This window comes from Urocampus carinirostris, chromosome 3, assembly GCF_059441175.1.
Source record: "Urocampus carinirostris isolate Australia breed hairy pipefish chromosome 3, RoL_Ucar_1.0, whole genome shotgun sequence".
In the NCBI taxonomy this organism is placed as follows: Eukaryota; Metazoa; Chordata; class Actinopteri; order Syngnathiformes; family Syngnathidae; genus Urocampus; species Urocampus carinirostris.
The window spans coordinates 17,963,745-18,107,923 of record NC_142351.1 but is presented as its reverse complement, the minus strand read 5'-3'; the positions used below and the strand labels follow the sequence as shown (position 1 = coordinate 18,107,923).

The window sequence follows — 144,179 nt, the reverse complement described above, 5'->3', positions numbered from 1 at the left end:
AGGACGCACTGTGTTAAATATAGCCAAATGACATCTGAGCCCTTTAGTGTTACCTGTGGTGTTCTGCAGGGTTCAGTGCTTGGCCCCCTTCTTTTCAGCATTTACATGCTTCCATTAGGTGACATTATACGCAAGTATAATATCAGTTTCCACTGCTACGCAGATGACACTCAACTATATCTTCCGTTGGAGGAATCAGCCGCACTAAATTGCCTCACTGAGATAAAAGAGTGGATGTCACTCAATTTCTTGCGTCTTAACTCTGAAAAGACCGTAATGTTAGTTATTGGTCCATTTAAATGTCGTGACTTATTCTCAAAAACTGCTGTGAACATTGACAAATGTCACATCACACAGAGTGACTCAGTTAAAAATTTAGGTGTCATATTTGACCCTGATGTGTCCTTTCGAACACATGTGAAGAAAATTACTAGAACCACTTTCTTCCATCTTCGCAACATTGCTACAATTCATCCTATACTGTCTCAGTCAGATGCAGGGATTATAATTCAAGAGTTTGTTAGCTCCCGTCTCGATTACTGTAATGCACTACTCTCCGGTCTCCCGGAGTCCAGAATCAAGAGTCTTCAGCTGGTACAAAATGCTGCAGCGAGGCTTTTAACCAGGACGAAAAAATCAGATTACGTCACGCCGATTTTGGCTAACCTGCATTGGATACCTGTTAGCTTAAAATGTGATTTCAAGGTTCTCTTAGTATTACACAAAATCATACATGGACTTCTCCATCCGGGCACCGGTGCTGTGGAATGCTCTTCCCCCCTTCCATTCTATTTGAAATATATTTTGACTTTCTTCCGCCCTGGTCATCCAAATGAAAGGTTACAATAAATTCCAAATCAACAACTTTATCAAAAAATGGCCTCATACTTTTAAACGTTTTTGTCCCTTTAATGTGTTATCGTTGGTTTTCTTACCATTTTGTCATTTGTAAAGAAAAAAAGGTCTATGTCCTCCTCGAAATCATCTACCATATGTTGTAGGAATTGAATTTTCTCTTTCATTTTCTTGACGAACTGTCGATGTGGCTTAACATTTTCTTTGATTTTCTGAAATTCTGTTCAATCCCTGCAAATCTTTCTTCATTACTGTAGTTTTATATCCATTCATCTTCCAACTATTTTGTGGTTCCTGTCATTTATTTCAGGAATTTCTCCATTTTGTCCTCCATCATTTAGAATCTTTTATTCATTTCAGTGTCAAGTCTCTCCAGAGCTGATTTAATCCAGTACCTGTCGTTGAGTTCCCTTGCTTCGGACACTTTCTGTTGTTAGTTGATTTTTATTCGAGTTTCTTGGAAAAAATATTGACAGTATGGAAGGGAGTGAAACTCACAAAGCGAGTGTGAAAAGCGCCCTTTCTCATGAGAGTCTGGAAATGAAGTGAAGCTACAAATAACTAGCCAGTGTGTTGAGATCAATATGCAGACAAACGCAGACAGCAGCACTTATGTTGTTTTTGAAAATTATAACTATCAACTGCATCTCCCTGATGTTCCATTGTTTCAACCAAGTGAGGTTGAAGAGCACTTTTTTTTAAGTATTTCAAAGTAGGTCATTTTGGGGGACTTGGGTGGTTAGCGCACAGCCCCACAGTGCGGAGGTCCAGGGTTCAATTCCAGCTACTGTGTGGAGTTTGCATTTTCTCCTCAAGCCTGCGTGCGTTTCCTCCGTTATCCTTCCGCATTCCAAAGACATGCGTGTCAGGCTAATTGGCCGGTCTAAATTGTCCCTATGTGTGAATAAGTGATTCTCTTTCCATGTGTGCCCTGCGACCGGCTGCCAACTGCCCATTGCCTGAAGATAGCTGGGATGTGCTCCAGCACCACCAGCGACCCTAGTGAGGATAAGCGGTGCGGAAAACGAATGGATAGACTGATGGACGGATAGGTCATTTTGTTGGACAAAACACATTTTCTCATTCAGTTTAGACTGAAGTTTAGAGGAGCTAAAAGCAGGCCTTAATTGTGGTGCATTTGGTACGATTATTTTAGATTTGCTAACGTGCAGACATTTCCTGAGCTCTACAATCGTGTGAGGTTAATGTCATCAAAAATTATTGTTTAAAGATATTTTAATTTTTATTTTCATCACATCAGTATTATGCCTGGATTCCAGTTCTGTGTGTCTCTCTCCTGGGAAGGGAAAAAGAGGAGCTGCTTCCATTGGCTGGAGAACTATGTTCCAGATATTTATAGGTATAAAAAAGAGAAATTACTATACTTGCAAAATCCTAAAAACATACCGGTTTTGCGCTTTTGAAATCAAATTTTGTAAATAATGAAATGGCCTGTGATGAACCAAACAGGAAAGAAAAGGGTAAAGACATTCGGCCTTTCCAGTATAAAACTAAAGCATTCCTGTGCCCTTGTCGGCGGTGACCGGGCCAACAAACCAACAAATCTCTTGACACAATCGAAAGGGTCCAAATCCAATTGCCTCCAATTCTGCTAGTTAGTTCTCAGCAAGGGCGACCTTGAGCTGCTCTGGCAGCAGTTGCTGAAAACTTTCATAATTATCAGACCACACGTAGCTTTAGAAATGTTTTCAGGTTCCAACGTTTAAGAAAAATGGTCTACTTAAAATGTTCACATTGGTATCCACACAATATCCCGTATCGTAGCTTTACATAGGATGTCTCAGTTTATTTTTTTCTTCTGTGATGTCGCAATGCAATTTTTAGTGTTTGGCAGACGTAGTCAAAAATCAATGACACATGAGGCAATGGAGGCATATGTTTTTGTTTTTTTTTGCCGTCGTAGTATGACCGGATGTGGATTGCCGCTACCCTGGTCTATGGGCAAATTGCCCTTGCAGATGCCACCAAAACCTTCTGACAAATGGAAAAAATAAAGGATTACTGCAAATTAATTTTGCCAAAGCTTGACATGATAATATATTCAATAAGATGACTACATTGAGAACCACACGTATACTTTTTTTTGGGTAAGACAATGTTGGAATGTTATAGCAGAACTGAACTTAAACTGACTTGCCTTTTTTACTGAAGTCCCGCCCTACTGTGGCTTGCAACCAATTATTATCTTTTGTGCTGTTGACACGGATGACCAAGTTTACTCTAACGGAAATCAAATATTGTGATTTTTCTTGCAAAAGTAGTTATAACATTTGTATTAATAATATAAACCAAATAAAACTCATTGGAAAACATGAGCTGAAATTCTTGAGAGGTGGGGTGCATTGTTTGAGGTATTCCTAAAAAAGTTGAAAGTTTATTATTTTTCAATTAAAGGAACAATATGTAATATTTAGTGCCTCCTAGTGGCACAAAAAACTTTCATTCTGTAAAAAAAATAAAATAAATAAATAATTGATTTGAATACTAGGCAAAAATCAGTGACTGAAACAATGTCTGCCCGAAACGCCCGGGGCATGCATCTTTTACGTCGGGCGTACTTACAAAACATCTCTGCCCGTTTGGCTGACAACTTTTTCAAGAAAAAAAAAAAACGAGAGATTTTTTTTTCAAATCAAACGTTTGCTTTATTCCAATTTCGAAATGATCGTTTGGTTTGGAAATTTCGGAATTTCGGTTCGTTTGGCAATTTGCATACTCGGCAGCCAATCAGAAACTTGCATCGAATAACTTCTTGCTTCCGGACTTACCCCAGTTATAAGGTCTTGCATTTGCATATAATTTAAATTATCTTTCTATCTTTTTTTAATTGTTTTTTATCTTCACAGTAAAATGTGAACTGGAGTGCCACGTCCAATTTCGTTGTCACAATATGTTCAACCCATTTTGTAACAATGATAATAAAAGTATATTCTATTCTATTCTATTCTATTCTGTTCTATTCTATTCTATTCTATTCTATTCTATTCTATTCTATTTTATACCTTTTCCAGAGTAGACAGATAGAGAACACAGGAAAAATGGATAAGTGGTCAGGAATCAAGCCAAAACCTCAGCCCCAGAAGAAAGATTCAAAACAATCTAACAAAATTTATGACGCTACAAAACGTAAACGTATATTAAAAGCATCCTGGAAAAAGGAGTTTATGTGGCTTGTAGCAGACAACGCAACGCAAACATTGCATGAATGGAAATGAGCTACATACTGATGGCAGATGGGAAAGTCAAGTCATGTCATTTTTATTTGTATAGCCCTTAATCACAAAGAGTCTCAAAGGGCTGCACAGACCACGGATTATTGCAAACCACAGACTATTATTTCCCTGTGGGGATGAATAAAGTATCTATCTATCTATCTATCTATCTATCTATCTATCTATCTATCTATCTATCTATCTATCTATCTACACCATCCCCTGATCTAAAACCTACATGAGGGCAAGGAAAAACTCAAAAACCTCAACATGAGGAAAATGGAGAAATCTTGAGAAGGAACTGCACTTGAGGTAATCCCCTATTCCAGAATGACCAGGCTGCAATGGATGTTGCAATAACAAATAATAAACAGATATTGTCAACAAAAACAGTGATGTCATATACATGCAATGAATGTTATAAGTAGATTTATCCACCCATCCATCCATTATCTACACCGCTTATCCTCAGTAGGGTCACGGGGGTGCTGGAGCCCATCCCAGCTATCTTCTGGCAGTGGGCAGGGGACACCCTGAACTGGTCACCAGCCAATCGCAGGGCACATAGAGATAGAAAACTCACTCGCTTATTCACACATGCATGTTTTTGGAATGTGGGAAGAAACCGGAGTGCCCGGAGGAAACCCACGCAAGCACAGGGAGAACATGCAAACTCCACACAGGAGGTTCGATCTCATGACAATATATATATATATATATATATATATATATATATATATATATATATATATATATATATATATATATATATATATATATATATATATATATATATATATTCTGATTATCAATCCTTGATACTTTGCAAAAAATGTTTTTTTTGCGATTCGTCGTCTTTTTGTCTTTCAAGTTGTGAAAAATGGGGCAGGCAATTTTATAGCTGGGCAGGCAACTTTTCAGAGTTGTTTGCCCTGGTGTCTTGTAGCTTTTTGTCATGAGTTTCAGACACCGCAAAAATACTTGAACTATCGTACAAAGTTGGTTCTTTCCTTACTTTACACACACTGAAAATAAATAGAAAATAATGAAAAACATGGTCAAAAACAAGATTTTTGGAAGCACATTTTAGTCACATCTGTGGATTGCAGAAGGTGCAATGCTGTTCTGCCATGCTGCACATTGGCTTTAGAGTGTGCTAATAGTCTGCTATTTTGCTGCATGTTGGAAAAATGCTATAAAAAAACAACAACAAGTGCCTTGTCAGTAATTGTGCTGACGTCTGCAAAGGTGAAGCATGCGGCAAGATGCATGAAGAACGCTAATTATTATAACCAAAAAAATGTGATTTGTTGCGTTCATATTTGTGGCTGTGTCAGCTCCAATTTAAGTTTGAGTGCTGCCTTGAGGTGCAAACATGAAGGCTGAACTCATGGAGTGTTGCCAATCAAGTGTTAGCTTTCTATGTTTTTACACCGAGCTATTGCTATAAGTCCAAATGCAACACCACTTCTCAGCTAAAAATAAAAACGGTACAATTGCAGTGTCCTCTTGCTCCTCTATTCCGTTTCTCTGTGAGAGTCAGAGCCCAGAGAATTACAGGAGACAGATTATGTCAAAGTTATTCTATAGAAGCAAATAGTCTTTGTCAGCAATGCCAGCCCAAATATTACTTAAGAAAATATACAAACCAAGTAAATAATCCTTCACCTTTCAAAGCGTAACACTGAAAAAAAACCTAGTTAATTTTTAAGGCTGGAAAATATTATTCAATACATAATGTGTCATATCTAATTATTTGATGTCGCTATATTGTGTAGTGCAACTGATAACGAGTGTTACAAAGTAAAGGAAGAATACAAATAACGGAGACTGAAAGAGGCCAAACCGCACTATTTTTTTCCCTCATTTCTTTGCCCAGCCTTTCACAATATTTTTTGTTTTGGGGTACCTGTAGTACCAAGATGACTGAAACTCATGTCAGCACCCTTTTGGTAAGCCTAAGGTAATTTTAAATAAATATAAGTTTTTTGATTAATGAGTATTTAAAAAAATGCATGTTTATATGACAGTTCATGTAGTTTTTCCTGTAATCTTTCAAATCAGTATTGTTTTATTAAAAAATGAAGGTTTTATTTTACCATTAGAAGGTGCAAAATAATAAGTAATGCAGTTTCAAACCAGAGGTCCTCACCAGGCCGGACTTCAGGACCAACCATCACAACTTAATTACAAACCATTATCAAAAACTAAAAAAACATGTCCACTTCTCAAATGTATTGAATGAAATGGTTGTGCAGTTTGAACAAGAGATAGTAGAATAAATTCATATTAAGAAAAATTACCAGCAAACTCAAATAAAAACTGTCCTTTTGCAAAAGACTTTGTAAGGCACATCAGATTTTACATAGAAGCCGCAAAACAATCTTCCGTGAAATATTTTTCAGATCTAAGGGACACCTGACCATGGTTTACATGAAATTAAAACTAGTATCTAAGATTACATTACTGTTGCTGTTATAGACTTTCTGGACTAGTTTACAGGCTTGGGGCGTTGTTGCTGTCATGCACTTTCCGGACAAATTTCAACATATTACCTAGAGTTCTCTTTTATTGATGTTTACTATGTTTGTGTACTGTAACTCAATGTTAAGTGTATTCCACCCTGGTCATCCTGGAAGGGGGATTACCACTTGTGAGGCCCCTTCTCAAGGTTTCTTTATTCCTCACGCTGAGGTTTTGAGTTCTTCCTTGCCCGGATGTTGGTTTAAGATCAGGCAACGATGTAATTGTAATCCTGTGCAGTCCTTTGAGACATTTTTGTGATTAATGGCTATGTAAATAAATGCGACTTGACTTGACATTAGAAAAGTCTAAAAAAAAAGAAGAATGAATTAATCAAACTTAGGCTAATATTATGAAACCTATTTTCACCACTAAAAAACCTCAACTCAACTCAACTCCAACTTCATTGTAGAATATGCTGTATACACAACATACAGCACAGATTACTTCGTCTTCTCTGCATGCAAACATTTCACAATACTAATAACCAATAGCAGCATTTTTTTGTGTCTTTTTCCCCCTCATTAATATAAAAATATGTATGTTTCAAATAAATGAGGTGCAAAGTATAGCTGGAATCTAGATAAAGTAGTTTTGCATTCATTTGGCGGAAGGCAGAGGAGTTAGAGGGGGTAGAGCGGGAGAAAGTTCAGAGTCCTGACAGCCTGATGGAAGAAGCTGTCTTTTAGCCTTCTGGTTCTAGCTTTGAGGGACTGCAGTCTTGTCGCTGACGGCAGCAGTTTGAAGAGGCTGTGAGAGGTGTGGGTAGAGCCAGATGCAATCTTGGTTGTTTGCCGGTGAGGCCAGAAGTGTATATGTTCAGGAGGGTTGTCAGGGGGACACTAATGACCTTTTCTGTTGTTCTCACGATGCGCTGCAGGGTCTTTCGGGTGTTTCAGCAGGACACGGTGGAGTACTCATACCACAGAGTGATGCAGTTGGTCAGGATGCTCTCAATGGTGTCTCTGTGGAATGAGAGCATGATGGTGGTCAGGGCACCTGCTCTCCTGAGTTTGGGGAGAAAGTACAGGCGTTACTGGGCTTTTTTCGCAAGGATATGATCTTATGGCTCCAGGGCACATCCTCACTGATATGCACACCCAGGAACATGGCACTGCTCACGTTCTCCACCGCAGCATCATGGATGGGGCATGCTCGGTGTGAGCCCTCCTGAAGTTCGACAACAATCTCCTTGGTATTCTCTACATTAAAGTGGATATTTTGGTCTTTACACCACTGGGCTAGCTTGTCTTGTCGCCGTTGTTGATGGGATCCAACACAGTTGTGTCGTTCGCAAACTTAATGAAGATTCAGATTTAGATTCGGATTCAGATATACTTCATTGTCATTCTTGTACACGTGTATACAGAATGAAATGTCGATACATCTGACCGCACAGTTTCCTTGAATGTACAGATATAAATAAAATGTTGTATTGAGTTGGAATATTGAAGTACTAATAATATAATGAATAATTATAGCTATGTATAGTATTATACAGTAGTGCAAAGAGTGCAAGAGGAGCATCTAACCAGATGTGCAAAATGGGAAGTCAGATAAACAAGTCACTATACAATAACAATAACACTGGAGTACGATAGTGCAGAGGAGAACAGATGTGCAAAGGAGTGGCTAGGTATAACAGAAATGCCAGTAGTGCAAGGACAAAAAAAAAAAAAAACAGATGTACAGATTAGCAGCTGTGTAGGCTTAGTATGTGTGTGATTGACCATTTAACAGTCTAATGGCCAGGGGGACAAAGCTGTTGCAGAACCTGGTGGTCCTGCACTGCACACTGCAGTACCTCTTCCCAGAGGCTATCAGAGTGAACAGTCCATGATGCAGGTGAGAGGGGTCCCTAATGATGTTCTTGGCTCGCTTCTGGCCAATGTCCTGAATGGAGGGGAGAGAAGTCTCGATGATTTTCTCTGCTGTCCTCATCACCCTCCTCACACTAGACCATGAAGAGATTGGAGCTAGATATTGGGGTGCGGTTGTGGCTCAGCAGAGTGAAAAGAAGTGGCCTTAGCATGCAATCCCAAGTAGTTTATTCATAAATAGTTTTTGTATGTGATTTGCATTTAATTGTAAATATCTATTTTCAATTTTATTCACCCATTCCCAGTATCGTAGGCAAACCAGATTATAAGGCGCACCTGGAATTTTTTGTTTTTTTCTTAGTCCAGAAAATACTACATATATATTATATATTAGATATGTTATATATATTACATAATATAATATCATTGTTTGGCCATGCTCCACATTTGTTAAACAACATTTTCAGTCTTTTTCTGTGATATTAAATGGCTGGTGTCAACTCATATTTGCTGGGAATTATCGCCATCTACTGTTCTTAGCATTATTTATCGATGGCAAAGGCCCACGTTCCACTGACAACGGGTCCGCAAACAACCGACCCACTACTTGAGAAACACTTGCTTAAATGGTCTAAAAATGATTTTATCAACTTGCAAGGTGACAAGTAAGCAAAGTTGCTATTACTTGAACTAAAAGTATCGCTAGTGTTAAATACAGACACACTATATTATTAACAATCCCACTGAGAAAAAGCATAATCTAATGTAATCCGATTGATAAATTGGCAAATTTTGCATGAAACGTTACCCGGATTTCCATGGATTTAATCCGTCTTCCAAGCTCTCCATCAACCTTCAGCATTTTTTTTTACCAGACGAGACAGTAGATTTAGCGTGTATGATTAATAAGATACAAATGTGCAACGGATACTTGATACATGGCGGGGCTTTCATATTCATGATGCCCAATGAATATGCAGCACCGGCAGCTCGGGCCTATACTTGATTGATCAAATGTATTCCATTCATCACACATTTTGTGCCTAATTAGCATATTTGAGGCAACACCATTAAGAGTGCAGCACTATGGGCTATTTGGGAGATATGATGTATGCATGCAGATGAGCGCACATCCCTCTTTGTCTCGTACAACTCTCCGTCATCTCCGGAAAGAAATCACTTCTGCCAAGCCAAGAAGAAATGTAGAAATGGAACCAATAGGATAAGTTCGAGAATGGATTCAAAATGATATTTGTTATCCTCATTTGTTTAAAGAGTATTTCTTGGTATTTTTCTTAGGCTATGATAAGTTCATTCATTTTTTAATGTTGGACAGCTGCAAAGGAGATTGCTTAGGATCCCAGTTCATTATATTGACTATTATAAATAATGTAAAGTGCCGTGAAACACTTTTTGACCCCTTCCTTATTTCTGTGTTTTTGCATATTTATCACGCACAAAGATTTCAGATCATCAAACCAATTATAATATCACACAGTGCCAACCCAAAGAAATACAATATATACCGGTAGTTTTGAAAAGATGATTCAATTTATTAAGGCAAACAAAACAATCAAAACTTATCTTGCCACCTGTACCTAATATGGAGTTGGACCACCTTTGGCAGCACTAACAGAAATCAAACGTTTACAATAATTGGTAATGAGCCTTTTCAAATCGCTGTGGAGGAGATTTTCTGCCCTCTTTTTTCGTAAAATTGTTTAAAATCTGCCGTAATCGAAGGTTTTCTGGCATTAACTGCCTATTTAAGGTCACACTGCAGCATCTCAATTGGATTTAAATCTGGGCTTTCACTTAGAACCTTCATTTATTTATTTTTTAACCATTCAAAGGTGGACTTGCCGATGTGTTTCGGATTGTTGTCCTGCTCTATGATCCAAAGAGCTCTTGAGTTTGAGTTGTGATGCCCGCACATTCTCCTTCAGGATCTTCTGGTAAAAAACAGATTTCATTATTCTATCAACCACACCAAGTTGTCCTGGTTCTGAGGCAGCAAAGCAGCCCCAGACCATCGCATTGCCACCCCATGCTTTACTGTTAGTTTCATGTTGTTGTTTTATTTTTGTTTAACGCTGTTTCATTTTCATGCCAGAAGTAACCGGCTGCATCTCTTACAGAAAGTAAGTTTGACAACTTGCTTTTAGGTTCAGGAGCCAATGATTCATTCACATAGGGCCAGATAGGTTTTGTTTTTTTCTGCGCCTTTATAAATCAACATTTCAAAACTGCATTTTGTATTTCCTTGAATGGGCTTGGGTGGCTAAATATGCAAAAACACAGAAATCAGGACGGTGGAAATACTATTGTCCCGGTACTGTAGCTGTTCTTTGAACCCCACACCCCGTATGGCGAATCTTATTTGACCACTGAATGTCACGGTATTGTGGAGTGCAAGCGAGAACAAGCACAAGGAAGAATACAAACTACGGAAAATCAAAGTGACAGGACAACATCTTCTCATTTTTTTGCCCAGCCTTTTGCAAGTTTTTTGTTTTTATTTTTGGGTTTCCGTGGTAGCAAGATGTCAGCCCCTTGGTGAGGCTTATGTTATGTATAATTAGTGCAAATTTCTTGACTCAGCAGTATTTTAAATAAATGCATGTTATTTAATAGTTTGTGTATTTTTGCTTATATCCTAAATCAATGTTTTTATGAGTTTTTTTTGACACTATGAGGCGCTTAATAATACACACTGTCCCTTTAAATGTTTGGGGTCTTATTTGTGCCACATTAATGTGATGTTCAGGAAAAAAAGACAATATATTGCTAATTGAAATGTGAAATCACCAGACCACGGCAACAGCTGTACTTTTTGGTTGTCTATTTCAGATTAAGTCAGTGCGCACATTTTTGCCTTACATAGTCAGAATTGAACTCCAACTTCTAAATACCAACATGTGTTTACAGACAACTTTTAAATATTTCATGAAATATTGTCTTTTAAACATGAAAACATTCCAAAGTCATGATTGATTGGCCAGCTTCTCTAATTCATCTGATGATCCCATGGACCATAAAAAATAATGACCATTCAAAATCCTAAACTGCAGTATTATTTGCACGTGTTCTGAGAGTGATGACTACTGTTCCTGCCTAACAGATCTTTTTGTGTTATATCCCTATTTACACCCAGTCCAACAATAATTTATTTCACTTTATCTAATTACTTGCAAGCTGTTCCAAACACTTATTTTGTCCAATTGTTGTATTTCCCCCCACTTGTTTTCTTTAATCGCAATCCCTTCCAAAATATCCCCTCCCCCAAAAAAAAGACCTAATCGTCACGTTTCTGCATTTAGATTCCTGTGTCTCTGTAGATTTCTTCTCTATCTCTCCATGACTCTATTTCCTATTCCTCTTGACGTTACTTTATTTGGTCACTCTGTTAGCAGTTCAATGTTCCTCCTCACAGCTGTGATCACTTGTCTTGATTTACCTCCTATCACGACTCTCCCTTGTACTATTTAAACATTCTGTTCCCTTAGCTCTGTGGTAGTCTGTTACCTCGTCCCCAAAACTGTTGTCTCAGCCTTTTGTTATTACACTGTGCCGAACCTTGTCCTGCCTTTCTGGATCACAAGTACCGCCTGATGAACTCTTTGATTGTCACCTTTTCTGTTTGGGTTTCACTGGAACATTGACCCATCACCTGCATCTGGGCGATTGTAATCTCACTACCGGACTTCCCAGGTACTGAACCCTGACTGAAAACCAGATCTTTGTTACAACGAAATCTGTGATTCTGCACTGTGCTTCTGTACCACCTCTAGCATGTACTTAACACTAATATTCATAAGTTGTTTTTTATACGTAAAAAAAAATTACGTCTAAAAAAAAATCTTAATGTTTAACATTAACATGTTAACATGTGAGTTATAATAGCCAGTGTTTCCGAAGCTAAAAGCATTTTGAATTTTCACCTGCGGAAGCCGCACTTCATCTTCACACTGCTTAATTATATACACGTATGCACACACACACACAAGCACACTAACCGGGGGCAGTTTTAGGTTCAGAACTTTGGGGGTGCTGGGCACCAAGAGTGTCTGGTGTTATTTTCATTTCACTTAAAGTACTTTAGGATCATCCAATACTTGTTCTGGAGTGTCACTTTCCAATTGTGAACATCACAATACACTGTGTTCTTAGGAGAAACACTATTACTATGCCATGCCGAGTTTTGACTCAAGTCTCTAATGGAGTACACACAGAAACACATACAGAAGAAGCATGGGACTTATTAATGTCCATCCTACCGCTGGGAGGATAAGCACACCCACAGCTAACACACACGCAACAATTACTGTATTTTCACACCCATAAGGTGCACATTGTTAAAGGGCGCCCTCTCCGTAGCTGGTTCTATTTCTGTTGTTATCGGCTCACACGGTGCACCGGGTCATAGGGCGCGAGTGCCACGGCCTTACAAACACAATCAGTGTGCGCATTAAAAAAGTAGTGGAAGCAAATCTGAATTTGGTTGCGGTTTATTTAAGTAGTTGTAATAAAGTAAAACACCAGAATACAACAAAATCGTAAAAGAAACTGAGTTTGGTACTCACAGTTTAATATCAAACAAAGCCATCAAAGTCTTCATCATCTGTTTCTGATCAGAATAGCGACGAAAAATCTCCATTAAATGGTTGATTTTCAGAGGCACTCATGGGGAATTATGCCGGCTTTTGCGAAGAATTGAATAACCGTCAGAGCAGAAACGCTAACCCAGGCGTCAACAATTCATTCACAAATTGTGGCGTAACACTGCCTTCCACTTTTTGTGAAACTGTGGTCTCTGTCAGTCGTCCATCGTTCCCACGCCACACGCAATAGTTTTCAGACCAGGTTGTGCGTATCGTGAGGCTGCTTGTCCACGTCTTCTCAACCGTTTGCTTCGTCGGGGTGTCGATAGTCAGCGGCACCTTGTTCATGATGGTGATAGGGCTAAGTACGATGTGTTTTTTGGCAATAGGTCTGCTGCAGTAGGTGTTAGATTGCCAGCTTTTCATTCAAATCTGCCGGAAGTTGCTGCGCCACTGTAGTCCTGGCCTGAATGGAAAAACAGCACCATAGGGCGCGAGTGCCACGGCCTTACAAACACAACCAGTGTGCGCATTAAAAAAGTAGTGGGAGCAAAAATGAGTTTGGTCTTGGTTTATTTAAGTAGTTATAACAAAGTAAAACACCAGAATACAACAAAAAGATCATTTCCCTTTTCATTTCTTTTAGTCAAATGGCGACTTTCAAAAGGCTTCTGCAACTTGATCTTTGCTCGATGATCCAGTGCTCGAGTCTTTCTCCCATTTCGCGCCATCTCGCCTTACATCCGCGGAAGCTCAGCGGCGCTCTCCTACCTTGTCGAAGCTCTTTTTTAACTTTCTCCAATTTTCGAAACATCGATTCAATAATCTTCAGTTGTCTTGCCGCAGCCCAATTTCCATGTTCGTCAGCGTAGTTGATGGCAGCCAGTTAAAAATGGGCTTCATACGCATGCTTCGTGGCCATTTTCAGCGTGACATGCTGACATTTCCATTATCCTCCTTGTTTTTATAACCTTATCTTCTGTGTTCCTTTATCTTCTTGGTTTATTTTATCCTCACTGTGAATATGTAAACCTGGAGTGCCATGCCCAATTTCGTTGTCACAATATGTTAACCCATATTGTAACAATGACAATAAAGGAATATTCTATTCTATTCTAAGAAAACTCCAACACGCACACTCAACACACCCCATTGGTTTAAATACATGCCCACAATTCAAACGTTAGCAGTGACGCCCACAATTCAAATTATCGCGGGGAATTCCACACTTATGTCCTCAGCCACATCTGCCACAAAAGGCGTGCAGGGTGATAGGTTGGAGCTCACATTTGGAAAAAAATCTGAGACTTTTGTGTGTGTCTTATGGGCGTGAAAATACAGTTAGCTAGGCTGATCAGTGTTGCATTTGATTCAACGCAACTAAACTGGACTAATAGTTGTTGGATGATCACAAAGTCATGGTAATGGGGGGTAAAATAGTTGGATAACATAATCCCTATAAACATACTCTCACCGTAATACACCGGAGCTTCCACAGACTCTGCCGCTATTCCGCAAGTGACACAAGCAAAGGGAAAGAGTAGCAAGGAGGGGGCGAGAGGGATTCTATGAATCAAATTGACCGACCCATTTCAAGGCAGTGGAGTATTCACATTTTTTTTTTTAATTTTATTTTGGTAATGTAGCGTTTTTTCATCCCACTTTATCCTATCCTGTCCTTTACTAAGGAAAAAATAGTTCACCCTGGTCATCCTGAAAAGGGGGATTTCTCTTTTTCCTCACGCTGACGTTTTGAGTTATTCCTTACCCGCATAGACGGACAGACCTTTATTGACCTCAGGGGCAAAATTGTTTTCACAGGACCTGCAAGATAAACAAAAAACGAGGACAAATATGAACAATACACAGAACATCACACATGCACATGGCTGAAAGGTGATTACAGTTAGGTACAACAATAGCAGAAGGGACAAAGCTTTTACTGAAACCTACCCGATTCCCCCTTCGAGTTCTGTACCTGCGACCCGGGGGCAACAGGCAGAAGTGAATATATAGTAGATGATCTGAGTCCCGAGTAATTGTCCTGGCCATATATGTGATGGCTCTACTGCTAAGGTGTAAGAGGTCGGTGATGAATATATGTAATAACTATATATATGTAATAACTTGTGAAGCCCTTTGAGACTATTTGTGATTAAGGGCTATACAAATAAAAATGACTTGACTTGACTTGACTTGGTTGGGGATCAGGTAACTGTGTAATTGTAATCCTGTGCAGTACTTTGAGACCTTTTTGTGATTAAGGGCTTTATAAATAAATTTGACTTGACTTGACTTGACTTTTAAATATGATATGATTTTTAGGGTGCTTGTGTTGAATTTGCGGGTGCTTGAGCACCCTCAAAAATGGGCTGGTTACTTCCATGACACAAACACACACACGTTCAACCCAGATTGTGGATTTCTGTCCTAGCAGTTTGAAGTGCCAACCCATCAAATCTTCAGACAAATCAATTTAATATCTAATAATGCGACTTACTTTTACATTATATTTCTGTCTTTTGAGGTTCTCAGAAATTCAGCAGTGTACACATTTTCATATTTCAATATTATCAGGCAATATGATGTTTTGCACTTGTATGACACAGATTCATTTTTATTCCTATTATTTGCCGTGGGAGAAATTTGTTTTGTACAAATTGGAGATGAACCAGAGTCTCAAAAGTGGCTGGGATTCGACCTTTAATATTCCGCGTATGTCGTCTGTTGTAGTTCTTTTTTTTTGGGCAGCGTGGTGAGGGGAAAATGAAATCATCTCTGAGAAAAAGAAAGGGCGCGATGCTCTCGGCAGGAAATTTCTCCAAAAGGGATGTAATAACCTGCACAGGGAGGATAAATTGGAGGAAGGGGAGTCAGGATGTGGGTCATTATGGCTCCAAGTTCTAAAGGCCTTCATTAAACACATGAGCTAGTCATTACCCTGCTGCAGACTTGATGAACACTCTCTGCTAGGCTTACACCGAAAGGCCCCCTCACACACGCCCCCTCCTCCTGCTTGGTGTCTGACAGGTTTGTGTGGTGCAAAGGGGGGGCAAAGTCATACGTGCACCCAAATGTGATCTGAGAGAAGTATCCAAACCTTTTTGTGATTGTAATATAAATTTGAAGATGGGTATTGTTGGTTTAAGAAAAGAAAGATACTGCAGGAGTACCAATGAAATAGCCATGAGCGCATCTCTGATTATTCACTATTTGTGTTTTTTTTTATTTTACTTAAAATGTAACATTGTAAAAAAATCTATCACAATCAATTGTTTATAGCAGGGGTCCCCAAGCTTTTTCCTGTGAAGGTCACATCACTTTTCCCTTCTTTGATGATAGGCCGGTGGGGTCAGTTTGAGCCTAAATGTTAAGCCAAGTGCAGTCCTGCTTATTTGTATATCAATCACAAGAAGTCTTAAAGGGTTGCACAGACCACAGATGATTGCAAACCACAGACTATTATTACACCATCCCCTGATCTAAAACCTACATGATGGCAAGGAAAAACTCAAAAACCTCAACATGAAGAAAATAAAGAAACCTTAAAAAGGGACCGCACAGGAGGTAATCCCCCTTCCAGGATGACCAGGCCGCAATAGATGTTGCGATAACAAATATTACACAAAGATTGTTAACAGAAAATATAGGTCATTCATAAGCTATAGAATAGAAGTGTGTATTTTTTTTCCAGAAAGCGACAATCAAATAACCCTCTTGAGTTCTGCACAGAACGAAAGTCAGAAAATAAACAGTAATAGTATTAATGAAACCAATAATAACCAAATAATCTCCTGCATTCTTTAAAGAACAAAAGTCAGAAAATAAATAACAACACTATTTATGAAATAAACAATTCTCTAATAACACTGGGTTATTCACTATTTTCTATCAATGGAACATAGACTTTATGTTGTGCAGTGCAGAGTCCTAACGGTTCCTAGTTCAACTTAGTTGTCAAAGCATTAGAACACTAGTGGTATAGATGACTTGGGTAAAGGCAGTCCATTTTTATCTCATTATCACACTATTTTAAGTTGCTGCATCAGAGACGAATGTTAATTTTGTTCTGCGTTTTACATGGTACGATGACAATTAATTGTAATCAATTCTTCTATTCCATTCTAAGCACTGTAAGTGACCAATTTATTGTCTTTGCAACATGTAACATACAAAGGAAAATAGCATAAAACTCAACACCTTTTTATCTATGATCAACAGATTATCACCGGTAGTCCAGTGGTAAGAGTTCACCCAAAAGCATGAGGCGAGACTTTTATGGGCTGCAGTTTGGGAACCACAAGTATTGCTATCAAAATACATTAAATAAATAATAGAGATAAATAAAAAAGGGGTGGAAAATAAATTTTTTAGTTTTTTCTCAGCTTTGAGTTTTGGGTATTTTAGGGCCTGGGATTGGACACCAATTCAATTTTTCTCATTTGCATGTATGAATAAGTATACATGCAAATATCTAAATATATTTATTTTTATATTTTTTCTTGAATTTTTTTTTATCAAATTGGCTTTGAAACGCCAATAATAAAAGAAAAATATCATATTAAGTCATTGTTTTTAAATTAATATTTAGTTTTGTAGTATTTCTTTAGAATTTTAGTAGTATGCATGTTTATGTAGTATTTTTGCAGTATTAATGTAGTATTATTTCTGTAGTATTTCTTTAGTAGTATTTTTGTTGTGCCACGCCCCCATCAATATCAATGTCCTTAACAACCTACTACCTCGACCAGCACAGGTGGGACGAATCTCCATCTAAGGCTCCCCGCGGATCCTAGAAAACTCTTAAAAGGCTTTGTGTTCTTTATTCTAAAAATGAAGCCTAAATTGGCATTAACATTTCAAATCCAATTTCGAAGGGCTTAAAAATGTAAACACATTTAAAAAGATTTATACTTGTTTGAACCATAAGGTATTGGGCAGGTTTTGGGTTAGCTCGTGTGCAGCACAGATCTAAAGATCGAACCACCTGTGTGGCGTTTGCATGTTCTCCCCGTGCTTGCATGGGTTTCCTCCGGGCACTCCGGTTTCCTCCCACATTCCAAAAACATGCATGTTAGGTTAATTGGCCGGTCCGAATTGTCCTAGGTGTAAATGAGCAAGCGAATTGTCGGCCCCTGTGTGCCCTGCGACTGGCTGGCAACCAGTTCAGGGTGTCCCCAGCCCACTGCCCGAGGATGGCTGGGATGGGCTCCAGCACCCCCGCGAGCGACCCTACTGAGGGTAAGCGGTGCAGATAATGGATGGATGAACTCTAAGATTTTAGTAACATTTATCAATTGTATTTTTTTAATAATTCGCCGATTCATCGCGTGACAACAATATCGGAACTATGATGTGGTTTCAGTTGGACGCTTGTCTTCGGTCTACCCACAATACACATAGCAACTTCAGAGAAAAGGGTGTACTTTGGACCACGGAAATTTAATGAGAAGTGGTTTTCTGGCGAACAATTTTCCCCATGGTTAAAAGCTCTGCCAGGTAAGTATTGTGTGCAAGAAATCCATCCATCCATTTTCTGTGCCGCTTACCCTCATTAGGCTCGCGGGGTGCTGGAGCCCATCCCAGCTATCATTGGCCAGTGGGCAAGGGGACACCCTCTTCTGGTTGCCAGCCAGTCACAGGGCACACAGAGAAATACCAAAAGCTGCAACCTGTGCCGTAACGATGAACATTGTGGTTCATTGAAGCTGATCCATCATTTCTTTCTCTCACGTTTGGAACTATTTTCATTTTATTTTTTTTGTATTCCTTTGACTGTTGCCTATGCCCCCTGTTAACCAACTCTCTCTCATCTTCTCTCCTAAAATCCCTCCAAGTCAAAAACTGTCTCCATCATCACGTTCACTCCACCTTCGCCACCCCAGTTCTTCGGATTCAGAAAGACCCCTTCCGACTTTGGTTTCTCCCACCTACACCTAATAAATCTTGTCCTGTGACACTGGTCTGTGGATCTGTTCTTTTGGTGCCTGGCACATTTGGCTACTTGTACCAGTCGGGCCTAACAATTTTTGTATTATAGTATTACTGGTATTTTTGTGGCATTTTCTACGTTTTTTATTTTTTCCTATATTTAAAACAAAATTCTGTATGGGTCCCTGTCTTCAAGCAGTACATTTGATATTTAATTTTTACAATAATTATTATTGCAATAATTATTGTATTATTTTCTCCAAATGTCATGATTACTCATTACACTCACCTGTGCCCGCTCGTTTGGCGCCAGCTGCTGCTGGTTACCTGATTGGTTCCCCTTCCTACTTCCTCTGTTCCTGATTTCCCTGTTTGTCTCCTGCTATGACCCGTTTTTGACCCCGATCACGTTTTGATCTCCCGTCCCGGCTAAAGACCCGTTTTTTGACCCCGACCACGTTTTGATCTCCCGTCCCGGCTATTGACCTGTTTTTCCGTATAACTACGCTATAATCTCCCACTCCGGAAAATGCACTTCCGCATTTGGAACACGTTCTGATCCCGTGAGCGACTTGCTTCCCGCGCCCAGCGAGCACCGGATCGCTGGCCCTGCCTTTCCTCTATATTTTGATAAACTTGCGAGTAACATTACGCATCTGGGTCCTACTTCTATTCTGGTTGTGACCCTGGAAGTATTTTGGTAGTAAAAACAGGGAGAAAGCTGTCTCCCCTTAAAACATTTTCTTAATTATTAATAATTTCATTTATATATTGTTATTCCATTCGATATCACAATTATTTGCACGATTGCTATTTGTAGTTTATTGGGGTGCTGATGTCTATGGTAATTTAATCATGAAAAAAGGCATCCGAACAATGTCACCATATAAAGAAAAACTATATTTTGTCGTTTCCCTGCAAAGAGCAGCTCATGCTCCAGTATAATGGCTTTGCAGACAAATCAGGAAAAAAACGGCTTTAAATAATTGATAGCTTTAATTTGCTCACTGAGGTGTGGTTTCTTTGACAGTAATTATAAATGCGTGCAGAAATTATAGCAGAAAACTCAAACTGCATTAGAAGTCATCTGATGAAGGAGGTGATTGCCGGCTCGTTTCCAACAATGGGGGCCATGCCGGTGTCACCGTGTAGAAACGGCCACTGCTTTCCCCCCCATTTCCCATCAAATGTCACTAGCCCGTAAAATACGGATTTGATGGGTCCAGGTAATTGAGGACTTGATTGCCGCAAGAAAACGAGATGAATTGCATAAAATGTTTATGAATTTAGGAGGCAATTATTTTTTTAATAGCCTTGGAATAATAGAGCTGGAGGAAATATGTTTAATTGTTATGATAGCATCTTGTAGAAAAGCAATAAAGGACGACATGAGGAAATATCTCAGCGGCGCGTCTGAAAGCCATTATGCCGAGATGAGGAAGGATTGTACAGTTTGCCTTGTCCTTCCTTTATCTCACATGGCCTCTTACACTGGGATTGAAATGTGTTCCTGTTGCCACAATTGAATAAGAAGCATCCTGCAGCTCCATCATTTCCTAATAATGTTCTGGGAGCCAACATAGTAGTGGAAGCCCTTGCCAATATTCATCTCGATTAGCTGTTGTTTACGCCCTCTGTGTTTGCCATCGGGGCCCTTTTTACGACGTTTGTGGTGGAGTGAAGCTCAGGCTGAGGAGGAGTCCATTTAATTCTGGGCCGCTTCTATTTAATAGACCTGGGGAAAAAAAACAAAACGCTTCACACTACACGACCTTTAAATGCTGTAGCGGGTGTTTTCAATGTGAACTAAACAAGGCATCATTAATTTAAATTTTTTTGGGGGGGGGTTAAAGTATTCAAAAGTACCATAATCCGTTCCAGAACGTTGTTCGAAAATCAATTTGTTCAATCACCGAAATCGTTATTCCCATTAAAAGTAATGTAAAATCGTTTTAATCCGTTCCAACACCCTGAATGTTTACCATGAACGTAAACATGAAGCTAACCCAGGCTAATCGTACGGTCACGTTAGCGTAATCTTCCGTACGAAAGATTACGCTAACATGAACGTGTAAAAATAAAAAAAAGGATTATGAATAGGATTTCTTACCTTTGTGGTGGACGGTGGGGAGAGAAAAATCATCAAGTTTTTCAAACTCTTCCAAAACTTGCGGCAGGTGCCTGCTTATAGCGCTAACTACCTTAGCCGCATCACTCGATTCCACAGCCTCCTTATTCTTTACTATCGTACCGATAGTAGATTTAGCCATGCTGTATTCACTAGCAAGATCAGAAATCCGTACACCTCTTTCATATTTAGCTATTATGTCTTTCTTAAAGGCAATAGTTTTACGAACAACTTGTCTTTTTTCACCTGTCCTGCTTGCACCGACCTTCTTCGGAGGCATAATTAGGGGCTAAAACACCCGTACGCGGCTCAGCATCGCACCCTAGCGTACCGGCGTTCGAACTCTGATTTTTTGACCGAACAGCGAGCAAGAATTTCTCAAAATTTTTGGTCGAACACCGATTTGTCCGAACTAAGAGGCGTTCGAAAACCGAGGTTCCACTGTATTGGAATGCTGTCTCTATTCTGATTCCTGTCAAAGGGCATTCAAAAGAATGACTGCAGGAATTAATTCATTCATCTATTATCTGCACCGCTTATGCTCAGTAGGTTCGCGGGGATGCTGGAGCCCATCCCAGCTATCTTTGGGCAGTGGGCAGGACACACTGAGAACAAGACGCTGTCTCGAGAGGCAAACCCACTTCCTCTCTGCATAGAAAAAGAAGCCCTCTTAAATCGGGTAAGTTTAGCTTCAGCTTGTCTTTAGCTAACACTATTACTTTATTATTAAATGATCTGCATTTATATAGCGCTTTTCAAGTCAAGACTTCCCAAAGCGCTTTACATTGTGCATCACATTTCCCAATAGCGGCCATGCAGCCATGTGAGGCGCTAACCTGCTTATTGGGGGTATTAGGGGTTCAGTGTCTTACCCAAGGACACTTCGACATGTAACACGGAGGAGCTGGGATTCGAACTGCGATCTCTTGATCCCAAGACGAGCGCTCTACCTCCTGAGCCACTGCCGCCCTACTACCTGTAGTTGCCCAGTATATTGTTGCCATAAACATCCTAGCCTTGCAAGTTTAGCAGTATGCTATCTGTGTTTTAGTGGCGTGGCAGATTGCCAAACAGTAAAATCTGATTTGGTAGGCTACACACTGGAATAACAGAAATATTCGTGATCAGATCGCTGTAATATTAGACCAGACAAGTCTTTAACAGACCAGACAAGCGCAATTCTTATTGTATGTTAAACTCGGCCAGATCGGCATATTGTCCTCCTGTGCAGTGTATCCGGGTGCGGGATCTTCACGCCACCGCCAGTGTTCATTTTACCTCTGAAAAGTGATGGGTCCCAGGGACTCGCATGCTCAAAAATCTATGGGTCCCAACAGAGATCTATGGGTCCCCAAAATTTAGTGTGCTCCATGCCCTTACAAACTGTCGTATTTTCCCTTACAAAATACAAAAAATTCTTTTTTTTTTTCAAACATGTTTATTTATGTAGTTTAACATGTTATATTGTACATGTGTTTCCTTATATCATATATATTGTTGATGAACATTTTGTTGTGAGACACCGAGTTGCTCGACATGAATGAGGTTTATTATAAAAAAAAGTAAAAAAATGAAGTCGCTTGGACGTTCACTGTAGAAGGAAAAATACATGCAAATATAATTAAGTAGAATAATACATTTTCTTATTCAAATTATTAATTCATTTTCTCCATTAAAATATTGTTGGTAGTATACTTATTAAAAGGGATCACCACAAACCTGTCTTTTTTCATTTTCTCCTTTTATACTTCCTTTTTTTCTTAACTTCTTTATACAACATAATCATTCAAGTCAAGTCACATTTATTTATATAGCCCTTAATCACAAAAATGTCTCGAAGGACTGCACAGGATTATTATTACAAAATTGCAAATTTTACCTGATCTTAAACCAGCTTTCGTAATATATTGCATCAAAGCAAATGAGCTGATTGAGATCTGGCTCTCTTTAATGAGTTGAGACGAAAAAGCCGGTTCTCTAAAAAGAAACTGACTTTCACTACACAACTCGAACTGGAGATGGGCGTGCAGACGAAACTCGAACCGCGAGACCAAAACAACAATGGCGGATCTGCCTCACGAAAAGTTTGGAGTGCGGTAAATCTTTGGTTAAAAATGATAATGACAATTTAGTGTCAAAAAAGTTGCGTCTCGGGGACGCACGTTGATTTGACACAATGCGTCCCCAGCAAAAATAATGCGTCTAGGACGCAGGGACGCGGGCAAACGAGAACACTGCACCGCCAGTCAAAATAGAACAACTGTGTTCCCATTTTCCTCGCATGGACAAGGTAACGTGCTAGTGAAGAACATCACTTCTGGAGGTGCTGTGTACAATGGCGCCGCCCTACAGTTTAGCACGTAAAATCTTGTATACAGCACACCAAACAAAAACAAAAAACACAAATTGAGGATCGTTTTTATTGAGCATGGAAATTAAAGGTGGAGCGCGTTATTTGAGGTGTCTATAAAAGTAAAAAGTAGGATATTTTCTTTATTCAGAATGTGTTCAAAAAGCCCTTGTATTTTTTCCCCACCGCATCTTTCTGCGTTTGTCTTACTTTTTGGAACGCTGTCCCGTGACGCGCAACACATTAAGAAGCAGGAAAGGGTGGAGGGAGGAGGAGGGGTAGAGAGTGATTTCATGCTCGTCCATGAGGTTTTTGTGAGTGTAGCCTAAACATGGTAAAAGTATGAAAACACCTTTAAATACAAAACAAATGCAGAACCTAACACCTAAAAAGATGAGAAAAGAAAATCGTATTAGTACTTGAGGAAAGTGCAGACTGAGGCTCCAATCATGACATTTAGCCATGAGATGGCGGCATACAGTTGCAAAATATCAAGTTGCAGACACCACCTTTAAAAAAGGTTCTTGTTTTACGTGTAAAATAGTATTAATAGTTTTAGGTCTTAATAGTACACGAGGGGGCGGCAGTAGCTCAGGAGGTAGAGCGCTCGTCTTGGGATCAAGGGATCCCAGTTCGAATCCCGGTTTGTCCATGTTACATGTCGAAGTGTCCTTGGGTAAGACACTGAACCCCTAATACCCCCAATAAGCAGGTTAGCGCCTTACATGGCTGCAATGCCGCTATTGGGAAATGTGGAGCACATTGTAAAGCACTTTGGGAAGTCATTGACTTGAAAAGCGCTATATAAATGCAGATCATTTCATAGAAACATTTTTTGGACAAACTCACTTTCACGGGACGGTTCTCCCTATTTTTTTTCCCTTGCAATCATTAAAAAAATACACTACCAGGCAAATCACCATTTGAAACTATTAAAGCGAAAATAGCTAGCAGAGTGGAACGACTAATACCTCTGCGTTACGCCAGTTTCACTTACCAAAGTATTTTAAAATGTATTCTACAACTATTTTGAACATTATATGGGCAGTTATTTCACATTGTTGCTTGTTAGCTTTTTATAGAGACATTATGTATATTAGCGCCTCCTATTCGTAAAAAAAAACAACATACTTTACAAACGATAACATATCGATTTAAATAATAAGCCAAATTACATTAAACATCATATAAATATTCATTTGTATATATTTGTATTTATTTTACCTAACATGAAACTCACCTTTGGGAACCTTCATGATTGTCTGCCACCTTTCTGCTGCGCGTACCGTGAAAACAAAAACAAAAAAACCTTGCTAAAAGCTGGGAAAAATAATGAACGGTTTTTATTCTCCCTTGTGCTTTGAAGCACTCATTTTCGGTTGCACGACACAATACAGCGACATTTAGTGGCCAAATAACACACACTCTCCTTTTAAGTATGAATACAAAAACAATGTATTGGTCTTAAGTGGGGGCAGCACAGCAGCGCAGTGGTTAGCGCGTGTGCGGCACAGTTCTGAGGTCATAAGATTGAACCTCCTGTGTGGAGTTTGCATGTTCTCCACATGCTTGCATGGGTTTCCTTCGGGCACTGCGGTTTTCTTCCACATTCCAAAAACATGCGTGTAATGTGTGAATAAGCGAGTGAATTGTCTGTCCCTGTGTGCCCTGCAACTGGCTGGCAACCAGTTCAGGGTGTCCCCCTGCCCACTGCACGAAGACAGCTGAGATGGGCTCCAGCACCCCGCAACCCTTGATGAATGGTTCAGATAATGGATGGACGGATGGTCTTAAGTGGAAACACTTTATGTATCAAGGAATGTTATTTGTCTTGTCTATTCAGGTTTATTTTTTGCATTTTCTTTGTTTATTTGGCTTCAACTTGAAAAAATAACATTAAGAATTGTGTTAATTTTTGGCTTTCATTTCCATCCAAACACAGTCCACCTACCAATTCTCCCCATAAATTAACTTTATTCATAACAGGTGACCTTGAATACTTTCTAGCTGACCTTGACCTGGATTGGTCGGCAGCCAATCTCGGCAGATATGGCAAAGTGCATCTGCACTCGCATTAACTCACACGGAAATTTAAGCAGCTTTAATTAGAGTTAACGGCCATGTTTTGGGAATCTGCACACTCCAGATAACTATGAAGATTATGTGGACAAATGAGCAATGATTCATAATCACGAACCTCGGATATGTGATGCAGATATGCTTGCGCCAACTAAATGTTAAGAGGCCTTATTTTACTGGACCACATTTATTATTTATCTTGGTTAAAACATGGCTCGGTAAAAAGGTAATTAATCATATTCCAAAATGAAACATTTAAATTTGATATTATTCACTTTAAATGCTTCTTAAAGGTACATTGTGTATTTTTAGCGCCTCCTAATGTTATTCAAATCTGAATTAATCTTAAAACAACATTGATTTGATTAATATGTAAAACGATCATACAACTAGTTGTGACGTTAGTGAATAACTTTGTATTTATTGTAGCAAACATAAGGCAATCCTAGAGGGAGCTGAAATGACTTTCTGCCATCTTGCTTCTACAGGTAACTCCTAAAACCAGAATCTTTGCGAAAGGCTAGGCAAAAATATGAGAGAGAATTGGGTAGTTTGGTCACTTTGAGTCTCTGTTGTTTGTATTCATCCTTGTGCTCTGTAGCAGTCGTTCTCGGTTGCACAACACAATACAGCGACATCTAGTGGTCCATTATTACAAGCAACTTACACTTGTCCAATTAAGAAAAAGCTGAGTTTTTCTTTGCATGTTATTGATTTAGGTTCATCAGATGGAGTTGTGACTGCTGATGGAGCTATTTTTAAATGAGTGAGGAACAACATATTTCCAAAATAGAATATTTCTCTTGCACGCTGTCATGTCTCAGTATGTTATATTTATCGTTTGATCGGGGGGAAAAAAAAAAACAATGACGGACCATTAACATGCAGCGACTGTCTTTTCTGATAACCACTAAAACATATTCTTCCATTAAGATGCTCTTGTTAAATCTGTAATCGACACCAAGTTTCATGCATGACTGTGGTAAATTATTTGAAATACACAAAACGACATCACACACTGTTATCAAATGTTAACTCTTTATTTGAATATGTAAAAAAAGGTGCAGGGCTTGCAGCTTATCCTCATTGCATGTTTCTTTTTCATTGAAAACATTTCTGTACACATCGAATCATTTTGCTTTTGAAATGCTTGAGTCACTTTTGAGACCTGTACAGAATCCAAGTTGACGATTCAAGATTAAAGTGCTTATCTTTGTCTCTCTTCTATCTGGCTTCTTTTATGGGACACGAGACAGCTTTACATAGAAATAGACTGTACAGCTCTGCACAGGCCTACCTGCTGCACGTTTTCTGCTGTTTTGTATCCCAAAAGTTGCAAAGTGGTACAAGTGTTTTCTTTTCATGAAGTCATCTTTGAAATACAATTGAAACTTGCCATATCATACAAATAATAAATAGTCATAGCCATGGCTACGCATGCAAACATCAGCATTTATGTTTCTTCAAGCAGTAATCAAATGTATTACTGGTGATGCATTGGAGCGGGGTGCAAACATTTGTCTTAGTGTCTCGTAACATTTCCTAACCAGTGTGTGTTTGCCGCCACTCCTACAAATGTTATACAGTACTACACAATGCTAACTGGGAAAAAACTGTTGAAATGTCCGACCCGTGTGTTAAGACAAGAAATGTGTCTAATGGTAACAATTATTCTTTGTCCATCTCCACGTACTGCGAATGGTTGTCAGGAGATTTGCTGTGAGTTTTACTCAAATGGAGTTTGACTGCGTGATTGCTGGCAAATGTCCGACAACACAATTTACATTTAAACTTAGAGTCAACATCCTCCTCCAGGACCAAAGTCTCTGAAGCTCGGACAGTCAGGACCTTGGGGAGCTCTGCTTCGTCCACCTTGATCTGATGCTCTACGGGCATCTTGCACATGTCTTTGATTTGAAAGCCTAGGTGGGACTCCAGGTGGGAAATGAAGGTTGCCGGTGACCTAAACTGTGAAGCGCAGTCGTTGCAGTAGAAGACCGGGTGGCCCGTGTCCATGTTCTTTAGGAACTTAGTGCCTCCGGTCTTCCGCAATTGGTACTTCACGTTAGCTAACCAATGGCTTATGGTGGTCATGGAAAGTCCCGTGAACTTAGAGATTTGCATCCGCTCCTGAGGGCCGAGGTCAGAGAGAAGATACTTTCCCTCTGAGGTGAGGAAGAGGCTGGAGGCAAACTGAGCTTGCAGGATGAGAAGATGGCGAGGATTCCAGTTGGACTGGCGACCTTTGCGCTTGTGGACCGAGTAGACATCAGCGGACACGTCTTCGAAGCGCCTGACGTCCGATTCTAGTTTCATGGCTGGGAGCCTGGACGTGATGGGTGGTTTAGGCGTGGTGGCTTTGGGAAGAATTTTTACCATGTCGGCGATATCGGACAGGGCGTACTTATGTGGCATCGGGCTGGCGGGATGTAGTAGGGAGGACCTTGGCTTGCTGTGTTTTGATTTAGTCAGGTCTATCGGCTGGTCGTCAGACGCAAATACAAATGTTTTTTTCGGCTTATTCCTCACAGGATTTGTGAGCATCACAGAGGGCTTCTCACCACATTTACTAGTGTTAGAAAAAATAGATTGTATGTGAGAAGATAGTTCATTTATATGTGAGTTAGCCGGTTTATTTGCTTTGCCTAAATGATTGTTGAGAACTGACTGCAGAGCACTAAGAGGGTTCACAGCAAGGATATCGACAGTGTCTTTTAGAGGCTCTGTGGCGCTGACAGAAGGGCTCGGAGTCTTACCCCCGTTAAAAGAATCAGGGCTTAGCTTCCCTTTGATCGGCTCGCTCCCGTCGTTCCCGCAGTCGGCAACAAGCTTTGAAGAGCAGGAAGAATCATCCTGACAATCGCTGTCATCTGTCTCCATCAGATCAAGTTTCACAGTTTGACTTTCTTTGCCGTCAGTAATCAAGACTGGTTCTTGTTTGATGTCCACAATTTTATGCGTCCCCGGAGGACTGTCAACGCCCGCGGCGCCCTGGTACTTGCCCTTTGGGGCGAGCACCCTCAGCTTTTGGTTGAACGTCTGCTTCAGCAGAGAGGGAGGTGACGCAGCGCTGACTGGGGTGCTTTTTATAATGCCGGAGATCTGATAGGCGGCGTGAATACTCGGGTAGGCACTCCAGCTCGGTGTCCCTGTTTGAGCTTTATTGATGGCAGAGGCTACGGTATTGGCTAGAGATTTGAGAATGTCTCCACCTCCACCAGAGTCTTGCTCCAGATCTTCCTCCCGAAGATAAGGGTATTTAAACTCAATATTTCCAGGCTTTTGGGTTTCAGTTTCTCCCTTGTCATCTTTTGTTCCAGTGTCTTCTATTTTGTCTGATGCACACTCACCTTGCGCATCACTCTCATCGCTTGTAGGGGAAACATTCTTAGGAGACAGTTTTTCTCCGTCAGGCTCATTGGCATTTGGCTCGGCTAATCCCTGGATTTTCTCCACAGCCAGGGAGTCTAGTGCGAGTTGTTTACCCTTCTTGGAAGCAGAGTTAGTAACTTTAATGAAATGCCCGGTTACCATCATGTGTGTGGTGAGTTGCTGCAAAGTGTCATGGGAGCTTCCGCACTCCATGCATTTCAAAATCTGAGACTTACAAGTCTCAAACTGCCAAGTATAACTCGCACCATTCTGATAGCCGAAGCGATTGTTGTTGGTGTTCAAAACAACGCCGGCCCGTTGGGTGTCGCTGTACCCGGATACACCGGTTGTAGAGTCAGGGGAGCACGGCCTGGTTGTTTCAAAGGCGCGCTTTTTTGCTGGTGGCAGTAGTTTGGGTGTTATTACTGGAATTGGCTCCTTTAAAGGCACTTTTTGGTAATGCTTAGTTTTGATCATATGGACGCTCAGGTCCTGGAGCGAGTCAAAAGAATGACCACAAAACATGCACTTCAGAACTTTTTGCGCATCCTCTTTCCCTTCCAGATCCTGCAAACTACGTTTTTTCGATTTAGAGGACGAGGCGGAGGAATTGCTCTGTTTACTGAGGTTGTTGTCCTGGTAGTGGCCACTCTTGTTCATGTGGACTGTTAGTTCCACTAGGGTGTCGTATGCGGCACTGCAGTCTTTGCAGCGAAAGCGGCTTGCTCCTGTGAACACCGAACCACAGGGTTTGCTGCTTTGTCGATACAAGTGGACAGAACTAAAGAGGTTGGGTTTGGACGTGGTCTTCAGGGAGACTGTCTGCTGGAGGGTCTTTGACAAAGCATCCTGATGCCAGTCAAACTCACTCTTGGTACTTCCGTTGGTGCTGTCACAGTTGGCTTTGCTGGTGTTTTTGCCCACTTTCAGTTCTGTCCCCACCTCTGTCCAGTAGGAATCTGAAAGGAAATTTGCATAGACTGCCCTCATTTTCTGCAGGCTGTTGGCCGTCTCCTCTTTGCGTTTTAAGCTCTCGTCATCGAAATGGCCCTCATATGGAGAAGAATTCTTGAAGTCGGACAGTCTGTCACAGGTGTCGCTAACGGGTGACTCCAGATCGGCCTCTTGATTTGACAGGAGACTAGAGGGAGAGTTCTGATCGCTGTAACTATTGGTGCTCTTGTTGTCCAGCTCGCGGTCCTCTGAGACTTTGGGGCTGGTCTTCTCTGAGAATTCCTCTTCTGTTGGTGTGTCATTTTCTCCATCCTCCTCTATGATGACGTCGTGATGATCAGTGTCTTCATCGTCGGGCATGTATACTAAAACAACAAATAAAAGACATTGAAAAATGAATGCTTTTTTATTCATAGTAAGACAATATAGTCATCAAACACAATACTTCTTAACAATACTACCTCGAAGATACAACTTATTTATAGCTTCAGTGAGTTTGAATCTGTTTATTCTTGCAGTTTTGTAAGCATTTGTCTATTTTGTCTAAATGGTGTTTTAGTATGGTGAAGAACACATAAGGTCTGCGATTATACATTGTATTTAGAAGCTACTTCATTCTATATTAGCTATATACAGTAAAATATAGTCATACCAGACGGAATCTATAAACAGTTTGTATCATAAACCACTGAATACCGTCCCAAAGGCTCGGCCCTTATTCATAATCTAAACTACGGATCGGAGCCAACATTTGCGCCTTGTGAGACCGGCGCTGGACACAATGTCTTTACTAACAGACTGCAGCAGTCTGTGATTCACGACGGGCCATCGACTTTGTGCTGCGTCCAAGGCTTTTCGGGCCTCAACTCGACGTGTTTACAACAGTCATTGGCGACTGAGTGACAAAAGCAAATTGATTCTTCTGAGGCCTGTTAACAGTTATTGCAAATGACCTATTCCACAGTGATTAAGGGGGCTGTGAAGAGCGGTGAAAGTGCGAGCCTTGTGATTCTCAGTAACCGCCGCTGCCTCAACGCAAACCGGCCCAAAAACTTGACAGACTAATGTCGCGACATGCCCGAGCAACAAATTAGAAAGCGAAAGGGAAACATGACTTCGGCAGATGGTTTGCGAGCGGTCCGACATCAGGAAACTGATTTTGCTGACGATGAAACAGAATTATGTTGCAAATGTGAGTGATGATGAAGCGCAATGAAACTGTACATAAATAACAACTTTCCAGAGATTACGGGCAATCTGTCAGGTCTTTATATCCCCCCCGACAGCCTCATAAACAGTAATTACATCTTTCATTATTCACCTGTTCCTTCTCCCAACTCATAGTGCACAAACATTATTGCTTTCATTAACAGATAATTAAACAACGCTATTACTAATTGGCGCACGTCCCCTCACGCAATTAGAAGAAGTCTGACTCAGCAAGGAGCATTTTCAGGTGGCTGCAAGAGCGCCAGAAAACGTCCTCTTTAAACTGCCGTCAACGATATCACGCCCGGCACTTTGCTCAAAATGAAGTTTGTCAGCACAAATCTGAGATGTTTTCCACCTTGCAGTCATGCAGGGAAAATGCGCATTTTGGGAGAAAGGCTTGGCAGATGTGCTGGCTACTGAAAAATGAATGGGACATAACAGCCGTGTCCGGGTGCACTTATGCCTTTCACGTGGTTTAATATTTCCTCGGTCCCGAGCCGGCCGGCTCGAGGAATGCCTTTCCTCTCAGTTTTCTTAAAATAAAACTTTTTTTCCTTTTTGAATCAATATTTCAGAAGCACCTCCAGAGAAAGCCTGTAGGTGAGTTGCTAGCCAACTAATGGACAATGGATGAAGATGGGCTTTGGACTTTGAAAACAAATATAGAGAATGTGGCATCGTGAACACAAGAGCCCCAAACGTGCCGTGACCTTGATCCGCCGTTCGAGCGAGGTTTTGATTGGGTGGCCGACAACCGTGATGGCCTGGATGCCTTGGGAGCAAGGATGTATATTTTATTTAGAGCCTTATATACAGTTGGAGAACACCAGCGGCTCTGACAAGCTCGACTGGCAGGAACAAACGTCAAAGTGGAGCTATTAGTATTTTTCAGGCTGGAAGGAAACGGAATGCCACCGCGTGTTGTACGTTGCAAAATGTCACTTTAAGCTTACACCTTTTTAAGAAAATTATTGTAAACTCCACAAGGGAGTCCCGCTATTTACTGTAATATCAGTCTTAATAATAAGATCTGTCTTATCTCTTTGGGTGAAATCGTCGGAGATTAAGAGCTGCCCTTCCGGCACTTTAGCACACTTCAGATGCTCCGAGTAGCAAACTTCCATGGGCACCAATTAACCTTCTGGCAGGCGGTGCTAGAATGGCCAAATCTTGGTTTCTACTCGTTACTCAAGTTTTTCCTTCAATTTAAGTTGGGATTCAAGGCTAAGACACCAATATTTTTTTTCCCAAGAACAATTGTTCAAGTTCTATTACCTAGCTGTGTCATGTCTCCTTGAGTTTGTTAGGCAGAATCTCCAAGGCACAGTCAGTAGTGCCCAATTAGAGAAATGAAGGGAGAGCACAGGAAAAGGACAAGAGGAGACAAAATTACAGACAAACAGAGGAGAAGCCAAAACCTCAAGATAGTAACTATTTAAAAGTTGAATATTTGTCAGGGGTTTTTCTCGTACTTCCCTTTTTTTTAAATTCCTTTTTTTATTGCATTTGTAGATTGGGGATAAGCAACTTAAAATGTTTCTTAAAATAGTTCTTAAAGTTAGTTGGAGCTGAGGAGCATATTTTATGAAAGGAAGAATCTCATGCCAAGCAATTGAAAAGCCTGACTGTGTAATAAAAAAAGCATCTCATTGTTCCACCTTTAATGAGATATGCATAGAAATATTGATTTTTTAAAAAGGCAAAAAAATAGAGCTTTTTTTTAAATTTGAGTGTACATTTTCTCTTTTTATTATATTTATGGCATATGAGAAATGAAGTTATGTTATTGAAATATTTTTCTAATCTAAGTACAAAACATTTCTTAAACATCTACCTTGTTAGAAATATTTGCTTCTCTAGCGAGTATTTTTTATAATTTTAAATACAGTAATCCCTCTCTATAAAGAGGTTCACCTTTCAGGGTCTCTTTGCTCTACGGATTTTCATAATGTATTGTTCTCTGCTTTCTGATTGGCTAAACAATCCCTAAGAAACGGTATTGGTAAAAAATAACGCATTACTTACAAGTATAGAATACAGTACTTTTATACGTTAAGCAAATGTTTGGGCATGTGAAAAGAGTTTGTTCTTTGGCTTTAATGTATAAAAGTCGTTAATTGTATAGTAATTGAAAAAAAAAGGTTTCTACTTCACAGATTTCTCTTATAACAGGTTCATTTAAGAGCGTAGCCCCTGTTAAACTTTTCACTGTATAATTTTATGAGAAAAACAATTTTAAAGCCAAATGAAAACAATAACAATTAAAGGTGAAACATTTTCCTTTTCACTATTTTGTCTCAACTGCTGCTTGTATTCATTGTTTGTTGTAGGCTATAACTACTGATTTTTAGGCTTAATGTAACAGGTATTTATCCTTTATTATACAGTATCCTCCTCATTATAAAAAAAAAACGTTTTTGCAGCAAAACCCGACAGGGCATCCCTATGGGGACAAGCATGATGTCACTCTTCCTCATGACCCCCCTCCCATCCCGGATGTGTTCTGTGCCACAAACAGCTATACTAAAAATAAAATATAAGTAGATAGGCATGGCGGATTAAAACCACACTGGGTCTTTGAACCTTATCGGGGTGCATCACATGCATTATAGGGAAAATATTTAATTTGTATTTTAGTAACATTGTAAGGAAACTTTCATTTTTTTTCCACCAACGAGTCAAGAATGTATTTTATACATAGTCAAGTCATGTTTATTTGTATAGCCCTTAATCACAAAAAGTCTCAAAGGGCTGCACAGACCAAAGATTAGCAGTAAAGGAAAATTAACTATCTATTATTCCAGTGATATGGAATAATTGCCTTCAAACATAGCCTGCACACTACATTTTATGTCATGCCAAATTCTACCTGGAAGTAAACATCCATCTCTTCTTCAAGAGGAAGACGCAATGGCTTTGGTTGGACTCTGCTTTGAATAAATGCCATGGTAAGAGAAGAAACACAACCTTTTTTACAAAAATCCCACCTTGAGGTATGAAGAAGCCAACCCGACTACCTAGAACAAGAGCCTGACATTGCTTTCAAGAGATTTAGCATGTCATAAAACAATGTTAAAGCCTCCAATCTGTGTCAACACAAATTTATATCTTCAGACAGAGATATGCAAAGGTCAAAAAAGCCGAGGTGTTCATCGTAAATCACTCGGCTGAAGTGTTTAGAACCTTATCCGTGAAAGCAGGCTCTTGGCATAGTGAGGCCGAGATTTACGGAGGGAGCCGCCTGTTTGTCAGCCAACACGCTCTTTTCCTAGCATCTACAGAAAGCAGCTAAGTGCTTCGGCCGTACTAGATTACTTTTACGGCTACATCCGCCCACCGGCGGCAAGTTGTCCGGGCAGACGGGTGCGGGGGGCGTTCGTGGCCAAATATTTAGTGGCACGTCTGCAACTTGAGAGCGATTTCCGTTTGGAGAGGCAACCCTCGGGAAGTTTCAGTCATCGGTGGAATTCCCTGCTTCAACAGGCCAGCATGTAAGAACGGCTAACCCACATAAAGGTCAACATGCAAATTAATCAGGAAAGGTTTATTACAGCTTTAAAATTGACAAAATCTTTTTAATATTGAGTCCAAAGTTTTGTATCTGACGTGCAAGAATTAAGTGTGCCGCAACTCAAGCGAAATCTGCGTTTTCAGATGTTTGCATATGTAGCTTATTAAAGCCATCACATCAGTGTCATAAAAGTCAACCACTTCTTATATTCACCATCACACTACAACTTAAAGAGACACTGTGTAATATTTGACCACCAAATGTCGCTCCGTTGTGTAGAAGATCACAAACTACAGAGACTCAGAGACCAATGCGCACCTTTTTTCACCACGTTTTTTTTGCCTAGCTTTTTGATTTATTTTGTATTATTTAGAACCTCCTGGGGGTTAAAAACTCTTATTCATTAAAAAGAACAACACTAAAGGGCGCTCTATAATACTCAATGTACCTTTGGCTAAACAATGTCTTTATGTCTTTAAAATATCTATAACACATAGCAGAGCTGTCATTGGTAGATGCTTAAGAAAGGTTGTACAACGTACAAAAAATAGACAAAACTTAACATTTAAACAATTTTAAAGCCAAATGGAAATCTTACGACGTCAATAATTTAAATTCTAATTATCTACGATTGATGTAAGGGGATGCATTTTGGATCATTAAAATTAGCTGAATGTAACTTCAATTTGTTTTATTTTGAAGAAATTAAGACAGGTTTAATAGGATAAATATAAAAGTATACATATACTTTGGAAAAATATATTCATGTATTCATTCGTTTATTCATTTTTCAAAGAGTTTCAAGGCAGCACAACTAATAATATAAAAATAATAACTTTTTAAACGTTAGTTTGGAGGGACAGTGTGCATTATTTGGCGCCGCTTAGTGGTAAAAAAAACGTTCACAAAAAGAAACAAGATTGATTTAAATAAGCAGAATCACATGGACTATTTTATAAGCATGCATTTTTAAAATAGTTGTCAGTTAAGAAATTTGCATTCATTTTATATTACATTAGCCTCACCTAGAAGGAACTGACATATTTGTCTGTCATCTTGCTGCTACAGGTACCATAAAAACCCCCAAAACATGCAAAACTCTATGCTAAAACACGAGAAGAAGAATAATGCGGTTCGACACTTGGGAATCTCCGTAGTTTGTGTACTTACATGTGCTTTGTATCACTTGTTTTCAGTTGCACTACACCATACAGTGACATTTAGTGGTCAAATAATATAAACCTTTATAGTACAAATCAAAATGTTTTTCTTTCTCCTTTTACAAAACCATCCCAGCTACGTGCAAACATTATTAAACCTTTAAACACAGATGCTGTGAAACATCCATAACAAAGACAGAAAATATATATTAATCTCATCTCATCAGCTGCACCGCTTATCCTCAGTAGGGTCGCGGGGATGCTGGAGCCCATCCCAGCAATCATATATAAAAAATATAAAATATAAAAATATCTCAGTAGAGAAAATCACATTATTCTCAACCTATAAATGCGATGCGAACAAATTTTTACCGAGAGTTGCTTTAATTTGACAAACACAGAAATTGATAATCATATTTCCAACTCAAATGCTTTCATGACATCTGTGTATGACTGTACTTGAACCCAAATGTCATTCAACTCCCACCAAAACAATGGAACCTCTTATACCAACACTTAGTGTACAAGGTTTTTTTTTATTCACCTCCTACATGAAGGAAACTCCTGTTCACGAGCAATCCCAGAGGCTACTACGAGAGACCGCTCGGGATAGCTTACTGCTCGTGACTGCTTACCGCAAGCATCAGATCGTCCAGTTTAGCAAAAAGTGAATATGAAAAATTGTGCTTTTAAATTTTTGGGGGTGTACGTTCATTTAAAGTTATACCTCATGCATGTGAACCGCCCATTGCTCCCCTTATTAATGATTGGAAATTATCCTAATTAAGAGATAATAAACCTTACAAACACATTTAATTACAGCAAGACAGAGTCCTGCGACAAGATTAGCAATCTACAATGCTACCTGTGCCAAGACGATCCAGATTAGAGACGAGATTGGTATTTTTCAAATTGTTTAATAAATTGTTATACGGTGTACACAACGTGTAATGATAAATAAGAAAACGTACAAAATACGGGGAAAACATATAAGATGACAGGTGTGCAATCACTATGACTCCTCTTACTACAACAAACCCTACCCCCTTTCCTTTGCAGCACGTGCACACATTTGTTAGAACGCTCATAATAAACTCGCATTTTATTTTGTTAATATCATATTATATATGTATAATATAATTGTTACAGACGCTCCACTACTTATGACCATATGACTTGCGTAAAACGGTAGATACAATCAGTTTTTTGGGGATGTCAAAAATATCCGGACATTAATGTAAGCTAGATTTTGTATTCTGTGCACCTTTTTCCGAGTACAGGACATTACTGTAGTGGTTCTTTCCACCGTTACCGGCGTGTGGTGGCGCTGTGAGAAGACACCCAACATCCAACCCGAAGAAGAAATCCGGCTTCTACTTCGTAGTTCGTGTGCAAACATACAGTACTACGTGTACTGTACCTTTAGCACGCTAAGAACTTTGACGTTTTTATTGTTTAATATCTCGTGTATCCATTCAATATGGTTGGTGTAGAGTGTGAGGAGGCGAGCGGCTTCTTTTCAAATAAAAGTGGAATAGGAAAGCTTGATGCTGTAGAGAAAATGGTTGTAACACTTTTTGTAAGCCACTTTTTACCACAGAGGAGGACCTCTTGAAGCGCATCTTCCAAACGTAAGTTAAACTCAACTTTATTGATATTTATGGTACATGTTTTTTTTATGAAATGCTTATTTTTAGTATAAAACTATACAGGTTACGTATACAAGCCTCAAACATACTTGTATGAACCTTAAACATACAAAACATAGCACTGAAGCAACTTACGAACAAAATGGTTCGTAAGTTGGGCAGCGTCTGTATTACTGTATTTTTTATGTTTAAAGATGGTGTCCTGAACTTGAAATTGTGCCGCCACCTCCTGGCTTACAGTCACAGCCTCAGTCATATTATTCCTCAAGTACTAATAAAGTCTTATTTTTTCATCTTTTTGCGGGTTTGGGTTGCCATTTGAAACATTTTAGGCTACATTAACAACCCTCCTCGAGACGAACATGAAATATCGCTCCACCCCTCCAACTCCCTCTTTTACGTCTTCCTAATGTGTTATGAGTCCCGGAACTGCTGTGCTAAAAGTAAGATAAAAGTAGATAGGCGTGGTGGAAAAAATAACAAAGGTTCTTTGGACTCAGTTGGGCATTGCTAACACATACTTATCAAAGAAAGTATTTTACTTTCAATTTTGTAAGGGCATATTGAATGACGCACTCTGCATTTTATCACTTTTGGAATGTGTTTTTAGTCAGGAAGATGTGTTTTATAGCTAGTTAGGATGCTTTTTGTAGGATGGACGCGGACCAACTTTAATGATTTCATATCGGGAAAACCCGTTCGTTACATGAGCAATTCGAGCAGCAAGCACAATCTTGGGCCGAATTAAGCTTATAAGAAGAGTACCACTGTGAATACTAGGGCTTCTCGATTAACCGAAATCAAATCGACATCGCGAAGTGACGCAGTGCGATTGTGTAATCGCGTAGCCCTGCAGTTTTCTTTTCAATGATTTATAGACAACAAACTAGAACAAAACGTCCCAGAAGAAGGCGCTGTTTACTTACATTCCACCTCTTAATAATCCTGTAAAATTCACCTAAAATTTCAATCCAAGATGTACCCAAAGTCAACTAAACTCTGTTGTTAAACTATTTAGACGTTTTGGTCTCTTCTTATAGGTAACACTCTGAAGTTTTGTTCCCAACTGAAGTAAACACTGTAAGTGCAACTAACATGAGCAATCTAAAGTGGAACACACAAAAATAGTATGCTTTTGGGACAAATGCATGAAGGTTTTCCTAGTCCCAGGTCAAATTTGATCACAAACTGAAAACAGAAACATGAACATTTTGCACATGTTTCTAATGGTAAGTCTAGGCATTTCCAAAAGTGTCCTTTTGGAGACTCAAAAAAGACCACTGAGTCGTGACATCATAGAGACATATCTTTGCTTCTCAACAGTCTGACCGCTCACAGGCAGCATGTCACTAGAATTAACCCTTGGATGCATAACTCTTTTTACCCCTCTGCTTATCAGACTCTTAAATGGTTGCTGATTGAACAATACACCACAGCACACTACAGAGAATGTATTACACTAAAGACACTTTTAACTGGACCATACTATTGCAGCGCCTTCAACTGTGTTTTATTTGAATTTTAGCTTATTGCCTCAGTTAATGTTGTATTTTTATCTTTTTGATATTTGTACTATTATTTTATGTATATGGTTTCAGGCAGCAGTGGTTAGCGCGTGTGCGCGGCACAGTTCTGAGGTCATGAGATCTAACCTTCCAGTGTGGAGTTTGCATGTTCTCCCTGTGCATGCGTGGGTTTCCTCCGGGCACTACGGTTTCCCCCCACATTCCAAAAACATGCATGTCAGGTTAATTGGCCGGTCCAAATTGTCTCTAGGTGTGAATGAGCGAGTGAGTTGTCTGCCTGTGTGCCCTGCGACTGTCTGGCAACCAGTTCAGAGTGTCCCCTGCCCACTGCCCGAATATAGCTGGGATGGGCTCCAGCACCCCCGCGACCCTACTGAGGATAAGCGGGGAAGATAATGGATGTATATAGTTTCTTAATTTTTATCATGCTGGCAACTGTGTGGACAGCAAAGTAAGAATTTCATTGTGCAGGGAATCGTGGTTCTTTACTGGGCATATAACAATAAACACTTTGTATCTTGAATCTTTAATTGGGATCAAAAATGACCCCAGGGGTTGTTATTCTTCAGAATCTTAAAAAAAGAAATTGCAATAGTCATTGTCATATTCCATATTAAAACATGTGTATGACATGATGCCATTAGTATTCCCCCCAAATCCCCCCCCCCCCCCCCCCCCCGCTAACTATCGACCTCACTCATGGAAAAGGGTATTCACTGGAAAGCCCGGCATCTAGGGAGTTAAGTACTCACAAAAAACAAAGCTAGCACAGAAAATACACTGTACTTTTAAAATCGAAATTCCCATCGAAATTGCAATAGTGGTCTGAAAAATTGCAATTGGGTTTTTTTTCCCCAAATCGTGCAAGCCCTAGTGTATACCTACCCCCCTCACACACATAAACCCACCTCCACCCCCAAATGCTCTCAGGCTGTCTCAGGCTTCACTTTTGCAGTCCGGCCGATCGATATCTCTTTTTACTTCCCATTGATCGCTTAGCGGCGGGAGCGACCTAAGCAGGACTGTTATGACATTTCCAGATTTCCCGCTGTCCTTGCAACAATCAATTACATGTGCATGGCAATCAAAACCTCTTTGCAAAATGAACCTGCCCCGTGACATTTTCATCTCGGAGATTTATGCCACGTAAAGCGCAAGAAAAATGGCATCAGTGAACCGTCTGCGGGCTGCCGCCGTAACTATCACCCTCTCCCTTATACGAAAGTACCAATTAATGGAGTGTGTCAATTTCAAAACACTTAAAATAAGTGTGGAGTTGTCAGTCAAACGCAAAAAGAAGTTGGTTTCCAAACAAAGTTGAGAACAAGCAAAATAGAAGTTGTGTCCTCTGTGTGCTATGATTAGAAGGCGGTGAACAGCCGCCACAAGGTGTAATATTTGACATCCTGATATCTGACGACGTGTGTGAGTCACGATCAAACGCCGACGCTGTCAGACATCCCGATGACAGACTTGATGACATGCCTGACGTCTGAAGTTAAATCTGAACACGGTTGTAAAAAAATAAAAGGAGAGGAAAGAAAGAAAAAAAAAAGATAAGGTGTTAATTCCAAGCCCCGCAGCCATCTGTAAATATCTGCGGATGCTTCTTCTTCCTCGCAACTTCCTGTCAGAAAACGGCATTGGTGCACTCAAGGACGTAGACGGAACAATCAAGCCTGGCTGCCTCCTTTTGACAAAATATGTCTGGAGGTTAATTGACGTCAGGGGATGAAATAGTATTTGATTTGCTTTTAAACAGGAGCGTGTTATTTCCTCCCTTCTGACCCTTTATTTCCTTGCAAGTCTTGAGTGGAGAAGCTCTGATGACGCCCTCCGGGGACTTCGACTACTGTGGCACACTGCAGCTGATCATTTGGCACGCGGCAATGCAGGGGGCAGAATAGTGAGGAGAATTTGAACTCATTTCCTTGTTGGATAAAAAAAACTAACGAAAATTAAAGCACTAAAAGTGTAGTCACGGGAGGCATGTGAGGGCAGTGCCTCACCTGTCGTCATGGAAATATAAAATGACACATACAGTGGAACCTCGGTTCTCGAACATAATCCGTTCCAGAACCCTGTTTGAAAACCGATTTGTTCGATCACCGAAATCATTTTTTCCCATTAAAAATAATGTAAATCGTTTTAATCCGTTCCAACACCCTGAATGTTTACCTTGAATGTTTAACGTAAACATAAAGCTAACCCAGGTTAATCGTACGTTCGCGTTACCGTAATCTTCCGTACGAAAGATTTCCCTAACATGAACGTGTAAAAATAAAAAAATCAAGTCATTTAGCACCCGGGTCTTCACAACAAGTGGTGAGCGGTTCCAACACCCTCAATGTTGGGCTTCGTTCCAACACCCTGAATGTTTACGTAAACTTAAAACTAACCCAGGCTAATCGTACGTTTGCGTTATCGTAATCTTATGAATAGGATTTCTTATCTTTGTGGTGGTCAGCAGAAGGCGCTCGCACACCTCCTTCATATTTGGCTATTATTTCTTTCTTAAATGCAATAGTTGTACGCGCTACTTTTCTTTTTTTACCTGTAGCAACTTTGCTGCTTGCACTGACTTTCTTCGGAGGCATAATAAGGGGCTAAAACACCCGTACGCCGCTCAGCATCGCACCCTAGCGTACGCACTCACGCATTACCGGCGTTTGAACAGCGAAGCAAGAATTTCTCGAAATTTTTGGTCGGACACCGATCTGTTCGAACTGATAGGCGTTCGAAAACCGAGGTTCCACTGTATTTTAAACTTTTATAATTATCCAGTATTAGAGTTTATTCTCATTAAATTTTGGGATTTTCATTTTGCAAATCACTAGATTTTTGCATGTAACATGTTATTAATACAATTAGTATGTATTGTATTATTATGGGCAGCGCTGTGGCGCAGTGGGTAGCGCGTGTGCGGCGCAGTTCTGAGGTCGTAGCTCTTGTATGGAGTTTGCATGTTCCCCCATCCTTATGTGGGTTTCCTCCGGGCACTCCAGTTTCCCACATTCCAAAAACATGCATGTCAGGTACTAATTGGTTGAGGTCCTAGGTGTGAATGAGCGAGCAAATTGTAAACGGTAAATGGTCTGCATTTATATAGCACTTTTCAAGTCAATGAAGACCTCCCAAAGCGCTTCACAATGTGCTTCACACTTACCCATTCACACACACACTCACACACCAATAGCGGCCATGCAGCCATGCAAGGCGCCGACCTGCTTATTGGGGGCATTAGGGATTCAGTGTCTTGCTCAAGGACACTTCGACATACAACACGGAGGAGCCGGGAATCTGCGTTCTCTTGATCCCAAGACAAGCGCTCTACCTCCTGAGCTAATGCCGCCTAATGTCTGTCTCTGTGTACCCTGCGACTGGCTGGCAACCAGTTCAGGGTGTCCCTTACCCACACCAGCACCCCCGTGACCCAATTGAGGATAAGCGGTGCAGATAATGGATGGATCGATGTATTATTATGCTGAAAGTCTGTGGATACAGGGTGATGCACGCAATTATCTTGCCTCCTGGCAGAGGGCGATAGTGAGACCAATGTTTCAGACTTGAGACAAACCTCTGCCCCAAACAATAGAATCAGATGACAGGTCGTTATTTTGACCATCATGCACTCTTAACATATTGTCACTATCTGCCAATAAGGTTCCTGTTCTTTGATTTGCACACCCTTTGGGTCCGATTTGCTTATTGTAACCCAGGAGATTTAATAAAAACAGAGGGGTCAGGGGAGGGTTTGTAGAACATATATGGAATTTGGCATCGCAATGGTTTATTTTGCAGTCCTCTCCTGTTTTTGCAATTTCAAAGTTCATGGATGTCTTCTCTCTTTATTTTGAGTGGCTAATGAACTATAAACAAGGGGTCGCCAACCTTTTTGAACCTGAAAGCTACTTTTTGTACTGCTTAGTGCGGAGGGCTACCAGTTTGAAATGCATTTCTGAAATTGATTGACAGACTTTGAATTTGTGGCATTCTTATAAAATGTTTGTATTATGGTAACCCCCTCTTTATATTACGTATTTTAATAAAACGTACCGGTACTGAATGGCTATGTGCTTGCAATCTGGGATTTTTTGTAGCAGCCATAGGGGAATAATTTAAGTGTCGTCGTGTCGATTTTTAATTGACTATTTGCAACGACAGTTAGTAAATCATAGTTACCCATGCGCAAAATATCAATTTTCAATTTTAGTGGGACTAGACCTGATAAACATTGAAATTCTGACTGGTTGAAAAATATACTTTTTTAATGCATATAGTTACATTTCTAGGGAATAGAATTGGCTTTATTTTGATGTCACATTCCCCTGTCATCTGATTCGTAAGAGAGTTTTCCATGCCTCTGGTGTCTACACATTGAATCCTCGAGAGGAAGGAAATAAATTTTGTTTTGACCTGAACTTGGTCATTCAAAGCAGCTCATTCAGTTCGGTGCAGCCATTATGTTGGGGAGTTTGCCGCCGGCAAGGCCTCTCTTATATTCAACCCACACACCCTTGGGGACTAGCTGTTTGACTTTGACTCCCTTTACAGAAGCACCTTGGAAAAAATTTATAATCTTACTCATGATATTTTCAAAATCATATCAAATGTGCTTGAAATATAGATTTCAATTTGTCTTGATGCAAAATAAAATTATCCATAAACAAACATTTTGTTGTGATTTTTTTTAGTAGACCCAAACGCAAGAAGCAGAAAACATGGTGCTCAAAAATGTTGTTTAAACATTGTATGCAAAAATGGTCGAAAACAACAATAAAACTGTCTGAACCAAATAACAAAAACAAACTTCAGAAAATACGATGGCCTGTCGAAAGGTGATGGTGGAAAACAAATGTGAAATGAAATATTGACCCCACCTTGGGTTAAGTCCAAAGTGTCCTCATGAAGGGTCAGGCTAATTAGGGACCCAATAGCCGCCATCTAGGGGTCAAAGGCGCGCCCAACCGCAACACATTCAACCCTTTTGATAAATGCTAACACTTTTTTCATTTTGGTTGCTTAACAATGATTTGTGAAATCAAAATATATAATTAGATAATGCCAGTCTAACGATTCCCAGACAATCAACCCAATGTATTTGATATAACACAAATACAGATCCTACAAAGCCCGCATGCAAAAGGCCATTGGAGAGCGCCTGCCTGAGCTTGATTCGGTTTAGGCTCCAAAAAGCACGATAGGCTAAAAAGCCCATCTTGACTTGTGCATGCATGACAGGGACGCTACTTTAAGCGTATTACGTCCTCCACTAAACACAAGTTATCCATGCAGATAAATGTCGCGTTCTCGTACACCCTCAGCCTTAATATTTGATGGCCTGATATAATCACATGAAAACTTGCGGCTCTAAAGAGGACAACAGATTGTGTGCGCAGCAAACGACGCTCAAATGGACCCGGCGCCAGATTAATACGATGGGATGGTGGATGCGACACCATCTCCTGCCATCTGGCTCTTCATTTGGCCAAAAAAAGGATCACAATAATTAAGGCAATTAATCAAAGAAATGTTTTCACAAGCCGCTTTTGGCGGGTAAAAAAAAAAAACCTACACAAAAACACACACGAGGCATCCAACTCTTACGAGCATATTTACCCAGCCACCACCTCGTTTGTGATGTCACGTGCGAGGCGGACACCCTTTTGATGACGGAACATTGGGCGCCAGTCGGCCCAACGCCTAATTGGAAGCGAGCTGTCTGAGAGCGACACAATCTGTTTTCCGGAACCCAAAGTCATCATTTCGAACGGGCCGCAGATGACGCATCGCGTGAGGCTGCTTCTGCACCTACAGAATCCTGCCAAAGTCATGCACCAACTCACACACCTTATGGCTCATGTTTTAGCGTATTTTCTGCCAGACTGTAAGGTGTATACCCAAAAATGAGTCTTTGTGATATTTTCTTCATATATTAAGGCACACCAGACTAAAAGGCTTTTAGAACTATCCATCCTTCTATTATCTGAGCCGCTTATCCTCAGTTAAGTCGTGGGGGGTGCCAGAGCCCATGCCAGGCATCTTCGGACACACAACTGGTTGCCAGCCAGTCGCAGGGACAGACACTCACTCGCTCATTCACACATAGGGACAATTTGGACAGGCCAATTAACCTGACATGCATATTTTTGGAATGTGGGGCGAAACATGCAAACTCCGCACAGGAAAGCTGATAGCTGGATTTGATCCGAAGGCCTCAGAATTGTGCCGCGGACATGCTAACCACTCAGCCGCCTACCACCCTCTTAGAACTACAACTACAGTAAGGTGTAGAGTTGCACTAATAATAAAGTACCATAGATGTGCATTGATTGGTCAGTCAAAATACATCACTGACAACAATTGAAACAATAGGATACAACAAATTGAACCCGGATAGCAGCAAGAGAGCACCATACTAGTTGACAACTATTTGTTTGTATAACACATGTAAATGCGTTAGATTTTTATCTTATCATCACACTACTTTTAGTCACGATACAACATCGTTGATGTTATTCGTGGGCCAAGCTGCGAGAACTTTGACAAACATGACAACAGTCCGTAGTACAGAAAAGGTTTGGGGCCACTGAAATACAGAAATGTTTTGCCGACTCGCAAAGTGTTTACAAAGTGCATGCAATCTTGCACTGAATAAACAGAAAGGCATTGTGGGTAGTAATTTGGTCATTGTAGCCGCACCTAGTCCACAACATTTGACACTTACAATGATTAGTTTGAGCAAAGAGAAAATAAAACTATATTTTATACGGATTTTTGATCAATTTGTTTTTTCATTTCTATAAGGTTTGAATATTCGTAGTGCAAGAATGAGATAAAACCTGTTGCCAATTCCTACATCATCTATATCCCTAGTGGATTTGTGGTTAGGATTCAACGGTAATAATGAATAGGTATTAGGGCTGCACAGTGTCTGGCTGGTTAGCACGTCCGCGGCAGAGTTCTGATGTCGTGGGATTGAATCCTTCTGTGAGGAATTTGCATGTTCTCTCCGTGCTCGCTTAGGTCTCCCCCCGGCACTACGGTTTTCTTCCAGATTCCAAAAACATGCATGTCAGGTTAATTGGCTGTCCTTAGGTGTGAATAAGCGAGTGAGTTGGCCATCTGTGTGTGCCCTGTGACTAGCTGGCAACCAGTTCAGGGTGTGTCCAAAGCCAGCTGGGAAGGGCTCCAGCACTCCCACAACCCTACTGAGGATAAGCGGTGCAGATGGATGGATGAAATAGGTATTGTCTGCCTCCCTTTATCCAACTAAATGGCTGTTTGCGTGAAGATGTCATCACAACTAGATATCAATCATGGCTCTTCTTCATAAAGCAGGAGATCTGTGATTGGTCGTGAATTGAGACCTGGGCAACTTCAAAGTCAGCATACAGCAAATGTCTGCTTCCTCAGACAGATATTATCAAGGTCGACTTTGGTTGTTAAGTCAAGCCTAAAAGCTCTATTCAAAAAGCCACATTTAGAAGGGTTCTGGCCCAATTACCATACATATTTTGTGGATAGCATGCTCTTTCTTGTATGTCCTCCACATAACAATGTATACAACTTCCAATTAGGTAAAAGTAATAGTTTGTAGCATGGTTATAATATGCAGTTATTTCACTGAATATATTTTATTGACTGCACTGTGCTCTCAGTTTTCTGCACTAATCGTTTGGGCTCTGAACATGATGTATACTCGAGGCCTTATTATTTGAGGTCAAGCTGTAAAAAATGAATTTAATCAATAAATGGAATCGTTACATTCAATGACTTTGATCAAATAACAGCTTCAAAATCCTGGTGACCCCTCATTGACTTAAGAAGATGGTGACCCTCCTGGAGCAACAGTTTACAGAGGGCCATAATAGTTATCTTGACTCCCCTCAAATTGTGTTGGGAATACTTTTGGATGACGGAGCCCCCTCAACCCATCGGCACCCCTTGCACAGGCCCATTCGCTTGCATAGACTCGCAGTCTGAGAGTCATGGTTGGTTTGTGAATGAAACGGCTCATTGATACGACTCTTTAGAATAGAATAGAATATACCTTTATTGTCATTGTTACAAATGGGCTAACATATTTTCATCTCATCTCATTAGCTACACCGCTTATCCTCAGTAGGGTCGCGGGGGTGCTGGAGCCCATCCCAGCAATCATTGAGCAGTGGGCAGGGGACACCCTGAACTGGTTGCCGGCCAATCGCAGGGCACACGGGGACAGACAACTCACTCGCTCAATCACACCTAGGGACAATTTGGACCGGCCAATTCACCTGACATGCATGTTTTTGGAATGTGGGAGGAAACCGGAGTGCCCGGAGGAAACCCACGCAAGCACGGGGAGAACATACAAACTCCGCACAGGAAGTCTGGAGCTGGATTTGAACCCATGACAGGTTCCCATGACATGAACTGTGCCGCACAAGCGCTAACCACTGCGCCGCCGTGCTGCCCTGGGCTAACATATTGTGACAACGAAATTGGGCATGACACTCCAGTTTTACACATTCATAGTGAGGTATGAGCAAGAAGATAAAGGAACAGAGAAGATAATGTTATAAGACAAGGGGGATAAGGCTATAGTTATAATTTACATGGTATTTACACAAGAAATGTCGGCATGTGGGATGTTACATACAGGGTTGTCGCGATAACGTTGGTATTTAAAGTGAATGATGAGTGCCACCTCTCCAACAATTAGCTGGTTGCCTTCATAGAGATATATCTCTCTCTCTCTCTCTCTCTCTCTCTCTCTCTCTCTCTCTCTCTCTCTCTCTCTCTCTCTCTCTCTCTCTCTCTCTCTCTCTCTCTCTCTCTCTCTCTCTCTCTCTCTCTCTCTCTCTCTCTCTCTCTCTCTCTCTCTCTCTCTCTCTCTCTCTCTCTCTCTCTCTCTCTCTCTCTCTCTCTCTCTCTCTCTCTCTCTCTCTCTCTCTCTCTCTCTCTCTCTCTCTCTCTCTCTCTCTCTCTCTACCCTGGTCATATCCCTCAAGAGGGGTGACGGAGAGCAAGACAAAAACATACAAAAACAAAGAAAATTTAAAAAAAAAAGGGAAAAAGTACCAAGAAACACACACAAAACTTTTTGGACCATGGCCAACCCAAATGCCCAAACACCCAAACAAGTTAAGCACCTCGGCATTAATCATGCTTTTGTCCCTCCAGATGAAACGGGACACAAAGCGGCCATGTCACTCAGGTCAGGGTGACACAACACACTCTTTTGTTCAACAGCAGGGCCAGACAGCTTTCAATGGTTTACCCCTCCCGCATCATACAGGTGCCCTTCCCATCCCTTAGAAAACAATAAACAATTTAAAAGTTTAAATAACGTATAAAAAACCCTGTATATTGAAACAATAAAAGCTATAACAACATACAACAACAATGTATTTTAAAAATGAAATACATTTTTGCATTATCTTTCATTACTAATTCATTAAAAATATATATAACCTAAATAACCTTTAGGGAGCTGAAAACCCGGCTCTTTTCAGCGAGCCAACCAAAAGAGCCGGTCCTCTTGAAAGAGCCGAAGCCCCCATCTCTACATTCTGCCGGCCAGCCTCGCTCATGACACGCTTTCCCCTCGGCCGCTACGTGACGAGCGCCGATGCATCCTTTCCGCCAAACAGCAGTTTAGCCCCGGTTCACCCTTATCAGAGCGGGGGAGCCATCATCTCGCCCACCGCCACTCAAAAAGCGCGGCGCATATTGAAGCTGACCGCTCCAGCAAACAGGGCGGCGCTAATAAAAGAGCATCCTGCTCGCCTTCAGATTTCCCTGATGGAGTGTCAGTCAGGAATGTTTGCGTGGCGGCCGCCAGGGAAGTGGGCAGCCGTTTAAAGGACCTCGCAACACATGAGGCCTTTGTTGTGCTTAGAAGACGCTGAGCGCCTCATTTCACTCGCTGTGTGAATGCTGAGAGATGGAACGTTCGCACAAACTCGACGGAAGGATTTTGAAATTTGCTTTCTTTGTCCGGACCTTCATTTGTTAGTCTTTATTGTGATAGATATCAGTAGCGGAACTAATGCAACATCACAAAGATTGTTGGTAATGAATCGCGGCTTTCGTCCGTGATTACGACGTGATTTCTGCCTTTTCTTGCATTTTAAAGGGACATTGTAACTTACTAAGTGCCTCATGGTAGAACAATCTGTATTTGAATATGCATTTGAAGCGATAATACATCAACTATTAAGTAAACACACATTTTTTTTTAAAAATACTCTGAGGTCAAAAAATGTATGTACTTATTTTACATAACACAAAGCTCACATAAGAGGGAGCTTACATTGTCTGGCATCTTGCTGCTGAGGGTACCCAAAAACCTCAACAAGGCTGGGCAACAAAAGAGTGTATTTTGGTCGGATTGAGTCTCCGTAGTCGGTATTCCTCCTTGTGCTTTTCAGCACTTGTTTTCGGTTGCACTAAAATACACAGTGGCATTTAGTGGTGAAATATTACACACTGGCCCTTTAGAGAGATGTTTTTATGATTAATATTGCTACTTGGCTTTACAGGTGAGATCGGACCTAAACAATTCAGCCAGACACCGACGCCCGCGGGTATTATAGCCGTTCCCAGCCCGACAGGTTAACTTGATTTTAAGGACCAAGCCTGTTTAATATTGTATTTGTGAGGACTCAGAAGAAGGGAGGCTTCTCTCTCGCTGACTTTAAAAAAATATATATCCACCCATCATTGGTCTTTGTTTTTCTTTGGGGGAATCCGCATGATCGATTCTGTCCTCCTTTCAATGAAGCCTAGTGCGAGCTTGTCGAACCGCGGACGCGGGATTGTTGGCCCGGAGAGGGTGACAGAATCCATTGCGCAGATCCGCCACAAAGAAAAAGAAACTAAAAACAAGGACGGGTGGATAATTAGGAAAAATAGTCTGCAAGAGAGAATCCCAGAAGCCGAACCTGAGAGTAATGATTGCCATTTTAGACCCAACTCCACCTAAACTTTAGGTCAGGCTCGGACTTAATATCTTATCTCTAAAACTGTCAATAATCCATAATTATCTCAGTTGAAGATGACAATGCCTGGCTTCAAAATGTCCAAAAGATGGTTAACAAAACAACCTGGTCACCCACTGTATTTTATTGTGCATTTGAGGAAAGTATGAAGTTCAATGCAAGAAAAATTCATGTTTCTATGTTTACTGTTGACACACATTATGATGGAAACCTAAAGAAAAAACTGTAAACACCTGAAAACTCCAACCAAGGACCAAGAGCAATTTGACAGGATGAGCGTTAGCGGTGGGCGGATCTCTGTACACATAGTGCACTTCCACTTGATAAAACCGCATCCTTCTCGTTTGCAGTATTTTGAGACATTTATACAAAAGACGTATGCTCGCACCTTGTTTTGAAACCAATATTTCGGACAAAAATGACGGCCCAAATGAGCCTCAACGATCCTTAATAAGTGAGGGAAAGAGATCAATTTTAAGTGGTATATTTGTTGAAATGTGACACAGGCTCGTTCATCTAATCATCAAATATCAAACAGTGAAATACATGGTTTTGAAGAATGAGCTTTTGTCTGGAGAGCTGGTTTGATGGCTATGTTGATTTTTGTCTTGAAATAAATATATACTGCAGTTCTACCCCCGAAAAATAAACACAATATTTTGCTGTTATGGCTCTTTCAGTCAAAAGGGTTCCTGCACCCTGGTCTATACTGTTGGCTTGTAGTTTTGACATAACCAAAGTTGCCAATAAACCAAACTAGAGGGTTCTAAATCCACAACTACAAATAAAACAATGTAGAAATAATGTACCGTTTTTCACGTGCAGCTCTATTCAGACATTGTACACCCTAGTGACGCCAGGCGTTATATTATTAACAATATCTCTCTCATACCCTGCGAGATTTTAAAGACTTCTCCCGAGATCACTCTTCCAGAAACATCACCTTTACATGAACCCAAAACAAGGACCTGCCTTCCCCTTTTACTTTAAGATGCATAAGTGGAATTCAAAATGGTTGTTATTCATCAAAATCTTTATCAATAAAAAATGGTCATATTGTCAAATTCCAAGTCTCTGAACCACAAGGGTTGTTGGGGCACCATTTCCTGTGTCTTGGGCACATGTTTCGAAATTGGAGACCTTTGACAAGTTAGGTGAATATGCTCACCACTGCACTACGGAATTTCCAGGTATTCGTCATAAAACATGTTTATAACCTAATGCCATTAGTATTTCTATTCTTTTTTCTCTACTAATTTTTGACTCCACTCATGGAAAAGGTAGGTCATGCATCCAAGGTTGGCCATTGATGAATGTGATAGGGCATCTGTGTGTATCCTATTAAAAACAATCTGCATGTTACTAACTCCTCCTGTCTGCTTTTTTTTTTTTACGAGGCTGCTGGATGTGCTCCAGCCGCAGCTTTCCTCGTACAAGCACTTTTAAGTTTTTAGCAAAGGGAGGCACTTTTTTAACATTCCCACTTCATTAATAGTAGATTGCCACTTTTTCCCTTCATTAAATACAATGAGGAGGCTGCGGATGGAGGTGCTGCCGCCGGAGCGCTTCTGTCCCTTGTTTCTGGCGGGCCCGAAACACTGCGAGGCATAGAGTGTACAGAAATCTCTTGCTGTATTGCAGTTTATTCATCGTTGTTTTGCTACATTGACGATTTTTTTTATTTTAAATTGTGTTCTGCGTTCTGGTTGGCTAAGCAGTCGCCATGCCTCTTTTCTGCCTGTGTGTCAATGACGTTTCGGTCTGAGTTGTATAGGTACATAAAACAGTGCAAATGTTTTTCAACTTTAAGTTTCTCTAAAAGCCGTCATGTCAACAAAACGCTCTGGACCCAAATCAAGCATCGGTGGCCCGGGAAGAGGAGGACGCTTTCTCTCGCCAAAAAAGTTGAACTTCTCTGCCTGTTAAACTTGCTCTGGAGCCACACACAGCCCTTTGGCACTCCCTAGTGGCTCCCTGGCACTTTTTTGAAAATATTTGATAATGGAAAAATATACAGTTTCTCTGAAAGGGCAAACAGGACACATTCTTAACAGTTTTCAATGATTCTAGAAAGATGTGTGTATGAGTTTCCTTCCTACTAAGGCTTATATGAGGCTTTTCATTTTTTCCTTTTTTGTTCCATTATGACTCTTTCAACATTTTGCAAGCAGAACATTTTTTTTTCAATTGTAATTTGACAGTACAGAAGTTATTTGTAAAAAAACATTTTTTAAGTACAGTACTTTTATTAGTTAAACAATCACTTGAGGCTGTAGGTAATTTTGTTTTATTGCACAATGCAATATTTAATAAATAAACAAATAAACGAATAGACAAATAAACAAATAAACAAATAAATACATAGATACATAAATACAATGAATGAGGTTTAGCGCGTGTGCGGCACGGTTCTGAGGTTGTGAGATCGAACCTCCTGTGTTGAGTTTTCATGTTCTCCCCGTGCTCTCGTGGGCTACCTCCGGTTTCCTCCCACATTCCAAAAACATGCATGTCAGGTTAATTGGCCGGTCCAAATTCTCCTTAAATGTGAATGAGCGAGCAAATTGTCTGTCCCTGTGTGCCCTGCGACTGGCTGGCAACCAGATCAGGGTGTCCTCTGCCCACTGCCCTAAGATACCTGGGATGGGCTCCAGCACCCCTGCGACCCAACTGAGTATAAGCGGTGCAGATAATGGATGGATGGATAAATGAATGAATAAATAAATAAATAAAATCGATGTATTTAAGTGCAAAACTTCAACGGAGCCTTGTAGCTGTGACAGCCTATCATGGCATTAGGCCTTTCCGCGCAGAGAAGGCGGTTGAAAGTTTCCCTCTTCCAAAACAGACCCACCGCTGTTTGTGGGTATTCTGAAATGTTGATCTCTGCATGTTGAATAGAATTAAAACAAAAAAATAGAAGCTCAGAGAATCGGGTTACCCAGACTCTCACATCAGCCATTGTGTCCTAATGACAGTCCCTCCATTGAGCCAATTACTTCCCTTAGACAAAAGCTTCCTAAAAAATGTGGGCATGAAGGTAAAAGACAAAAATGACATGAGTACTATAATGTACATCCCACTAAGTCTTGCTTTCTTACTCATTTTAAATGATTCCTTTGTCTGGTAAAAAGCCTTAGCGCAGGGATGTCAAATGATTCAAATTTAAAAAAATAAATAAACGACAAGCTTAGGGCAAGATTGAATGTTGAAAAATATTTTATGGGGCATAAAAATGACTTACCATCACTACAGCATTACGTGTTAGACTACTGCTTACAAAAATGTATAGCGATTTCTAATTTGACAACAAAAATGGTATTTTAGTCTATGGCTGCTTTATCTTAAGCAAGACTAAATCTTTGTGCATGGATCAACCGCTCCAACGATGCACTAGATTTCAGTTTAGGTTAAAAGTTTGCCACTACAGGTTTCAAAGAGGCTATCTGGAATTTGAAACTCTGTTACTCTTTGCCGCCATCTCCTGGTTTAGAGTCAGGATTGCAGCTCATCCATCAAGACTAAGGAAGCTTGAGGATGTGCATTTCTTGTATGTGGATTCTGTTATCTTGAATACACACTTACTGTAGTGAAGCATTTGGGATTTCAATATGATCATTTGAAATTGTTTAGGCAATAGCGATTTTCTATAATTTCACAATAAAATCAAGGAAAACTAGCATACACTGAAAAGAAATACAATACAATTCCTGATTTATGATAAAATAATGCGGGGGTGTCAAACTAATCTTCACCAAGGGCTACATTAGCATAACAGCTGTACTCCAAGGGATTCATCTAACTTATAAATGTAAGTAAATGCAACTACCGTAAATTCCGGACTATAAGCCGCTGCTTTTTTTTCCCAAATGTTCAGCCCTGCGGCTTATTCAGTGAAGCGGACAATTTATGTAATTTTTATAACGGCCACCAGCGGCGCTGGAGTATAAAAGGTAAGATTAAGACCAGTAGAATATGTGCGCCAAGACAGACTGCAACCTCTAAGTTTATGCATACATTGTCTGCAAAGTAAAGGTGCGTTCCGATAATGAGGAAGACGCCCTTGATGGCGGTAGTTATGAGGAGGAAGTTGAGGACGATCTACCGTGAAGTTCACTATTACGGGATGCTTTTTTTTGACAGGCACGATTGATGCATTGCGAGCGTGATCCTACTAGCGTGTTGGTACCTTTCAAAGGCACGGTTTGGGATGAAAGTTATATTATTATTATTAAAGCTTTGAAAACTCTCTCGGTGTACCGTCTTTCTTCGTAAATATGTGTAACCATGTATAATATGTATTTGCAACTGTATATTTTTGTAATGTATTTATTTTAGAGATTTATTCTGTTATGTGTTCTACGAGCGAATCAAAAAAGGCAAACGCGGGCTGAAGGGAAGTGGGGTAAAGCTGAGTTACCGGTAGATCTGTCTGTTGTGGCAGCGGACAATAGTGGATATATATCTTTCCCACCCTTAACTTTGGAAATATACATTTTGTTTCCTTGGATTACTTTCAACGGGACCCGGACTTTACAAGTCTGCATCATACGTTAATTACGGGTATCATTTTCCAATCATGATGCCGACTGTGGTTCTAGGATTGTGTACTATCTATTTAGTTTCAATCGTGGAACTGACAGCCTGGTCTGAGATAAACTTGTGATTGTGTCACAAGTTATGATGCGGGCGCACGCAGCTTATATGCAGGTGCGGCTTGTGTAAGTACAAAAGTGGCAAATCACTAAAAATGTTGCGGGTGCGGCTTGTAATCAGGCGCGCTCTATAGTCCGGAAATTACGGTAGGTGGTATGAAAAATAAAAATACACAAAATAATCCTTGAAGTTAAACTACTCTGACTAAATAACTTATTCAAGTTTCAAACATTAGTTTCATTGAAAAAATATAGCTGCACCTAATTGTGTTATAAACTAAACATAAAAGAAAATCATGTAATATTTTTGGACCTTTTTGGGCAATTTCTCAAATCCACCCATTGGCATTTATATGGAAACCCTGAGGCGTGTTCAGGAGAGTGATCAGACATGTAGTCTCTTGATAATCGCTTGCCGCGCACTGCTGAACGTTTTGTAATCGCTCACTGTGATTGCCTTACTGATCCAAAATGGCCGACGACAGTACAATGGATTTCGTTCTACAGCTTGCTTTGAGCGAGTTGGCTGATATGAGCGACAGTTCGCATATTGACACAGTTAAGGTTATCCTAAACGCAGTGGAAGGGTCATACCTGTCTTGCATTGTTCACAAACATTACCAAGCAATGTAAGACGATATATTACATCGCCAACAGCACTCGTCAGGGTGAGATCCTCCATCTTCTGCACTGTCGACGCCATGTTGGAAATCAAAGTAAGCGGTCTTTCTCCCGTGATTACTCGGGCACGCGAGCGCTCAATAATCACTGGCCGTTCAGAAGCTAGCGATAGCTCGCGATAGCAATCACTCACTCTCCTGAACACGCCTCTGGCGTGTTGTGACGCTGATCCGTCACTTCGTAGGTATGATAGTCAATAGGCATTGTGGGAAATGTAGTTTATGGTCAAAGCACTCTTGATCAGACATTTTTAGCTACCACAGGCGACATTTATATAATAATGAATCAAGATCATTTTAGGGGCCCGAAGAAAACTCTGGCGGGGGCTATATGCCTCCCACGGGCCTTGACATTGACATAAGTGCGTTAGTGCATAAATGAACCAATTGGAGCAGAAATGCTAAAAGCCAAAATACCTAATTCAGCTGGCACGGCAAAAAAAAAAATCAATAGAGGTTCGACTTTGATATAATAAAAACTCCTCCATCCTCTGTCACCAATAAAAAATGTTTTATTTCACTTGGTATTTACCGAATATAAGCAGCAGAGTTTATGTTCACCTCAAGCCTATTTCCTCCCAAATTGACAACCAAAGTACACGACAACACAATTAAGACGAGAGCTCTGGCATATTTCTTTGTTTTTAACAACCGAGCGGTGACAACCTTGAATCGTGAACATGTTCTCATTGAATCGAGTCTGATGGATTCATGCAGGTCAAAATCGGCCGAGTAAATTAGCCATTAAACTATGAATTATGTAAAATGTCAATGCTTTGATGGCAATGTGAGCCGGTTTAACCTTGATGCACGTCATGACAATTTAAAGGGAAGTGAGTGCGTGCCAGAATTCGGCATTCCATTATAGCCAAGTATTACAATTTACCTATAGCATTTACGAATGTATTTGTTTCTGTTTTCACATGAAACATTGATTGAGTTTGAAAAAATTAAATCATACGATTTTAGTCATGAACTCGTTAAGAGTGTTGTTTTAAATCAGTGTTTTTCAACAACTTGTGTGCCGTGACAATTCTTTTAGTATGCTGCAGGTAATTTCCCAATGTCTCATCTCATTAACTGCATTGCTGGAGCCCATCCAAGCAATCATCGGGCAGTGGGCAGGGGACACCCTGAAATGGTTGCCAGCCAATCGTAGGGCACATAGGGACAGACAATTCGCTCGCTCATTCACACCTAGGGACAATTTGGACCTGCCAATCCACCTGAAATGCATGTCTTTGGAATGTGGGAGGAAACCGGAGTGCCCGGAGGAAACCCATGCAAGCACGGGGAGAACATACAAACTTCGCACAGGAAGTCCGGTAGCTGGATTTGAACCCACACAGGAGGTTCCCAAGACCTCAGAACTGTGCCACACACGCGCTAACCACTGTGCCGCCGTGCTACCCTAATTTCCCAATGTATCTTCGTCAAATAATCTCCATTGTTCACTATCTTTTTTTTCTTCCAGTGATCATTTAAGTAACTGTAACATTCATCCATATCATTAGGTGGCAGCGGATTACTATATTTCTTTCTAATATCTTTTAGTAAAATAAGATAAATACAGTAAAAATCTTGCGCATAATATTGATGACTTGATTCATTTTCTTATTTAAGTAAAACAAGATATAGCACCTGATCATTTTTGCCTATTTTACGTATTGTGTTTTGTTCTGAATAAGGATGTAATATTATCCGAAATGACAGTACAATTATTGACCAAAATGTGGCTAGAAATAATAAGAACAACTTCATATTGTCAATTTAAGCAATATATTTTAAAATTTAATACAAACATGAAACTGGTGCCAGTGATTACTTTTTAAAAAAAAATTACGGACGCTGAATATTTTATTTCAATAAGTCATGTATTTTTGCTTGATATTCAAATTCATCTTTTTTATTGAAGTTTTTATTTACCACTAGGAGGCACTCATCAAGGTGTCGTGTCTGTGACAGAAGAAAAGGCCTAGTAACTCTGGATGAAAAAAGAGCCAGGGCAGGTTGTTTTAAGTGTTATTAAAATTTAAGAGGAAGGCGCATCTTTAAAATGACCTCTATTGAAAAAGTCAGTTATTGGGGTCGCGTAATGTTGCCTTGAAATAAATCTGTAATTAAAAAAAAAAAAAAAAGACAATTAATACATGTCACTCAATCTTTTAATTTCAAACTAATATAAATCGTATTCATGTGCTAACATTTTTAAGACTTATGAAAATTGGATGTAAGACATTTCAATGCCAATTAAGGCCTTGTTTTCAGAACAAAAAATGTAATGCCTTTGAAGACTTTCAAAGGATCTGCGAGAACCCTGTAGATTTGTATTCAGCCAAATTGATTCAGTGGATTAATTTTTTACTATATTTTTATTAATGTTATTTTTTTCTTTATTTGTTTATATATTATTTGTTAACAGCTTTATTTACAGGTTCTAAGGGTATAATATTGAGTAGAGGTGTAGATCTCTTCATATTAATTTCTGAGAAACATAATATGCTATTCATAGCCCTAAACACTAGTTTCTAGTAGGAATCGACACACTCTTCTTAGAGTTTCTAGCCACTGGCAAACAGCTTTAAGCCTTATAAGTGTAACTAGAAAATAACTCACTGTTCAGTCAAATTCTGCCCCAAAAAAAAACAACAACAACAACAAAAAACACATAATAGGTTCTGTGCTTCCCATACTATAGGAAGATCCTGGCGAGCCGCCAGGGTTTAATTGGTCCCGCCAAAGTCTCATAAACTTGTATTATTAAAAATGTATAATGTCTTAAATAGGTTCCGGATGATCGTTCATAAGTTGAATTTGTTCGTAAGTTGCTTCAGTGCTATATTTTGTATGGAATGTATGTTTAAGATTATATATATATATTATGATTAAGGCTTGTATAAATAACATGTACTGTTTTCAAACTGATAAATAAATGTATAAATGTAATAAAATAATATGCTCTATAACGTTACAAAGCAGGCTGAATGATGAAGCATAGTACTGAAAAAACAAAGCTACACATTAGGCGTTGCCATTCTGTGGTCTGTGAAGCCCTTTGAGAGTCCTTGTGATAAAGGGCTATACAAATAAACATGACTTGACTTGACTATAAAGATAAATAAAGTTGAGTTTAACTTACTTTTGGAAGCGTTAGGCGACTACCTCCTCCGCGGTAAAAAGTGGATGAAAAAAAAGTGATCCAACCCTTTTCTCAACCACATCAAGCTTTCTTATTCCACTTTCATTTCAAAAGAAAAGGCTTGTCAAGTCAGGTCAAGTCACATTTATTCATATAGCCCTTAATCACAAAAATGTCTCAAAGGACTGCACAGGATTACAATTACACCATTACTTAATCTTAAATCAACATGCGGGCAAGGAAAAACTAAAAATACTTTACACCAACCATATTGAATGGATGCACAAGATAGTAAACAGTAAAAATGTCAAAGTTCTTCGCCTGCTAGAGATACAGTGCAGTGTGTGTACACAAAAACTAGGAAGTAGAAGCCATGCAGCTGAAAGAAGCACTACAGCACTGCCCTCTACTCGGAAAAAGGTGCACACAGTACAAAATCTAACTTACAGCAACGTCCGGATATTTTTCGCCATCCTGAAAATTTGTTTTTGTATTTACCGGTTTGTCAAAGGTTCGTAAGGAGAAGAGCGTTTGTATTCGTGATATTTATCTCTGTCAGTCAGTCCTATCCATCATGCTTAAGTGCATGCTCAGGTGTTTCTCCCATCCCGCCTACACAGTTATTAGACAGCTTGGTAAAATGTCATATTGATTAGCATTGTGTTTCCCCCCCAAGTTAAATATTTTCTCAACTCTTTGCGATCAGTGAAAAAGGTTTAGGGGAGCAAACCTGCTCATTTTGCATAGACACAATTCAGGGATTTCCTGCAGCATACTAAAAAAGATCTCATAGCACACTGGTGTGCCATGGCAAACTGGTTGAAAAATCCTGCTATATTGTGTTTGAAAACAAAAATCTGAGTGCGCTTTTCAGGTAGAGGAAGATAAACTACAGAAGCATGCAGCGGCGTGTTACACAAATGCATCACGGCTCTTCAAATAACGCCACCGCAAAAGTCAGCGGCACAACAATATTTTCCCTGCGTGACATTTTGCGAGGTACGAGAGGAGGAGGGGGTCGCTGACTTTTCTTCTTTATTCACGGCACGGGAGGGAGAGGAGTGTGGTTAATTTATTGAAAAGAAGGTAGGCGGACGAGGCAGTGGCACGGAACTGATACCCTGCGCGGCTGTAGGTTGTGCACCGAAGGAGGGGGCGGTAACAGGGGAAAAGGGGGGAGGCGAGTCGGCCATTGCGACAGAGGAACGGTTAATGGAAATGAGTGACAGGCTTTCAGAATGATTTACAACGGGTGGCGCTGCGGCAGAGGCGGCGCTTGATGGATGATCCTGAAAGACGGAGACGAACCATAAATCATGTCTGGGAATCATTGACAGAGATAAAGGAGGGCGAGAAAAAGCAACGGCATTGACGTTCATTCTTCCAATAATGTACATTGACGAGTTACACTACGGAGCCTTAATTAAAAAGTGAACATGGCTCCCCCCTATCCAACCTAGCGTCCCTCCACACTCACCCTCCGGTTGTCCTCCCCCATCCCTCTGTATTGCCTTATCAATGGTAATTAAAGATGCGGCATTCTGGGCCCGAAGACACTTCCGCCACATGAGATAAGTGCTGTGCCAGAAGATAACGCCCATGCCCCTTCTTCGCAAAACAATTTGTCACTAGGATCTGAGACAGGGCTTTGTTGTTTCGTTGGGAAACACCTAATACAGACTAAATACTGAAATGTAAATAAGTGGATCTCAACCCTGTTAGAGCTGCTGAACACCACCAGATTTGTATGCTCATTCACTGAAACCTCTTTTAGTGTAAAATAATATATTTTGTTCCAAATGTACCGTATTTTCAGCACTATAAGGCACACCGGGTTATAGGGCGCACCCCCAAAAAATAGTTTTTGGTCCTATATTTTCCATACATAAGGCGCACCGGATTTTAAGGCGCTACAATGGGAACGTCGACAAAACAGTGAGATAGTTCAGTCAAACTTATTACCCCCTTAACATTCCGAAAGCTTGCAAAGAAGCAAATACGTGTCTCAGACATGAACGGAAACAGTGTCTGTACGATGTCACCAATCACTCAAATGCATCGTTCCAAATATCATTCAGAAGGTTAAAGTCTTGGGATTCAAGAAATGCCAAACATTTCTTAGTTTCCATTTTATTTTTTGCTGGCAACTGTGTGGACAGCAAAGTAAGAATTTTATTGTGCAGGGAAACGGGGTTCTTTACTGTGCATATGACAATAAACACTGAATTGAATTTAGTTTAAAAATAGACTCATCACAGAAACATCAAGATCGTTCTAAAACAAGATACCGGGAAAATATAAAGCCGCATAGATCACCTAAGTTCTCTTGCAGCCATCACGTTCAATAATGATACGTAACCATGGTCTTCTAACAACCGTGAGTGTAGTAAATCCAGAAGAGTAAAATATTTACAAATACAGAATAGTAAAAAAATGTTTTCTCTATGCCGTAGTGCAACCCAACGTGTGATTCACATTCATCATTTTCGGCCAATTGCAGGCTTTGTTTCGCCCCTTTAGCCTATGCGAGCCTGTAAATGATAAAAAGCATCCGCCCCCTTTAACTTTAGCCAATAGTGACTGATTCAAATGATGATTGACACATTGGTTAGGAAATGAAACGCCGGTATATAAATCCCAGCATACACCGCGGACTACTTCGCCTTCGAAGGAAAATTTAGTCGGCGGCTGCTTGCCTTAGTTGCAAGACTTTGTGACTTAATATTGATCCATATATAAGGCGCATGGTCAGCTTTTGAAAAAAATAAATAAAGGCTTTTAGGTGCGCCTTATAATGCGGAAAATACGGTAAGTCAAGTTACATTTATTTGTATATCCCTTGATCACAAAATGTCTCAAAGTACTGCACAGGTAACAATCAAGCCATCCCCTGATTTCAAACCAACCTGCGGGCAAGGAAAAACTCAAAATCTTCAGCATGAGGGAAATAAGAAACCTTTAGAAGGGTCCTCACAAGTGGTAATCCCCCTTCCAGGATGACCAGCGTGCATTCGATTTAACATTGGATAACAATAAACAAAACATAGTGACACAAATTAAAAAAACCAACAACAAAAAAAACATAGGTAATATGTAAACATTTGTCTAGAAAGTTCCTGACAGCAACGACACCTCGAGCCTGTAAAATTGTCCAAAAGGTTCCTGACGCAGCTTTTATCTGTGACTACTTGAGCGAAGATGTCAGTACTTATGTCCTCTGTTCTGTCGGTGTCATTTGAAAGACAAATTTGGGATAATTTACCTTCGGTCGCTGTTTGGAAGATCAGATCGGACATCTTTAACACAGCTGCCTTCACAAGCGTTTCCCCAAAGGTGTGTGGCTTGCCCTGCTTTGCGATCATGTACGCAACTTATATGAAGCCCTGAGAATCGGTTTGCTAATTGGTACCAATCCAAGAATCATACGTTCGCTTACAGACATAATGAGTCAGTGTGTCTTGACCTCCATGGCAGAGGTTCCATCAAACCCCTGAGACTGACTCACCGAACCTCTAGGGTTTGATTAATCCCCGGTTGAAAAACACTGGTGTAAATACACACTCTTGAAAAAAATACATGTCCTGGAAACAGACCATAAGTCATTCTAGTTTGACTACAGCAAAAAGAAGTATACAGGTAATAATATTTTCTTGTGATTTTGCTCATTAGTCACAGAGCTAGTATCTATCCCAGCTAAAGATCCAAGACACATGTGTGTAACTCGTGGCCAAATGTGTGAGAGCTTAAACTTTCTAACCGTCTAAAAATCAATGTGTCAAAAGACTGCTTAGACCAATAATTACATTTCTCACAATGCCAGTTGACTACGATACTGTCAAAGTGACGGCTCAGCACCGTTCCACAGAAGTGTTTACATATCATTGCCAATGAGTGTAACAGATAAATTAATCATCCCCAAAATGTCCAAGAAAGTTTTGTTATTTGTTATATTAACAAGGTGTTTCATAAAGATTATATCTTTTGAAAATGCTTAACTAATTATTTGAATAAATACATGTTTTCCCTGTAATAACTCACAAGAAGATAATTTGTATGTAAAAAGAAAAGAAACAGTAATCTGCTTGATAATTTGGCCCAAGATTTGCTTCAGCGTGTTTGGCAGGAACTAAATAACCGACTTGACGTATGCCGTGTCTCAAGCGTTGCCCATATTGAACATTTGTAAAATAATTCATATAATCCTCATGCTGTTGAATTTCTCATTCAGATATGGAAGAATAAAACTCACGATCTTCAACATAAATACTTTCTAATTTAATTTGCCTCAATCATGCACTATGATGTGGGTTCAAATAGGGGCAGGGAGCCAATCAGAGTCTGAGGCAGTTGGCGCCAAAGGAACGGGCACTTGGTGATTAACGTCGGTAATCATGACAGAATATGCAGAAATTTACATTTAACATTTTATGAAATAATCAATATAATGAAATTCGTTTAGAAAAACGCAGAATTAAACCTAAGTAATAAATTCTCATCTCTCATCTCATTAACCGTACCGCTTATCCTCATTAGGGTCGCGGGGGGGCTGGAGCCCATCCCAGCCATCTCCGGGCAGTGGGCAGGGGACACCCTGAACTGGTTGCCGGCAAATCGCAGGGCACACAGGGACAGACAACTCATTCGCTCATTCACACCTAGGGACAATTTGGACCGGCCAATCCACCTGAAATGCATGTCTTTGGAATGTGGGAGGAAACCGGAGTGCCCGGAGGAAACCCACGCAAGCACGAGGAGAACATACAAACTCCGCACAGGAAGTCTAGAGCTGGATTTGAACCCACGACAGGTTCCCATGACATGAACTGTGCCGCACAAGCGCTAACCACTGCGCCGCTGTGCTGCCCAAGTAATAAATTATGTCCGTTTTATTAAAGCGCTAAATTTGACAATATGCACTGAAAAACTCGAAATGCAATACATCTAGTTCAGTGTTTTTTCTTCATTAAATTTGATAAAAATAGTAATAGGTGAGCCTCACTTGATAAATTCTACTTGCATCAACAAATTGCTTAATTTTTTTCACTGTAGAAATGAATGCGATACGATTGAATTGGGAAAAAATGATGACGTGTTTTCAGGTGGTTTCCACTGATTTCTATTGTGTCTACAAAAATCATTATGGAGTGAAGACTTTATGAGAAAGGCCATCTTTGCCCGACCTCAAACAAAGCAAACCAAAGCATTTTCCAGGTCTCAGTTGCATGCAAATCTATTTCGGTGCATGCCATCTGTCAACGGTTTAATGAGTGCCCTTTTTTCTCTCATTGTTTTGAAGAGTCCACTTCTTGTACGCCTGGTACATAGTGTACTGGCGGCAATCTTGTTCCATCAAGAGTTTACAAATTGTAAAACAACTCTGAAAAGTTAGCGCCTGTGATTTATGTTCTTAAAACACAGACGCGTAGAAAAGTGAGTGGCGCCTCCATCTTCCCACCGTGCTCCTCTTGAAGATGGCGTCAGTGTGTCTTGAGTGCAGATGGCACTTTGATAAACAGGAGGAGCCCTGCAGGAACCATGATGAGTGGCATTCCACATCAGCTGAGCTCGCCTTACGTGAGCACAATAGACCAACCAGGTGAAAGTAATCCTAAACATCTGTCTGCCGACTCCTACACGCACGCGCTGTTTGTTCAAGTTCTAGGAAAGACATTAGAGGCTGGGGGTTGATGGGGGGTCTCTTAGAGCAGACATCTGTTCATGTTCTCGCCTCTAGAGGGATTAAGCTTCTGATGCCCCCCTTGCAGCTTTTTGGGAGATAAAACGGGGCCATTGAAGCATGCTGCAACAACACTTAAACTGCATGTCGTCAGTAAAAATGATTTCTATAGATCAGGGGTTGGGAAGGAATGGCTCATGAGTAATGTGTCATGGGTACATTTAGTTCAGAAATAAAATAAATGTTTAACGCATTTAGACCGACAGTGCAACACAGTGTTTCTAACACGAAATGCAGGAGCACTGTTGAGCTTTTTACCTTTAAGGCTGTTTAGAAAAGGTCAAGTAAAGTCTTTCTTTTTGTATAGCCCAGGGGTCGGGAACCTATGGCTCGCAAGCCATATAATGGCTCTTTTCATAAGTACATATGGCTCGCAGATAAAATAGGACTTGTGCATTTTTATTTATATTTTAACTTTATGAATAGCCAATTGTTGCACATGCTGGCTGATACAATCCTGATGAACAAAGGGTTCGGTCCAGTATCTATAGGACAACATTTTAAGTACAGTTTAGAGTCAAGGTACCACACCAACAGAACCTGTTTAGGTTGTACATCAATGAACTTATGAGTAAAGCTAATTTTAAAAAGTTCCCACTGGAGCCGACAAATGCTCTTTGCGGGTACTCTGCAGAACACTTTAGAAGTAAAATTACTAAAGTGAGGTCCAGCCTTCTAGCCCATCAGAATGTAAGATCTACAATAGCTGGTCAATTTATTTTACCTGAGGAACCACTGGAAGGTTTTGGCTTGGTTTATGCAAGGACTCTTGGTTGTGTTTTTTCCCAAGTCAACCCACAACTTGCCTTTTAGATCCACTTCCGATATCACTTTCAAAGACATTTTATGAATTCCTAGAGGAACAGATTTTGAATATAGTCAATTGCTCTCTCCAGACAGGCGTTCTCCCTGCCGCCTTTAAAATGGTGGTCGTGAGGACCCCATCTGAAGAAGAGAAATTTAGACTCAAGCATTTAAATAATTACCGTCCAGTGTCCAACCCACCGGTTTTAAGCAATGTTTTAGATTTTTGTTTGTGTGTTATTCAGCTGAATTATCTTTTAGAAGATAATTTTTGGTAACAGGGGTTTACTGTCTTGTTGTAAGCTGAATGCTTTTATACAACACTTTTAACAGTGTATGTTCATTGTTGAGATACCTTATGATGCAAAGCTTCAGATTGATTTTGTCTTAAATCATATGGTATGGCTCTCTCTCCCCAAAAACCAAAAATCCAAACATTTTTGCTTTTATGGGTCTTTGGTTCAAAAAGGTTCCCGCCCCCTGGTATAGCCCTTTATCACAGGAATTGGTAGACCAGTCTACCATTACACCATCCCCTAAACTGGGCCGTGTTAGAAACAATTTTTTTCCGCATCCTCTAGCCAATGAGATGCAACAAAATATAAGTGTCTGCCATCTACCATTTCCTAGGTATAGTTTCAAGCTCATGGTTTGTGCAAGTTATGAAAAAAATGCAGACTGCTCAATGAATAGTGATCACTCAATACCAAAGAATAAAACTGTGAGCATGTCAGATAGCTGAAGGTAAATACATTCATATCTTTCTTGTTTGCATTATTTAATTATATTATTGTTTGCGTTTGAACATTTTATACTAAATAAAATAAAAACAATTTAAAAAAGCCAACCAGTTATTTTATCAATTGATTAAACTGTTGAACATATGATCAATTGAACAGATTTTTATTTTCTGTCTCTGGTGAACATGCTATCAAGTTACCACCATGCAGAGAAACAATACATTAACATTTAGAGACAGGTTATTAATTTTTGGTGAACAAAATGGTAATCCTTATATTCAAAAAACAAAATTTTAACTGTTTGTATTAGGCCTAATAGTTCGCAACCAAGAGTGATCCTTAATTCCTCAGGCCTTACACATGGTGTCGATTCAACCATTGACATAAATTCATTCTTTGGATTTTCCTATTGGTTAAATAACACGTTAGCATGTCCGATGTGCTAAACTTTTGACGATTTTGGAAAATGTACAAAAGGCCTCCTATAACTTGATCATTTTGTTGTGGATTATGCGTTTAGTTGAATGAGATTAGATTAGATTAGATTGAATGATATGTGCATGGCGATTTAACATCGTATGCTGTACTCTGTATCAAGAACAATGTGGTGATGTGCTACCATGTCACTGGAGGACATGTACATAAACATGTTCTTCTTTTCTGGGGATTATTTTTTTCTTGTACTTGTTGAATTGAATGAGAAAAAACTGTAGCACATGTTTTCTCTTCTGCCATTCCAGGTCCTACAATTTCAGCAAGTTTTACAAGTACAACAATTGCATTCTTTTAAATCTACCAGTCTTCTTAAATACTAAGGGAGTAGAACTACTACTTAATTATTTGATGTCAAGATAAGTGCAAATAGCAAAAGTAAATGTTGATTATCCTTATGATGATTATGATTACGAATTAGAAACAGTGAAGGACTCTGTGAACTGCAAATCCAGTGGGACTGGGCATTTTCAGTGGGTATCAAGGGGGGCTATTGGGTACCGGCTCTCCCGCTACCCTGCTGTGAGCAGACACGTTGGCAGGCTGCAATGAAAAAATAGACAATGGCCATCGAGCATTGAAGAGCTTTGGCGATACTATCAGTCCTGAATGTGTGAGTATGTGCTAAAAAAGATTCCATGTGAAGGCTTCAAGTTGTTCGAATCATATTTGATCGCATCGCCGCATCAAAACACTCTTTGATAGACAAGGCAAATAATTAGCTGTCATTCAAACGTCTGTTTTCTCTTTCATCGCCATCCTGCCTTTTTTCTTTTATCCGTACTTTCGTCTGCTCACCAAACTTAAACCTAAGTCCTCCATTGACTGTTGAGCTCGACAAGTCGAACGGCGGCGACGTAATGAACTCCTGTGAGTCATTAACAGACTGTAGCTCCTGCTGATCTTTAACGGTCTTAAAAGATGATCCATACAGTAATGAAGCTTGTCTGCCGCTGGCTCGGAGCCTAAAATGGGACAGGATCAAATCCTCAAGGGATGCCGGGAGGTTACCATGGCACTTTGTACATTTTGCTCCATTTCAAAGTACGAGCAATCCTCGATTTTTAGTGGCCCAAAACGGGAGATTATCTGGTTATAAACCACTTGAAATAGGTGCTTTAGTTTTCCTAAAACAAGGACTTATAGGCACAGAGACAGTGTCTTCCCCAGGACTTTAAACAAGCACACAAAACTGTGAAAACATATATCTTGCGATTGTTTTGGGAATTTTTGTAGTTGATGCTAAAGGATTTTCTGTTCCTGGGATATGATACAATGAAATTGTGTGTTTAATTGCTGTTAAAAATGTCGGGAAAAAAATGTTAAAACGTCACAAAATTGTGAATATGCTTAATTGCTGTTGAGATTGTGGAGAAAAATTGTTCAAACCTCACATTGTTTATTTGCTAAAAAACCAAAAAAAACAAACCAAGAAGTATTTAATTGCTGTTAAAAGTGTTGATAAAAACTCATATTGTTGGGATATGATATAATGAAATTGTGTGTTTAATTGCTGTTGAAAAAAATGTTAAAACGTCATATAACGAAATTGTGAACATGCTTAATTGCTGTTAAGCTTGTCGAGAAAAATTGTACAAACCTCACATTGTTTATTTGATGTTACTAGTGTCAATAAAATTGTTCAAACCAGTTCTGTTCCACCACTGTTACGATGCACTACTCTTTAAACATAACAAATTATTGCACAATTGTTATAACTTAGGCCAGTTTCTAAGCACTGCTTTGTACATATTTTGTTTATTTATCCTGCCAGTCTTTGGTCTTATTACTCTTTTTAAAGTATTTATTATGTTTACCCTGGATTGCCATGTCTTATCTGGTTCCATACAACGTTTTACAACATTGATATCAATGACAATAAAGACAATACAATTCGAAATGAAATAATCCAACGGGCACACTCAGGAACTGCAACACTTATTGTTTCTGAAGTCTGCCTTTGTGTTAGTTAGTGCTCACCAAAAGTATGCCAGAGATTGGGAGTTGGGCTCTGACGCGCAAGGGACCAGGTCACTATTTTTATAGACTTGCAAAAGTATGTTGATCTGCTCACTCAAAAATCAAGATCTAACCTACACTCTTTTAGGGGGGGTTTATTCCTTTTTTCAGGTTTTTCTTTGCCCTGCGATTGGCTGGCAACCAGGATAAGGGTGACTGTCCCCTGCTCACTGCCTAAAGACGGCTGGGATAGGGTCCAGCACCGCCGCGATTCTACAAAGGTTAAGCAGTGCAGAAAACGGATGGATGGATACATTTCTGTGTCACTAAGAATCAGGCTCACACTTGCATTTTGACTGGTGGTCAAGAACTAAATACTTGACTGAAATTTAGTGAGCTCAAAAATTGACACTTTACTTGTACTTGGCTTCAGAAAATGTTGCTTTCCTTCGGGTTAAAGTGTATACAATGCTTTTTAAAACTATTAGCTGTTGAGGAGCACAACTTCATTTATATTTTTACACAAAAAACCTGATCAAGTTAAGCGTTTCAACAGACTGTTTCAGACTCAACCTAACAATTGAAAGTGTGAATCAAGTATTATATTTCAGCGTGACGTCATGCAGTGGCCTGCACCGCCTAATGTCTGAAAGAGTTGCACCTCCATCCTGAACGCTTCTACCGGGACCACCCTGTCGGCCGGGCTGCGCCGCATGACAGGATGCTGCTGCTCAGAGCTCAGTCCCGTCGCATTGTTTTTCTTGGAGCACGCTGAAAGCAAATCGCACTTGAAGGGCCGCAGTGCTCGCGGTAAAAAACAAAAGGCGTGCAGTCATTCATCAAAGTCCAAAAATACCCCCAACAGCCGTCAAGCCACCCACTCCCCTCAAGGCCCGGTGCGCCTCCCACTCCGAGCTTTAACTAGGACTCCAAATAATTCCAGAAATGACAAATGATACTTATATCTCTGGCCTGTGCCAAATCAATAAGCATGCAGGACAACGATCCATCTTGGGACATATTGACAGATGTGGCTCAACATCTGTGGGGATTTGCTTGCCGGTTTCATTGCGTAGGGTGGGGCTGAGCGGACGATACGAAAACATAGTGGCGATATGGGGAAAGAAGAGTTGGGTTCATCTCCAATAAGCATCAATTTCATAAAAGTGATTCGGGTTTCTCCAATAAAGACACCTTTGCGTGTGTACATGGCGATTGCATGAACCCAAACCGACCCCCACAAACTACTCCCCCTACACAAGAGCAGCTGACAGATCACACTTCAGAACAGCTTTAGCTCCAGTTCCCCTTGAGGGGCTCTGATGGATGACTCCCACCGCCACCGCCATCCTTTTTCCCTTCCAATCTGACTCCTCTCAGGTAGACCTCAAATCCGCTCTCAGGTTTGAATGTTCTATTTAGACTTTAGGGACGCCAAGTCTTAGATAAGGCAAATTAACAATGGATTTCGACGGAAGCAAATCTGAAAGTGAGGGATCCAAAAATAAAAAAGAAGACAATGTTTAGGGATGAGGAGTCATTAGTACAAGAGGCTATGTTCTGTCCCCTGCTGGTCTGAAGGCATTGAAGACCAGTTAGCTTAGCCATCTGGTAGACAATTACGGCGGAACAAACGCACCGCCTCAGCAAATAAAGCTCAGCTCATCAATCACTGCAATGGCCGCAAGTCGGTCTTGTATTGCCTCTGATTTAATAACCCGGTGAACTGCGGCGGTGTCAGCTGGTGAACATTCCTCAGGCAGTTAGTGCGTCCAAAAACTTCAATGTAAATAACTCAAAACAAGCTAGCATACTGTATACTGCTTTTTGGTAGAACTGCGACAATTCTTTAATCCATAGGAAAATGCAAAATCAATAGATTAATGTGTTTGTTTGTTTTTTAAGTCATAAAACATTGTGAACTCCATTTCGGTTTACGTTATTTCCATGTCATCGGGGAAGTTGAGATAATCCAAACTACTTTTGCATCTCAACTTAGAAATAGTAACAAAACATACTTGAATTAAAGATTTTTATTGAATGTAACTTTAAAATTTTGAAAAATTGGGATAGCCAAGACCCGACTCAACAGCACCGCTACTATTTGGAGAGCAGTAGTGCATTCAATTTGGACTCGACTGATTCAAAACAAAATTAACCAAAAATCAATCCCACACACAACAGTAAGAATTGTTCACAATCGATCAATATGTTATTCATTCAGTCTCTATGTGTGAGCAATGAAAAAGGCACTTACACACGCTTTGGACTAAATGGCATGTTGAGAACAGAACAACTTGCATGGCTACAAAGCTGTAAGATAAAAACAACTTAACATCTTGAAATGAAATGCATTGCAACTTCAAGTTTTAATGGGAAAATTTGAGGACAATGTACTTACTGTAATTATACATACAGTATATATACCTTATATCTATACTTTACACACACACATATACTTATATATATACATATATATAACGAGCAAAAAATGTTCATCAAGTGGTGACACTGCAGCTGAGTGGTTAGCACGTCCAGGGCACAGTTCTGAGGTCATAGGTTCACATCCGGCTACCAGCCTTCTTGTGCGAAGTTTGCATGTTCTCCCCGTGCTTGAGTGGGTTTCCTCCTGGCACTCTGGTTTCCTCCCAAATTCCAAGAACACGCATTACAATTAATTAATTGGCCGGTCCAAATCGTCACTAGGTGTGAATGAGCAAGTGAGTTCTCTGTCTCTGTGTGCCCTGCGACTGGCTGACAACCAGTCCAGGGTGTCCCCTGCCCGCTGCCTGAAGATTGCTTGGGTGTGCTCTAGCACCCATGCGAACCTACTGAGGATAAGCGGTGCAGATAATGGATGGATGGATTTTAATCCAGAACAACAACAGTCCTTAGACAAAGACAACACCTCGCTCTGGAGTTTTTATGCTACTATGTCTGCATTTTTACGTTCAATGTGTGTATTGGGTTATCTATGGTTATTGGGTTTTTATCTATATTTTTTATGAATATTTATGGGTCTTTGCATTTTACTTTAACCGTGAATGGATGACTGAATGTTCCAAACAAAGTTTTGTTGTTCTTTGAGAGTGACAATAAATCTTTGCAGAACTTCTCAAGTAAAATTGTGTGTTCAAAGACCAGGGACTGAGTCTGTTACTTTCATATATTCAAAGAAAAACCTCCACTGTCTTAATGTTTGATTGTAGTTGTTGAAAGTTTAAGTACCACCTGAAGCGTCACCACAGTTGTACATACAACTACATAGGCCAATTTTCATGATATATGGCTTCAGTTGGAATTCTCACACAGACATTATTGGAGCACCAATGCGGTTTCAGTGAGTAATTATTTTTTTTTGAATTTTAAAAAAGCTTCACAAAGTTAAAGTGGTTGTATTATTTAGTGGCTCCAAAAAGTTAAAAAAAACAATAAATAAACTTAATTTATTAAAAAAAAAACAATATTGATTTGAACAATAAGCAAAAGTACATGAACTATCATATGAATGTGCATGTTTCAAGTACATAGTATGTCAAGGATCATGTATTTTATTTTACAAAACACACCTAGAAGGAACTGATATGATTGTCTGCCATTTTGCTGCAACGGGTAACCCCAAAAACCAAAGACCTTGTGAAGGGCAGGGAAAAAAATAAAGGGAAATTCTTGCTGTTTGGTCAAATTGTGTCTCTGTAGTTTGTGTTCTTCTTTGTGCTTTGAAGCATTCGTTGTTGCTTGCACTACAAGATACAGTGACATCCAGTGCTGGGTGCGTTACTGGAAAAATAATAATGAGTTACAGATAGTAGTTCCTTCATTTAAATCGTATCTTAGTTACCCCCCAGATTACTGATACTAAATTACCGTTTATATGGTCACACCGAGTCTCTGTGGTCTCGTTTGCGGTTGCACTACCCAATAGTGCGACATCTAGTAGTCAAACATTACACAGTGTCCCTTTAAACAGTAAACATACCTCCTTCAAACATGTTTTGTCGCGATTCTTACCGTATTTTATCAGGGTGGCAGTGTGCGTTTGTATGTGTGTGTAAAAGGGAGTTTTATTTATTTTGTTACAAAGCCTATTATGAACTAAATCAGCATATTGCACTCAACAAAATCTTAGTGGACTGGACAGTCATAATTAAGTCGCTTTAAAAAATACAAATTTGTTTTTAGTGCAATCAGAATAGTATTATCATTTGAAAGTAATTTAACAGTAATTGGAAGTTTGGGAAGGTGGCCCCTGAGCAGTCAACATAATAGCCCAAGTGTTGCATGTCTTCTTAATGACAACTCAGCACAAGGCGGAAAAAAAAAGTTAATCGTGTATCTGTTGTAAATTGCCCAAGTTTAAATTGAAATTTCAAAAAGGTCAAAAGTGACAAACGTTTAATGCGGCCCCCATTTCGGCTTTCAAGTCGTTTCCTTAATTAACGTTTGCCTGATGCTTTTAATTGCAGTCACACTCCCCCCGTGGGACCCGAGCGCAGCTCATCTGGTAATTGCCAACGTTGATATGAGAAGATGGCGCCGCCGTGTCAAGTTCCACTGTGGGATGTACAGTGGTACCTCTCTATATGATTACCTCTAAACATGAGAATTTCTGGATACAAATCTACCTTGCTTTAGGAAGGAAAATCCCGTTCATGAGCATTACCAGAGGCTACCACTTGACACCGCTCAAGACCGCTCGATGCTCGAAATTGCTCAAAGCTTTAGACTGCTTACTGCTCGGGACCACTCAAAGATCGAGGCTGTTTACCTCCTGCATAAGCCCGTTCAGTTTGCCCATGCAAACTACTAAAGGCAAAACATAAACAATGTAGCTGTAAAAATATTTGTGTGTACTTTCATTTGAAGTTACAGTATCTATAATTTTTAGTTTACAGTAATTGCTCACTTGTCATGAACAGTCTCTCAATCTCGTACCTGTCAAACTCAGCCAATTGCCCCCCTTATTAATGATTATAATACTTTTTGAGTGATAATAAACCTTCCAAACACAACACGGCACCTATATACCAACCGCAAGACAGACAGTGTAGAATATCGCAAACATATTAGCAATCTATGATTATGTCATCGTTTGCTACTAGTAGAGTGGACCACTGGTTCGCAACTGGTCTGACCTGAGGACCCACCATTCCACCCTAATGACAAGCTGTGGCCAAATAAAGAAAACAATTCCACTTCTCAAATTTATCAAATAAAGGGACTGTGCATTTAAAAGCAGGTATAGTAGAATATATATTATATACATATGACCCCTTAAAACTGCTTAAATACCCAAAATGCTAAAATAAATAATTTACCTAAATCACGATAAGTACTTAATGGTGTAGATATTAAAGATTAACATACTGGTTTAAAAGATCTGGAAAGAAAACATTGTTAAACCAATTACTTCACCTTCAAGTAGTGCTTCAATGACAATCGTACGATACTTTAGTATTTAGCAATAATATCCTGATTTGACTTGACCCTTATTGTCACTGTTGTACACTTTCTGTACATTTTCATGGTACCCATTATTATGAGCAGAAAGTGAAATAAGACAAACAAAATAAAAATAAAAAAATGAGAGGTGGTCCTCCTAAAACACAATTGGGGCAGCGCCAATTGACTGAACAGGAATAAGATATTGAGCAGGGCATTATTACTACCTACTTCATCTCCTTGGCATTATTTTGCCAGGACAAAAACCTGCGAATCAGTGAAAATGGGTCAGCGACCCACTTTTGGGTTTTGACTCACCATTTGGGAAAGTCTAACAGTCGATTCGGATTTGAGCCGAAATGGGCAAGAGATTGGCCTGTTTGAAATATGTTCCCGTAAAAAAAAACTGTTATACTGTTATAAACAGAGTGAAAGGATTAAAAAAAATAGTATAAAATGTGGGGAAAATGTATAAATTAACAAGTATGCGATCATGTCACTCTTGCTTACAAGCCGAACATTTGCTCATTCCACAAGCTTTTGGAGCTACGAGCATGATCCCAGGACAAATCAAGCGAGTATGAAGAGGTAGAACTGTACGAATGAAAGAGAAGGAAGTCAAGCTTCTGTGAATGTTTGAGGGGAGGAGGAGGAGGTGGATTTTCACCTGAATGCAGGTCAGTCTTTGTCAGGAACAAACTGAGCTGTGTTTCTGGGTTGTTGTCCGCGCTGAGAGAAAAGAAGTAGGCCACAGTGGCGGTCTCCAGTTCTGCTTTGTACATGCATCACCTGCCAACTCGTGTCGTCCTCTACCGAGCCGGACGTGAGCAGCTCTGGCAACAAGCAAATGCTTTCGTTTACCTCGAGGGCATCCGCACTGGGTTGCAGGTGGAAGGGTCACGCACTTTCCTTTAGGGAATACCACAACGAGGGAAGGGGCTCAACAATGACTGTTGATTCAATGCTAATTTTCGTTTCTAAAATGAATTGTGGGAGCAGAGAGTTTAAGTCTGAAACTCATAGCAACAGTAAATGTTGTAAAATTCATAAACAAGTCCAGGGGAAAAAATGAAGTACTAAGTAAAAAAATTAGCATGTCAGTCAGCAAACGAACAAAGCCTAACAATGTTTGTCTGGAGTGCTACAGTGCATGGGGATCTTATATCCATCCTTGACAAGTGGGAAGGGGGATTACCTCATGTGCGGTCCCTTCTCAAGGTTTCTTCATTTCTTTATTTTCCTCATGTTGAGGTTTTTGAGTTTTTTCTTGCCCTCATGTAGGTTTTAGATCAGGGGTGGGGTAATAATCGTCTGTGATTTGCAATAATCTGTGGTCTGTGCAGCCATTTGAGACTCCTTTTGATTAAGGGCTATACAAATAAACATGACTGGACTTGACTGGACTTAAAACAGTATTGTCAAACATACGGACTGCAGGCTAGACCCTACATGTTTGATGATTTAATCGAGATTAAAAAAACATGAGTCATATAAAAAAACAGGTGAGTCTCTAGGTCACTTCTATCAAAAGTTTGGATTTTTAAGATAAATGCAAACCAAATGCCCCCTCTGGCCACTAGAGGGCAGTAAAGAATGTACTCTCAGCTTTAGTAGACCCAGGCTAGTAGCTAGACCTGATGTAGTCCAATCCTATTGTCTATGCACTGCTAAAACTTTTATTTGTATTTCTTTAATTAATTTCTAACCAGTATGACAATTAAAGCCAATTTTTTTTCATAGCTCCCACTTGAGTTTGTATAGAATGGGGAGTTGGCTTAGGTGTAAAACTGCATTCACTCAAATGTTAAAAGAAAATTGTTAAAACATTTGATGCAAAACATGAACTCCTGTTTCCCTATAGTCTGTGAATAAATGTGTTATGCCTAGAAAAAAATCATTTCTCATCCCTGATTATAATATGTAGTGTAGGCTAATAATGTAGGCTGAGTGTGCCCGCTTTGAGACTGGGAGGTCGCTGGTTCGCGCCTCGGCCGAGACATACCTAATTGGTATAATGGCGGCGCCCTCTGTTGGCTGCGGCTGCATCGACTCGCTACAACGGGTCAGGTGTATCGACATTTCGTTCTGTGTACATTGTTACAAAGAATGACAATACAAAGGAAATTATTATTATTATTATTATTATTATATTGACACATGATACTGAATAACTACAGTAAGCTAAACATGTTAAGTTTACGTTATTTTACTGATTTGGCCCACCCCGAGAAGAGAAAGTCTGATTCAGGTCCCAAAGCCAAACTGAGTTTTGACATCCCTGGTTTAGAAGTTTATTCATTTGATTGATTTGAAATTTAAAAAAAAAATAGAAATCAGAAATGTGCTCAACTATGAAATAAAGGCAAGGGATTTAAATGTGTGTTTGATTTTCTCAAAGTTAGTGCTGATAATTAAAAGCATACGATTACTCAAGTAGCAGAATGCTTGATGAGGCAGTTTAAAGGAGAGATTTAGAATAGATACTAAATGTTTGTGATGATGCTCAGGTTGTTCTTTTGTGTTAAGGTGAAAAATTATATAAAATCAAGTTTTACCACATCTAATGTTCTTTAAAGGGGCAGCTTGTAATATTTAATGCCTCCTAGAGGTAAAAAAAACAACAACTTTCATTCAGTGAAAAAAAATATTGATTTGAATATTAGGCAATAATACATGAACTATCGTCCATCCAGCCATCCATTGTCTGCACTGATTCTACTCAGTAGGGTCGCGGGGGTGCTGGTATTTTGGTATCTTTGGTACAAGAGCAGACTTCCCCTTCTTGCCAATTTCATTCTTTTCCCTTTTCAAAACATTTAAGTAGCAAGTCAACAATAAACCATTTTCAATAATTGTCCTGACCTAACTATGTTGCTGAGATATAGCAGCATCACTAGCTGTCAAGTTGGGGAATGCAGTGCAGGGTATTGGGCTGTGGCAGCCTACCTATCCCAGATTTTAAAGGTGCTTTTTTTTGAGTCCCCATTTAAAATTCATTCACTTTTCTGGAACTTTCACTCAATTAGAGCAGCAGGGGTTAGAAGTGTGTTTTTCAGAGGACACGTTAAAGCTTCACGCATATTTATTTGCTTCTATCGTAGCTGAAGAGCCGATGACAGCCCTTCATAAGTCGACTTCTTTGATCAGACGTCTGAAAAAAAACAAAACTGAAAGAAATGGCTAGGGGAGGGAGGTGGGGGGAATAACCGTCCCTGACAAGTGAAAAGCAAAATCCAAAAAGGTACACAAAATGTTTATAAAGCACATTTTGAAAACCCAAGATTCACAAAAGAGCTGATGAAAGACAGACAAGGATGTGACAAAAGCGGCACTAATCAAATGATCAAATAAGGCCGAGAAGCCTCACGTGGAGAGCGACTGAAGAAACACCAACGTTTAGCTGTTCATTCCAAATAGAAAAATCGTATCTTTGAGGCGATTACCGACCCCTGCGATGTGGACAGTTCCTCATATACTGCCTCCGTTTAATGATTCACCACCGAAGAGCGTCCACACACTTCCAGGAGGATTCAAATCCCTTTTTCCCACAGCCTCTTTCAGTCGGCATGATAAATGACACCCGTCAGTCCACCGCTGCCAAACAGTACAGAGGGGAATTGTACTGATATATGATTCACAAGAACAGGAAATAAACTCGGCCTTTCATAGCAGTGTTCCTGCTCGCCAAGTGGGACGGACCTGGACAGCGTCAAGAAAAGGCAATAGTGATGGAAGGGAGGCGGTTGTGCTTAAGCCCAAAAAGGGAATAGACGGAGGCACCAAAACGCTTCTAACGACTGATGAAAGACACACGAGTTGCGGCAATAAAACAAAAGTGAGCTCGGGAGAGCCGCGCTGTTGAACGGAGGTTGGGCGGAAATGTGCAATTATCAAACAGGCGAAATACGAAGAAACGAGAACGTGCAACCTTTCTTTGGCCCCAATTACACCGCAGTGAGGAGTGCTTATTAGCGCGTCGTCGATTCGCACAAATCCGATGTGGGCTCAGGCAGTTCTCTCAAACAACATACTGCTAATTTTAGACTATGTGCACTTTAATGTTCAAATAGCCACAAGGGGCAGGGGGGGGTTCTGGGATGTGACCTTTAGCAGTGCTTGGCCTCCCCAATTAGAATGCCAAGTAGGACATAAAAACATCCTAATTGATATTGATTTCCCAAATTAGTTTAAGGCAATTTTTTAAAAACAGAGATCCTGCTACTTGCATTTTTGGAACTATGTACAGTATATAATTACTATCATTTTCATTACATTACTTTATTTCACATTTCCTGCCAAACAGTACATGTATAAAAGAAGTAGGCAAAGCAATACATTTATGAAGTGAGTCAATTATTGCAGAGACACTGTGTAGTAATTGACCGTGAGTGCTATAAAGCACAAAGATTATTACAAACTACAGAGACTCAAAGTGACCAAACCGCAACAATTTTCTCCTCTCTTAATTGGCCAGCCTTTTACTTAGTTTTTGTGGGTACCCTTAGCAGAAAGATGGCAAACAATCGTTTCAGCTCCTTCTAGGTGAGACTCATGTTATACAAAACACATTTCTTAAAAGATCTTCTTTTTGATGAGACTCCATGTACTTATGCTTATCATTCAAATCAATATTGTTCATTCAATTATTTTTTTACCACTAGGAAGCACTAAATAATACACGCTGTCCATTTAATTGTGTTTAAATTGGATGGGAACCTAAAATAAGCTGTGGCAGAATGTAACCTGCTGTGGGTCGGGAACATATTACGGGTTGAGTGGATATTTACATAATTATAACCATAAATTATTGTACCAATATTTGAAACTTAGTATATTTTTTACAGACCAAATTAAGCAGTAAAGAAACCATGTTATCCAGCTCTTTAGCATTAGTACACATGCAACTTCTAATGCCAAGGTCACTAATTTTGGAGCCTGTTGGAGAGTTTCAGTTATACTAAATGAAATTGAAATACGATTATGGTCAAGGATTTGTGTGATTGTCACAGCTATGTATCTATAATCACGCTCACGCATTATTAATTTGAGTGTGTAGTTATTTTTACTTCTTTTGGGGTGAGGGGATAGTGGGGGGTTCGTGCTTTATATTGATATAAAAAAAGATATAAAAAGCATCACTCCAACATTTTATACTACTCATGTGGCTTGCAAAGTGGCAAAACAATGGTTTTACCAGAACAGGATTTTATAGCCTTTAAATGATTGCTATTGTTATTAGATGCAGGCAAATGTTGGGTTGAGTTCTGAATTTGGGGTCCTGAAACAATTTGAAAACCTCTTTAGTGGTGAGTGGTAAGAATAACTCCTGATTGTTGCAGGAAAGAGGCTGTACGGAAACCAAATCTTGGATGATGAGTCCCTGTGATTGTGTTTGTTGTGTTTTATTTTGCGGAATGCGATCAATGAAGTATAATTTTGCATCAACTGCTTCTCATGTGTCATCAGCTAACCTGATCCCGGTCTAATGTGAAACTATCCCAGCTGTGTTGCCATTAATACTCAAACCTACATGTCAACGGGTAAACCTCCACAAAATACTAAAAATGGTCCCACAGAATAGTCCTTCACTCAGAATTGAGAATTAAGATCAACAATATAAACCTCTAGTGGCAAGCTTTCATACAAGCCAGCCGGCCCTCACTGCTACCTACCCCCCCCTCGGGCCAGCGATCAGCAATGGGCTGCCTCTTGAGCTCGTAGCGCCAAAATGTGCCCAGGGCTGGGATCAGCAGCACTCAATCACCTGGACAGCAACATCCTTTCGCCATCACTATCAGAGGGGCCGCATTTGGATGGGGGAGGAGGATGCTGTGCTGTCGGGATGGATATTTATGTGTGAGTGAGCGCGCACACACACATGCACGCTTGATGATATACTGGACTAGAGCTGTGTAGTTCATCTCTTCCTCATTTTAAGGCTCTAAGCACATCACTGTTGTTTGTGGCCCTCTCAGCTTCTCATCTAAAAGCAACTGACTGGACCATCGGTGATTGTTTGGTTGGAAAACATGCACCAAATGACCAAATAATCCATATATGATAGATGGACACTTTAAGGCTGTGCTCGACAACCTTTCTGTATCAGGGACCGGTTCATTGTTTGAATATATTTCACGGCCTAGCCGAAGATCAGCATTGAACATGTTTTGACTTTTTCTAAAATATCAATAACGATAATGATAACAACAGTTATAAGATTCAGAAGAATAACAACACTAATAATATTAAAGAGCGTAAATCCATCGTGTGAAACGTCTAAATGTTCTCGTTATATCTCACCAAAATCACATTCATTCGTTTTCCGAACCGCTTACCCTGAAGAGGACCGCTGGGGTGCTGGGCCCATCCTGGCCATGTTTTTGGATAGTGGGGGGAGAAAACTGGTGTTCCCGAGAGCAGGGGGAAAATATGAAAACCCCACACAAGAAGGCCGGTAACTGGAATTGAACCCGGGACTTGGGAGCTGTCACGCGGACGTGCTAACAGCAACACTCTGTTTGCTATTGTAAATTTTAAAGCAAATCTTCACATCAATACATGTGCCAAGTAAGAAAAGATAAAAACTCTCCAAATTAACCAAAAAATCACATTGGCATTATGCAAACTCTGTGTCCTGTTCTTGACTGAAAGATCCATGCATCTTCCAACTCTGCCACAACGTTTCTCATAGTATCTGGTCTACCGCCTACTGGTTGCCTACCACTGCTTTATGGGACGTGGCCTTGCTTATCAGCATAGCAAAGAGATCCCTAAACACTACTACCTACACAACATTGTGTAATTTATTCATTAAAGGTGGTGTATGTAACTTCAAAAATATTCTATTTGCTGCTTTTGTGGGGTTTGGGTTGGGATTCGGACAGTATTTATAACAGTACGTTTCTTACTTTCAACATTTTCATTCTACAATCAAAGGAAAACCACGACACATCATTATGTCCCCACAAACCTCCCACCTCTTTCCCTTCAGCGTAATGATAAAAGTAAGATAAAAGCAGATAAGCAGAAAAGTCTCTTTAACATCAGCTGGGCATTTTAAACAAATACTAAATAGAGAAAATAATCAATTTTAAACGTTTTTAGGACATCTCGAACTACACACCCCACATTTAAGAACAATGGTGGTTGATAAGTTCATTCTCTTTTTAATATTGGACACCTTTAAAGGAGATTGCATAGGATGCAGAAGTGAGTAGAAATGAGTTACATTTCCACGTTACATTTAATTGAGTAAGTCTCGTTGCAAGATGTTGATTTTATGTTCATAAATCATCCTTAGAAAGCATATTTATCAATTAAAGGCTGTGTTCGTTCAAATACATGTTCTGGAGGCTGCTCACTACCCCGAATGTTATGGACAACCAAGAGAGCCAAAATGTAACAAATACACCACTAGACATTTTTTAAATGTGTATCCTCTATGAATTTTGCAATCACAGTAATGCCTTTGTATTTAAGTTATATCACCAAAATACGAGATGTCACTCTCATCTGTCCACCTCAACATGTTTTATATATTTTCACCAAGAACCTTCACTGAAAGATTTACTTGACAAGTCTAACCTCCTCCAGGTCTGCATTTCTTAAGCGGCTTACAATATTAAAAGCTTTCAAGATCATCCAACACAGCTGAAGTCGAGAATGTTTCTTTTTGGCTGCTTTTAGCCATTCGGGATGTCAATCCTTAACGATTTTCCCCTAAATTAGCAAAAAGGCTTCTTCTCTGGGGTTGGACAAGACCTGGATTGTTGTTTTAGATTTGGCCTGTACCGTCAGAATTCTGATGCTCGATATCAACAGTGGCTGTGTACATATAGCCCGATGTGGTCCCAGAGCCTTGCTCAAAGTTTGACTCGCCCTCTTAAAACCTCACACTTTCCACTTTAAAACACAAAGATGCCTGTAGTTAACATATTTCTAACACTGCATTAGCACACTGCTGTGTTTGAACTGGAGAAACTGCGTGATGTTTTACAATGCAACAACCAATCAGTCGCTTGGGGCAGCTAAATAAACACGCACAAGGATATCATAGTTCATTTTAACAACTCACATTCTCTTAGCGAATCAAACGTGACTTAAAGGTTAGAGTGGCATTGCTAAACAAATAAAATCAACTGACCAATTTGTGTTGACTGTATAATTAAGTATAAAATGACAAAAAGTGTTTTCTATCTTACTGTGTTACTAAAGTCCCTTACAACTTGATAATGAGTAAGCAAACTACTTTTTCCAAAGAAGTGACATTTGCATAATTGCAACGAGTAACTTGTAGGTGTTTGTAATGGAACTTGATTTGCTTTTGTCGCATGAGAATTTCTAATAATAGTCTAATAATAATAATAGGAAAACGTTAAAGAAGATAGAGATTAGGAGCAACTAAACATAAAAGAAGAGCCAACAACAACAGAAATTATACTTGCACTAATGGGCAACAACACTTTCTTTGTAAATTTTCTGAAGTGCTTTGACACAAACTTTGCTAGCATCTACTGGCACTGCTTGGACAGTTTTAAACAGAAGACCAAAATTATGTTTGATCATTTGAATGCAAAGTATTTCGCAAATGGCCGTAATTTGAAAATTTAGGAGGAACAGGACTGCTGGTTTGAGTATTCAACAAGATTTGAAGGCTCGTTGTGACTTCCAACACACAATACTAGACTGGGGCATATGACGGTTAAAAATTCTGAAAAAAGGTTTTTGTTTTATAGTTTTACAGATAAGTATTTTTTCGCTATGTCTCAAAAATCAAAAGCATAACTGTTTTATTGTTTTTTAAGCCCACCTTCCAATTACCAATATCTTTTAACACAACTTGCATTTTGCATAAAACTCATGGTAATGTGTGTGAATCCTTGTGTTAATCTTTTCAGGTACACTATAAACCATACCTGATCACTCTTGTGTGGTTGATCAAGGAGTTAAAGATCAGTATACCGTTCTTTGAAAACAAGTTCTCACACATTATTCACTTTTTTCATTTCCAAACCACGGAAAGCTCCAGCCTCTGCAGGCTTACTGCACAAAAGGATAATACTGTTATCACATGTGGCCCAGATTCACAGGCCAACAATAGAAACATACAGTTCCGAGGGACATAAATCTGCACCAGACACATCTAAAAACACCCAGTGGCTCTGCTCAGTTTAGCTCACTTAGTGCACAGTACAAATCAGCTTTTTATTTATTTTTTGGAGTTGGGGGGAGGGAGTGCTTTTAGGTATCACACATGATGAAATTTGCCTAATCCCAAAGAAGACAAATTACTCTGTATACAGCTGTCAATCACAGCTGGATACTTGCAAATTTTTCACCATGCCCAAACGTCTCAATGCGTTCCAACTCTTTTATCCCGGTTAAGGTGGGGATGATCCACTCCTGCAGCTGGGCCTTCCCTTTGTGTACTCCTGTGTTTGCTGTTGCTGTGACAACTGGGCGTGTCTCCACGCCCCGACTGCCTTAGCTTGCAGCAGGGCAGAGCCAACAGGCTACGTGAAGGTTCATCGTCAACAATTGCAGGGCTAAGTTACAGCTGTGTGTTATTTTGATAAGCATTCAGTTCCTGTCCAGGCCAAAAGATTCAGCCACCTAACAGTTTAACCAGTAGTGCAGCTATCTCTCTGTGTGATATCACCCTACCCTTGTGACTTGACACTGAATACCATATTTTTAGGGAGGGGGTAATGTCTGTGTGGAGACAGCCAACGGAAGCAGTCATGTGCACAAGACAATGGACCGACTTGACTACAATAACAGTGTTTATCAACGGAATGGCCGCATGCTGCGCGAATGCTTGAAGAAGTAACCTCTATTTTCCTCACGACAGCAGCTGACACGGATGGTGTTTTAGCCGGCCCTCTTGAAGTTTTACCGTCAAATGAAATGCAGGCGACCTTTGGCAGGAAAAGGGATGGGCGGGGGCGGCAGCGCAGGCAGCTTTTCATCATTTCAGCCAAATCAGAGAAGGAAATGAATATGGATGTCCTCGGGCAAGAGAGGAAGACATTTAAGGGAATGATGAGGTCCCTCCAGGAAATGACTGGACAGTACTGTAACTTCTCACCTGGGTTTATTGCCTACGTCACACACATGAACACTCATTCACTGTAAATCACCACCCAAAAAGTTGTTTTACAAATATTGAAAAAAAAGGCCAAATTCAACAGTGCCGAACCATGAGAATATCAAGTTTACTTTAGATCACATATTTCAAGTAACAGTACGAGTATTTGTTAAAACACAGAGACAAAATATCTATACAATTTGCTATTTTTAAGAGGGCTAAGACTATTTTGTTTCAGTATGAAAAATAAATCTATACAAATAAGATCTTATTTATGACGATTTAAAAACGTATTTAAATCGATAGTCCAATTATTTTGTGATTGTTATTCGGAAAAAAGTGAAAAAAATAGGATAATGCTTGAGAAGTGTCTAATTTTTTTTTCTCATTATTTTTATTTTACTGTGTGCTGCATTTTACTTTTATACAAACATTTTACCAAGTATTAAGTATATTTTTTTTGTAAAGAGAGACGAATGAGCAAATTATTTGCGAACAGTGTCAGAAAAAAAATTACAGTATTTTGAGTTTTTTTTTCTTTTTATAATAAAAATAATAAAACACAATCCGACCTTGTATTTTGATTTCTAATCTCAAAACATGACTAATTGGATGATTATGAGACATCATTTTAATAAAGCATACAATTATTACCATTTTTTTTACTTGAATCTTATCTGATATAGAATAATGCTTAAAGGTTGCCTAAAATAAATTGTAATATAAAATAAAAATGCTCTAAATGAGCAAAATTATACTACAACAGCACATTAACATTGTATTGGGTATATATGTTTTTATTTTACTATGTTATCTTTCAGTGGACTCGTGGATTTACTGAGATATATGTGATTTAAAACTAATCAATGTCCAAAAATAGTCAAAGGCACAAAAAAACACACTGTGTAATTTACAAAATGACAAGACACTTGACAAAAACAACAAACATAAAAACCACTAACTTATCAGACAATGTTGGAGGGAAGAGGGGCACTAACTAGCTTTAACCCAAAATCACTGCTCAACTGATGTATGTTATGGGAAGGATGAACAATTTACTTTATTATCAACATGTATCTCTTCATGTGCGATCTTATTAAATGTGTGACTCATATCTTTCAGATTTAATTTCACCCTAAGTTCCGGTCCAGAGCCCTCGCTCTGAAAATGCTGGTCTACCAGTGATCCCAAGAGCCAAGAAGAGATCCGCAGGTTCAAGAGCGTTCTTCATTCGGGCCCCAGTGCTGTGGAATGGTCTTCCCCCTGAGATTCGATCTGCATCCTCAGTGAAACTCTTTAAATCTAGACTTAAAACACAGTTCTATTCTGTAGCATATGAATAACCTATATTTCATGTTGACAATATATGTGTATTATTTGTTATTGCAACATCCATTGCAGCCTGGTCATCATGAAAGGGGGATTACCTCATGTGCGGTCCCAACTCAAGGTTTCTTCATTTTCCTCATATTGAGGTTTTTGAGTTTTTCCTTGCCATCATGTAGGTTTTAGATCAGGGGATGGGGTAATAATTGTCTGTGGTTTGCAATAATCTGTGGTCTGTGCAGCCCTTTGAGACTCTTAATGATTAAGGGATATACAAATAAACATGACTTGACGTGTATGAATTACATTCCTGATCCGTAACAACAAACACAAATTCATCAGAACACATCTTGAACATTTGAACTTTGGGACAATCCAAGAGGGTGGAATTTAACTTCCCACATTCCTGAGTACTACACTAGTATAAGCAAACTACAGTAAACAGACAAAAAGAAACACATGGACACGAATTGATGGTAGTAGAGAAGAACAAGTGGCCACAAACCTTAACTGGACCCTGTATCCGTGCCAGAAAAATGGAATAAGAACACCGCTTGTTTTGAATAACACAGTAAATATACAACACCAAATTAAATTCTCAATCATACAATAAGGAAATTAACAACACCTGCATCATTAGCAGCATTTTCTTTGAAAAATAATAAATAATCTCGAAGATAAACCTACTGCGTTTATTGGAGTGTTCCAAATTAGGCTCAGCAGCACTAGGCAGACATCCGCTTTCTATTGACTACCATGCTTTATGAAGTTTTTATACAAGTTTAATTGTTACTAAAAATTCACCTTGCTATACAAAGGATAATCCAGTTCACAAACTAAGACTGCAGAGCGTTTACAGTCAGCTTCAGCTCGTCCATTTTGCAAATGTACACTAGTAAGGGCTAAAAAATAAAGAAATTGTGCTGTACAAATGTACTGTGTATATTTATTTAAAGTTACAGTAGTTTTTTTTTCAAATGTACATTAAGTGCTTACGTATTATCAACATTCTCTTAATCTTATACCTGTTAACCTCTGCCAATTGTTCCCCTTAAAAATGATTAAAAATCTTCCTTATTAAGCAATAATGAACCTTACAAACACAACGCGGCAACTATTTTCTCACAGCAAGACAGACTATGTGAAATACCGCAACATTATCGGAGATCTACGATGACCCTGTCATCTGCTATTATTGAACGAGACAAAAAGGGATTAGAGCTGAAATGGGCAAGACGATATTGGTATTTTGTTTGCTGTATTTTCACGACCTTAACGTGCAGGTAAAAGTCTCTGAATTTCTACATCCTAACGTGCACTGAGCCCTGTTTGTCATGTAAAGCAATCGACGGAGTTGGCTCCGTGGCCTCAGGGTTGGGCGCCCGCCGAGACTGCGAGGTCACATGTTTGAGCCTTGGCCGAGTCAAGACATACAACATTTTTGGTTGAAATCCAATGCTTTTGAGAGATTGTTCACATTTCTATCTAAATGTAATACATCTATCCATTTATCTATCTATCTAAATAATCTAAACTTCTATGCAATCTCCTGTGACTTCAATGACATCTCCGGTGTCAATGCCAGAAGTTTCTCACAAGCAGAAGAGGACATGTGATCATTTGTCACATGCAATGCATTGTTAGCGAAAGCACTCATGGACGCTAACACGGCAGCGTATTTAGCAATTTGAAAGTTATAGTTATTGTCTTGGTGCTTTCGTTTGATGAAATGACGTCATTTTTTTCGATCGGACGAGGACTACGGTGGCGCAGAAACTTTTAGCGGATTGCATTGAAAAGAAGGGATTATCGACGCTTGGGCTAACGTGTCTGCCGGGACTGTTGTTCGAGCTCTTGGCAATTGACTCTGAAAGTGAAGGAAGTGAACCTTTTAATGTAGATTTAGCGAAGCTGTTCTGGTCAAAAACAGGATGAAGATTTTGACGGCTTGATACGGATTTACGGTAAAAAAGTGAGAGCAAACATACTGTTTTGAACCAGCTCCTTTATTCATTTTTTTTTTTATTAATCTGTGTGTTTTACTTTGTTATCAATACTTAAATAAACCGTAACGAAACTCAGTTTTGCTTTAGTTGTATTTTTAAAAACGCATACTTATATGTTTGTCTTGTTGTAATGCGGCCGGAAGCAGAAGGCTCCAGCGCCCTCGATGCTCCTGTGTAGTGTTAAACACAGAAATAGAACCAGCTACAAAGACTGCCCCTTTAAATATGGTATGCCCTATGTTTGTGAAGATACAGGTATTTTTTATTCCCGTATAAAAATTGTTATACAGCACACAAAGTGTGAAACGATAAAAAAAAACTATAAAATAGAAGGAAAACTATATATATATATATATATATATATATATATATATATATATATATATATATATATAAGTTGACATGTGTGCGATCTGTTACTTCTCCTTGCAACCGTCCCCTCTTTCCTCCGCAGCATGCACACACATTAATTACAGGGCTCTTAAAAAGCTTGCATTTTATTTTAATAATGTCTTATTTATCTTATTGCTTTGTTGTTTGTTTTTGTGTTAAGGAATATATTTTACAGGTGTTTAGTGTTCATTGTATGCTTTTGAGACGGCATGGCAGATGAGTGGTTAGCGTGTCCGCGGCACAGTTCTGAGGTCACGGCATCAAATCCAGCTACCAGCCTTCCTGTACAGAGTTTGCATGTTCTCCCCGTGCTTACGTGGGTTACCTCCCGGCACTTCGGTTTTGAATAACAAATTCCAAAAACCTGCATGTCAGATTAATTAGCCGGTCTAAAATGTCCTTAGGTTAGAATGAGTGAGTGAGTTGTCCGTCTCTGTGTGCACTGCGATTGGCTGGCAACCAGTTCAGGGTGTCCCCTGCCCACTGGCTGAAGATGGCTGGGATGGGCTCCATCACCACCTCAACCCTACTGAGGATAAGCGGAACAGATAATGGATGGATGTACAGTATGCTTTTGGGAGGGTGGAAGCCGAAACATCAGTTTTAAATTATTTCATGTCGGGAAAACTCACTGTTTGGACGAGAAATTCTAAAAACCCCATCATGGAACGGATTAAGCTCACAAGAAGAGGTACCATTGTACTCGATGTGTAACATTGTAAATATAACTTAAGGGAAAAAATTCAATATCAGAGCTGATTCTAATCTGCCCACAGTGCTTGTAGAAGGCTGCTGGCATCTGGAAAAGGCCTCTGTTGTTGCTCAATCGCTCAGCGCGGCAAATAGTGGCGATGACATCAGCGAGCACCCACAGAAGTCTACGCGTGACGCGTTCGCACAGTACCCACCGCCGGCATTATTCTTTTTGCCAGACGAGACACTTCCTGTACAAAGACTTCTCTGTCTAGTATAAATCATGTGAGGATAAAACTGATATCCTCCAAAGCTTTAATGTCCTCGGGGGGCGTGGCTATAATCAGATGTAAGTGCCTTAGAATGTCAAACTGATTTTTTTTTTCCCACGAGAGTGAAAAATAACATCAGGAAGCGATTTGATGCACAATATTCAACTAACACAGATTTAAGGGATATTACCATTTCCAAGACAGTAAAATGTTGTTTAAGTTTCCCCTGCATTCATTTTCGTCTCTAAATTATACCATTCGTCACAGACTCATTAGCCAGACAGTCCATTCCAAACGCCTCCAATTGCAATCTCAAAACACACTGGAAGCGCATTTGTCATCTGGCTGACAACAGAAAATGTTATTGGCTGCGCTAATATCGAGATGAAAAACAGGAATTTTCGATGAGAAGTGTATTCGATTGTTTTAAATGTGAATTTGGAAATGACGCAATCTCACAACTTCTATAAAGGAGCTGTACGGAATTTCGAATTTAGTTCATCTTTGCCGCCATCTCCTGGTTTGAAATTGTGATCGCAGCCTCAGTCAACTCATCAATGATGCGCGTGCAAGTACGCACGTTTCTTAGAATAAACATATATTTTTGGGGGGGTTGAGGTTGCGTTTGTTCTCTACTAGAAGCAGGTATCTATTTTACCTTCAACATTTTTATGCTGAACTGACAAATGAAATTAAAAACAAAATTCTGCACGGACGGGCATGTCTCACACTCCAGCAATTCCACCATCCCCCATTTCTCGAACTTAATGTGTTCCGCCCTGAGCTGCTCTGACAAGAATAAGCTAAAAGCAGATAGACACAGTGTAAAGTCAAGAATAAGGGCTTTTGAACTCAGTTGGGCATTGTTAACACATACTTAGTAGAGAAAAAATCTAACTTTTTGAGAACACCTCAAATGACGCACTCCATCTTGTAAGTGGAATTCCATCCCTGTTTTTACAGGGCGTGATCTCATTTGGATCTCTTCAGCTGTACTTGATGATTTTTAAGCTGGTTTGGAGGTAATAAATTGTCTATAGATTTGAAGAAGAAAACAATAAACACATAATTTGTCTTTGGTTTTAACTGTCATTTTATTTCAAGATAATGATTATGAAATCAGAAGTTTGACTGCAGGGTGCGTCTGCCCGAAACACTCGTCAGCCGCTGTTGTTGCTTCTCTTAATCAAGTTGTGAGCACAACACAATTATTCCACATCCATCATGGACATTGAAGCTGTCACCACTGTTTAATGAGTATCAATTAAGTTGTTTCAACTGAGTCGCTCAGTGCGTCGTGAAGACGCTTCCAGGCAGGCGACCTCCAAACACAAAGGACCTTCAGGCGCAGAAAGCTAAACGCGACAATATGTCCTCATTTTTGCCTCGTATAATGACTTCATTTGGTTGATACGTTGTCTTGTAATCAGGAGATGTGCACTTAAAACGTTCTACTTAATAAAAAATTGACTAAATGAATACAAATGTCTATTAAAAGTATTTTTAACACAATAGTTTTCTTTTTACACAGCAAGTAGCTGAGTAATTGAGAAATGGAAATGAACACTTATTGTTAAAGAGCAGCTTGAGAGACTTCCTTTCTTAACAACACTCAAAGCATTTAATGAAAATGAGCTAATGATCCTGATTGGATTAATATGCACTTTGAATTGTTAAGAAGCCGCATGAGTTAGATGCTTTTGTTTCCCTTTCGAGTTGTCGTTTGAGAAAAGTCTAGGACTTTAGCCACAGGCCGAGCCAGTACCACATTTACGGCAGGTAAATGGGGTGACTTCCCTTGTCTGTTGTAAACCATTACAATGCCATCAACGCCGTTGATAGTGTTGGGTAGGGTTACTTTAACTTGATTACTTTCAATTACTTTGGGTTACTCCAATACCAAATTTAGTGGGACCTCGCTACTTCGCGGTTTGACGTTCGCGGGTCTAAAAAATAATAATAATATATATATTTTTTTTTTCCTTAAGCATTTTTGAAGGGGCATCGCTACTTCGTGGTTCCACGTTCACGGGTTCAGAGCTTCGCAGGTCTAGAAAATTAAAACGTTTTTTTTAAGCATTTTGGAAAGGGCGTCGCTACTTCCCGGATTTTCACTTTTCGCAGGTGGTTTTGGTCCCCATTAACCGCGATAACCGAGGGATTACTGTACGCTAATAAAAGACAAAAGAAACTAAATATGAATACAATTATGACTCACAACACGTGGTAAGCTTTCTCTCCTGGCTTTGATCTCTTTGATCTCCGGCAAAACTTACATAAAATGCGACAGAAACAAAATGATAATTAATCCAAACAGCTTGCCAACATCATTTTTGCCGTTCCATGTGTTCCATTACTCCCCAAGTCTGCACAAAATTTAGTAATTTTATTCATATTTAGTTTCTTTTGTATTTTATTAGCATATTTGGTATTGGAGTAACCCAAAAGTAATTGAAATTAATCAAGTTAAAGTAACCCTACCCAACCCTGACCGTTGAAATATGCTCCACTGGCCAATAATACATCAACACGTGTAAATCAGACTGCATTGTTTTATCAAAGCCCCAGTGTGTAATATTTGACCACTAGATGACACTGTATCATCTTATACAAACATAAACTTGGCCCAAAGAGCAGAGCGTAGCAGCAAGTTATCAGACTATCATGGCGGCTTCTTTGGGTTGGGATTCCACTATGTAAAAGTCAAGTCAAGTCAAGTCAAAGAAAAATGAATTTCTTGACCTATGATTTTTTTCATGAAATTAACTTTGGTATAAAACTTCAGGTATTTTTGTCTAGTATTCGTATCCATCCCATCCATCCATTATCTGCACCGCTTATCCTCAGTAGGGTCGCCAGGGTGCTGGAGCCCATTCTAGCCATCCTCGGGCAGTGGGCAGGGGACCCCCTGGACTGGTTGCTATCCAGTCGCTGGGCACACAGAGACAGACAGCTTGATCGCTGATTCCCACCTGGGGATAATTTGGACCGCCCAATTAATAGTATTCAAATCAATATTTCTTAAAGTTTTTGTACCACTATGAGGCACTAAATATTTCTTATAATGACATCGTACGGATTAAAATCGAGACGCTCGTTCTACGAGAAGCGAAGCGCTGAGAAGCGTGGTAAATTCTGAGTTCACGTTCACGTTAAGGGCAGGCAGACACCGATAGTGTCTGCTTCTGTTTGTGCGCCGCTGCACGTTGATGGCATTTCTTTGACATTTCGGTCAAAGGTAGTCACAAGGGTGGGGAGGAAAAAGGATACGAAATGTGATTGTTAAAAATATTCGCGAATATGAAAACATTAGTGAGAGCATTAACTCTCGCTCCGCACAGTAATAAGTGGGCTTCCCGCTTTAGTGGCTCCGCCCCCTGATTTGATTTCTAAAAGAAATTATGTTTTAGTGGTTAACTTAATGATCCCAACATGGTAATAATATAGTAACAACATAACAATAACATAAGTGGTTATGATAGAGATGTAAATAAAAATTGTGTTCTAGCCGGTAACAAAACGTATCTCTCAGCTTCAAAAAGGTTGTCACATCATGGAACGGGAAGCAGGAAGTAGGAACTCATTTGCGTAGACGTCCTCACACTTTAATTGAGAAAGAAAAGTTGTCCAAAACACAAACGGACCAGATCAAAAAACAAAATGGGTCAAACACGGGCAAAACTACAAACTAGGCATTTCCAGAATTAAACAGAACTTGCAGGAATCTCTCAGAATGTTACACCGAAGTGCAACAAAGTCCAACAAGCACAACAAGTATAACCAAGCATAAACAAGTTTTCAACAATGATCTGGCCAAGCGCAGTTCAAAAGGGCACGTTTAAGTACCCACAGAAGTAATCAGAAAATGCGAGTCAGCCGGTGTCAAGGGGCGGTGCCAGCTGGGCGCCATGGCAACCGTGCAGAACCTGACAAAGGTTGGTGACCCATGGTTTAGACCATCTTCAACATATAGCATACAAAAGCTTCACGTTCTTGGAATGAGTTTAATAGTATAAAGAGATTTGACGCTTTCCCTGGTAATCACTGTCTGTAGAATATTACAAGTACTACAAGAAAAAAGGCCCACAGACAGTACGCTCTGAACTTTTCTATTGATGCTTACAAAAGCTGGAATTGGAGGAGAGAATAATTATTAAATGGCAAATGTCATATAATTTAAGACGGGGCGGCAGTAGCTCGGTAGAGCGCTCGTCTTGGGATCAATGGTTCCCAGTTCGAATCCTGGCTCGTCCGTGTTATATGTCGAAGTGTCCATGGGTAAGACACTGAACCCCTAATACCCCCAATAAGCAGGTTAGCGCCTTACATGGCTGCAAGGCCGCTATTGGGAAATGTGGAGCACATTGTAAAGCGCTTTGGGAAGTCATTGACTTGAAAAGCGCTATATAAATGCAGATCATTTCATTTCATTTCAAGACAGTGATTACTTTATTAATATAAAATTACTTAACCCTGAAAACTTGAATATTTTGTAAGCATGGATATCCCATGTGATAATGTGTCCCTTTCTGAAGTTCACTTGCCTTCAGCATATGGGCTAGTATCGTTTTTTTAGGATTTCAAGGCTTAACCCGAACACTTTGTGCTATTTTTATACTAAATTGTGCAAATAAAATGTCAGCTTGTTTCATGAGAAGAAACAAAGAAAGAGTACTTAGCCATAATTTTGAACGTCACTGTGAGCTGAATTATTACGCTTCATGATTCATTTACTTTTGTTATTTATTTCCCTTAAGCGTATTAAAAGAATCTAACAATGGCTCGTTACCAAATCTCATCAGTGATGCGCAAGACCTCTGTTCGACACCCAGCAAGAGAAGGAGGATGGCGGTCCAGCAAGGTCAACGACTGCGGCCGAGCATCGACTTGATCCATCAAATTAGGTCGTGTGTAATTGCGCCGCATGACGACTAATAAAACACGGGGCGCATAAAACTGTCGGGGCGCCATCGGCCCGCCACTAAACGAAGTTACCAAAGGTGCAAAGTTCAGCACTTCGTACAGTACCGCAGAATGTGCCCGGCAACACGGCTTCTGCTCACATGATCGCCGTTACCGCAGAAATGTCGGATGAGCTTCCTTCTGAACCCCAGTTTTCCGACAAGCTTTGCGTTTTAGGCTAATTGGTAGAAAGTGATTAATGACACCAGCCATCGTTAAATATCCCTGAACAGAATGTCGGAAAGATACTTCTTCAATTGTACCTAGAGTGGCTCACCAATCGCCAATCATATTCTGCCGTAATGTACTATGTTGACCTCGCTCATATCCACCAAGGACTTCGACAGAACTTTGCAATTATGGCATTACAATTCAATCTGTTTAACTTTAAAACGTCTCCGATTTATTATTATGCTGCGTCCCGATAGTTTAATCTTCCAAGTTCAGCAATCGGTTTTAAAGACAGCTTTATGTACAGTAATCTCTCGCTATAACGTGGTTTACTTTTCACTGTTTTGCTACTTCGTGTTCTGATTTCTTATTGTCTAAACCAGGGGTGTCAAACTCAATTTACCTCGGGGGCCACAGGATAGAACAAACATTCTCTCGGGGGCCGGAATAGTAGATTAGAGAGAAAGAAAGAGAGAAAGAAATAAGACAAAGCGAAGGAGAGAAAAAGAGGGTGGGACAAAGAAAGAGAGAAAAAGAGAGAGAGAAAAAGAGAAAAAAGAGAGAGAGAGAGAATGTGAAACGTGAGAAACAAGAGATAGACAAATAATGAGAGAGGGGAAAGGAAAAAGAGAGAAAGAAAAAATATCCGAAGAGAAATAGAGAGGAGAGAAAAAAGGAGAGAAAGAGAGAATGTGAGAAGGAGAGAATGGGAAAGCAAGAGAGAAAGAGAGACAAGAGAGAGAGAGAAGGAAGAGTGGAAGAGAGAGCAAAATAAAGTAAATAGACAAAGAGAGAGAGAAAGAGACAAAGAGAAACAAAGAAAGAGACAAAGAGAGACACAGAAAGTGAAAGAGAGAGACAGCGAGAGAGAGAAAAAGGGAAGGGAAAAAAAGAGCGAGAGAGAGAGAGAGAGAGAGAGAGAAATACAAGTCCACCGTCTTTGTGAGAGGCACCTGGCTTTGGCAACATCAAGTGGACATATTTCAACCTACAGCTCGTTTTTCTCTTGCACTGAGCGTTATCTCGCGGGCCGGATTCAATCCCTTAGCGGGCCTGATCTGGCCCCCGGGCCGCATGTTTGACACCCCTGGTCTAAACAGTCTCTATGCTTACTATTATTTGATCGTATGGTGTTTATTCATAAAACTATAATAATGATAATAATAATAATAAAATTGAAAAGCTGGTAAATGGTAATTTTATTTGTTAAACAAATCCTTGAGCCTGTAAAGAGGGTTTGTTCTATGGTTTTAGTGTATATTAGAGTCATTAAATGTATAATCATATAAAAATACAAATAAAGCTTTCTATTTTACGGATTTCGCCCATCACAGGTTACTTTTGGAACGTAACTTCTAACATAAACAAGGTATTTGTCACTGTTGCCAAGGCGCCCAATTGTCCCCACCCGTTGACGGATTGGCTTCCCTTCTATTTAAGCTCAGTGCTCTCACTCTCCCTTTCTCAGTCCGTCAACGAACCTCTGCCCCGCAAGACGTGGGTTTTGACTGTGTCCGGTTTCTTGCCTGCATTTCCTGCCCGGTATCGTTCCCGTCTATTTTTGTCCTGTTTATTATTCTCTCCAGTTTTCGTTCCCGTCTAATTTTTCCTGTTTGATTTCGATATCCTTTTTCGATATCAATCCTGTCATTCCACGCCAGACTGCTGCCTAACGTGCATGACTCCCCATTTCCTGTAAAATAAAAGGCCTGTGTGAGAAATGTCACGCATTTGGGTTCTTGTCCTGTATTACTTTTTTTTTATTTGTGCATTTAAAATCTAGACAATATAATGTGAACCCATAGTATGCTAGTCTACATTAACATTTTTAGTGAGCACTCCAAAATATTGAAAATGTATTTTACTTTTTATGTTGAATAAATCTGTTGCTTATTTATTAATATGTTTATTAATGCAATAAAATTGTTTACAGAAAAATGGTCCAATTAAATGAATACAATTTAATAAATAAATCCAAATATGATTTATTTTTAATTTACAACCTTAGTTGTTAATTATCTTTGTTTACCTTTAAAATTGGATGATCGATTTTTAGATACATCGCTAGATTCCTTTGAACGAAAAGTAAAATCTTGAATATCCATTCAATGTCAACCTATAGAATTTGGTCCCGTGTTTGAGTAAAATAGAAACTAGTTGGCTCTTTTTAACTTTATGGTGTGATATAATGTAAATATTTAGAAATGGCATTTTGTTGATGTGTCATTTATCAACCCAATATTGGATAAGAATATTCAATGAATGATATTATAAAAGCAAAGAGCGATTAAAAAAAATCGATCATTTAAATGGATTTTTACAACAAAAAAAACAAGGCAACAATTCATTTAAAGGTGGGGTGCGTCATTTGACGTGTCCTTAAAAAAGTTAGATGTTTTCTCCATTAGGTATGTGATAGCGATGCCCAACTGACTTTCAAAATCCCCTATGCTTTATTTTCCACCTAACCCAACATTGTTTATCTTACTTTTAGCGAAGCTGTTTGGTGCAGAATGGATTAGATGGGAGGAATCGGGGTGTGGGGACTGTGGAGAGTGATGTCATGCAAGTTTTATTTTTAATCATATTTGTTAGTGCAGCATTAAAATGGTAAAAGTAGGAAAATACCTGCTTCGCCAAGCCAAACCTCAAAAAAGATGAAAATAACAAGACTTTTTTTGAGGTGGTCTAAAAAATCATGCGTATCAAGACCTGCCTGATTCAGGTCAAGTCACATTTATTTGTATAGCCCTTAATCACAAGATGTCTCAAAGGACTGCACAGGATTGAAATTACACCGTCCCGTGATCTTAAACCAACATGCAGGCAAGGAAAAACTCAAATTCTCAGCACAAGGAAAATAAGAAACCTTGAGAGGGGGCCTCAGAAGCGGAAATCCCCCTTTAAGATGACCAGGGTGGAATAGATTTAGCATTGGGTATCAATACTCAAAACATAGTAACAATCAATAAAAGAAAACAATAGGTACTGTGTTAAAATTTACATTAGCAACGACGCCTCAAGCCTGTAAAATAGTCCAAAAAGACCACAACAGCAACTACACAGCTTCCCATCTCTGATTGGGGCTGCAATAATGGTGGCCGTGAGTTAAAGATGTCCTAATTCCGTACAGCTCCTCTAAGCAATCATAGCTTCATTTACACAAAAAGTTGCCAGAGTTGGAAGGCTAACAGATTCTTGTGTACAATAATCACATGTTGTTTTTGTAAGAATGAATAATACTGCACCACCATTTTCTATAACACTCTGTTTAAGGCACCAAACACGTTTGTCGTGAAATACTGTGCCCAGTAGTCATGGCCTTTCCACCTCACCCAAATGCAATTGCACCAACACTCAACCCACCTCAGTGACATGCGCCTCAAGTAGATGATATCCCTTTGCAATTATCACAGATTACTTCATTAACATTAGAACCAATGTTGTCATCGCTCCTGCAGTCACGAGCAACCAGGGTTGATTTACATAATTCATCTTAATTGAGGCTCATTACGAGTTTGATAAGGGGCAAATCAGATAATTTAAGATGAAGTTTTTTTTTTTTTTGCTTTCATGAGAGGGCTTTATGCCCTCAATTCAATCCAAGTAAAGTGTCTGTGCGGGTAAAAAGCACTTAAAGGGTTGTATTTTTCAGTTCAACTGAAAACAAGTGCTAAAAAGCAAGAAAGAGGATAAACTATGGAGACTTAAAGTCAGGGTCCGTACACCTTTTTAATGGGGAAATTCAAAAAATTTTTACGAAGCCTAATGTTTAATTTTTGGGGGGCCTGGAGAGGGCTGGGCACCCTCAGGCTGTAGTTGCCCAAGACACACCACAAGAAATGATGCCCCTGAGACCCTAATGGTTCCAACTACTATTAAAAGAAGAAATCCGGTGTAAATCATGTATTTTGTAGACCCACAAATATATCTGTAATTTACAAATGCAATGTTTCATCTTGCGTGTGCATTTACCAAGATATAGAATGTTTAGATCTTGAGTAAATCGCAAATATATTTCTGGATCTGAAAAATACTGTCATGATTACCGATGTGATGCACCTGTGCCCGCTCCTTTGGCGCCAACTGCCTCAGACGCTGATTGGCTCCCTGTCCCTATTCAAACACACTCCTTTCTGTCACCAGTTGTCAGTCCGTCTGCGAACCTCAGTGGATAACTAGGCAAGCCTTTTCGACCCTGACTCCCACCTGTCCCGTTTTTGCTCCAGTTGGTCTCAGGCTAAGACCCGTTTTGATCTTGACCACGTCTGATCTCCCGTCCCGATTTACGACCCGTTTTCCATCCCGACCACGTCTGCTCTCCCGTCCCGGCTATCGACCTGTTTATCCGTCCCCGACACCGCCATCGCTCGCAACGGAAGATCAGCTTCCGCGTTCAGAGCAACCGGCTTCCCGCGCCTAGCAAACACCGGATTTTGGGCGCAGTCCTTCCTCTTTCCTTTAATAAAACTTGCGAGAAACGTAACACAATTGGGTCCTGTTTCCGTTCTGGTCCTGACAAATACCTGTTTAAATATTTTAGGGACAAATATTTATCCATATAGGTGCTGGGTAAAATGACAGTAATATGTAGCTCAAATTTTCAGTTCTTCTTGGGCGCGACCCATAACGCTTAATAGCAAATGCCATACAAACTAATGCCAGCTGCCGATAATCAGAGAGAAAAGAAGAAAAAACTTGAATAAATTGCCCGACAAAAACAAAAATATGTGAAAATCGTCTTTGGCACTGAGAGGGTAAAAGTCCTAGTATGTAATATTTGACCACTAGATGGCTCTGTGCTGTCTGGTGCTTGCAAGGGCCAGTGCCAGATACAGCATGGCAGCAAGATGCCGGCAGCGACCAAAAAGTGGATTCTACTGTTTAAAAGAAATATAAAATTCTCGACCTATGATTTTTTATACAGAAATTAATTTGATGATAGTTGATGATGATGTCTTATAGCAAAGTATTCAAACCAATGTTTTTTGTTTTTTTTAACTAACAAATGTTTTGGTCCCATTAGGATGCACCAAATATTACACACTGTCCCTTTAAGGAAACAAATATTAATTTTGAAAAACTGATCGGGGAAAAAAAGTATTGAACCCAATTTTTGTATGAAAACCGGAGCAATGAAAATAAAACAAAAAAAACATGAAAAATTACAATAAAAATCGTAAATTATGTAAAAAAAAATCATCCTCCTATTGCATGATGTGAGTTAAGGGAAAAACAGTTGAGAAAATCTGATCTGACTGAAAATCCCAAATTTGCAGGAGTTTACTCCTTTTTAAAAATAATAACAAGAATGAGTATTCTTGTCTGAAAATGAAAAAGTACAATAAAAAACATAAATGGGGTAATGATTCATTCTTGGCAATCAGTTAGTTAATGTTATTTACATCATTTGCTCTCACTCGCCCTTAGTGAGATTGCTACTCAGGTGAACTTAATCCATTGGTGTTTTATTTTTAAGGCCTCCATATGGCAGACATATGCATATGCACCCAATACCCCCACCCCATTTCCCCACCTAACGACACTACACATGTAGGTCAACAAGTACAAGACGAACGCCTAAATCTGAGCACTCGGGAAAAAAATGGAGATGACGCGGGGCCGCGGGCATAAATTACAAAGACGAAAGCTGCGGCGAGAATGTTCCTCATAAAAGTAACACACGGCGCACCAGGAAGTGTGCATTTCAGTGCAAAGAACATAAAACAGACAATCCCACTGGGACTGTGAAATCAATACCAGGCCCACTATTGCTACTGTATCACCCACATTCAGACAAAAACATGACAGACACAATAAGATTTAGCAGACTTCTTCAAAACTCTCATCCCAACATTGAGTTTTAAGTTACAGTTCCTAAAAAATCAGCAACTGATTTATGTAATGCATTTACATGATTCCAACAGTGCCATGTTCCTGGAAAAACGAGTGCACGTCTCAAGAGGAACGGTGAGGTGAATGGGCGCTAACACTTGAGAGTAAGGGGGAAAAAATTGGGCATTTCGGGTGTTAAAGTCAAATGGACGGAAGGTCGAATAAACAAAAATTGGCAACAAGCCGAGAGCCAGACTGATCGAATGTTCAAAATTGTCAAAATGGAGCATAGTGTATTGCAGTAATCGCCAACGTTTTTGAGACCGAGAGCTACATTTTTGTGACTGATTAGCTCAAGGGCTATCAGCATTTTAAAAATTACAACTTATAATGTTATTACCTTGTTTTTACTGTGATATTATTGTTATCACCACATTGTAATAATTTAAAGAAGGGTAAAATAGGCTTAGTCAACGACTAAAACAACATTTATAAATTATAGGCAGATTTTTTTTTTTTTAAAAAGGAAGAATTAATCATGTATTTAAAGACAACGATAATGTAAATGATATCGTAGGTCAGTTGGAAATTAAATTTCCTAAAAAGTCATGATGACACATTATTAGTGAGTTATTTTCAAAACCGGTCCTCTGGCTACTTAGGTGTCTTTAGGGGGCTACCAGGTGCTCACGGGCATCACGTTGGAACTGGTCTACCTAATGTAAGTTTAACAAACATTAAAATGTGATCAGATCAAAAAGCAACATTTTCTTAAAACTTCAACATACAAATTTCCTTAATGTAAAAATGGCCATTACATTAACATGAAATAAAAGAAACCAGTATTATTTAGGCAACATCAGTAGCCTGTCATCTCTATTGTCACGGTTGCTGTGGCGCCCAATTGGCGCCACCCGTGTGGCGCCAGCTGCGACTCGTTGACAGATTGGCTTCCCTGCTATTTAAACCTAGTCCTGTCACTCTCCTTTTGTCAGTCCGTCTGCGAATACTAGGCTAGCCTTTTTTGACCCTGACTCTCGCTTGTCCCGTTTTTGCTCCCGTTTGTCTCCGGCTACGACCTCTTAGGATCCTGACCACGTCTGGTCTCCCGTCCCAGCTTACGAACCCTTTTTGTTCCCGACTACGTCTACTCTTGCGTTCTGGCTTACAACTTGCTTCCGACCCCGACCACGTCTTGCTCTCCCAGTCCCGGCTACCGACCAGTTTTCCGCCCCTGACAGCGCCATCGCTCGCTACAGAATATCCACTTCCGTTTCGGATCACAATCCGAGTATGAGAGCGACTTGCTTCCCGCGCCCAGCAAACACGGATCGTGGGCGCAGCCCTTCCTCTCTCTTTCAATAAAACTTATGGTAAACGTCACGCAAGTGGGTCCTGTTTCCGTTTAGCAAAAGTGTGCTAAATTTATCTGAAAAAAAGGGAATTATTCTTTAAAATATGGATTGGAATACAATAAAATCAAGTGCAAAAAGCTATTAACCAAAAAACACCCATTCTTCAAGGAGAAGTGTAAAAAATATACAACGATTCCCGGTGTATGATACAATAATTAATCAAGAACATCTCAAACTGTAGTACCTTTTCGCGAGCCACAACCGGCTCACGGGTTTTGACTTATGCGGCCTAATGTTTCAGCAGATAAATTAATACTTTACGCTACATTGTTTATGGATGCATTTATGTATGATGCAAAAACCTAAGATGAAAAAATAACTTATAAGAACCTTGAACTGTGTGGTTTCTTCAAGACAATCGAAAAAAAACCCACATGAAGAATTTACTTCAGTGTAAAAAACAACAACAATTGTAATGTGTTATACAATGGTTTTGTCAGTAAATATGTTAAAGGTCTATCATTTCAAAAAGGGAATTTATAGGGGGTTTAAAATAATTACTGATGACCATATTGTCAGTAAAACTGCACTGTGCAGCGTATAAGTCGGCAAATTGACCCTTTTTGTGCCAGTGAAAGTCTTGTGTAGAGTGTCTGGTAAGTTGGAGTGCGTCTCCCTGCAATTGGTCGAACCCAAGTTATTGCAAATAGTCAAATTTAGTCTATAAAACCAAGTATGTCATCATATTTAATGCATAATTACGACAAAAGTGTGGCTGGACATTACACAATAAAACAAATGAAAATGTGTTTCTGCGAGAACTATTGCAAAATATATCAATATATTTACTGCACTCGCTCATTCATAACTGTGGACAATTTTTGACTGGCAAATCAACCTGACATGCATGTTTTGGGAATGTGAGAGGAAACTGGAGTGCCCGGAGGAAACCCACACAGGCATGGAGAGAACATGCAAACTCCACAGGGAGGCTGTGGTAGCTAGAATCAAACCCAGGATCCCCGCACCCTGGGGCTGCGCACTAACCACCTATCCGCCATGCCACCCCAAATGAGTTTCTGCCTGCACTAGATAAATCTAAGATAGCACCTGTGGGGTAACAAACGAAAGGAAATGAAAGGAGTACAGAGACCCCTCTCTACTGGCACCTTGGTTATCGCTGGTTCACTGCTTTGCGGAATTTGAATGAAATTGTCTTTGTTTTTATACATATCAACGTGTCGTGCATTGTATTCTGAGAAAACACACAGCAAATGCTATCACGAAGGGCAGATTAGAGATGGCTCTGTGTGTTGGGTGGGCTTGACTGTTTGCACAAGTGTGATAGAATGGTGTATTAGGTCATTCAAACAGCCAGGGTGGGCACAAGTGAATGTGTCCACCCACCCAAAAATGTAAATGGATAGCTAAAGTTAGCTTTAAGCAGCTGGTTACATTGAAAATGAATTCATAAATTAAATCACACTCTGAGGAAAATCCGAAGAGTGCAAAGAAATGGTGATCATCAGCCGGTGGATTATTTTCGGGTTCGATAAGCCAATGAAGGCAGGAACGGTGTAGGACCGGCCTACTGCTAGGTCTGGGCTGACAACCCTGTCAAAGCTGTGTCTCACCAACGCCAGATCCATTACCCCTGAAATGGATAACCTTGAGCTACAACTTGTCGGAAACCTCTACATTCGGGACAGCTGTACTGACCTGGCTCAAACTGAGGAGCCCTAATACTAGCGTGCAGCTAGCCAGCTGCTTTCTAAATAGTTTTCTTGAAATAAATGGAGAAGTCAACAAATTCCGTTGTACTTTTGAATAATAACAATAAAGACGATTAATTATACCGCAATTCTGTGTTCGGTGTTTTTTATTTGGAGATCTATAGTTGTTTTTTGATACAGCTATATACTCTAAGCCGGTAAGGAAGTCATCTCAAGGTAAGGTTCACCCTCTGGGGCTTTTACGAAGCTGTAACGCTACTTCGTGGATTTTCCCTTTTCGCGGGAGGATAATCGAGGGATAATTGTGCTTTCCATTGCCCATGGAGTAAGACGGCTGTGCTCACACCCAGCTCCACCAACATGTTTGCATCTTTTTTGAAGATACTGAAAGAAAGGAGACCAAGCCCATGTGCGGTATGACTCCACCCTGCACCAGACGGGCACTGCACAGACACAAAAATAGACCCTATTGTGTCAACATTTGTCTCCTGTAAGACCCCTGAAGTCCATAGCATAAACATCTGCCCACTTGCTCATAATCTAAACGTGTTAATGCATGGGTCCTGTTTTACTGTCATGAAGGAAACACGACTCATGCCACATGTGCACGCATGGCAAGAAAAACTAGCGTGCGGCGCTAGCAGCACCTGCTACAAGCTCACCTGACTTGATAGTTCTTCTCGTTTAACAGTAAAAAGTTGCTGATGAAGAGGAAGTTATTAAAAGAAACCACTACGGGGAGCGGAAGCCTAAAAGTGCAGACACTGCAGCAATGAAGTGTACGGCGCACGGAGGACTGCATTTGATCAAAACATTTGTTGACGTCAACCTCGTCGCAGAGAAACGCAGAGAGATTTAATGCTCAGTAATGATTGCATCACTTTGCAATTTTCTGGATCTCGAGACGGAGTTTGCCCTGCGAAATATACCCCCGTGCATGCATATTACTGTCCACATTACGTTTTTCGGATTTTCTTTTAAATCAAAGTAAATTTTTTGATCTTTTTTTTCCCTGCTCTGCTCAACAATCAACACAAGAAATGTAGATACCAATCCACAATGTTTGCCAAAACAGAGTGCCAAAACATGGTGGTTTATGAGTCAATTAGTTGAAATAGGTCATGTATTCACCACTGTTTGTTTATTAGCAGCTAATTGCTTTCTACCAAACTTTTCAAGAATTGGAAACCAGGCCAAAATAAAATGCATTTATTAAATTCGGGAAAATGCTTTACCCTCTACTTTGTTTCTATTGTATGAATATTCGCTGCATGCTTCCAAATGTGGCACTACAGATTCAAAATGAACATTTGGATTGAAATGTAATATTATGATGCCCGGAATGAGACTTGTTTGGCAAGGGTGTTACATTGAGCTTCTCTTATCGTCTTTGTAACACTGAAGATACCTAAATACCGTATGTTCCATAGGAATAGGTAAACCCAAAATCCCAATTGACCAGAAATTTGACCGTGCACCTTATATTCCGGTGCGCCTCATATGCAAACAAAATTGGAAATCATATATTTGTGCAATATTTGTTCAATTTTTTTTTTATCGCAGACTATGATTGAATAAAATGTTGCATCGGGGACAAAACCGGATAACCACAAGACCACTAAGGACATTGAATATACGGGAATCGAACCTAAATTGCAGAGAGAGCGCCGGATCCTATCCAATAAAGCACTAGGGTTACCGATAATACATGAAAAGGTCTCATTTTTACACTATTTTAGTCACGGTACAGATATTTTAGAGTAGAGAGAATTTTGTGTCACTTTGGGTTAGGGTTAGCTCAGCTCAGACTAAGCATTGCAGGTAGAAAACGTTTTGAATACATGAGGCTGAATTACATCTCACAATACCTTACTCTTCATTCAGATCAGAACGACCGAATAATTTCCTACAATACCTTTCTCTTCATTCGATTCAAAACAATCGAATTAGTGACCACAGTCAGTTCAGAATCTTGTTCCTTTCATGAAGACTTTGCAAGTCGACGATACAATACAGCATTTCAGTTGTCCACAACCTTTTTAATGTCTGGATATAATAACATCAACAATTTTTGTACAGCGACTAAAAATAGTGCGATTATGAGCTAAAACGTAGTGACTTTTCATGTAATTTTCCCAGTGGTCTTGTCGATGTGATGCACCAGTGCCCGCTCCTTTGCGCTGACTGCCTCGGACTCTGATTGGCTCCCTGTCACTATTTAAACCCACTCCCTTCTGTCACCTGTTGTCAGTCCGTCTGCAAACCTCAGATTACTCTAGGCAAGCCTTTTTCGACCCTGACTCCCACCTGTTTTTGCTCCTGTGTCCCGGCTTCGACCCGTTTTTTGATCCTGACCACGTCTACTCTCCACTCCTGGTTTTCGACTCGTTTCTGATCCCGACCACGTTTTTTGCTCTCCTGTCCCGGCTACTGACCTGTTTTTTCCGTTCCCGACACCGCCATCGCTCGCCAAGGAAATTCCCCATCCGCGTTCAGACCAACCTGCTTCCCGCGCCCAGCGATCACCGGATCGTGGGTGCAACCCTATCCTTTTTTTCAATAAAACTGAGAGAAATGTAACGCAAGTGGGTCCTGTCTCTGTTCTGGTCCCGACAGGTCTAGTGGATAGGACCTTGTGTACTCCATGCTGTGATATGGGTTTGATTCCCACTACATGATATTTTATGCAATTTTATTTAATTTAATCAGTGATATATTCCACCTGATGAATCAATGCACAAATGGGGAACTTTTTATTTTTTTGTGCAACCCTTATCCCGACTATAGTTTTAATTCAATGCTCCTTATACTCCGGTGTGCCTTAAATGTTAAAAAAGAAATCACAAGAGACTTGGGAGGTACGCCTTATAATCTGGTGCGCCTTATGGTGTGGAAAATACGATACATTTAGTGTTAGCTTGTCACATAACAAGTAAATCACTAACAGAGTACGATCAAAGGAAGGTGTAAAATCCCCCAGCAACAAGAGAACAAGGTTTGATAGTTCCTCTTTCAAACTGGACCTGTTTTCCCACCTCAAGTACATCAACAACATCTGCCTTGATGCTTGGATGTTTTCTGAGCAAACCACTTAGGAGGAATTTGTGCGAGGCCGTTCCCACAAGCTGCTGTCAGTCACGAGCTGGCGCTGCAACACTTAATGCCTTTGTCTGCTCCCCAATTCATCTTGTTAACAGCAAATTGGGTTACAGGCACAGCGCTATTGTAAAAATTAAAAAACAACAACAGCGAGAGGGATATCCTCCCACGGGCCACACGGTAACATATGGTTCCTTTCACTCAAACATGAACCTTGTGCTGTCGTGCCGCCTTTAAACCGAATAAAAGCAAAACGTGCCTGATAACGTCACACAGTGATGAAAGGGCGTTGTACATGAAAAGCTTTTTTTTTTTACCTTTTCATTATTCATACACCTGCAGAGCAACCGTTTATAATACCGTTTAAATACAGGAACATTTTCCTCCATTTCTATGAATTATTTTGAATACGATTTAAGAGGACATGGAAAGGATCAATCATCTGCAATCTTTAGAAATGCATGTATTTCACAAAATCACGATAAGTGCGAGTTAGAATATATGAAACTATTTTTATTAAGACCTAAAAGTGGGCAATAGTCTAATAACCTAATTAATAGCTCATCATGCTAGGAGCTAGACAACGAGATCGGTAAAAACCTACTAGGGAGATGAGTAGAGTAGAGTAGGGTAAGACGAGGTAGAGTGGGTAGGGTAGGTAGGGTAGATAGATAGATAGGATAAGATAAAGACATTTTTAACCATGTTTACGACGGAAGAGTCTTATTTTCCCACATTAGGTACAATGGCAAAATAGGTTTGAGAAACCAACAAGGAGCCGATAAATAAAAAGCAGCTGTGTGCCTAAATACTTTAATCAATCATATAGTGTTTAATTGGGTAAACACTGTAGTTCAGTGTTTTACTTTTTGAACCGAGGTAAACTTTAATTTATAAAAAGGTTCCGAGGCACACTGTCCGTCGGAAATGTTTGAAAATGATGTCATATGTTTCACTGTACTACCTCATAAGCAGATAATTAGTATATAAAAAGAAGAAAATACTTAAAATAAAAAAGAATGATGTGCTTTATTTGTGTTTTTATTTTTTACAGCGCAATCTTAAACCTCTTTGTTAAACAAATGAAGTTATTAAATGTACTGTGCTACCTCATGCGCAGATAGTTAGTATATAAAAAGTATATAAAAATCTACTGCCACCTACTGATATGGATGACTATTACAGTTCCTCGTCTGAAAATAACAAAAATATTGAATAATGGCCTGATTTTTTGAAAAGATAATATTGGGCTAATTCCAGCAGCCCACGAGAAAAGGTCTCACGGCAAACTAGTGTCCCCCAGCACACTGCTTGAAAAACACTGCTGTAGTTTGTTGCAACACAGAACTAAGATACTGACTATCTTCTTTTTAAAACTACAATTCTTCTTACTTGCTTTTAATAAGTAACGACATTGCAAATTTACTGGATTAGTATTGTAAATATTGGAATAGAATTTTAATCATAAAACGTGTGAAAAAAGTTTTTATGAAAAACAAAAATGTCTATTGTAAAGTCCTATAATTGATCAACTCATTGGCTAGATACCTAGGATGCAATTTACCTAACAATCCCAGCTTTACACTTGAAGACTCTTGGTGCTGAATACAAATCCTTTTCAAACGGTGCATTCCAACACAGGCCATAACAAAACACAGGCCAAGCATATTGTAATGAATAAAGAACATTAATAGAAAATAATTAAAATGACCGTTCTTCTTATACGTTTGTCTGTTTGGGCAAGTGAGTGATCAAGGTTTTTACACTAGAATGAGAAACCAATACATTAAATAATCCTAAAACACATCAAGTTTTATTTTTTTCTAATCAATTTAAATCTGTTTGAGTAATAAACAAGACGGCATGTCATCATTTTTAATAGTCTAATGCAGAAACAAATGTTTGGATTTATGGCGTGCTTAATGGACAGGCATGCGTGATACATTTTTGGGAACATTTGGTTTGTCCCATCAGCAGTCACAAGTCAAAGCATAACACACATAATTGCCAACATCTGTCTTTTAATACAAATGTCACACTTGAGAAAAACAAACTTTGTATTAAAGGATGTAGACAATTTGACTTGAACTCATTCAAAGCCAGGCTATTTTTGCCATTTTCACTCATCCTTGAAGGCCTATAGAAAATGTTTTTGTAGCTATATGGACATATTAAAAAAAAAAGGTGAACTTTCATATTTCTTTTGAAGAAAGTATGTTTCTAGCTTTTACAATCGATTGATAAACAACAGTTGAACATTGTTATGTTTTTTGAAAACACTAATTTCCAAGAAAACTTCTGAGAAAAACAGCTCATTTGTGAAAAGATGCATTTTAATCAGACTGCAGGGCTTTTGTTGCATTTGAGATACCTCCAATATCCAAACAATGCTTTCCATAAACACAAAGTTCACTTTGCTTGCAAAATAATATTTTATTGCAAGAAGGCTAAACTGATAAATGAACTATGCATGCACAGTGCATGAACTTTGCAAGAACCCTCACTTGATGTTGGTCCCCTCGGTTCCCACTTGCGACCGCGTTGCACGAAACGTCATCCCTCTCTGACCAGACGATAACAATTGGACTTCGTCTTTGTTTGAAAGTGATAAGCTCAGGTAAAGAGTTTACTGCCTATTACTATTTGTTTATACCTCGCGACTCTCGCAACACTGCTTAACTATGCGAACTCGCCATATGGGGCCGACTACACACACTCATTCGGCGAATGATTCAGGAAGCAACAAAAGGAAATTGAGCTTCCTCGATGTGTGGACAAAGATCTGCTCAAAATACACATGCCGTCTAATTGTGATTTATCATACTAAAACATTCCCAGATGTTTGATACTTAACGATGATCAGCACCAAATCCTCTATATTAGTTTTTTAAAATAAAATTAAAAACTTTATTGTTACGTTTTGGCCCTTAGGGACAATGCTTCTGAAAACACATTTAATGAGTTGAAATTGTTTGACCGCCCACTTTTAATTCTGTCTTATTCTGCTGTTTGGATGTTTGTAACTGCTTTTATACTGGATGACATTATAATGTACCTAATTTAGAGTTTGCAGGGTGTAGTACGGAGTGACATTTCCATATGTACCTATTAATAAATACTACAATTCCCAATGGAGCTCCTTGTCTTCTTTTGTGATTTTTTGTGTAACTTTAAGGGTCCTACATCAACAATGAACACACTTATATTATTTTGCACCTTAGGTGAGCTTATTTCCATTTTGCTTTTTCCTTGTTCCGGCTACACACATCATTAAACATATTATTATAACATGACTGTCAGCCGCCGTCTCCGCTCGCTCCATTCTTGCTCTGCCAGGTAATCAATTTGTCGTCACTCTCAGTAACCTCAGTAAAGTCATCAAGTGAAATGAGTTACAGCTGCAAAGAGCCTTCAAGAATACCGGAGGAGGACGTGGAGGACGAGGAGGAGGGGCCCGGAAAAATGAGAAAAATGACAACGTGGGGCCGGGAATATTCCACCGCTTCACAGCACCCTCGCAGGTCTCCAAGATGAAATATTAATGCACAATTTGTTTATCTGCAGGCCCACATCTCGCAACCGCAAAGCTGTTAATTTTCAAGCCGGAGGAGGGTCGCGGATGTATTGGAGGGGGGGCTTGCAGACAAGGGATCAGTCAGTCATGAACTCTTCACAGCCATTAGCAGCCCGACATTTTGATGAAGTATTCCTAATGTAGTGGATAGGAAAGAATGAAAACACTCTGCCTGCCAACTTTTGATTGACCATTAGGCCACTGATGAATGTGCCTGTCAGCCAGGAGACAATTACCTCAACAATGAAGAAACTCTTCTGCTGGGCTTATTTGTACGCTTGCACAGGCCTCGCACATTTAGGAAGTGTGCAAAGGGATCACTTGGGCACGGACAGAAAACAAGCCCTCAACCCGATTCCAATAATAAGTGTTGGGCATGAGTGAAAGACCGTTTTAGAGGTGGAAATTAGGGGATATATTCTCCAATCTAAGGAACAGGATCAAAGTTTGCGACTATACATGGAAAGCCTGACGCATTTAGGTTTATGTTTGCACCACAAATTATTAATTCCTAACCATTTTGCAGAAAATTTAGGCTCACTTCTTGCCCAGATACTTTGTTATTCCTCAAAAGAAAATAATGTTAATGTTATCATAAAAAATAATCAGTAAAATAAAAAATAAAAAAACGGTCTTATCAAGCAGATAGTAAGTAATGTTACTTGGTTCAATGAATAAATTCTGCAGTGATTAGAAGAAACATGATAAGAATTAGCAAAATGATTTATGATCAGGGAAAATAAACCAGATCTCTGAAATTCGATTTTTTTTTTCAGGACAGCAAAAGGCACTTCTCTACCACAAAAAAATGAATTAGGTCTTTTTGTCTTTATTTGAAAGCAATAATACTTTTAATTTTGACTCATGCAGAAGAAAGTTAACTTTAAATACTGTAACTCTTAAATAAACCATTGAGGGATGATGTAGGTAATGATCAAACAGAATATTTTTTATTTCTTACATGACAATGATGTTTAAGTATAAATGTTGTAATTCTATACAAAAAGTATTGTTAAATGGATTGAAACTAAAATAAATCTGCCAATTAGGTGATACTTAATTTTCTATTTTGCAATGTGTCTTCTGCCTTTAACACAATTAAAACCAACTACGGAAAACAACTCTATTGCTAGATGTAACCTGGATAAAATAACAATATTTACCTTATGCCTTATGTCAAACATCTGTCAAATGTTCTTCGTGTTGCTACAAAAACGCCTGCTAAACAAAGTACTTATGATAAATAAGGAAAGCGAATGACAAATAATGAAAGATAGGACACTGTATAGGAACATTTAAGATATGGATCAATAACAAGAATGTCACAAACACAATGAGGCTCATTTTCAGTGTGAAACTTAAGGAGATATCCTTGCTTAGACTTCAACTGAGTACCATCAGCTCCTTAACACATACTGTAACTGCAAAACAACGAGGATGTGATCACATAAACTGTAATAATCTCTGATCAAGTTACAACAGTAATGATTGACATACCAGCAAATATTTGATGTGCGAGACTGCCTGATAACCGCATAACCAATAGGAGCTTAGTGATTTGATCTCAAGTGCATTTTGAAGCGTCTCAATGTCGGATAAAAAAGGATAACAATTCAGATTAGTTTTCTTTTATCAAGAGCAGAGGGAAATTGTTTGTGATACGTATGTCTGTCCTCTATCTGGTTTTGGGTGCTTGCGTGTGTGTGTGTGCATGATTTAAGTATCGTCCTCACGTAGAAAAGCAATGCTATTATTGGCAGAGAAACAATCGCCATCTGCTCCCAGCATCCGCAGCCATAATAAAGACTGATAACTTCACACAGCTTCACACGCAAGGGGGGGGAAGTATAAGGGAAGTAAGTAGAAAGAGAGAAAGAGAGAAAGAAGAAAAAAGAAAGAGGAAAAGAAAGAAAGAAACCAATGCAATTTCGGGAGAAAAAACTGAGACTGTGGGCAAAATACTGTAACTAATTTCGGGATGCACAGCCCAAAAGGGCTGAAAAAATATTTAGAAACATATCGCAAAAAGGGGGAAATGAGTCTGTAAATTGATGACAAGTTCACTGAGAGTTCACAAACAGGAAACAGCAGCTCCACATCACAACATGCAGCTGATGCAGGCATGACTTTGTTTTTACTACAAGTTCACGGATAGGTGAACACATAACTGTCAACTCATAACTTATACCCACATTTTATACAGATTTTAAACATTTGAAATTGCTGGATAACATTTGTCTGTCTTTTTTTTGTTAGATTGATCTTGTCTTGCCTATTTCGGTTCTTATCTGGATCACCTCGGTCAGTGGAAGTAGATGCCAAAGCCATCGAAGATTACTAATACTGTATTGCTGTTTTCAAACATGTAAGGAAAGTACATAGAGTATAAAAAGACCATAGGAATTGATACTCTGACTTTTTGATTGCAAATAAATTAAATTGTGACAGCGTAAGCCATCTGTAAAAACAGATGAAGTCTGTGAAATCCTGCACTGATAGGTGGAAGGTGTTTAAGCAACACTAAATTTACTGCAAGTGGGAAATGAACTAAGAAAGATGCTGAAAAAATAGTTGTGTTGTTCATTTTGTAACGACAATAAACATTTTTACACAATATATTTGTTTATATTCTACAGAGTCTTCCTTTATGTGAGTAAATATGTGCCACATTGTATTTTTATAGGGTTTATTGCAATCATTATTAAAGGGACCAATTGGGTAAGGTTGACAGGTATGTAAACATACATCGGTATATATACAATAACTTGTGTATAGCTCTAAATTAGGGTTTGGTTTTACTTTAACTGGGCATGCAGAGGATGTGTACTCCGCTTGACCCGTGAGCACTACACAGAGCATCGATGGATGTTTAGTCGGTAAAATGCCACTTGTGCTTTCCAGCCATCTTCATTTTTAACGAAAGTATTATAATAACATACATAAAAACCCCTGTATATGAATAGTTTGGAGAAACTTGCACGAAAACAAGCGAAAAAGTTTGCAGGAAAGAAGAGCTGGTGGGAGGTGGAGAGAGTGCCCCAAGGTGAGTTGGTGGCCATGGCAACAAAAGCAAAACAAGCCTAAAAAAGGTTGCTAAAATTAAAAAGAAGAAGAATTGGTCTTTTTACCCGCAGCCCGTCGAGGCGCCTGCTGCTTCCGGCGTGGCATGTTGCCGCGGGGTGTCCGTTCGCGCGCGCGTGCTCAGGTGCAGACCACAATGCGGGGCCACGCTCGTGCGCGCGCATAGAGTACTCGCGCGCGCGCGTGGAGCGTGTGCTTCTTCGCTTTCCGTTTTTGGTTTTCTGTGCGTCGCTCTTGGATCTCAATCAGCCCGCCGAGGAGAATCCAGTTTGCGTTGTGATAGCGAGAAGCAGACCGAAACGAAAAAAAAACAGTTTTTGGGGGGAGAGGAAAAAAAGATTAATAGACGTTTAAGACAAATCAGGGCTTCTTCCGTCTTCTAGGCGGGACGGAGCGCCCCCCTCCTCGTGTCCATCTGATCGGCGCGTGTGTGCGCGCGTGTCCACTTCCTCCTCCGTGGACTCTGAACGCGTTCGTTACTCACAAAAATAAAACTGAAAAGAAAATATTTTTTTTTGGCACTGCTTGCTCGGAGTAGTTGTGTGCCGGGGGGACGGGCAGAGTAAGGAGGCGATGTGAGAGCGCAGAGATCCACGCGAGAAACTGAAGATTGCAAACTCCTCCCTCCCTCTTTGCTTGCACCGGGCTGGACCTGACGACAACGACGGTGATGATGGCAGCAGAGAGACATTTGAGAACAGATAAGCGCCACTTTGTTAAAGGAACAGAGGCACATCCCTGCCGCTTGCCCACATTCTTAGGGGAAGACATGATCCCAACTTTTTAAACTCACTATATGATGTATGGTGTCTCCATTTTACTTGTGTTTTACAAGCATAATGTCATGATTACCATTTTGAATCACCTGTGCCCGCTCATTTGGTGCCAGCCGCTGCGGGCTACCTGATTGGCTCCTGTCCCCTTTTAAGCCCGGTCCTGTCACTCTCCCTTTGTCAGTCCGTCTGCGAACCTCTGTTGTTACAATGCAAGCCTTTTTGACCCTGACTACCACCTGTCCCATTTTTGCATTCTTTTTTTTCACCTGCCCGTTCCTGATCTCCCCGTTTGTCTCCGGCCACGACCCGTTTCTGACCCCAACCACGTTTTTCTCTCCTGTTTTTCCGTCCCTGACACCGCCATCGCCCGCTACGGAAGATCCACTTCCGTATTCGGATCACAATCCGATTGTCAGAGCAACTTGCTTCCCGCGTCCAGCGAGCACTGCCTTTCTTCTGTATTTCAATAAATTTGTGGGAAATGTTACGCGATTGGGTCTACCCTTTGTGCTGGTCGTGACACATAATGGCCCGGGCATGACGTTGTTAAGCTTGTTGTTGCTGGGCATTCTACTTGAGCGATGTCGTAAGGGCTGTGGTTTGTTGAAAAAGAACCAGGGAGCTATTAGGGACTGCCAAAGAGCAGTACGACCACATGCAGAGCCAAAGCTGCTTGTACACAAAAGCAGATGTTTATCGATTTTGTGCCTTGACACGAAACCTAGCTAATGACACCCCCAGAGGCGTGAAGTACTACTGTGTAAATTTTCACAAAAATTAGTTCAGCCATTTCCTAGCCTATAAGCCACATACGAATCCAAACACGCAAATCGGGATTTATAGAGTAGTCTAGATCAGTGATCATATGATGTACTTGTGTTTTTTTGTTATTCAATAAGAGTTAATCTAAATAAAACATCGGTTAAGCTTTGCCAAAGGGCGTGTGTTTGACATCGGGCACTTTTTTCAAAACGGTCGTAGAATAAACCTCCACCTCAATAGAGGGCAGTGATGCTTTGTCGCCGAATGTGCTCTGAGCGGTAAAGCATCCACGCTTTGCACATACATATGAGATCGGGCCTAAAAAAATAAGCCTGACCCAACTCGGGCCCATGGGAATTAGAGCCCAAACCACCCTGAGCCTAACCAATTAACTTAATTTGAGTGACCAAGCCTGAAGCAAACCCAAATTTTCACATTTTATTTGGAAGGACTCGGTAGGAGAAAGGGTCAGACTGTTGGTACAGAGAGCGGAACAAATAAACCACAACTGCAGTATGTCATTAAGACAAAGAAACAAAGGACAACGACGGTTGGATAATTAATAAAAAAAAATGTAAAAGTCAGTGAGAGAAATACCTAAACCCAAATGTAATAATTGACATTTGTGGTACATTTTTCGGTCATTTTTTCATCTTCTGTCATTTTTGGGGTCTATTTTTGTCTTTTATTCTGGTAATTTTTCATCATTTTTGTCGTATCAATCTGGTAATTTTCAAACTTTTGGAGTCTTTTTTGGGGGTCATTAGAGACCTCTAGCCACATGTCATAGCTTTTAAGGGTAATAAGACAATGTGTGAAACTTAACTTTCACATGACCCTGTTACAATAAAATGGAATAATAAATTAGGGTCAGTCTTAGTTTTCTTTGGAAATAATTGTGCTGTACGACTTCGGATTTTATAAAATTTCACTTTTTCTTGTTTATTTTTAGGGTACCGGCAATTTCATTAATGTTTGCAATAAGGGGGATTTTAGGGTGACGTCTTATTCCTTGAAAGCACACACAGTTGCAAAGATTTCTCCTCATCAGTTGGTTTTGTGTAAAAAGAAAAGTGAGATTAGTGCTTAACACATGCTATATATTGTACATGGTTGTGTATGAAGGATTAGATTCACTTGAAGTATGTCAACTTTTGAGCACATCTGTTACTGGACAAAATCTATATGTTGCAAAATTATCCAAAATGCTCATCATTTTCACTATAAATTATAGGCACCTCTTTATTCATCTCACCATTAATTTCAGAAAATATACCCCAAAAAAATCCCATGCTTTCTTGAATTTTATTGGCTTGGTTAGTTTGTAAACCTTGAAGCCTAGATGTATACTCAGGGTGCCAGGAGAAATATTTATATGATTTCGCAATAAGTGAATTTGTGTTTAATGTAATCCCATTTTTGAAGCATATTTGTAAACAGTGAGCTGGATAATCTAAACTTCATGTTTAAATGTTTTCCTGTTTCCATGCAGGACATATTTTGTGTGACAGATAACCACTTGACACTATTTTACTTGAAATTCATATTTAATGCTGTTTATTTTACTGTTTTTTTAATAATCTCTATTGTATTCTTTTGACTTTATTATTGAACTGTTCTCAGCTCAGGGATGCTGCTGGAAATGTGAATTTCCCTTCGGGGATGAATAAAGTATCTATCTATCTATCTATCTATCTATCTATCTATCTATCTATCTATCTATCTATCTATCTATCTATCTATCTATCTATCTATCTATCTATCTATCTATCTATCTATCTATCTATCTATCTATCTATCTATCTATCTATCTATCTAAAAGTACTCTGTGTGGAGTTAGACAAAAAATCCTATGCTTTCTGGACGCAGGAAGCAAGTCGCTCTCGCAATTGGATTGTGAATACAGAAGTGAATCTTCCGTAGCTGGCGATGGCGGTGTCAGGAATGGAAAAACAAGTCGATAGCCGAGACAGGAGAGCAGACGTGGTCGGGAACAAAAACGGGTCGTAAGCCAGGACGGGAGACAAAATTAAAGTATAATGCATCATAGTAGTAAAAATTAGTGTTTAAAAAGATTGTAATATTTAGTGTTGAAATGCAGGAATATTTTGTCGCCATATTACTACAAATGCTTGATTGACAATTTTTCAGAGTAATAATAACTTGTCCATGTCCTGTTCTGCTTTTTGCACGAGTTAGACTAGGGTTACGGAACCAGCGGTTCGGGAGCCACATGCGCCTCTTTCCCTAGTGGCTCCCTGGTGCATTTTCAAAACTGTTGGATAATGTAAAATTCTATGATTTCTAGAAGAGAACAAACACGACCAAACATTCTTTAATTTACAGCCGGGACAGGAGAGTAGACGTGGTCATGACCAAAAAGGGGTTGTAAGCCAGGACGGGAGAGCAGACATGGTCGGAATAAAAAAACAGGTCGTAGCCGGAGACAGACGGCGAGATCAGGAACGGACAGGTGGAAAAACGGGAGCAAAAACGGGACAGGCGGGAGTCAGGGTCGAAAAGGCTTGCCTTGTATCAACAGAGGTTCGCAGACGAACTGACAACAGGAGAGTGACAGGACAGGGTTCAAATAGGGACAGGGAGACAATCAGATAGCCCGGAGCGGCTGGCGCCAAATGAGCGGGTGCAAGTGATTCCAATCGGTAATCATGACAGATGCAGTCCACATGAGCAAATACTTGATCCTTTATTGGAGAGACAAATTTAAAGTCCCACTGAGTATTGAATAATGCATCATAGTAGTAAAAATTTGGTGTTTGAAAATGTTTTTATTGTTGAAATGCAGGAATATTTTGTCGCCATGTTACTACAAATGCTTGATTGACAATTTTTCAGAGTAATAGTAGCTTGTCCCAGTCCTGCTCTGCTTTTTGCACGAGTTAGACCAGTGTTACGGAACTAGCAGTTTGGGAGCCACATGCGCGTCTTCCCCTAGTGGCTCCCTGGTGCATTTTCAAAACTGTTGGATAATGTAAAATTCTATGATTTCTAGAAGAGAACAAACACGACCAAACATTCTTTAAGTTACAGTATCAATAAACAATGTGTGTTGACTCCCAGGTAAGCTTTTAATTCCTTGCTGCTCCAAACACGTTCTTTTTTCTTTTTCTTTTTTTTCATCCAATATGGCTTTTTCAACATTTTGGGTTGCCAACCCCTGGACCTAGACTCTTACTTGGGTCTTGGATCTGTTTATTATTGAGGCCCATGATTCACATATCCACATCTTGTCATCTTGTACTCTGCTTTCACAAGCTTTATTAGCCTTGTTTCACTTGTTTAACTTGCATCCCTTCATGTTAGCCACATAACTGCAGTGTGTATCTCTGCTAGCCACTATTGTTATTGCTAGCTGCTCAAAGTAGATAAAGCCTACTAAGTCTTTTAGTGTCACTTGCCTACCACAGCCGGTCGTGCAAGGGAACGTCACTGAGTCCCGGGATTAAGATTCACGTTCATTTTACCATCCATTTTAAGAAACTTCTTGCTCTAGTTGTTCAAGTTAGCCGTTTGAGTGCAACTTACCGAAGCTTTCTCGTTCTTTCGTTGTCGCTCTTGGGGATTCACAATTGCTTTCATATGCTGTCGCTTGCTGAAACGTTTTAGTGCTTCGCAAAAGAAGGTTTTTGAGTTTGCAAATTCTGCAAATTGGAATCATTTTGGCCTTCCATATTATGGGTTTTTTGAATGCACACTCATTGGCTCCATTCAGTCACCCATTGTAGTAAATTATTGCACCATGTTTACATGGAAGCCATAATATTTAAAACCGTGTAAATGATCACTCTGGCCAAGTTAAGAAAAACTCTTTTAGTCCGAAGTGCAAATATTATGATTGATAGTGTTGGGTTAACCCCTAATTTTTGTATTATTCATGCAAGTTTAACAATTCGACTTATCCGAGTACTCATGAGCATTAGTGCGGTAATTTTCCCCCCAAACGGTAAACGAATGATACAAGCTAACTTGCTGAAAAGCATCATGTGTACTAGATAGTTTCTTCAAAACATCTCCATTTTATTTTGTCCCCAAAGAGAAAATGCCACAGTTGTAGCTGTACATATATAGTCCGTGTGGTGCCAGCTTCTGTCGCGGTTGCTGTGGCGCCCGGTTGGCCCCGCCTGTGTGGCGCCGGCTGCGGCTTGTTGACAGGTTGGCTCCTTGTCAGTATTTAAACTCTGTCCTGTAGGTCCCCTTTTGTCGGCCCGTCTGCCAATCTCAGTTTTTACACTGCAAGCCTGTCCTGTTTTTTTTTGCTCCTGTTAGTCTCCCGTTAGGATCTGTTTTGATCTCGACCTCGTTTGTGCTTCCTCCCCGAATAACGATTCGTTTTTATTTATCTCGACCACGTCTACTCTCCTCTCCTGGCTTTTGACTTTTTTCCGTTCCCGACACCGCCATTGCTCGCCACGGAAGTCCCACTGCCGCTTCTGAGCAACCTACTCCCCGTGACCAGCGATCTCCGGATCGTGTGTGCGCTCCATTCCCTTCTTCCCAATAAAACTGTGAGAAACGTTACGTGAGTGGGTCCTGTCCCCGTTCTGGTCTTGACAATCTGAGGATCTTCATTCGTCACTAATCATGTAAACGATTCATTTGGATTGGTACAACAATTCTGAGTTCTAAATTTATTAATGATAACAGCAAGAAGAGAAAAATAACAAAATAAGAAAAGTAGAATCTTATTAATATTAAAATAAGATAAAAACGGGGGTGTGCAGATATAGCTCAGAGCCGATGATCATCTATATAAAAAAATACTCAACATTGATTGTATGCTATTTAATCAGGAACACAAACCACGAAGCGTGTTTGTGTGTCCTCAGTACAAAACGGCGTGCTTTAACTCACAGTTTGAGTTCACTTTAGAGAACATTTGGAAAGTCTCTGCCTCTCCTCAAAAGCCGCTCATGACTTCATCCAACATGTAGTCGAGGTGATGGATGACTTCATTCCAGAGATACACCACCCCTCTGAGATCCAGGCTGGGCCAGCATTACAAATGGCTTCCTGATAATATTCCATCAGCCTATTTTGTGTGTAACTGTCACTCACTCACCCACTCACGCCGCAGCCGATACCGGAGACCTCCGCTGAACTCCGCCTGAACCCTCGCGATCAATCACATCTCAGATCACGCCTGAGTTGTACTTGTCTGACGGCTGCGAGCACCTTGTGTTTATGCAACCGCCGCCCTCACCACAACACATACATATAGCACACACACACACGCGTTATCAGTTCTAACAATTGCTGCTGGTGCCCATATCCCAGGAACTTCTTTGAGATCCAGGGCATTGCAGATGATGACAGAAGATTGATGTCTTCCTTGGATGCTTGATCACAGATAACTTTTCAGATTCACCACCAATAAAGTGTCCTGGAAGAGAAAATGGCAGGGACAAGGATGTTTTTTCAGTAAGATAATAACCGAACCAGATCATGGTGTCCTCTGCCCACTTCCCGAAGACGGCTGGGGTATGCCCCAGCACCACCGCGACCCTACTGAGGATAAGCGGTGCAGATAACGGATGGATGGATGATAATAACCACTGTAGCGTCATCAAAATGACACAGAGTTAAACCACAAAAAGATCGGAACCAGAGGGGACGGGTTATTCAAGCTACCATAAATTCCGGACTATAGAGCGCACCTGATTATAAGCCGCACCCACCACATTTTAAGGGGATAATTGCTTTTGTACTTACACAAGCCGCACCTGTATATAAGCCGCATGCGGCCAAATTAAAATATGTAATGTAATCATAAAATTAACCCAAACCCAACTTTGAGTCCTGCGATTTTAACTGAACACGAAGTTCACAGTTCAAAAACCACAGCCGGCAAAATAACGGAAAACGATACCGGTACTTAAAATTGGTTGCAGACCTGCAGAGTCCGAGTCCCGTTAAAAGTAATCCAAGGAAAAAAAGTGTATATTTCCAAAGGTAAGGGTGGGAAAAATATATATCCACTATTGTCTGCCGTGTCCACAAACACTCACCTTTACCGGTCCCACTTCCCGTCATCGCCCGCGTCTGTTACGCCCCTTCTTTTTAATTGGTCACTGCAAGACTTATCAGAATAAGTGTCCAAAATAAATACAAATAAATACATTATAAAAAGATACAGTTGCAAATACATATTATACATGGTTACACATATTTACAAAGAAAGACGGTACACCGAGAGAGTTTTCAAAGCTTAAATAATAATATTATAACTTTCACCCCAAACCGTGCCTGTGAAGGGTAGCAAAACGCTACTAACAACACGCTCGCAATTTAGTTAACGGGTCTGTTAAATAAACATACCGTACATGTAGAAACCAAGGTAAACCGTTCTCATCTTCCTTCCTATAGTTGACGTCATTATAATTGTTCTCCTATAGTATGGGAAAGAGACTTCGTCATATAGACTTCGTCCCACGCTCCCTTAATCAAAAACACGCTAGCAACACGCTCGCAAGGAAAATTTCGCGTCGCTCTGTTTCCTTCTTTATCGGACTGCTCGATTGCGTTTAGCTTGTAAGCTGCGTCATGTGCCTTGAATTCGAGCGCCGCTGACGGCTGTTAGAAAAATTACATAAATTGGCCGTATCACTGAATGAGCCGCAGGGTTGAAAGTTTGGGAAAAAAGTAGCGGCTTATAGTCCGATATTTACGGTATTTTCCTTCTTCAGATGCTGAAAACTGCAACAATACATTCAAGTTATGTATATTCATAAAGTACACACACTTTGCATTTCTCTGAATTAATACTACATCAGGTTGTTTAAACAGAAAATAAATACGTTTAGCAACTCTTGGCATTTCCTTGTGTATCGTTAAATGTGGATGAAGCCATATTTGACATGCAACCATCAAGTCAGCAATAGAGTTAGTCCTTTATTTACTGCAGTTGTAGGCAAACTCTGAGTCACGAGCTGCATTGGCTTAAAACATTTTTTAGTGGTGACCAAACCATTTTTTTCTCATTTATGTGTAAATCATCATGCAGACATTTACATGTTATTTTTCTCTATACATTGTTTTTTAATAAGATTAGTCTCATGATCCCAAAACTGGCCTCATCAAATTATTTTGGAAACTCTCTCAATTAAAGCAAAATTATATACTAAGTCCCTGCTTTTAGCACTCAATCTGATATTGTATTTAGTAGTATTATTGTAGTTATATATAGTTTTGTAGTATTTTTCCACTATCACTGTGGCTCTATTTTTAGTATTTCTCTATTAGGATTTTGTAGCATTTCTGTAGTATTTTGTAGTAGTGCTGCAGGAATGTGTCTACCATATTTCTTCAGTGTTGCTGTAGTAGTATTTTGGATTTTATGTGTCGTATTTTGTCGTATTTCTAAACCAGCATATCTGTATTACAATACTAGTGTAGTAATATTGTAGTCGTATTTCCCTAGCGGTATTTTTGAAGTATTTCTGTAATATTTTTGTAGTATCACTGTAGATGTTTTTTTTGTATTTCTTTATTATATTCTGATCTATATTATGTATTAAAGTGTTATAGTTCTGTATAGTATTTATTTCTCGTGTTTTTTAAAGTTGTTTTTTTAAGTATTTTGGTAATATTTTTTTCGGCGTAGTTTTGTAGTATTTATGTACTAGTTTTATAGTATTTTTGTTTTAAAATATCACTGTAGCAGTACTTCTTTAGTTTTCCTGTAATATTGTATTATAGTATAATATTTCTTGATTGTATTTTTTAGTATTTGTGGATTATTTCTAAAGTAGTATTTTTGTTTCAAGATATCACTGTAGTCGTATTTCTGTAGTTTTTCTGTATTATAGTATAGTAATTTGGTTGTATTTTATTAGAATTTTTTTAGTATTTGTGGAGTATGTCAGTAGTAGTATTTTCGTAGTATTTCTCTTGCGGTATATTTTCAAAGTATCACTCTTGTCGAATTTTTGTAGTATTTATGTAGTCCTTTTTTTCAAGAATAAAAGCAAAATAATAATTAAAGTCTCTGCTTTTATGTACTAAATTTGATATTTGGTTTTGTAGTAATTTTATAGTATCTCTAAGGGACAATGGGGACAAGATGGCACCCCCCAAAAAGTATTAGTAGTGCTTTAATACTATTCAATACAATATTGACATTATACGTTGACCATTTCCATTCGGCATGCTGGATTACAAAGCCTGCCGGGTTGCATTGGCTGTAAATTGATTTTGACTGTGAGAGTCCCAGAACCGAAGTAAGCGCGCGAACCCGGGAGTAGTATTATTTCGCTATATGTTTTAGCTAAAAGCTCCAATAAATTCCAACCATTTTAGCCTAAAACTGTCTAGAGTTGTGTCCTCATTGGGGTCCCAACGATCCAGTTGTTTAAGGGAACGGTGAAGCGTGAACTATATTTTAAACACATTAAAAAATTGATTATATCTCATCTCATCTTATTAGCTGCACCGCTTATCCTCAGTAGGGTCGCGGGGGTGCAATCATCGTGCAGTGGGCAGGGGACACCCTGAACTGGTTGCCAGCCAATCGCAGGGCACACAGGGACAGACAACTCGCTCGCTCATTCACACCTAGGGACAATTTGGACCAGCCAATCCACCTGAAATGCATGTCTTTGGAATGTGGGAGGAAACTCACACAAGCACGGGGAGAACATACAAACTCCGCACAGGAAGTCCAGTAGCTGGATTTGAACCCACACAGGAGGTTCCTAAGATTTTAGAACTGTGCCGCACACGCGCTAACCACTGCCCCGCCGTGCTGCCCCTAATTGATTATATAATCACAATTAATTTATGGGAGATGGGACACACAACCACCGCAACTTCCTTAAAGTTGAAGAAGTCTTTAACAAGGACAATCGGGAAAACACAGATTATTCATTTTATCATCATAAAATGTCGTATGACAGTCTGTGATTGAAATCAAGTTTAATCCCTTTCAAAGTGAGATATCGAACCAAAACGGCTGCTTGATTTATTCGGGAACAAAATGTTCAAGACAAAGATCCGTGACAAATTCAAAAGATGGAGGCTACCAAGGTATTCCGCATGATTGACAGGCACTGCAAAATCAAACAACAGTTGCACGAGAGACTCCCATGATGCTCATTTTGTTTTCCTGTAGCTAGAAAGCAGGAGGGTCAGAATTGAGCACATTTGTATAAAAAGGCCACATCGGATTTGAGTGCTGGCAAATAGCAGGGAGTTGACGTGAGAGTCGCTGCTGTTGCGAGCAGTCAAAGCAGCTTTGTGCTACTCGCCCTGTCGTGTCCTCGGGGCTGAATGTAACAGATGACGGAGATCATTGAAACATTTTTTTTTCGACATCACTCAGAACTTGATGTTTTTTTCCTTCTCTTTTTTCTGTCTTGAGGAATATATATATATATATATATATATATATATATATATATATATATATATATATATATATATATATATATATATATATATATATCCCTAAAAAATATATATTGTGTTTTAAAATTGTCACTGTATTTTACATGATTTTATGGGGTTGAAATCCTTGGAAACACTTGAATACTAATGTTGTGGTTTTAAAGCTTGAAAAGTGCTTGAATTTTGGGTGAAGAGCTTGTAAATGCTTTAAATGCTTGTTCCCATGTTTCACAACATGTCCTCTTAAAAATGACGGCAACAGTGCTCTCCGGTGGCTGCGCTTTGCCTCTGCATTTCTTCTTCCCTCATGATTAACGGCAGCCAGAAAAAACGCTGCCCTACTTATAGGTTCCGGACGATCAATCGTATGTTGAATTTGTTCGTAAGTTGCTTCAGTACTATATTTTGTATGCTTAGGGTTTATATAAATATGTTTAAGGCTTGTATAAGTGACCTGTATTGTCTCGTCCTGAAAAATAAACATTTCATAAAATAATATGCTCTATAAAGATAAATAAAGTTACATTTAACTTAGTTTTGAAAGATGGGGATCAAGAGGTCCTCCTCTGTGGTAGAAAGTGGCCAAAAAAAAGCGATCCTACCATTTTCTCAACCGCATCAAGCTTTCTTATTCCGCTTTCTTTTCAAAAGAAACAGCTCACCTCTTCTTTACACTTTACACCAACCATATTGAATGGATGCACGAGATATTAAACAATAAAAATGTCAAAGTTCTTTGCGCGCCAGAGATACAGTATAGAATGTTTACACACGAACTAGGAAGGCGTTACAGTAAAGTAGAATGTTTGTCACTTCTTTGCACATTAGTTATAGAAAATACAAAAGGTACTTAACATTTTTTAATATTTATACTGTTCAATGTAAAAACACAGTTGAGTAACACTTTTCACTCAGGCTGGTTGATCATTTGTTTCAGACCAGGGATGTCAAACTCAGTTTGGCTCTCGCACCAGATGCAGATTTTCTGTTCTGGGCCAGATTAGAAGGGGAAAGTCAACTCCAAATGTTTGGCTTTTTTTCAGTATTTTGCCTTATCATTCAGCATATATTAGTAGCCTACCCCAGATATTATAATCACGAATGACAAGGGCTCGTTTTTTCACACAAGACATTTATTCTCAGACAATAGGGAAAAAATGTATTAATGTGTTTATTGAGTTTATTTAACAGTTGGGTGAATGCACTTGAACCAACTCACCACGCTATACAAACTAAATATTTCCCTCTAGCGACTGAAAAAAATTATAAGTTTGGAAAGAAATGACCTAGAGACCCGCTTATTTTTTGACATACTCAGAAATTTATGGCTGCGAGCCATATTTCAGACATGCCTACTTTGGACTGAAGCTCAATAGCTGAATAATCACTGATCCAATTCCTTTCCACCATTAAAAAAAAAACCTTTGATATTATTAAATAAATAACTCTGAATCCTGACATACTATTTTCTTTGAGTTTAATTTAGTAATTTAGTAATTTAGTAAGTTTTAAATACGCTAAAAGGGAGTTGATACCTGATTCAGCCCCTGTCTCTTGTACTGCTATTTTACAAACGGCTGGTATTTGCTCCGATAATGTTATCAATACTCGCCCTTTCAGTGATGAAAAAATACTCATGGGTTTCAATGAGGCTGATATTTACACTTATCGATGTGAACAAATACAATACTTTCTATTGATAATTTATTACAGGAAATTATACCCTCTATTGATACAGCGCTGTATCAAATATGTATTGGCGTGCAGAATATTGTCTTTTCTATATTGGGTCTTGTATAATGCATAACTGAAATTCAAATTTGCACACATTCCGAAGAAATAATGACGCTCACAGTCATTATAAATAGGGGAAGAGCAGTCTACGATTTTATTCACATCTATGTTCTCCTTCTAGCAAATACCTTTGACTTAAAAATAGAGTACAGTACGCGGTTGCAGCCTCGCACATGGGCTCTGTTTTTAATATGAATTGTCATTGATATGGTTTACGCCATCTTTCCTGACTTTGGTCACAACTTTGAAAATATTCTATTTTTACTTTTTAAGATTTGCACCAAGCAAGGGTGGTATTTCAGGAAACGGAATGCATGTAGGAAAACAACAACAACCTAAACACCTTCAATGCAAAATGAAGCTACAATAAAATGGTTGGGTAGTGCATATTGCTCCAGTGACCCAGATGAAACCTTTCTGATCACATCTGCTTTTAAGCAAGTGAAGTGTGTAGACGGCATTGTCAGTCTATTGTTGGCTCTGGATTGAAGCCAATTAAATGAAGACAAAAAAAAAACCACACATAGCGATCGCACTCTCACTGCTGCTTGACCTATTTCCTCTCGTGTAATGTATCGTTAAAGCAGCCTTGTGAAAATGCTTAATTATTCATGCTTGATTTCCGAATGAAGAGCTTTGAGAACATGGCTCCACGGGAGGATTGACACACGCAAGACCCGCACACACAGACGGACACGAACGCAACACTCCAGCACACACGGTTTTGTGCACAACACATTAAACCACGAGTGAAGATAAATGCCCTGTCAGCGCCTTTAATGATTTATTTCAAACATTCCTCTGGATCCAATAAGGTTGCAAATCCATGGCAGGTAATTGTTTGTACAGCCACAAAATTGGAGGGCCTTTTGTTTTCTTTTATTGAGCATTGGACTGAGCGCTCAGCACAGAGGGGTTGCCATTGTCTCAAACAAAGAGAAACAAGCATTTCGAATCAACGAGTTTCTAGTGACGCCAGCAGGCAACTTCTTGCGGGACTACAAATAGTCCTACTTCTTCTTCACCTGTTTCAGAAGATATATATACAATATATAAATGTAGTGCATATTGAGCATACAGTAATCCCTCGACCAGAACCGCAAAGTAGCAACGCCCCTTCTTAAAAGCCCCCAAGGATCAAACTTACCTCGAGATGACTTACCAACTGAGAGTATACAACTGTAACAAAATAACAACTATAGATCTACAAATAAAAACACAGAACACAGAGTTACAGTTGAATGATTGGTCTATATTGTCATTTACAAAAGTACAACCAAATTGGAGGGCTTCTCCTTTCAGAGTAAGAAAGTGATTTAGAGAGCGGCTGGCTAGCTGCATCCAAGCATCGGGTATTCCCTAATTGATTAAAATATTATTGTCTCGAATGTCGCGGTTTCCCAAGATTTGTAGCTCAGTTTCATGGTAAATAGATCTGGCTTTGGTTTGATTCAGGCTCGGCAGTTGTTACCCTAGTCGTAGCAGCAGAAGGGACTTTCAGTCTCACGATTTGTTTTTTCTCCTCATTCCGCCTCAGACGTTTCTGGAGCCTGATAATAATCCACGTATCACCATTTTTTTGCACTTTTGTGACTTTCCTCAGAGTCAGATTTAATGATCAATTTCCTTTCGATATAACTAGACGCTAAAAAAATAGCTCAGCTGTGGCCATGCTCAAGTTTGTTGGTCACAATGACTTGTGCGCCAGCCCACCCCGGCTGTTTGACTGACAGCATATACCAGCCTATAACAATTGCACACACAGACAGTCACATCCACTCAACACTCCCCAATCTGTCCCTGTGATACAATTTGGTGTTTGCAGTCTGACCCGAACACAATGTACAATATGTTCATATCAATGAAAATAAAGGTGTCAGAACAAGAACAGGAGGAGGACCCAGATGCGTAAAGTTTTAATACTAGCTTTATTTTACAAGAATGGGACAGTCATGCATGTGAACCCAAACGCCAGTGATTCAGCGATCGCTGGGCGGAAAAAGTAGGACAGAAGTCCGGCGTGGAAAAACAGGAAGAAAGAGGACGACGAGATCGATACCAGAAACAGGAGCAGATACCAGACAGACGGGGTCAATACCGGACAGGACGGGACAGACAGGATCGATACAAGGTACACGAGCAGATACCGGACAGACGGGGTTGAAATCGGACGGAATTGATACCGGATACTGGAGACTGGTGCAGGCTATCGGACAGGACAAGACAGACGGGATCGATACCAGACACTGGAGACTGGGGTCAGATATCAGACAGGATGAGACAGACGGGGTCAATACCAGACACTGGGGACTGGAGTCAGATATCAAACAGGACGAGATAGACGGGACTGATACCGTACAGGATTCAAAAGCAGGATACCGGTCAAAGTACACGTCTTGGGGGTGCAGAGGTTAGTTGATGAACTGACAAGGGGTAAGTGAGAGCACTGAGCTTAAATAGGAGGGAAGCCAATCAGGCAACGAGCCGCAGCTGGCGCCAAACGGGCAGGGCCAAGTGAGGGCAATGGGCAACCGTGACAAAAGGCAATTAAATTCAAAACCTCTCCAGCACTGAACCAGCAATAAGCGCAAAGTTTTGAGTTGTCTCTGTATATCAATATAGAGCATATTGACCATACCCCAACGACAAAACTGGGTGTTGTGTTCTTTTGGCTTTTGTTTCAACTGCCATTGTAGCCATGTTTTTCTCAGAATTTGGAGTGCTGTAGTCTTTAAGGCAGTTAGGAGTTTAGTGGTCACTCAAGAACTTTTGTTCCTGGGTACACTTTAGGTTTCTGGAGCAATTGGAACATGGTGTGCCAACCAAATATGTCAACCAGGAATTTAAAATGCATCTACAGCTAATTATTAGAATACAATGACAGCCACTCTGTTGATCTAATCCAAAATCCAAACAAAGGAAGCAGGATCATTGGGAGAACAAACAGCTAGTCTTTCTGGATCGTGTGGGAACAGCAGATCATTTGTGTGACAAATCAATTCAATGAATGTAATTTCATAGTTCTGTTCCAGTGAAGTGTGCTGAGGTTCGCGTAGAGAGAAGCACAATCACATTCACAAATAATTTGATGAGCACGTTTAAGACGTTTTATTGTCTAACTTTAACTTTTAAATGGAGTCCAAGAGCTACTTCTTTTGAGTGAAATCCTCAATAGACAGGTAGTCCTCCTACATGAAAAAAGTCAACTCAAGAAACACAAAAACACTGGATGACTTGACCTAGTGTTAGCCTGCCAATACTACCACTAATACAATTGTTTTGGGGTGATGTGTGCGCCAAATTAGAATCCTTGGTCTCACTATCGACCTGTGACATGAAGCAGGCAAATCGGGTTCCTCCTAATACAAACATTTAATATATATTTTTTAATATTATACTTCCATAATGACAAGTGAGGACCAGCCTCACCTGCCTCCCCTTATTGCACGTAAACCCCCACCTCCCTCGAATAAAAGATAAAAGACGATGCTTGAGACAATCATTCACAATAAAATTATCATTAAAAGTTAAAATTCCCCAAAAGGTTTTGCGGATACAAGCTATGTATTCTTCTTTATAACTTAAAGTGGGATTAACTTGCTTGAGTTAGTTTCATTTTAGATATATCTTTCTCTCAGTTTTACTTCTTTTGTTTTACTTTGTTGTTAGGTTTCTTTAAGCACCTAAATGATGATTGAAATGATGTTTTTAATTTCCGAGAATTCGATGAAATACGTAGATAGATAGATGGATAGATAGATAGATAGATAGATAGATAGATAGATAGATAGATAGATAGATAGATAGATAGATAGATAGATAGATAGATAGATAGATAGATAGATAGATAGATAGATAGATAGATAGATAGATAGATAGATAGATAGATAGATAGATAGATAGATAGATGGATGGATGGATGGATGGATGGATGGATGGATGGATGGATGGATGGATAGATAGATAGATAGATAGATAGATAGATAGATAGATAGATAGATAGATAGATAGATAGATAGATAGATAGATAGATAGATAGATAGATAGATAGATAGATAGATAGATAGATACTTTATTACTTTATTACTAAGTACTTCATAACGGCTTCTAGTAATATGCATGTCAATTATTTATCTATTTTATTAGCAACTCAGTGCAATATAAACTGTTCGAAGTAATAATAATTATTATAATTTTGTATCTTATTTTGTTGTTTTGGTTTTTAGCCAAGCGTTTAGCATTTTTGTTTCAGGGCAGAAACTTTAATTATAATGACATAAAAAAGGCATGGTGCAGATTGGTAAGACATTAAATTAACTTTATTAATTTTATTATTTTAAATCCTTTTTAGGTAATGATACGATCATATCTTACCATTAAAGAAATTGCAATGTATTTTGTGACAAAAATCAAAATAAATTTGGAGACAATTCTCAGGTAGAGGTAAAACCACGCCACTACCAGTCAGAGCAACATTTCACTTTCTGCACTGGACTCGAAGGCCGAACTCATTGTCAGAAGTTACAAATTATTTGAAGAGAAAGCTACATCATCTCAATGTGTGTGTTTTTTTCAGTTATAGTACAGATGTCTGGTGTCTAAGTACATTTTAGCGATAACACTCTTCAAATGAGCTTCACTTGATAAATGCTAATTGTATCTCTGTCAAGAGCATGGCTGGGAAATCAGATGTACAGTCAAGGGTGTCAATGTTGTACCGAGTCGTAGACAGTTTTCATTTTCAGGACGTCGGAAGGGACGAGGACTGTTTTCTATGTCTTCTCAAAGCAGGGGTGTCTAAATCCATTAGCTTGTTTGCCGTATTGCAGGTAAAACATTCTCACAGGGGCCTTAACTTAGGGCCGGGGGTTCTTTTTCTGAATATTTGAATATAAAATTGACAATAGTAAAAAGGATTATTGAGGGTTTTTAACGACCTGTAGAGTTTAGAACTGTGCACTTATAAAATCAGTTTACAGTTTTATAACTCGGGGAAAGACATGCAGACTGGAGAGTGACAAAATAGCTTATAATTATTTAAACGAGTTAAAAGTATTTCTGCCTTTTTGAAAAAATTTTTTTGAAAATGTTACCCTTGATATGTGAATTTCACTGTCAGATTTCATATATATTATAGAAAGTAGCTAAAAATTCACACAATTGCTATTTTCTCATTTTGTTTTGGTATTGCAGCGCATCTGAGACTTGAATTTAAGTAAAATAACTTTGGAGTTAGGGGTTATCCTCAATTTTCTCTGGTTGATTAATAGTAAACAGCAAATACAGCTACAGTGGTTGCTTTGTGAATGGCACCTGGCTTTGGCGACATCCAGTGGCCAAATTTAAAATTGACGCAATACAGCTCTTTTTCTCTTATGCTTCTCTCAGATTTGTCTTGCAGGCCACATAAAATAATGTGGGCGGCCACATTTGACCTGCAAACCATGAGTTTGACACGTGTGCCTTAAAATTATTTTTCCGGACTCTCGCCAGGAAGGAACCTCCTCACACTTTAACCAGATTTTTTTGTTTCTTCTTCACTCCCTTTATCGTTTTGGTAATTTTTTTTTCGTCCCCTTTTGTACAAACATACACTTCAACTAAAACGGAAAATGTCCAAAACAAGGAAAGCAGACGACATGGACTCAATAAAATCAGCTCTCAAAAATTGATTCGAAAGGCTGGACTACAAAATAGAGATAAATGCTGAAAATATTAGGAAAATGCTAAACAAACTGATGAAAACAAAAAAGGAGCTCTAGAGGATTTGCAGAAAGAAATGACATGGAATTTAAGAAAAATGCGGTGAAAATGGACGAAAAATACTTAAGAAAATCAAAGAGGTAATTGAGCTGTAGCGACAGCTCATCAAAGAAAAATAACAACTTCACATATAAATGAATGAGAAGATTAAAATTCTACCACGTGAGGCATGTGGTTTTCAACAATAAGCTTGATATAATCATTACAGGACAAAAGCCCTACCACGCACAAGAAATACCAAACCAAACCAAAACCAAAGACAGTAACTCAACAGGTGATTTCTCGACTAAGAAATGTCAACATAACAACAATAAATGAAAACCTTGCTGACATCTGCTGTTAACTTCCACCAGGAGGAAAGACCACCATCTTTTTTGCCAGGGTTTACAATCCATTGATGAAGTGTGCCGTTTTAAAGCAAGGACATACATTGAAGGCCCAAAAGTCTACAGCAACGGAAATTCACCGAAATGAACGCTGAAATAATTCAGAAGGCATGTAAACTGAAAAAGAAAGGACTGATAGACACCACCTGGATGGCAAATTGTCAAGCGTATTTCTTTTTATTTATTTTTTTAAACTTTTTTATTATGCCATTTTTAGATCAACATGTGACTTATACTTTTCGCCCAAAGTTTAAATACAGACTTTTAGATTATTCCCCTTTATTAATAAACAGCATAACACCTGATTATGAGGACAAAAAAAATAAAAAATAGAATTATATATATCTATCTAGCTTGGTCATCTAGGTCATCTGATCATCTCTTGAGAGGGGTGACCGACAGCAAAAACAAGAGAAAAGAAAAAAGGAAAAAGTAGCAAAAACACAAAAAAAATGACCTTGGCCAATCTAAACACCCAAACACCCAAACAAGTTAAGCACCTCAGCACCCAAGTTGATCATGCATTAGTCCCTCCAGATGAAACATGATACACGAAATTGGCCATGTCACTTGGGTCAGGGTGACACAACACACTCTTCTGTTCAACAGCAGGGCCCGACAGCTTTCACTGGTTTACCCCTGCCGCATCATACGGGTGCCCTGCCCGTCCCTTTGAACGCATCTAAACATCCCATTATCCTTTCACAACACCTCTCCACTCATTCCTATCACCAACATGAGCTCTTGCTTCCACTACATTGAGACCTCTTTTCCTGCAGTGCACTCATAACACCATCCATCCACGTCAATCCCGGCCTTCCTCTTGGTCTCCTTTCATTGACTATTTGATGGAATATTAATAAATAAGTGAAAAGAATATTCTTAACATTTAATATCCAAGTTATAATGAACCTTACTTGTGTCAAACTGTTCCAAGGACGTTAACGAGATAGATTCTTTGTAAACACAAACAAAAGCTGTACAGAAGTATGTGAACAAAATTGAGGAAAAGTTTGTTTTTGTAGTGTGATTGAGATGCAATACCGTGAGTGTGAGTGCAGTGAGTCCGATGGGTTTGTGTGCTGAAAGGCTTTGAACTGGTCTCCCAAGGAGACACAGACTACAGATGACCTTGACCTGTGAAATGATACAGTATACTCATCGGAGCAATATTAGTCGGTGTGAGCAACGCCGAGATGACATTGGTCAGTGTGAGCCACGCCGAGATGCCATCTTGGTCTACAGCCTCACCTAACCGACGACACTTGAGAACACCCTTGAACAAGCTGACGTCAACTGAGCTGCAAAAAAATGATGGAAGTTGGGGCTAGACACAGGCGCTCACTTGGTCGGGCCATTGTGGCTCACTCTTGGTACACGTCCAGTCCCACTTTAAATTTCTCATGTGGAAATGTCCATTTGTCTCAGGTTTGAGACATTATATTGTTGTTAGAGAGGAAAGAGGAGAGGATGTGAAAGAAAAAAATCTCAGAAACTGTTAAATACTATGTATATAGTGATTCCAAAATGTGATCATTTTTAACTTGGTTGATAAGATTCATTGAAGAATTGTCATTCTGGGGATGGGTTTCTTATAAGCTTTTGGCTTCGACCTGTCATACCTTTTTCCTTTTTGGTTGATTTATCATTCTGTGATGTGATGTTTGATGCAACATGACTGAAAGGAAAAAAAATAACGAAAAATACATAAAAATGGTTTCACGGTAACTTAAGGCTAAATTTTTTAACTGTGCTGGCCCAAGCCTTCCAACTCTAAGTCTTAATCAAAAAAACACCACATGCACAGTTGAAGCGATCTGAGGAACGCCGTCTCTGTCCGGATGACGTTATGGCAGCAGCCTGTCAGTTGTCGGTCCTCATTGTATTTAGTGCTAGCAGACAGTGCGTCCACGTTGGGTTTGTCAGCATCTATTCGGACCCGACCTGTCCGCTTCAGCACGCGATGGCGCATGCTGATGGACGTTTCCAGCGCTCCTTCCCCGGTGTCCATCACTCGGCTAGGGACGTTTGCCTGACGCGTCTTCCTTTGAGCTCCTGAAATCTGTTGACAGCTGCAGAGGGTGGTCTGCGCTAGTGTCAGCCTCTATTACGGCGGACGGGACGGGATCCTGACGGCTGGGATGCAGGTTGCCTGCTGTGCATAAATGCTCAATTGCGGTCGATCGATTGCTCGATAATAGCTTTTGAAAATTGATAGAAATGGGAGGAGAAGGTTTGAGAGAGTTTCTTTTTTGGGGAGAGGTACTGTTTTGAAAACACAGCCCCAGAGGGCTAAGTGGAGGTGGGGCTTTGAGTCGTGGTTTATTTAGTTATTTGCCATCTTGTTGGTTTAGAGTGACTCACAAGCTTTCATGTTTGCCGCTACGCAGCCACTTCGTCTCGTGTTTGTTCTCTTAATTTGCGGCTCGCATCTGAAAAGACAGACGCACTATTTAATTAGCACTCCCTCTGTTGGGCTGAAATCGTTTTACTTAGAAAAGGTTGTTATTTTTTAGTGGCGATGGAGGCCCCCATGCTGCCCTCCTCTTCATCCTCCTGAAGAGGACAAGTTCAGCTTTTAATAAACACGTAATAAGAAAAAAAACAGCTGGTCTCGGCGTCGCAGATGGCGTCGATCTTGGCATCTCTGAGGCGGGGACCTCACACGTGCAGATGGCTCATTATTCCAACATTTGGTGATGCATATTGCGCAAAATTTTATTCCAATGCTTAACAACCAGGGTAAGCCGTACAGGTGTCGCGCACAGCGTCTTCTTCAAAGAGTTCAGACTGCTTCGATTTTCTTCACATTTGGGATGTGGCAGCCTTATGTTCAAGGAATTATCCAGGCAAACACAAAAGGTGAAGGCCTTTAGCATTTAGTTTATTTTAAAGGCTGACTGACTGACTGACTGACTGAGTGACTGACTGACTGACTGACTGACTGACTGACTGAATGAATGAATGAATGAATGAATGAATGAAAAAATGAACAAACAAATTAAACACATTTTGATCAATCAATAAAAATCCACAAGAATACACTGCCAGTCTCTCTCTCTGTCATGATTGCCCTATTTGGAACACCTGTGGCAGCTTGATTGGCGCCAACAGCCCGGACAAGCTGATTGGTGGCCACACCCTTCTTAAGCCCCTGTCTTCTGTTCAAACTTTGTCAGATCGTTTGCGTGCTGTTTTGTTTTCACTCAGTGAGCGTTTTCGTCCGACTCCATCCCTGCTAAACCTGTTTTCTGCCTGATTCCCGTTTTCGATCCATTTCTGAACCTGACTACGCCTGTTCTGTCTGCTGCCTGCCTAGGACCACTATTACGAACTCGACATCGTCTCTGATCTCCAGCCCTGGTCAAACGATGTCCCATTCCCGCCTGCCTTCTTCCGACACGGAAGTGTCATCCCCGCCTTGCTTGATTCCGCTCTCCGCCAGTCCTCGAATCAAGCAAGCCTAAAATCTCACTCTCTTTCAATAAAATCTGAGAAACGCATGCAATTGAGTCCTGAGTCCGTTCTGGTCTGTGACACTCTCCCTCTCTCTGTCACGGAGCACTTTGCAAGGCACCAAACATGATTCAAGAGGTCCTTGGTTAGCCAAAGTTTGAACCAGATTTTGTGGCCTTTTTATGGAGGCAAAAGGTCAGTCCTTACTGCAGGATATCTACAGGTGAGCGGAGATGAATGCTAATGGCAGATGCTAATTGGGTTGTATGTGGTCCATTGTTCTTCATGTCGCCGATTGTGTGCTCTATTTTAAACCGAACTCTGGTGAAACCTAAGATCAACCTGATGGATATGTTGGGCTGATACCCTGACGCTTCATCCTCTCCAGCTTGCCTCCTCCATATTTATACGTGGCGTTTTTCTTAAATAAACTTGAGATACATTTGTTCAGTTCATTAGTTCTTGTCTACAGGGGGCGTTATTACTGCAAGTATCCAAGGGACATTAGCCAGGCAGTTTCTGACATCTTGCGTGAAACGAAAGAGAAAATATTCGTATTCCAGGCAGCTGCGGTGCATTCAAGAAACTTAGTAAAACAGCTCTTTGCCAAAGAAATCCTATTGGCAATGGAAGAAATAGAATTGAATATTCTTTATTGTCATTTATAACCGGGTTGAGAAAAATTGTATGCGTTGAGATTAGACATGACACATAATAAAGACTAAAGAGAGAGAAATAAGAGTCCGCCAGAAACTGGCCTGAGTGATAATAATAAAAAAATGGTGCATAGTAAGAGTAGTGCAATGAAAAATAGCATGGTAAACAAAAATCATCAAGAAAAGTTCCGAAGTAAGCCACAAAATATATATTTTTATATTTTTTCTGTCCCCGAGCCTTGTTTTAAGGGACCTAAAGCACCTAACTGAGGGCACCCCGTCAAAGTTAAAGGCTTTGATTCAGTATCGCAAGCCGGCAATATCTTCCAGACTGGGTAGAGAGCCGTCAATGATCTTTTGTGCTGTGTTGATTACTCTTTGTGTGTTATTTGTGTCTGTTGCAGTGCTCCCAGCATACCATACCGTCATGGCAATTGCCAGATTTCTCTCCACGTTGGCTTTGTAGAAGGACACCAGCAGCTTCTGTTCCAGGTTGTTCCTTCTGAGAACACTCAGGACGTAGAGTTACTGGTGGGGATTTCACACCAGAGCTCTGATGTTGGCAGACCGGGAGAGGCGGTCACATATGTGCACGCCCAGTGGTTTGAAGGAGTGGACTCTCTACAAAGTCTCCATTTATGATGAGTCAAGCTTGGTTGAAGATTACTTCTGATCTTTGCAGTACAAGGTTATATGGAAACCTGGGATCACACGAGAACCAGTGTACAGAGACCACGCAACAAAAAACACTTTTTGCGAGGGTTGGCGTATTTGGCGAGTTTGTTGCTTTGTATACTTGGTACGCAGCTTGATATGACATTTGGCGTTAAACATTAACCTAGCGACCAGAGTGTGTCAGTGCGTAAAAGCTGTTACCCACATGAACAAATTTGGTTACTACCTATGTTTATTTTGATGCAGCCTGGTCATCCTGAAAGAGGTGTTATCTCATGTATCCCCCTTTCTCAAGTTTTCTTATTTTCTTCATGTCAATGGTTTTGAGTTTTTCATTGCCCATATGCAGGTTTGAGATAAGGGGATGTTGCAATCGTGGCCTGTGCAGTCCTTTGAGACTTTTCGTGATCAAGGGCCATACAAATAAATGTGACTTGACTTAATCCATTTTATGTGATGTTGGTGTAATCTCCCAAGAACACCCAAATGAAGTTGTGGAACGATTACAATATTGGATTTATACTTATTGTTGTTGTAACTATTAATGTCATCATTATTATTGCTATCATTATTATAGAAAAAGTAGTGACATTAAACTGGGTCTTGGTAGAGATAAAGTTGGGGAACCCTTGTTTACAAAAAATTAGGGTCATAGGGGCACTATTTCAAGTACAGGTTGCGTTACGGTTGCCATGGCGCCCACTTGAATGTGCTAACCCTTGCACTATGCAAATATTACCTGTGCTATATTATAATTTATTAAATCCTAAAATGGAAAGGTTTTTAATCGAATTAATATATGATGTTTGTGTTTGCAAAACCTAAGAATGTTGAAAGAAGTCAATCGCTTGTCATAGATAGGATTACAGCCCTTAAAAAAGGACTTAAAACAAATTTATTTTAATACCTGGTAAATACTTGTATTGATAAAGTATGTACAAATGTTAATAATTAAAATTGTACAAACAATGACAAAAACAACACAAATACTATACTAGTATTGTGTGTTTTTTTAAATGGCCCAAAAGTGCTCAATAGTAAATACACAATAGGTGCCAACATTTAATTTTTTGCATTTTTTAAATGTAAAAAATCAACCAATCAACCGAAGTTTTCATAATTAAAGTACTGTGTTTGACAAAATATATTTATCGTAACAACTCACCCTAATCTTCAAAGTTTTATTTTAAACGTGATTTATTTTTTAATTCTGTCATGATTACCAATGTGAATCACCTGTGCTCGCTCATTTTGCGCCAACCGCTGCGGGCTCTGATTGGCTCCCTGTCGCTATTTAAACCCAGTCCTGTCAAGCCCCTGTTGTCAGTCCGTCTACGAACCTCTGTTTATACAAGGCAAGCCTTTTCGACCCTGACTCCCGCCTGTCCCGTTTTTGCTCCCGTTTGTCTCTGGCTACTACCAGTTTTGATCCCGACCATGTCTGCTCTCCCGTCCCGGCTTACGACCCATTTTTGATCCCGACTACTTCTACTCCCCCATCCTGGCTTATGACTTGTTTCCGACCCCACCCACGCTTTGCTCTCCTAGTCCCGGCTACCAACCAGTTCTTCCATCCCTGCCATCGCCATCGCTCGCTGCGGAATAGCCACTTCCATGTTCACAATCATTGTGCGAGAGCAACTTGCTTTCCGCGCCCAGCGAACACCGGATCGTGGGTGCAGCCCGTCCTCATTCTTTCAATAAAACTTGTGGTAAAAATTACGCAATTGGGTCCTTTTCTCCGTTCTGGTCTTGACAAATTCAAAGGAAATTATTTATTTTAACATTTTATTGTTTCCCGAATTGATTTTGCTTGTTTTTTTTTTATTTTTACATTTGTGTCTAGTTTTGTTTGCATATTTTTTATTCAAAAATAAAATAAAAAAATCTGTCAGACTATCATTTTTTATGTTATATCCTAGTAAAACAATAATTACACTGTTTTCATCTTGACCTAAAATAAGTATGTAAATCAAGCGAATCAAAAGCCCCATAGCAGCCTTGACACCTCTAAGACTTGAGATACACACATGAGAGTCTTATTTATATTTATGGAGAAAAAAACAACACTGTCGGATTGCACGATAAGAAAAAAATAACACAGGGTGAATGAAACCAGGGAAAAGGGTTCATTCCCAGGAGAGAAATGTGCTCTTTGTTGAGTCTTTTTTAGGTTGACTGTTTTAAATTACAGATGCGCTCTAATTGGCTACGGTCAAATAAAACCCACCTAATGAGGCATTGCAGTCATTTGCTTCTTCCCTTTCAAGTCATTTCCCTTTGGATCTCAGAGCCAAGACTTTGCTCCTGTGCACTGAGCACTTCTCACGGACTTTCCTTTGACTAACATTTATTTTGCCACAAATAAACTTTGCAAACGTGCTGCAAAAAAAAGTTTAGTGCAGCAATTGCAGTTTTTGTGCGCGTGCTATCAGTGTGTCAGGCCAGCCGTTCGTCCATCTGTCATCCATCTATTTTAAACACCATTTCTGGATGGATTTTTTGTGTCCATTTGAAAGAGTAATGGCACTTAGATTTGACGTTAAGGTCTTCCCGTGCAAGCTCCTCTAAGGATTGAAAAAAAAAGGGCTTTTTACAAACATGCTCCAGAGTGCCAGTCTATATACAAAACATACTTTCTGATTCGAATACTTTAAAATTTAACGATGTGGTATTATTTAATATTCATACAGCTATTTTCATTTCCTTCTTTGCTTCATGCTACCTTTTCGTCATCTTCTTGTTTATCATCTTTTTTTAGCGTACCTGTGCAGTGCCTTTTTTTCCCTCTCACATTCATTTATTGTTCCTTCTTGGGATTTCCTGCTGATTGCTGCTCTAAAACTAACCATTCTTTTTAAACTATTGTCAACGTGCAAAAAAAGTATGCATGCTGACACAGTCCTCCCCATTTTTTTTATTTGAGGATTTGCCAAACAAAAAATAGTCACTATACTTATAGTTCATTATCCACTTTGAGAAAGTAATTTGTAGATATATGTGTATTTTCACCATTTATTTTCTCATGTCATTGAAAGTATTAGTTATGAATATACATTTTAAAATATAAATATAAATACAAGTCTCATAATTTTTAAGAATAATCTATAAATCCAAGCATAATATATTTGCTTGCATGAAATTAGTGCCAACATCATTATTATTAAAATTAATGGTTTCAGAATTTAAAAATGATCACTAAAGGGGAGCCAATACTTGCATCGGGGCAGGTATTTCTAAATAACGGTGGTCAGTACCGATATGATGACACCTGGTATTGATACTCACTCAGAGTAAGCACTAAAGTTAAATGTATTTTTCTTATTATTATGATTATTATAATCATTATTAGCATTATTATTTATTCATATTTTTTTTTCAAAAAGTTTCCACATTTCAGAAAGTTGGCCAAAAAATTCATCACAAAAATTACATTTAATGGCAAGAATTATCTTTAAACATAAAAACGTTCCTTAAGTAAAGATATATATATATATATATATATATATATATATATATATATATATATATATATATATATATATATATATATATATATATATATATATATATATATATATATATATAATTTAATAACTCTCATGTAATATATAATGATGTATAAATGAAACTCATGAGTAGATAATTAGTACAGATATCCCTCGCGATATGCAATTTACTTTAAGTTTTTGCTACGGCACAGATTTGCATCATGCATTCTGTTCTGTAATCTGATTGGCTGAACAGGCTCCAGTTTATTATTATTCAACATTATTTGTAAAAACATAAAACAATTAAAAAATGTTTATACAGTACTTGTTTTTGTTAAAAACAGGATTCAGCCTGTAAACGGGTAAAGAAATATCATTTTACACGTCGTGGAATTCTCCTATCACACACTTGGGAGGTAACCGTGATAAACGAGGGATTACTGTACATTAAGGAAAAAGTAATACGCTGACACCTACTAAAATGGATCAATGAAAAGATACTGAAAAATAGCACGTTTTTTTTTGCAAAAGTAAAATTGGCCAATATTTTGCCGGACACTGGACAAGGTCTCGCGGCGAACTATGGTGTCCGGGCACACTAGTTGAAAATGTCAGCTATATACCATATGCAGTACTGTCATGGTTACTGATGCCCGCTCATTTGGCACCACCTGCCGCGGTTTCTGATTGGCTCCCTGTCACTATTTAAACCCAGTCCTGTCAATCCCCTATTGTCAGTCCGTCTGCGAATCTCTGTGTATACTAGGCTAGCTTTTTGTTGATCCTGACTCCCGCCTGTCCCATTTTTGCTCTCGTTTGTCTCCGACTACGACCTGTTTGGATCCGGACCACGTCTGCTCTCCCTTCCCGGTTTACGACCCCTTTTTGTTCCCGAATACGTCTACTCTCCAGTTCTGGCTTACGATTCGTTCCCGACCCCGACCACGTCTTGCTCTCCAGTCCCGACTACCGACAGGTTTTCCGCTCCTGGCACCGCCACCGCTCGCTACGGAAGATCCACTTCTGTGTTCGGATCACAATCCGAGTACGAGAGCAACTTGCTTCCCGCCCTTCCTCTCTCTTTCAATAGAACTTGTGGTAAACGTTACGCAAATGGGTCCTGTTTCCGTTCTGGTCCTGACAAGTACAGCTTACACTTAAATCTATATACATAGTAGTTTGTTACCTCACAGTGGTTTACCTGCTCACACTCAGCATTGGAATTTCATTTCAAGAGTTGAACTAATCCATCCCATTCATGTGATGGTTAAAGGGTGGCACTAAGCTCAAACGCGAGTAAAACAGTGTCTGCATGTGCGCGTGAGCAGTTATGCGTGCATGTCCTGAATCATCCGGGGGATTTTCTTTCAGCCCTCCTCCTCCTTGACACTCCCTGTATGGCCGAGCTGTCCTGTCCAATTTGGAGCAGCATCCAATGTGACCTTTATCCAGGCGATGACTGTAATGGACTTGAGCACGTGTCAGTCTCCCTGCTCGTGTCATATGTTTTGTCGTGCATGTTTTACACTCACCAGGGAGTCACGTCCTATCTTCTCTGCTGCCGCCTATTTGACTTTAAATTCCACTTAGACAGGTGATAAGCTTCAAAACAGAGACCTTTATTCCTCTCGAGACACTTTGTAAAGGCATTTTTGAGTATGTCCCGTAGTAGTGCTTCTGTAATGCTTGTTAGCAGGTGAAAAGTTTATGGTTTAGTATACACTAAAAACAAGGAAAATAGGCAGTTGTAAGTTTACTTTAACTGGATTACTTTCAATTACTTTTGGATTAATCCAATACCAAATATGCTTAGAAAAGACAAAATAAACTAAATATGAATAAAATTACTAAAATTGTGTGCAGGCTTGGGGAGTAACGGAATACATGGAACAGCAAAAATTATGTTGGCAAGCTGATAGGATTTATCATCATTTTGTTTCTGTCGCATTTTATGTTAGTTTTGCCGGAGATCAAAGAGATCGAAGCCAGGAGAGAAAGCTTACCACGTGTTGTGAGTCATAATTCTATTCATGTTTAGTTTATTTTGTCTTTTATTAGCATATTTGGTATTGGAGTAATCCAAAATTAATTGAAAGTAATCCAGTTAAAGTAACCCTACCCAACCCTGAATATAGGCATACATTTACTTTGAACTTGCAAGGAGAACAGGATAGGACAGCACAAAAAACCCCACAATGCCAAATTACAAATCTGTTCTAAAAGCCCTCTCCTGAGGCCTTTCTTTTTAGTCATTCTCTAAGGTTACATAAAAATAATGGATGTGGTAGTCAAAGAACAGCAACATTATTGGCCAATAATGAAAACGATGTAAATAACATACAGTGAGAGTAAAATGTATCTAATCCATTTCTGGATGATTGGAAAACTCTTGTAAAATGATATTAGCACTACTGAAATGCTCTAGCTGGTAAGAGAAGCTATAACACTGAACTTCAATTGAACTAGTTGAATATCTAGTGCAAGGGTCGGGAACTATTTTGACTCAAAGAGCCATAAAAGCAAATTATTTTAATTTTATTTTGGGAAAAAGCCACAGCAAATATTTTGAAACAAAATTCAGCAAAACCACTAAACCCGCTCTCCAGAAAAAAGCTCATTCTAATGCACATTTGATTCCACGGTGTGACATTTGATGATTTGATCAAATGAATGAAACTGGAATGCTAGATCTTGCATCCCAAATGTCAACAAATATACCACTTTAAACGTGTTCTTCCTCCCGCAATTACTTAAGATCGTTGAAACTTATTTTGATCTTAATTTTTTCATGAACAATGGTTTCAAAACAAAGTGCAAGCAGTTATTTTGTAAAAACATCAGAAAAAACAGCAAACAAGGATCCCGACGTATTTATGGTATTTTCGGCGCAGAAGGCGCACGGCGAAAGATACGACGGAACGCTTGCTTTCTCTGAATAGTTTCACCCATCCCCAACGCTCACCTAATCAAAGTGCACTGGGTGCTTGATTAGGCATCTACAGTAATCCCTCGGTTTTCGCGGTTAATGGGGACCAAGACCACCCGCGAAAACTGAAAATCCGCGAAGTAGCGGCGCCCCTTCAAAAATGCTTAAAAAGACGTATACAGGTATACAGTATACCCGCCCTGTATACAGTACACCATATACCAATAGAATACAGGTAGAGAGAGAGTGAAATTCATGTTATAACAAAAAAAAAAAAACTGTAAAATATGTTGTATGTACACGGAATAGGACTGCGGCGAAACCACTACGAACCATTCAGTATGATTGTACTAACCGCTTTCAACCAGTTTTGGGAAACAACAGTTAAAAAATGGTGTGTGTTCATTTTAATGAAAGTGAAAGAGCTACCTTCTGACAATAACAACATACTTTAGCTAGTGGCATTGAACAGCTTTTACGACAAATACACAAAACCACACACAATTATCCGTGTTTAGGTAGTACAAACAACCGCTCGTTTTTGGTATAATAAAGTCAAACTTGAGATGAAATGTGACAGAAGAGAATATACCTACGTCGCGTTGCCGAGTTCCCTCCTTGATAAACTGAGCGCCACATAAGAAGGGGGTGAGGTGAGAGGAGTTGAAGGAGGGGATGGGGGTGAGCGAAGCGGCAATTACTAAGCATTTTGTCAGGGCCTCCCCCTCCCCTTCACAATAAGAGTGTCCACACCGTGTCCTCAGTTGACATAAGCTCGCGCTCAATGGCGTCAAGTCAATAAATGCCGCAAAATTGGAACCGCGAACTAGCGAGGTATACAGTGTATACAGTTTTTTATGTCGATTTTTATCATAAGGTGTCTCAACAGTGAACACGGATTATTAAGTCAAGGATTCCTTAGCAATGTACAGTCAAAACGAGTTTCGTTTTGTGTGACACTTTGACTGTAAACTGTAGTTGAAAATGTGCCCTACGTATTTTGGACAGCCCTGGATTAGCCTCAGTGTTGGTCAGGCTCTGCTTGCTTCATGATGGGTATTGCTCACTTAAAGTTGAAACGGTATGGTGAAAGTCTGCATGGAATTAATTTAGTCACAGAGCCATACATACTCATGAGTCATAGGTTCCCAGCCCCTAATCTAGAGCAGGGGTCAGCAACCTTTTTGGTGTGGAGTGCCACTTTCAAATTTCCTTGTAAATCAGTGTCCCACACCAAGATTAATGACTCGCACAACAATGTTTTTTATATCCAACAGAGCTCTCATTTTACACCTGTCCGAATATACAACATGGATATCGTATAATTGACCAATTTATCTTCCACTATTCTTGTTAATCAACTAAAAAATTACTGTGAGCAACATGTGGAAAGGCCTGTAGACATCCATGAGTATTTCTTCTGGGGCTGAGGTATCTCCTTGATTCCTAACCACTTATCAATTTTTCTCGTGTTCTCTGTGCATCTACTTTGGAAAATGATATGCAAATGCACGACCTTATAACGCCTTGCGAGACTTCCGAAGCACAAAGTTATTCGATGCAGGCTTCTGATTGGCTGCCGAGTATGCAAATTGCCTAACGAACCGAAATTCCAAAATTTCCAAACCGGACAAAGATTTCGAAATCGGGATAAAGCAAGCGTTTGATTTGAAAAAAATAAAATAAAAATAAAAAAGAAAGATTGTTCTTTTGTTTTTTTTTCTCGAAAAAGTTGGCCACACGGGCAGAGACATTGTGTAAGTTGTACGCCAGACGTAAAAGATGCACGCCCCGGGCGTCCGGGCAGACGTTATTTCAGACACTGCCATAGAGCCGATTTGTTCACGAGCGATATGACAGTGAAGGCCTGGGTGTGGAATACATTGCCCGCCACTGCAAACAACAGTGAGGAATAAAAGTCAATAGCGAAATAGAATCCTATAAAAGCTCATTTGCAGGTGTCCA

The 144,179-nt window shown here is 39.7% G+C and overlaps 1 protein-coding gene across 1 annotated transcript; it reads right to left on the bottom strand.

The window, feature by feature from the left end:
• Positions 1-26,952: 26,952 nt before the first annotated feature.
• Positions 26,953-112,950, bottom strand: tshz2 (teashirt zinc finger homeobox 2). The gene is made up of 2 exons (XM_088330909.1): positions 112,175-112,950; positions 26,953-30,211 (listed from the first exon to the last, which is right to left on the bottom strand). The coding sequence occupies exons 1-2, from the start codon at positions 112,212-112,214 to the stop codon at positions 27,189-27,191; spliced, it is 3,063 nt and encodes a 1,020-aa protein (XP_088187035.1). The 5' UTR covers positions 112,215-112,950; the 3' UTR covers positions 26,953-27,188.
• Positions 112,951-144,179: the final 31,229 nt, after the last annotated feature.

Coding starts and splice junctions, on each gene's coding strand:
- tshz2 (XM_088330909.1), bottom strand. CDS start 112,214: ATGCCACGCCGGAAGCAGCAGGCGCCTCGACGGGCTGCGG. Junction 30,212..112,174: donor GGCGCCTCGACGGGCTGCGG/GTAAAAAGACCA, acceptor TTGTTGTTTTAG/TATACATGCCCGACGATGAA.